Source organism: Sinohyriopsis cumingii, chromosome 6 (assembly GCF_028554795.1).
Source record: "Sinohyriopsis cumingii isolate HCF-2022 chromosome 6, ASM2855479v2, whole genome shotgun sequence".
NCBI lineage: Eukaryota > Metazoa > Mollusca > Bivalvia > Unionida > Unionidae > Sinohyriopsis > Sinohyriopsis cumingii.
The window spans coordinates 125,436,064-125,580,242 of record NC_142966.1 but is presented as its reverse complement, the minus strand read 5'-3'; the positions used below and the strand labels follow the sequence as shown (position 1 = coordinate 125,580,242).

The window sequence follows — 144,179 nt, the reverse complement described above, 5'->3', positions numbered from 1 at the left end:
TAACGGTCGGTGAAGCAATTATATGTTATAATCGACAAACTGAAGTTTGGTTACCAACACAAATTGTTGTTACTGAAAAGAAGTTATCGAAAAATGGACCAGAGAACGTCCAGAAACCCCCATGGATGTTATCATCGCGGGAGCTCCCGAAATGCTTAAGATTTACCTTAGCAACAACGAAAGTGTAGCGAAGGATCTCGGACGAAAATTAATAGGGAAATTTACTCAAGGAGGAGCGTATGATCACAAAATACATCACAATAGATTAATTTTTGATGATGCCGAATTGAATTTTATAATAGCTGACGCCGCCGCAAGAGATGTATATTGTCACCGCGAAGATGCGTTGTTCTCGAACGGAAAAAATTAGGCACGATTGTTAGTTACCTTGATGGAGAATCATGTCAGTACACACATTTGAGATCTTCAATGCTGTCTTATGTTTCTATAAATTTGTTGTCGATGATAAATAGATTTCCTGATACCGCAATGAGAGTTGCAACCGATTCATTTTACATCGATAGCAAATACTTACCGCTGGTAAATAGCGTCGTAACGGAATCTTCATGGGGATGCTGGAGAGTAAAAAATGAAACATTACACGGATATTGTGAATCAGCTGATGTTGAAATTAAAGATGATTATCGTGAATCAGCAATGACTGAAATATCTTCTAACAAGTTGCTACCATCTGTGTATGATCCTGTTGCCAGACACAGAACTGTTTATCTAAACGGACCAGGTGGTTGTGGTAAGACAACTCGAGTAATTGAGTTATTTCGAAATTCTGACATGATAGTGTTAACGCCCACACATAGACTTGCCAGGGAGATGAAACAACGCGGAGTTAATTCTTGTACATATCACAGTTTTTTCAAATACAGCGGAGGTACATGGACTCCTGAACGAATGGGCACAAAGTATATTCCTGAGGAAATTATGTGGGATGAAATAGACACTGTACCGTTGGATACGCTAAAGCGGTTTCTTGAATGGTTGTTGACGAAGAATACTGCAGTTATTATGTGTGGCGATCATGGCCAACCACCGCCGTTTACAGGTGAATCTCCGCATAATTGGTTAATGAATTTTGTTGATTATTACGAAGAAGTGTCTGACGATGTTAGAGCACTTGATGAAAAACTAAAGACGTTTAAAAAGCTGATTAGGCTGCAGAATAATAAAATTCAATGCGTAGTTATGCGTAAGGTAATTCCAAGGACATCCATGAGAGACTTCTGTCAAAGTTGGAACCCAAGTGATCTCATAGTGGCAAGTAGAAAAGTAGTAAGAGACACACTTCAGCGGCGATTATTTCAACTGCATCGAGAAAAATTCCCAACGTTGCCGGTACCGTTATGTTATAGACCAGATGATACACGATTGCAAAATATCGATGTTGATATTCCAGGAAAATCGGAAAAGCAGAATTTAGTGTTAAATGATATTGTGTTAGTTGATATCGATGTTGTCGATGCTGCACTTGCTATGAATAAATCTCCATGGGTGTTAGGATATGCTATGACAATTCACTCCGCGCAAGGATTAACCATCGAAGACACAAAAGTCTGGATTGTTGATGATCGCATCGAGTGGTCAAATTTAGTTTACTTAGCTGTGTCCAGAGTGCGAAGAATGTCTCACCTGGGAAGAATTGTATTAGATACGTCAACGACATCAGCCGTTGATGAGTCAGCGATGACTGACACGATAAGAAAAAAATTAACCGATTGCAAACACAGCGACAAAAAAAATAATCGGGAATTTGATCAACGTTTGGATGTTGAATTTGTAATTACGCTGCGACAACAACAAAATAATCATTGCGTGAATTGCAATTGTGTAATGTTATGGCGATATCCGAAAAATGACCCAAGACAGTTTACGTTAGACAGAAAAAATAGCAAACTTGGCCACACACGTGAAAATATCATGTTGACCTGTCTTGAGTGTAATAGACGCAGAGGCGCCGCTGCAGCTATTTAAGTGTGGATCACTTTAGTGATTTTGGTGGTAATTGTGTATCATCGGGAATCACCTGAAGTTGCTCACGGGTGAATCCGCGTTGAGGAGCAGTCGAATCTAATCTATAGATTGCTGGCCTGCCAGTGGATCTTGTCACGGTGGATATCTTGTGTGTGGTAACACTCCAAATGGGATCAGTCGCTCTTCGTTTACCACCTTCAAGTTCGCCTGGTTCGTATAAATATCTAACTGTGACATTACCCAACACTGGCGCTGGCTTTGCCAATGTTGAAGAATCATGTCGTATATATTTTTTTCTGATCGCGATGGCAGGTTTCATGTTAGTGGCTCGGGTGGTCTCGTTATTTAGCGCAGTTATCACGCTTGGTAATCTTGCAACCCATTCGCGCGATCTCGCATCTTGAATAAATTCTTTCGCGTATTGATATCCAAATAATCTTTCGGCGAGTGTTCGATTAAATCTCTCAACGATTGCCTGATCACGATGAATTTCAGTATGTCCTCGTCGTATGGTAACGTTATGTTGCTTCATCAGCGATGATACTGCACCTTGAAATTCTTTGCCAGGATCAACTTGTAGCAGATGTGGCCATCGTAGACCACCTTGTGGTCCAGGTCCTCGCTGATAAATTCGTTTAAACGCATCGGCTACTTCAGATGCTGTTTTAGTTGTTAATGGTTCCGCATCTTTGTATCTACTTGCAACATCAACTACTGTTAACGCGTATTTATATGTTTTCCGACGAACTGTATCATGTGGCAGAAATAGTATGTCAGCCTGATGAACTTCGTTGGGCACACTAACATTGAAATGTGCAAAGTTGATTTGCTAGGCGGTGGTAAATAAATTTGCCATATTGCCTGTTTCGATAGCCAATTTTTGGCAACCTCACTTGTCACCAACGCTGACTTGGCGAGTTTATTAATTGCTGCGTTACCTCTCCAGTATCCGCTTGGGGAATAATAAATCGCCTCCATTTGAAATGCTTGCATTGTTATTAATTACTAGCGCCTAATACTAGTTTAGATTTCATTGCGGATTTTATTAACCAGTTAGCGAGTGATTCTCTGAGGGATTTATTTTTGATGGCGTTTAGTGAATGAATTAATTTTACGTCTGCGATATGTCGTTGCTGCAAATCAGGGTTTTTATAAGTTACATCATGAACAAGACAAGCTGCATCGATAGCATTTATCGGGTACTCGCCAAGTTTTGGTTGATTATCGTCGCTGTTGAGTCTTATGTCAAGTCTGGTTCCAGGACCGCAGTAGTTGTATCCGGGAAGATGTTTTTCCCCGGGATACTTTGCCCAGGGAGTTCCAGGGAGTTTTCCAAGTTGGGCTGCGATGTCACCTCCGCTAAGCTTTTTTTTTTTGAAATCTAAATTTTTTTGTGCCACATCGAGCACATCTACCAGAAAGCGCTTCTCTGTTATTTTTTGTTGTAATCATTGTTAGGTCGTTTGTTGGGGTTCGTGCCTTGCACTTCACACAATATAAATCCATAATATTATTCAGTTATATACAAATGGAAGTTACTGATTTTTCCGCGGTGAAGAAGAAAGAACCAATTAAACATGTTAGTGTGTTACCAAATTCAATCAGAATGATTATCATAGGACCATCCGGATCAGGTAAAACACAGCTGTTGTTAAATTTGATAATGAAGTGGATGAAATGGGATAAGCTATATTTGATTGCTCCATCTGCGGACGATCAGCGATGTTATGATGTGTTAAAAGATTTTAACGAGAGTGCAAAAGCAATCAGTGAGAGCGACGAAAACGTAGTTGATTTTATAACTGATATCAATGATGCACCTGGCATTGATGACATCGATGGATCAATTAACAACTTAGTTGTGTACGATGATGTTATGCTGGATAAGCAGACAAACCCTGCAAGAATATTTTCCCGTGGGCGTCATAAAAAGACAGATGTCATTTATGTAACTCAACGTTATACACAAATTCCAAAAGTGATCAGAGACAATTGTAACATCCTTGCAGTGTTCAACGGAGTTGACGTACACACGTTACGAAATATTCATCAGACTTGGTGCAGCGGAGACATGGACATCAATAAATTCAGAAATTTCTTCAGTCATGCACAGCGAAAACCACACGGGTTTGTAACAATAAATTTACATGATCCTCGGACACGGTATCGAGTTGGACTTGATACGTTATTTAGTTAAAAAATATTCCCCGTTCTTCGCCCCTCGAAGAGAGAGAGCAGCAGGGAGGGCGCTAATCCACGATGGTTTTCATATGTAATCGGTACAGCAATAACGTTTCCAAGATTAGATTATACGATTAAACCTTTTATTTTAGTAAATAGACACCTTTATTGTCATGTTTACTAAAATAAGGGTTTGTTTTCCAGAATAATAATTATTTTTGTAAAATTATTGACAGAATGATTTGTTCACGAAAATAACTTGTATGATTCGCCCTCCCTGCTGCTCGAGTACATGTATATAGTCTTGAAAAGTCATCTAAATACGCGTAGATTTGTACAAATTGTAATTCTGGTCACATAGGAAAATCGTCCACCCATCCCTTTCCTTTCAGAAATGGATCATCCAAGTTTGTAAGTCCTATCCAGGACCACGGACAGGGTAGGACAAATTACGGGGGACCACAACGGTTAGGTGGTCCACCGTTGTTTCAATTTGTGATTTATTTGGGCCTACTGGATAATTTTTCCTAGGACCCACAAATCCTGTCCGCTGTTCTGGTCCTCTCTGATGCTTTTTTGTGCTCATATCTAATTTTCTCTTTTAGGCAGATTACTGAACTATTCACTCATGATTTTTAAACACACTATTTCTGCGAAGGGTGTACATATGTCAAACCTTTACAAATTTATTTGAAACTTTCTTCACGAACATACACTAAGTTAATGACAATCGCTTAAAAGTTGCCATACATTGATTGCGCATGCGTCAAATACTGGAGTGGAAAAACCCAAATTCGACTTCCTAAAAAAAGGTCTGTAGGTGTAGAAATAAGTAAGGGAAGCAATTTCTTACTGACCTGTTTATTGGGTTATCCCATTTTTAAAATGCAATGTATGAACATAACAGATATATAAAACATTGTTTGCACTCAAACACAAGAAAATGCTAAATGCTCCGAACTAAAAACACAATTTTTTTTTAATCATCGACACCGACATTTCCCTATCTGTGACGTCTGCCTCTTTCACATGTACTCTAGCAAGCACATTAATAAAGGGTACAGTTTGCATATATTGAATGACTGTTTGGATTTTTACAGTTGTAGTTAGTGAAGACGAGCTGATTACAAACCAACTGCAGCCACAGTGGCTCAGTGGTTAAGGCGATGGATTCGTGACTAAATGGGTGCGTGTTCTATTCCCACCATCGGATTAGCCCGGATCGGGCACCGTAGTGTGATCTGCTTTCCTCGGCACGCTATGATCTTCACAGTGTTACGTGCGTAACACAAAAATAAACTAACTGAATTAAAACTATGTTGTTAAAGAAACAAAGAAAACAATAAGAAAACCACAAAAATTGTGATTTCCTAATACATAACGAACGCGCAATTAGACTCTACATCTGTGCATTTTTGTATAGCTAAATTTAAATGAAAACATGGATACAAGTCAGATCTGTTGTATTTTAAACAGCAGTTGCACCAATAGAATAAACCTATACAAATTGCACATCAAACTGATATTAAGCTGGTGGTTTAGAAAAATAATCAAGAATAGGTCTTATACAATCAAAAACAAGAGAGCATTTAAAAAGGAAAGACAGCGACTTACTGACTGGATTGATTTATCGATTGTTTGGTTGGTTAGATGGTTGGTTTACTGTATTTGAGCAATATAGCGAGTGAAAGGTCAAAGTTTATACGATTTGAAAAGATAAATGACTTAACTGCCACACTGCAGACATCGTAGTGACATGACTGAAAAATAATAAAAGCTACGTTAAAAATCCAAGCACACACGCACGCACACACACACACACACACACACACACACACTAAAATGTAGGCGCAGCATGTGCATGAATCTAACACGGATTTACTACTCTGTACAAATTCTCTGAAAAGATATGTATAAGATAACAACATTAATCTATATTAGTTTTCAGTAGTGTATGTATGCTAAATGGATAATATTATATGACAACTGGACCATTTATTGTTTGAGATTGTACGCTAAAACGACATTATGTCGTTTAACGTATTGAGGAATAAAATAGTGTAGATGTTGTTTTTTTAAAGATCAAGTCTAAAATGTATCGATTGATGTCTGTACCTAATGATGGCCTGTCTTTTCTTGTATATAACAATAAATCAAGCTAAAATATATTTGAGAAATGGAAATGCACTAAAAAATGACATGCTTCCACACGATTTCTTTGAAACAAGCAGATAAGTTCCATGCAAGAATCAGCATCCTTTCAAAAAGCGGAATAATAGTTTTATCACAGGGAAACACAAGCTCGGCATGGTAATGTCCTTCCAGTACGGCGAAATACAACGTAATGTCCTTTCAGTAGGGCAAAATACAACGTAATGTCCTTCCAGTAAGGCGAAATACAACGTAATGTCCTTTCAGTAGGGCAAAATACAACGCTAAGCATTGATTTGGTCATATTCATTAACCGCTATTAAAATTCGCCATTCTTACACCATATATTCCTGATATCCACCCGTAATATCAAATAATATTGTCATATTTGCAGATTTTGAGGTGTAAGCGGTATCGTCATGTTATATATGAACACTTCTGTTTTTCTTTGGAATACATTCCACTACAATAACTGTTATATGGTATCCGCCATATCGAAATTTTAGAACTAGGTTCTGTGTAATAATTATAGTTTACTGCATTTGTATGGGAAAATATGAACGAGATTTTTGGATGGAATACTGCACGGCCTTGGGAGTGCAGTATATACATCAGACAAAACTTGTTCATGTTTTCCCATACAAATGCAGTAACCTTTTTTATATGCTCATTTTCTTATTCTACATAAAGCTTAATTATGTAAACAAAAATACACTACACGAAACAAAGCAACTGAATGTATGGCGTATTCCAAACTAAATACACAAGCGCAGATTCATCATTACACAACAACAACAGTATTAATGCACACATAATTCTGCCCAGACAAATTTGAACTTAGTCGTGCGCTCGACATAACTTTCGAAAGAAAATGGAGTTTTGGTCTACTTAAAATTGAAATTTGGAGTCATATTGTGAATGATTGCGCATTGCAACAACTTTTCCGTTTGATCTGAATGAATAGATTTTGGAATTTTTGTCGTTTCTATGTAATTTCGTGATCATTGTCTGGATTTCAGCGGCGACGGATTAGCGTGTTGACATTTGTAAGAGTGTTTCTGCTTTGTCATTGAATGTTTGAAATCACAATGTGGGAAAAATATGAAGTCTTTCAATTTCAATTATCAAAAAGACGCTATGGAATATAATGTTTATTTAATTTTGAGCGCAGTAAGGAGGATGCAATTGCACTTGGAATTTAGTCGAAATTACAGTACAATTTCGAAATGTGTAATCAAGCTTGAGAACCCATGACATGGCTCATGTAATTCGGATTTGCAGAACTAAGAAAGTGCATTTTGAGGAAATTAAGGATGTAAAACTGTAAGTATATTTTTTGCCATTCTTATTAACAGCTAAAGAAGACAGTTTATGCCTTGTCACTTGCATATTATTTTTAGATACCCAGCAATTTTGAAATCTGTCGTCTATCTCTAGCCTACATCCGAAACATTGTATCAAAATAGTAAACGCAGAATGTAGCAAAGCAGCTGGTATGTGGCAATCCACGAAACATCTGCTTTAGTTCATTCAGAAACAAATTTAATCAACCAAAACGTAAAGGTGAATGTACATGATTTGTTTACAAATCAAAAGTCTTGGCGTCTGCGTCCATTGTTTGTTTACAATAGAAAGTATCTTTATGAGTGCAACATGAAGGAGCGCGAGTTCAATATCGTAAAATACTGAACGATTCCGACAATGTAAAGTTAAAGGAGAAAAAAATGAGCATATAATCAAGACGTAATATGATGTAATGAAACAAGTACAGTATATCTTGCTATATCCACACTATATCCACCGTCACTTGATAACAGTTTGGATTTATTCTCCTATAATTGCACTCATATCCACTTGCGACCGTGGAAAGTGTATCATCTACTTGAAGACAGGAACACGGTTCAAAGTCCTCGGAATCTGATTGTTCCTTTGGCACGTGATATACACTGTCATAAGATGGCGGACTATATTCTTTGTTTGGATCTTGCTCGTAGTAGGGTGGTAGATGAATTCCAACTGGTAGATCAAACGTATCTAAGTCATATCCAGCGATGTCTATTCTACCCCTTCTAATCTGAAAGTAAAGAATTATCTGAGATTATTTATGCAAAATCGTGATGCTTCATCATTCCATCTATCTGAGCCTACGACATGTGGATGACTCCAAAGTTTTGATAATTAGCAATACAATTCATATGGTCAAAAATAAAGCCATGCCTTTGTAGAATAATCGAAGTTTCTATATTACTGATGGATACTATTAAATAGTGATACAACTTTTGTACAAAACGATGCATTATTCATCCTGTATCATAATGATATTTGCCTAGAAACCAAATTTTAATAAATTGGGTCAGAAATATCATCTATCAAGTCGTAAGAAGTTTGTTCAATCTCATGCGAGATCACATCATCAGTATATCTCGCTCATTATAAAAGTCACTGAATATTTTACAAAGCTTCTTTTTAAAATCTTATAAGGAATAGAATTACTAAATTGTTGACAAGTTCAGCCAATCAGAGACATGATATATTCATTAATATTCATGAGCCTCGCTCCTAACTGTATTCATCCAATTTCTTGATGATTCACATGTATTACAGTCTCTAGAGTGGTCGCAAGACCAGCCAATCAGGTGCACGGGATTCCAAGTTTGATGAAAATAAGATTCAAAATATGACATCAAGGGACATAACAAGCTCAGCCAATCAGATGCAAATCACTTTATCAAGAGGCATACATTTTCTTCATTGTCAAATGTGTTCAAAATCTTGTTGAAGTAAGCCGAAATTCAAAATTTGATTAAACTCGAAACAGAAATCTGGTCTTCAGAATGGTAACAAACTTAACCAGTCAATCCTAAGGTTGCCTCAGCAATGTGCGCAGATCTCGCATTTATGGAATTAGTTCGAGTTTTTTAAAAGTCCATATTCTAAGTTTGTTTCAAATAGGAAATACGACTTCTGGATTAGTAACAATATCAACCAATCAGGTGCAAGATCACCTCAGTAATATACGTGGAGCTCGCTCATTATTAGGTAAGTAGTATTTCTTGTCAGTAGCCCAATTGTTACGTAAAAATATTAATGAACATTCAAATTTTATATAGCATTTTTCCATTATCAACTTGCCGGACTAGTAAGTAAAAACTGTAATTATCACCCAGTGTCATCAGCTATCTCCTCTGGGATGTTGATAATAGAAGTCCATGGTGTAAATTTGATCAAAATCGTATAGACCTCGTCTCTAGTGTAGTAAAAACAATTCAGCCAATCAGATGCGTGATCACCTCATTAATGTGCATGGCTGTCTTAATCGAACTCATCTAAGTTCTCTATGCTACAAGTCCAGGGTGTTAAGAAGCAATTATTAACGTACGGAAGCAGAGACAAAACTTGAGATCGCTTGGTCCCATATCCTCAAGAGCAAATGAAGACGTAGAGCACTGGAAATTTCATTGAACATCATATCAATACAAGAAAGCAACATCCCTCCCTTCCCATTTATAGGAGTTTTCTGTTGTTCTTTATATGTTTCTTTTATCGAGCTTACTTTTTATTCGGCTAGAAAGAAAAGAACAAAACAAACTGTAACATTAAGTTTAAGCTAACAAACAGTACATGCTGACCCTACTCTATACTTTGCATATACTGACCATAATATACACTACCGTAATCTATACTTTGCATAAAATAACCATAATCTATACTGACCGTAATCTATACTTTGCACATAGTAACCATAATCGATACTGACCCTAATAAATAGTTTGTAGGAACGTATGGATGTACACTCACGCGGATGCCAAAGTGATTTCTATTCAAGCATCCGTAAAAGAAATTGTTAAAATGTAACAATTCTTGTAAAGTTATATTGCGGAAACTTAACCTAGGGAGACAGTCAGCGGCCATAACATCTATAAATTATGACACAGAGAAAGATCTGTGTGCGCATCCACGTGTATGTGTGTGTGTGTTTTCATTTCATAAATATTACCATCTGTCAACCGTTTGTGTAAACGTTAAAGTTCAAACATGCCATGGATGTGTGGGTGTGTGTGTGTGCAAGAACTTTTAAATGGTGTGAGTATGCAATAAGGTGAAGTGGGAGTAATAGTGTGCGGGGCAATCAGTGTAACTGATATAAAGAGTTGTGGTGATCTTACTACAGCTTGCCGTACAGGAAAGAACACTGCCACAACTATATCAGTATGACCCTTGACAATAAATTTGGCTGAAATCCACTGATTCCCATTACAATTATCTTCTGGAAAACAAAATGTTGACATATTGTCTAATGACCTTGATTATTATATAATAGCTTCAAGATTGTAAGGTAAGGAATTTAATGAAAAATGTTCACACAACTGAGAGTCTGATACGCAAATATTTGGAAATAGTGAGAATAATCAACGCCAGAATTTCTTTCCGTCTGAGCACGGACAGGCAATCGGGGGCCGGCCTTATGCCGATTTGGTCCCGCATGTTATTGATTTTTAAAAATATATCAAACGAAGAGAAAGTAATTTTAAAGCGATGGAAGAACATTTTAAGTTCAATATCATATGAAACTTGTTTCAAAGTTTATTTCGAAATGACGTGCTCACCGGGGGCTCCATGCATACATTCAGGGTGCCCCCTAAAAAAATGATCCAAATCGGGCCTCGCGTTTGCTCAGGCGTTCAATTTACATAACAGCTGTGTAGATGGTAAAGTTCAAACATGGTATCAGTCTAACACTGTGTATAAGCCGTGGGAATGACTGTCAGCCTTGTCTGTCACTTGCCAGCATTGTGATATTATGACTACGTCAGTCATTGGTTTGTTGTAAATCGCCGTTGGCTGCAGAATTTGCCAATTACGAGGTTATGAAATAGTTGGGATGGAAATTGCAGCTTTATGACAGTGACAGATATATACACAGTTTTCGTGCTTTGAATAACCTAGTACCATGTGCCGTCCAGATTGCATAGCTCCTATTGTTGTGGAAGCTAGCTTGTACGTGTGATACCATAGATACGTAGCCACTGTTGTTTTGGCGCTTGTACACAAGCTTCTATAGATGATAGACATGTAGACAAGTGGCATCGATTAACCGAACGTATTGTTATATTGCATGTTAGCTCTTTTTAACATTTTTTTTCACAACAATTTTACTTAAATAGCATGCCTGGCATATATGTTCAATATTATGGGATGGTGTACACTGCTCCAGGACCGACAAGAGGGGAGGGGGGAAACCGGGGACGTATCTCCGCGGCCCACGCCCGAAATGGGGTCCGGACCGAACAACACTTTTTCATTTTATAAAAGAATTTTGTTTTGGAACAAGAACTAGAAGAGGCCCGGGTGTTTCTTACCCCAGGGTCCATTATCGCTCTCTACGGCCCTAGACAGCTCCGTTGCATAGATTAATGAATGTACTGTCTTCATTCAGCACACGTTTTTTTTTTATATAGTGTTTTCCATGGAGTGCATATGAGTTGTTTGATGAGACTGCGAACATTGATTGTTGTTACTCTTTAATGATCACGAGGTTGTTTATGGCTGCGTTTCAAATTTGTTTTGTATTACATGTATATGGACGGAATTGCGGGACCCGAGCACACGTGGTATTTGTACTTTTGATCATCAAGGTCAAGGCCGTAATAAAAGCAGGATTACAACATCTATTCTCTTTCTCAGGCGGTCCGCTTTAGAAATAATATAATTTCTCGCCTTCTGATTTGTGATTCAGTTCATTTGTTTCAATAAATATTGATCGAAGTGCATTGTAAAGTGTCAAATTTTGAATTGTATTCAACCTTAAAGTTGAATGCATTGAGCATTAAAATTTTATCACATTAAAGCCAGAAAAGTGTGAATGGTCACTTCGACCTTTCTTCTTTTTTCTCCCCGTATCAGTGTTATTTTTCTTGTCGAAGGGGGCTAGTATTGCATTATTCCTTCCTAATAGTGTTGCTCAGTTCCCTGTTAAAATTCCACTCCCACCGGTCTATAATGTCGAGGGAGGTAATCCTCTAGATAACGCCAGCCAAATCCAATTAACCACCCCTGTTACTAAGAGGGCGACGTTACAGAAAGTAAAAATATTTTATTTTAAAGTACACTACCAATCTTATTAAAATCAGATCTCCACTGTTCTACGTGAAGACAGAGATCTGTTTTTAATCAGGCTGACAATACTACATGATACTTACAGGTTTATATAAGTATTCGTATGTCCCTCTGCCATCTGAAAGTTCTTGGTACTGGGACACCACACAAGCAAAACAATAACACTGAAAAAGAAACATAAATTTCGTATGGTAATATATTTAATATACTGTAGCTAGACTACAAGCAATCGTTTAAAGAAAATAGCAGAAGTGATAAACACTTACATGAAAACTCGTATTAGTTTCCTTTCTGAAGAAGTTGTTGCTGCCTTTGTTATAACGCCATTTTTAGCACATCGATGGATAGGCTATACATGGCGGGCAGTGTTACTAGTGAAGGAAGAACCAGGGAAAACCCAGGTAAGAACCGCCGAACCACGGGAAGCTACTGCCAAGCTTTCTCAACCACCCACATTGCCCGAGTGTTAGACTCGAACCCACGCGGACAGCGGTGAGATGGCAGTGATCGGTAAAGGCGAGCGCTTCAGATCACTCGGACACCCGGGGCCCCTGTGAAGAAGTAGAATACGAAAGTAGAAGGGTCTCTTATTACACTATAAATACTAGTTCAGCAGCATAAACATGAAAGCAATGCCAGCATTTAAAGGCGGTGCAAACGCTTCAGTTGCTTCAGCACCATCGCCTAGCAGGAAGCCATTCAACGCCGCAAAATTGTTTTTTTTTCTTCTTTTTTCTTGGTCTTGTCGAGGTGGGAGGGGAGGGGAGCTTCTTGAAATTACTCAAGGACCTGCTTCCACATTAATTGGGCCTTGCATAAAAGTATCAGATGTAAGCTTTATTAATCCCTAACTTGTCTGAAAGTGTTATACTAAATTAGTGGTGTTGGAGAGGTATTTACAAGACCCAAAGAGGTACTTTTCCTCTTATGAGAGGAGCAGATAGGGTTGATAACCACCAATGATTTACCATATCGTAACCACATGTATTATCAGTATGTATCATAGCGTTGCATGTTGTGTTTAAAGCGGAATTACTTTCCTCAGATAGCATCTGTTGTAATGTTTAAATTTACGGCGAATGGATTAGTGTAAATTATAAAATAGTCTTCCATCTACACTCTTGTTTGGGTTATTAAAACTGCAAGCAAATTAGACTCCAAACTGCCGTCGCATAATGCATGGGAGATAAGAGTCTATGTTGTTGGTTGTGCTGATTACTCCTAGCAAACTGTATTTACTCAGAAATGTCAGCGCGACATGCTACGGCATATCTGTGTCTTGCATGGTATGGTCAATACATTAATCAGTCGATTGGTCAATACATTAATCATTCCATGACGATATGGCCGTTATTATTTCCTTTCAGATTCTATGACGGTATGGCCGTTATTTTTGCCTTTGAGATTCCATGACGGTATGACCGTTATGTTTTCCTTTCAGATTCTATGACGGTATGGCCGTTATTTTTTCCTTTCAGATTTTATGACGATATTGCCGTTATTTTTTTTTTCTTACTCCTTTCAAATTTCATGACGGTATGGCCGTTTTTTCCTTTCTGATTCTATGTCGGTATGGCCGTTATTCTTTCCTTTCAGATTCCATGACGGTATGGCCGTTATTTGTTCCTTTCAGATTCCATGACGGTATGGCCGTTATTTTTCCTTTCAGATCCCATGACGATATGGCCGTTATTGTTTCCTTTCAGATTCCACGACGGTATGGCCGTTATTTGTTCCTTTCAGATTCCATGACGATATGTCCGTTATTTTTTCCTTTCAGATTTCATGACGGTATGGACGTTATTGTTTCCTTTCAGATTCCATGACGGTATGGCCGTTATTGTTTCCTTTCAGATTCCATGACGATATGGCCGTTATTGTTTCCTTTCAGATTCCATGACGGTATGGCTGTTATGAATGCTACATCTGACCATTCTCAATGTGGGTGGTGAAATACTTGGTAGCAACTTTAAAAAGAAAATAATCAATGGATCCTGTGTCGATCCGACACTCACAATGCAACAATATAATAATGTGCGATTTTCCTACATGAATGGCATGAAATAATTATACAGTTATGAATTCGATACTTTCATCTAGTACAATAATTATGTACTTACAGATTCGATAGTTTACTACGCTCAAGGCGATTAAAGTTTATTTATTGAATTGATCAAGAGCTATGGACGGAAGGAAAAAAGAAATATGGTAAACGCCCGTGAAAGTTACTGTAATCCATTATTTCCATGAGTATAGCACATGATAGGTCACTACCTCCTATATTTACTTTTTACTGGCATTAATCACTAGTAACTTAGGTGATGAAGTTTACTGTCGAGTCGCAATAACTGACTGGGGATACAACTACATGAATGCCTTATATTAATTAACTCCAGTTGTGTCACTGCAACCGATTTACGCTTAAAACTGAGTCATCTGTTCTAATGATATATTTTAAGCCTCAAATCATTGTAATATACGAATGAACGCATGATCTAAGGTTGATTTACTGAAACACAAACCGTATCGAGGTCGTTCTTGTACCCTTTACTCAAACAAAAACCGTATCCAGATCGTTCTAATAGCCTTTATTGAAATACATACCGAGTCCAGGTTGTTCTAATACCCTATACTGAAACAAAAACCGTATCCATGTCGTTTTAACACCCTTTGCTGAAACAAAAACCGTATCCAGGTCGTTCTAGTACCCTTTACTGAAACTCAAACCGTATCCAGGTCGTTCTAACACCCTTTACTGAAAGACAAACCGAATCCAGGTAGTTAAAATACGCTTAACTGAGACACAAACCGAATTAATGTTGTTCAAATACCCTTTACTGAAACATAACCCGAATCCAGATCGTTTTAATACCCTTTGCTGCAACACATACCGAATCCAAATCGTTCTAATACCTTCTACTGAAACACGAACTGAATCCATGTTGCTCTAATGCCATTTACTGACAACTATAAAACTATCGGCATTTCACTCCGTCATTAGAAAACAACAAGAAAAAGGAAAATGGAGATGGTAAGGAAAAGAGAAAGAAAGATAACCAAAGCAGACGAACAAACAGACGGATGGCTAGACGGACAGATAAACTTAAATGAAGCTTGTCCGAAAATACAAATATCCCACAAGACGAAAATAAACACTATAACTTTGGTCTAAAAGCAAATTGCGTATGCAAAACACGTGCACAAGAAAATAAACGGATATTCGAAGATTGTAGAAATGTGGATGAAAACGACACAACAATGTCAAAATCCATTAGGTCTAACGAGATCCCTGGTTGGAAGCATCATCAAAATACAATTACTCTATGCGGTAAAACACTGAACAGATTGTGAGGTTGCATGCCATTGCATTATATCATTAATTCAACCTGACAGTATGAACAACATGACGGGCAAATATGAAAATAATCTTTGAGCAAATACATACTGATGCATTAATTATAAATAATGGTGTTTTTTCCAGTTCAGAGCATACCAATGTAGTCATAAACATGTCTAGCTAACGTCATGTACGTACGGTTAAGAACTTTCAGAGTAATGTAATTTTAGCTCTTTACTGAGATGTAATATCAATTTTAACATCTCTCTATCTCTTGCTTTATCTGCTCTCTGATGTGAATTTTGGAAGAGGGGTTTAAAATATTTTAAAAGTTTAGCTACATCATTTTTTTCCCAAGGTAATAATAGCGGCATATTTTTATTAGATATTCAGAAAGCGTTCCTTGCTTTAATCATCTCATTCACTGGACGCAAGAAACACACGATCACTTTTCAAAGTTACTTGCACTTTACTATTTAAATAAAGAAAGACATATAAAGTTAATCTGAAATATGATACGTTGCAGAAACTTAGCAGTCCTAAAATTTAAGAAACTGACTCTGTCGCTTGACTTCCAACTTTGACATTGTTTTGATGTTATCCATACAGTCGCACACTCATATTCCATTGGCACATACTGCGTGTAATAGACAATTAGTCAATTGCTGAGAAATTTCCATAACGCTTTGTTATCAAATTCTTATTTTTATATCCCTGTTGGATGATGCATGTATTTTTGTAAAAAAGACTGCACGAGTAAATAAGACAGAGATGGATATACGTCAATGCGGATGCCCGCACATAGGGGCAAGGGGTGGGTGGGTGAGCACTTGCCTCCGCTCGCTGGATTTCACATCTAAACATGTTTTCGTTACATCTGTACAACTTAATATCTTATCAGTACATGTTTGTACACGTGCACATACCCGAGAAATTAATTCTGCGGGCGCCCCTGGACATAGGCCATTACAATTATGCGATACAAACAAAACCTTCCCATCAATCATATCCGATATACTTACATTTGCGGTTAATCTGAAGAAATAGAAGAAAACCCAGGATATTTCCCACTCATTGAGTGTCTGTAATTAAAAGAAAGAAAACACAAGTGGATTATTTCTGACAAATGATACTGTCATCCGAATTTTACTTTTAGTATTGTATATCTGAGAAATAGTAAGTGAAGTATGGAAATAGTCAGTGAAGTATGGAAAGTTATTAGTGTTGAAGACATCTGGGAAGTAGAGATAAAATGCAAGTGAAAGAGATTGACAGACAAAAGGACGATGACAATAAATCATGACAATGTGAAGAAAAAATAAACAAATGGATGTAGATGATGAAGCCTGGTTAGGTGTTTTACGGCACAACAACACAACAAGGTTAGTTAGTGTCCAGGTGATTGGAAAGAAGTGTCTTGCCCAAGGACACACCACGATAGCCGACTAGGGCTAATGCGATAGTAGGATTCAAACTAGCCCCATTTCAGTCGCGAATCCAGCACTCTAACCACTGAGCCACCGCGTCTATGGCCTCCATTAATCGCATCTCACAACGTGCGGGAGATCTCAAAGGTTATATTCTTCATCCCTGGGGTAGAAACAAATTGTACAGCTGAAAAGGAGTTGTGGAAAAGGAGGGTTAGGTGAGAAATAAAAAATACGAAAGTAAAAGTGAACGAGCGAGAGAAAACCATATGGTGGGATGAAAGAAAACAAAATACGAGTCTTAGATAGATCAAATTACAGGAATCCAAAAGCTTAAGGGAGATGGAGTGGCAGAGGGCGTGACGAACAAAGAAAAGGTAAATCTACCCCCATTACCTTTCTTATCTCCTTAATTTCTCTCTCCTCCCCACCCCACTCCAGTTTCTTACATACTTTCTTGCATGGGCACACGCGCATGGGTAAGTAGGTGGGGGCACTAGCCACCCCACCCCACCGGATTTCACCAACAAATATGTTCTGGCCTACATCCGTAAAAGTTTAAAGCTGACCACTGTACGTTTCCCACCCCCACTCCCACCGCCCAAAAAGATAATTCTGCGGGCACCCATGCTTTCTTGTCCCACCATTATGTATTCCTCTGCACCACCAACGCTAACTCCTTTATCCACAGAAATTGTAATTAGGAAAGGAAGCAAAAAGACATGGCGAGGGAAATAGAGAAGAAAAGGGGAATATAATACGCGGAAGAGACCAATCGTCTCCACCTCTCTCTCTCTCTCTCATTTTATTTTATCCACCCTCACGCTCAAAAGTTTCTCGTGGGTCGGTGGTTCTTTCCGGGGCTTTCCCGAGTTCTTCCTCCACTATTAATACTGGCCGCCATGTATAGCCTAGCGTGTACTGAAAAATGGCGTTAAACCCTACAACAACAACAACAACAACGCTCAAAAGTTCTCCACCTTTATCATTCTAAACAGAAAAAAGAAAGGGTAGTATTGGGCACGGATAGGTGATATTGTGTGCGTGTGTGTGTGTGTGCATATATATATATATATATATATATATATATATATATATATATATATATATATATATATATATATATATATATATATATATATATATATATATATATATATATATATATATGTGTGTGTGTGTGTGTGTGTGTGTGTGTGGTAGAATTCCTGCCACACTTATCCCCGATTTACATTGCGCGCTCGTTCCAGCAATCTTGCTTCCGTTATTTAATCATCTTATGCGTATTTTTTATATTTTCATTTGCATTTTTCTGTGCGGTATACCAAAAAGATATTAAAACTGCACCATTTCAATGCGAAGTAAATTAAACTTAACGTGTTTTTCAAAATAAAGAGCTACCTTCTGACACCATTTCCGCAATCACTGGAGAGTACTTTCATCAATTACATTTCTCTCTGCCATTCCAGAAGAGTTATTAAAGTACACAGTCTGTCTACTTTAAGTACTTCATATACAGACGAGAAAATTGCGAGGTTTGTACATGAAATTTATTACATTTTTCATTAGATATAGCCGTGAAAGTGAAGGGCTCTTGAAGATGCTTAAATAATGCTCAAAAAGGTAAAAGCTAGAAAACTGAAACCGGTGCTTTTAACTTTTCTGTAAAGGTGCATAGCCGTACACATTTCTCAAGTATAACACCCACACATCTTTGTTTCCGCTAGCGTCGCCTATCTAACATTGACCGTTACCTTCACGCACATATTAATATCACACGGTCCCCGTTTTTTTTTCTTCTTCTAAATATAAGAACAAAACTATAGCAACACCCATGGCTAGCCATGGAAAGTCCCCCGCCCTCTTTTTTAAAAAAATTATATTTACCTCCACATCCGACATGTCAAAGCCCAAACGCTCACTTTGAACCATGACCTATGTGTCGGGTCCGAAATTCCTTGTCGTCCGATTATGCAATGTACTATTTTTAACACAAAAATTTGAACTTTTGACCCTCTCTTAGGACCTTAATGAAGGAAGGTAAAAAATAATAGATCTTACACGTGGTTAAGATATGGACAAATAACTGCCAAGTATCATCAAATGACTCGCAGAGGTTTACGAGATATGTTAGTGGGTAAATTGTCCGCCAGATGAATGGAACGACGGACGAACATACGTGATTATTATTAAGCGAGTACTGTAAGTGAAAAATTGCCCCGATATTAAGTGCAGATTGCCCGGACAGTAAGCGCATAATTTCCCGGACAGTAAGTGCTGATTGCCCGGAAAAGTGAAGAATTGTCCCGACACTACGTGCAGATTGCCGGGACAGTAAGAGAAGAATTGCCCGGACAGTAAGTGCATCTTAATTCAAAGTAGCAATAAAGATTCAGATGACACAATGGTGGAATAGAAAAATATTGGAAGAGCCAGAAATTATATCTAGTCCCTAAAAATATATTGGCATGAACCACGTTATGCACATTACCTTTTCTTTTTCCAGTTGGATTATTGTAAGCAGTGCCACAGAGCCAGTGTCATACAACACTATTATGATGTCCATATATATCCAGGGCAAAAGCAATTTCTTCTTGTCCTGAAAAAAAAACACACGGATAACTTAAAATAGAGAAATGGTGATTAAAAAAGAAATAACGCAACAGGTTGCGACGGAAAGAAAATTAATAAACAAGAAAAGAAGGTTTTGAATGATTCATCATGATACAGTTGTGAACATTATTATGTGTATTCTATGAAATATTTTTTCCCTCTTAATTCGACTTTTTAGACCACTCCGGTTTACTAAGTAGTTAGAGCGTCCGCCTCGGATGCAGGAAGAGGCGGCTTCGAACCCAGGCCGAGTCATACCAAAGACCTATAAAAAAAATAGTACTTGCAGCTGCCTTGCTTAGCGCTCATCATTAAGAGGCCTGGTGTCAGATAATGTGACTGGATGAGTCATGATGCCCCAGTGCTAGACGTCACTATAAACTGCCACACTGCAGACTCTGTAGCGATATGACTCAAGTTGTTAAAGCTACGTTAAAAATCAGATGCTACAGTCCTGCGTGTCGATCTGACAGACACCGGTATAATGTTCACCTTTGTTAACCTTTGGGATTTCCAGTCCATCTATTTATAGTGTCCTATCAGATAAAACACTGCAAAGTCGTGTTAGGGAAAGTTATCGTTAGTAAGTATATATTCCGAATGACGTGCGTCACATTCAGCAATTTGAAAGCTGTGATTTGATTGGTGAATCACAAGGTCAACAGAAAATGGCCTCTTATTGGTGTCCATTGGATCTTCACTTATGACTGTGGAGATCTAAATTTAATCAGATTGCAACAAATCTGTTCGAAGGAAGGTGCCGAAGACTTAAGTGATATACTCTCTAGTGATTGTCAGTTTAAACTACTGAGAAAATAGCGTCCATTCATATTGTCCATATGATGTATCATTCTGTGCACTAATGACCTTATTTGACCTTGATCTTTGACCTTTAGTCAACAATTCTTAGAAAGTTTCCTCAGGAAAATGTACCCATATACCAATGTGAAGCCGAGTTCGACGTATGATGTTATGTAATTAACTGATGCCAAATGGAGATAAGTTGTAACAGTAAAAAATAATTAACCTGTTACTGCCGTGAGTGGCAAGGGCATGTAGATACAATGACGTAAAATTATGTAACGTATGAAGCAACACTTGTTATATAAATTTCAAAATAGACTATGTAGAGCTTACGACAGAGGTTCTGTGAAAAATACAGTCAATAGTTCAACAAAAGTTGTGTTTTTGAACAAAGATGTATGCAGCATATCAGATATCCCAGAGGAAATAATCCAAATCTCTTCTATGACTGTTACCTAAACCTGGGAGAATTACTATCAAGTTACAGTAGAACCTGTCTTGAAAGACCACATTTTGCCAAAAAGATATGGTCCGTCAAGACAGGTGGTCTCTCATAATAATATTTATTCTGCTATATAATCATTAAATTTGTGCACTGAGAGCATGGTCTCTCAAGACAGGTGGTTTCATATAGCAGTGGTCTTTCAAGACAGGTTTTACTTATAACTTTTATGCCCTTTAAAACTGAGGACATGTAGTGCCACCACTGAAAAGGTATATTAGCAAAATTTTATTATATGCATAAACATAGATGGGGTTTGCAAGCATTCTAAGTCGAGTCCACTTGCAAACAGCATAAGGTGCCGGTAGGTCAAGGTCTATATTGTTTGTTCTACTGATTACGCCCAACAAACTGCAAAGACCCAGATTTTTCCGCGCATTAATTGACGGCAGATCTGGATTTGTGCAGTTTACAGTTGGACTCAACTTATAAGCGAGAAAATACAGTATGTGCTATCACTGAATTTACGATAAGCAAAATAACTAAGAAAGGCGAGGAAGACAATGTAAGAACAGATATAAAAAGAACCATTTTTTTTATAACGGATACTTGACATATAGACAGACATATGTTCAAAGTTTAAAGCTCTTGGCAAGCTAGACAAATACGGATTGTGTCATGCTTACCAGTTGTACTCCTGGAATTAAAACCAAAGACGCAACTATCACAAAGGTGTATATCACGAAACCAGTATAAACGATCCCAGTAAACTCTGAAAGAAAAATTAAACACAATCGTTATAAAAATAAAATGTTCCATAACGTTGAAGAGTAAATAATTTGCTGAAGTAAAAAGTTGGTTAAAGCTTTCGGAGCCATGTTGTTTGACGTATGTCTCTTCCGGTCACTCTTAAACTGCAGATAAAAATATATTCGTAAATTTATTAGAATTATACGTTGTTGTTGTTGTTTTTTTCTTTGCTTGTTATCGTTCTATGTTAACGTAACTTACAGTGGGTAATTTCATGCAAAGAATGACATCTGTAGTATCCCACCAAAGAACAACTGTATGGTCCAAAGCCACTAGTGAGAGTCTGTCATGTAGATTTAAAGAAAGGTCTCATATGACTGTGTAACACGGGAAAAACGCAGAAAAGTTATGTTTTTCATGTACCATGTGTCATTTCAAGGGAAAATCACCTAAAATCGCACAGTATTTTTTTCGATATAAGCAGTAATTTTGGTGTTCATTTAGTCAAGAATTTTGTTTGGCAAACTGTTTGCTCTAAGTGATATATTCTATTTTCATCTGGCCCGTCTAAATAACGCATCGCATTACCGATGAACACCAGAACACAATGCCTTATGTTAGCACCGTGGGCTGTGTGAACGTTTCGTGAATTTTCAGGAACGTGGACTATTCCTCTGATGTGCTCACCGATTGGTTTAATCATTCTATAATATTATTGTCTAATATGAGCTTCTATATGTACATTTTGATAAAAAAAATATTCCAATTTGCTCTATAACTAAACTAATATGTTTCATTATTCTTGACAGGCATGCCTCGAGTTGTTTCCCTTCCTACTCCAAGATGATTGTTTCAGTCTGCTTTCAAAAGGTGATTCCCAAAAGAATCGTACATATTTTAATTTTGATGACGAATCAGGACTGAAGGGGTACAGAAAACAAATTTTCAGGTCTGACGTACAACTAGCAGTGATTAATACTCTCTCTCTCTCTCTCTCTCTCTCTCTCTCTCTCTCTCTCTCTCTCTCTCTCTCTCTCTCTCTCAGACTGTACTTTTGTAAAGTATGTCACGATTAAAGCATCGGCACATGACTTTAGTTAGATTATGGTGGTGAACCAGCAATGTGGATTCTTAGAAACAGTATCAAAGGTCAGATACTGATACTGTGATTGAACCCTACATTGGAGGAAGCTGCAATGGCTCAATTGGTTGAGCGTCGAACCCGTAATCCAAAGGTCTTGGGTTCAATACCCACCCTGGTCAACCAGGCCGGCTGCCCATGTGTCCTTGGGGAAAACACTTAGCTCCCATTTCTTCGTCATGATACAGCCAATAATATGTTAAGCGTACTGTCAAAACCATCACCACCATTCATTACAGGCAAGATATCCCCGATAAATCCATACTTCCTACAGAACGGAAGTAGTCAGTCGTTTAAGTGGTGTGTTAGACAAATTTTGAAGAAATCAGACACACTGTTATTAAAAAATTGACATTAGTCCTCTGACGTAACCAGCAAGAACAAAAATAAATACTGTGGTATTATGTTTAATTCAATTTTTTTCATTTTCTGTCGTTATAGCTTAGCAATATTAATTTAAAGAACAACAAAGTTACCGACAAGATACAACTATTATACAACAAAGTTATCGACAAGATACAACAAGTTATCGACAAGATACAACTATTATACAGCAAAGTTACCGACAAGATACAACTATTGTACAACAAATTTATCGACAAGATACAACTATTATACAACAAAGTTATCGACAAGATACAACTATTATACAACAAAGTTATCGACAAGATACAACTATTATTTACACACATAACCTTCACTATATAACCTTTCATAGAACCGAAAAATGTATTTTAAAAAAATTCCAAAGAGAAATATGATTAATTATTCAACAACGACGCATACGCCGGAAACGCATATGGAAACTCAAAATACGAGGCCAGTACTTTCTACTACATGTTTAGATCGTGTTGCTATTAAATCAATTCGCATTGAAAAATAGAAGAGCAAAGTGGAAAAGACCTTCCTCGTTATAGCTGATCTGGATGAGTCATTGCTTTTGAGTTACGAATGGTAGCATTTGTCTGCTAGATAAATGTCCGTAATAGACGAAATTGGCGTAAGACAAAACTATGCATTTATTCAATCAGAGGAAATTGATTTCTCAAAAGCAATGTCATGTTTCACAAATAGTATGTCTACCTGAAATGCAAATCTGAGCGCCATCTCTGGAATATATCAACGTAATTCACTGGAACAGACGACAAATAATAATTTCTCATATTCCCATGTTATGCATGCCTAGTACGTCTTTGAGAGATGCTGTGCATGATAGTATCAGCTGAAACTGTTCTGTTTTAAATAAAGATAGTATTGGCACATGAAGAATAGTTAAATCATTTAGAAAATTAGAAGTGATGTTAATGATGACGAAACTATTGCCGTGTCAAAGATAAATGTGAATGGAACTTAAACCAAGAGTCCCTGACTGACGCCCTATTGTCAGAAAAGAAATTACCAGGAACTCAAGGCAAAACCATTCCTTCTTTTTAACTGATGAGTGTTGAAACCATCTAAGATATTCTTCATCGATACGTTGTTTGTTTTTGTTTTTTTTTTCGTTCTTCAAATTAATCGATACGGCAGCCATACTGGACGTAAGATCCGCATTATTTTCACTTTGGACAATCTCAACACCATTAGAAGAAATTGGTGGAAAACCTGCTACCAATAGGACCATCCTTTCATGAGAATTAGTTAAAAGAGTTTCAATTTGTTTATTGCAGCAGCCATATGTGATATCTGAAAGGCGTCGTTTTTTCTAAGACAAACAAAATATCATAATAAGTCTTTTGGTGAAAATCCTATGGTGATGACTATCAATTCTGGAGGAGAAGCGATTACAAAATTTTCTTCAAGATGGCCGCCAAGGTGATCATATGGATATCAGATCAGCATAATTCTGATTCAAACCAACTACACACCAAATGAAGTCCTGGTGAGAACCGTGTCTGTATGACTTTCCATTAAAGAGGAGTAACGACAAGAAGATTTTCAAGATGGCTGCAATGAGGGTTATATTTGAAATCAGGTGGGCACTATTTTCATTCAGGACTAACTAGATATCATAAATAGTTTAGGGGAAAACCCCATGTCGATATGACTTTATATTTAGGAGCAGCAGCAGAAACAAGATTTTTAAGTCTTCGTGAGAACTCAATGTTGATACGACTCTCCATCCAGAAGAAGTAACTATACGATTTTCAAGATGGCCGCTGTGGTATTGGAAATCAAATTGACAGACTTTAAATTAAGACCGGCTAGACACTATGAGACACCTTCCCATGGAAACACCACGTTGACATGACTTTTCCGTTCAGAAGAAGTAGCAATAACATGATTTTCAAGATGGCCGCTGTGGTACCCATATTGGATGTTAGATCGAAACCATTTTCATTTAGAACCATCTTGACAGTATAAAATGTCTTCCTGTGAAAACCCCTTTTCGTTCAGGAGGAGCAGCGATAACAAGCTTTTCAAGATTGCTGATGTGCTGGTCATACTGGATGTCTCAGCATCACTAATTTCAATTATGACCAACACGACCTTTCGATGAAAATTAATATAATTTTTCATAGCAATCATCCAACTTGGATAGGAAGCCATAACAACACGGGCTACCGCACCAACTGACGTCTGACGACAGGCCCTACAATAAGGTGGCAGGGTCTAGTTTCGTAAATTGGTCCCTGGCAAATTTCTTAACTTAAGGCTATGGTGTGACTTTTTCAGCTATTATTGTTTACTAATTAAAGATATGGATATATTTGTGAGCTAGCTGTTTCAGGTTTGTGTTGTTCTTGAAATTGATGTCAGGCATGCACACCTTCCATAGTTACTCTGCAGTATGTAGATAGTGAAATACCAATAGTCGGCTAGGAAGAAGAGCTAGCCTCCTATAGCAGTAAACACATGGGTTTGGGGCAAGTAGAATATCCTAAAGACGGCTTGGATGACAACCATTTTCAATTGCATCAACCTGTTTAGTACACACTGTTTTGCAGAATTATCATCTATGCAAAGGGCTTGTGTTTGCACTGTGAGCATCACTTGGTGTCAAAAATGACCTTTAGAAAGTGAAAATTGCAGATATAAATTTGGAGTTGGGATGCATATACTTTTTCTACTGTGAACTGCCATTGACTTCTCTGGCATATTCGTATGCTTTGTTTTAATATTGGTATCCAAAAATATGGACTTTTTTCACTTCAATCGTGTATTTTATTTGTTATGATCTTTTATACTAGGCCGATGATCGCAGCATTAAATTTTTACATAAAAACTGGCCCCTGGTCCCCACAAACTCGTCTGCACAATTACCGGTGTAGCTAAAATGGATTGTGATTTAGTGTCTAATTTGAATGCAGTATAATGAAGAATATATTCGTTGGTTACATTAATACTTACCCCAAATTCTGGATTTATTCAAAAGGAAGGAAGGAAGGAAGACGTGAAATAAGGTCTTTGCACATACCAGGGCAGAATAGGGCGGATAATCTAAGAGGAATAACTCTTGTAGCTTTGAAACTAACTAGCGACTACAATCTTTAAAATCATGGGTTTGGTTTGGTCTGGTGCTTTATGGCACAGTTACACAAATAGGTTATTTAGTACAGAGGCACCGCTTCAGTGACATAAGTGGTTATAGCGTCCGCCTCGGATGCGGAAGGTTGCGAGTTCAATCCCAGGCCTAGTTATACCAAAAGACATAAAAAATGGTACCGTAGCTATTGAAGTAAAGTGCTGTGAACCAGGGACACACCACGGTAGCTGACCCATGCTAGTCAGTGCAAAATCTTAATATGGACCATTCATTGCAAAGTAAGAATATTTTAGCAGAAAAGGCGCCAAGTTACTTAACTATTCAATACAACAACTGTGAGACGGGTCTCTACGCTATATCTGTAGGCATTACTCAGTGCTATGTCTTCTATATAATATTCTTTGCAATATTGGGTTCCATATAATATTTTGCAACATTGGGATCCATATGATTTTCATTGCAATATTGGGATCTTTTTCACATAAGCAACGACAGATTTTAAAAAAAAAAAACACTGATTTTGACTATGTACATTAAAGAGCTTTTTATATTAAAAAGATGAGAAATGTACACATCTGAGTAACTCCTTAAACTTTGCAAAATATATTAAACAAGATTTATTTCTTCAGAGAAGAAGGTCTATGTTGATGCTGCTTAAAGAAGAGAATTTACTGCATTGGACTGCATGCCATTGATACAAAAAAGGCAAGCGATTGACTGCTTTACTTTACCTGTGGATTTCTCTATCAGCTTGTATCCCACGTAGCGGAATAGGTAATACACCAAGCACACTAAAGAAATGACCTGCAACAAAAAAAGTGCACGCATCCATATATGAATAAAATGTGTAATTTCCTAACTTACAAACAGTAAAAACAGATACAATCCGAATAAAGCATCATAATGCTTAATCAAACAATTTTTAAAGCAGCAAATGTTGTAACAGATAAGTACAAGAAAGATGCAGTAAAAAAAGACTATATACAATAATTGTGCTAGTTAATGTTCTTGCTTGTACACGCGCGAAAGAGACCATCTTTGTCAATGATCATCTTAATGTCCGTGAATCCCCAAAATATTAGACTGAAAACATTTGTTTAAAAGAAAATCTAAAAATCACATACAAAGCTATGGCGAGTTGAAAGGTCATGCGAACGATTTTATTGCGTACCTTCGATTATGCGTAGTCCTAATTCCAGTTTCAGTGCGTGAAAGTACGTGATAAAATGAAAACCTTATGAACAAATCTGGCTCATCTACGCATAACCCAAGTATATGCTTCCTAGATGTTAATGTAGCTATGATTTTTGGTCGGGTAGTATTGCTTATTATTCCAGGGAGTCCACAAAGTTTGTCTCAGTTCTGTGTATAATTAATGTTATTGTGCCAAAACAACCCACATTTTCTTCTCTGATAAAGTGTCCTTTGCCCTGACCTCAAAATCATCAGGGTTTTCGTCATGCAATCAGTGCAAGCGATCTATATATATAGTTTGGTCCAGGCCTGTTATGCAGAATAATAATGTTGCTGTTCAAACTAGTTTCGTTTCAATCACAGCGACCTTTACTCTCAACCGTTTGGTCCTGAAATCAGCACGTTTCTTCCTTACCCCAAGTGCAAGCCATCCACAATATTCGGTCCATATCTGTGCTACAGACCGAATGGTATTGTGCAAAAAGCACGTTTCTTCTCTCGGTCACAGTGACCATAATCTTTGACCTTTAGACTCCAATAACCTTTTTCCTTCTGCCAAGTGGAGGCCGTTTTTGCTTCAGATCTGTGATAAAGAACCAAACTTGTTGCGTAGAAACCATTTCCTTCTTTCTTTCATATTGATCTTCATCTTTGGGTCCGAAATTCTCAAGTTTTCATCCCTAGTCCAAGTGCAAGCCATTGACAAACGTTAGTAACTGCAGATGATGTATAACTCGAGTTATTGTGCGGAAAGAAAATTGGTCACAGACGGAAGGACAGAATAAAAAAATTGAAACGAACGAATCACAGTCTGGATCACTTTTCATCGAAGCAAACAAAAGCATGAAAATAAGTACAACAATAAAGTGTCTTTATCAGCTTTCAATCTCATTGGCACTTTAATCTAATGATCATCAAATCTTTTATAGCTTTAGTAAATAAACTTTAAATAATGAATTGTTTATCGGTGTCATGCCAATTTAACTTCATATTTTATTTCATCTACCAATGTAATAAAATAGTATGGATCATTTATATTTATTTCTTTTTCCCTCTTCCTTTCCTGATGCATCGACGTAAGCGATCCGGTATCCCTGTAATGACTATAAAAACCTGAAGCTGAGATTATCCTGAGCGTACCGAGTATCATGCCGACTTTTCTAAAGGAAAGATAACCAAACGGAAAGCTCCATCATTGTACCGTGTTTAATTCTGTGAGTAATATTAGGTATTTCCAAACTTCCACCTGACTCCTTTTATAGAGGGAAATGCAAAATTGGACATGATAGTTTGCTAGTCTAACAGTCTGGTCAGTAAGAAAATACAATATATTAGTCGACTTTCCTCTCACATACGCTTTGTTCACTTCAGTCATAGTAAAGAGACACGCTGCTTGGTGTTATAAATCGTTTCGTAAATGTTAATCAGTTGTGGAGACAAACTGAACATGACTTATGGTTTTGTAGGTTTTACGCCATTTTTTGCCACATGAAAGGGTATACATATGGCCAGCATATTTGGTTGAGGAAGAACCCAGAAGCTACTGGCAAGCTTTATCATGTACCAACGTTAGCCGAATCGAAACCCGAAACCCTTGCGGACAGAGGTGAGATGCGAGTGAGCTGTAAAGGAGATCGACTTAGACCACTGGACAACCCCGGACCCCCTCTCAGCTTAGAGACTGAATGATAGAACACTCCGCTTAGAGACTGAATGATAGAACACTCTACTTTCATACTAAACAGGCATAAAACGAGAGAGAGAGAGAATCTTCGTTTCTTGAGGAAATATTTAACGAGTGAAGTCCAAACATTTTATATTGTTACGAGTGCCTTTGTGACAATATAAAATGTTTCCAATTCATGAGTGAAATATTTCATTATAAATATTCAAAAACGTACGTTTTCGTTATTATATATTTTTAAACCACAAAAATAAACTTTGATTTGCATGAATATGTTTCTCCATTTCTGTGTCAGTGCGATTAACTACTGCATTACTATATCGACTCAAAAGGTCCCGAAATTATGCAACAATTTTAGGACAGAATTTTTAACAAAATTGGATTGCCTTAAATTGTTTATTTTGTAAAACATAATGACTGTTTTCATCCGAAAATGAGATTTATCATTTTCGTTAGCACATTTCTGGTGCGACTTGATGCAGTAAACATTGCTGTGGTTGGGTACTGTAAAAGCATGCTAACTTTAAATGTTATGTTATTCGGTATATACGCTATTTCAGGTTTTTATATAACAACTATTTTCATTATAACTAAAATAATTAAGGTTACTAGCCTAGTGTTTTCTTTGTATACCAGCTATTTTGAGGACAAGTGGTTAGCTTTTTGTTAGTTTTTTTGTTTGCTTTTTGTGTGCTTTTTTGTTAGCTTTTTGTTTGCTTCTGGTAGGCTTTATGTTTGCTTTTGTTTGCTTTAAATTTAGTTACTGTTATTATGATAACTATTTTGAAGACTAGCAAATGATTGTTTCTTATTATAAGAACTTTTTTTGCGATCATTGGCTCATGTTTTTTTTTTTTTTAACAACTAACTTGACGAGCACTGGCCCATGTTCTTCTAATAAACATTTGAAGGCCGATGGTGTAGGTTTGAAGCAAAATTCTGAGAACCAATAGTGTTTGTGTCCCAAGTATGGCTTCGTAAATTTCTGAATGCCAGTGGCCTAGGTGACACGGTTTTCTATGTTTGCAATTTTTGTCATTATAAGAAATATTCTGATGGTCAATGGCGATGGTGGTGGTGGTGTCTTTCGTTTTTTTGATTTGCAACATTTTGCAGGCCAGTTGGCCCGGTTTCTAATTAGTATAAGTAGCATAAGGGAACCAGCAACAGTGTCCCAGAAACTGACCCAAACTAAAAAATGTACCGAATTTTATTAAAAATTTAATAAAACGATGCATTTCTTTCTTTGAAAACAAATCTTGTCCATCTTGGCAAAAAGGAGACGTTATAGATATATACACAGACATACAGACAGAGGGACAAAATATTATATAATTGGATAATTTTATAATGAAAAAAGGCAATAAATTCTTTATTTCCTCCTTAAAAATTAACGCGAGTATTCTAAATGTCCACGTGCATGACCAGGATAAAATCAAGAAATTACAGGTCCATGTGCCTCACCCTTGTTCTCGAAAAATAGTTGTCAGCAATAAACAAAACATTAGTCTCAAAGTCCATACAGTGAAATATGGTCATTCAGAATATATTTTTAGGAATTTAATTTTTTTAAATACAAAATTGCCTATTTTTTTATAGCTAAGACACTACTCTTTCCTTGTTAACTTTAATGGCATATGCATATATCCCGAATATAATATGTAAAATGTGATGAGGATTTTGCTTGGATTTGGGTTTCTATAATGGCGTTAATTAGTCTCAAACCCCCAAAAATGTGTGCTATTTGTATCGCAATACACACCTTCATTTACTCATTGTGGGTCAATGGTTGGTGTGTGTATGTAGCGTCCACTTATGAGCCATCAATTTATTAGACAAGTAGAACATTGCAACACAAGAATATATCTCTCTCTCTCTCTCTCTCTCTCACACACACACATTTGCTCATACAGACTTTGTGAAGAATTCGTTTGTGTAGTTTCTTACATTTCCATCTGTCTCTATTTCTCTCACGCATATGAACAGTCTGCAAAATTGTTACTGCACCAAGGGAGAGTATATTTGAAGAGGATGTTAACATTCTCATTTCATATAAATTCGAGCATGCTAGACACTAACATGAACACTAACGCTAACATTAATACGAACACTAACATGAACATTCACTTGAACATTAACGCGAACAATAAAGTGAACATTAACTAAAGCACCAAGACGAACACCAACACAGACACTAATATGTCTACTACACGAATAGTACATGAACACTAACAGTAGCATGAGCACAACATGAACACCAACACGAACTTAACATAAAAATTAGCATATGGTTTTGTTACATGTACTGGATATAGTTGTATCTATATGAAAGAACTGTAATTTAATGTTTGTGGTATTTCTGGGACTAGGAGAATCACACCTGTTCGCTTTTTCATCCTACAATAAAGCAACGAGGCTGAACTGGACAATTTAGTTATTTTATTTTGTTATTTAGGTTTTAGTGCTGTTTCCATGATACAAATAATGTACTTTACTGGTTAGCAAATGTCCACAAAAAATTAGAGAAATTTTTTAATGATTTTCTTAACGACTACGACAACAACTGGTGGACTTATTTATCCTTACACAGATATAGATGATTGTGGTGATGAACGGAGTTTTGTTGTAACGCCTGAGAATGGCTTTCCCAAATTCGGAAAAGTTACTTGATCGGTTGATGAAATGAGTTCATGTAAAGCGTTATGGGATGATGAGATGACGCCATGTTTATTGACACTTGCGACTTTTAAAATTGAGACTCGGCTTCTGCATTGACATCTGTATAATAGATTGTGTTTAACCTTACAGTGGAATAGTTAGCGCGAATGATCACAGAAAGTATGTCTTTATTTTGTTTGAGGTTTCTAATGCGTAAAGCAACTCAAAAAACCTCGAACTTTTCTGTCTACTCAACCAAAAAATAAGATGTATTAGGCAAATTATTTCTCCAGTATTGGAGAAACAAAAACCCAAACAGCGTTAAATTCTTACTCATTACAGTAGTACGCAGTCTATGATATTCCCTGAACGTGTATTGTGTAAATAACAAGTGCTACTAAATATATAACAAGCTATATTCAAGCCAAAAAATTACATTTTGTAACTGAAAGTAACCTTTTTAAATACATGAATTAACACTTTAGTTTTCAGATACATCGTGACGTGTTTTGTCTCAAGTGCGGTCTCAAGAATAAAAATTAAAATGTTCGTATCTGCCACACAGTTGATGTGCTTTGATGGATGAAAATCGAGGATACACCGATAATTGTTCAAAGTTTAATCAATGAGCCGGATGTCGGAAACAGCGATCAATAAAGCATTTTGCTGGACCCAAGTATGGTGCAGATATTACGGAGTCATGGCAAAATCGGGTTGAACGAGACTAATTGCGATTTTAATAATGGTGATGAATATACTGATGAAGATGATGAAAACGCCAGTGATGTTATTACATGTATGAGGATTGATTGATTGATTGATTGATTGATTGATTGATTGATGATGATGATGATTATTATTAGTAGTAGTATCAGCAGAATATGTAGTAGTAGTAGTAGTAGCATGAGTAACAGTAGTAGTAGTGGTGGTTGTTTTATACTTGCGTTCTAGTTTGTGATAAATATATTACCACTTGCTGCTACTAAATATAAATCAAAAGTATTAACACATCAATCAAGGCACAAAAATCTCCTCAAAAGGCATGTATATTGCATAATCAAAACTGGCGATCAATCAATTTTTTTGTCTCAACACGATGCATAAGCTAACATAGCATACTATTATGTAATATATACGACGATGATCGAGTCATTACGACAAGCTTGCTTGTCAGATCTGTCAATCGCTGAAGAGTTGCTTTGAAATATGCATAGTCCAGTGCATCGATCAACGTCAAGAGGTCTGCAAATAATCTGTATCCGCGAACGAAATAAAAAAAGAAAGTAAAACAGTAAACGTCAAGTTTTTTTATTATTATCATAAAGCCATATTTGCTTTTGCTAATAACTTATTTAGAAAATATGATGGAGCGATAATTTATAGATATTACTTTAAGCTCCTTGTAGGTTTTATCTAGATAGATTTAAGAAGTGAGAATGTATTGTCTTCCTCAGCAACCGTAAGCATGCCTAACAATGATGCTTAACTACTCTTTAAACATTCGAGTCGTTTCATGCATAGCCAAGTTGCTATTGTTTTTATGTGCCGTTTAAAGGCACTTCAGCACAAGTGTGGCTATACGGTGTGAGAAATTCTAATTCAGTTGTTCCAACGCTAACAATATTACTATTTTCTAATCGATCAGCACAAAATGGCAAGTCTCTGTGTGTGTGTGAGAGAGAGAGAGACAGACAGACAGACAGAGACAGACAGACAAAGATTTGGACTTTTAACGTAGCTTTAACAATTTTCCAGTCACATCGTTACAATGTCTGCAGTGTGACAGTTTATAATGATGTCTAACACTGGAACATCATGCCGCAGACATGTAGCATGATGTCCCACCCAGTCACATTATCCTGACACCAAGTCGACCTAACACTAACCTCTTAATGCTGAGCGCTTAGCGAGGCAGCTTGTATTATAATTTTTTTTAAAGACTTTGGTATTATTCGGCCGAGGTTCGAACCCACAGCCTCCCGCACCCAAGGCGAACGTTCTAACCACTTAGGAAACCGGATCGGTCTCAAAATTACAATTCTTAATAATGATTCCGATCATAAATTCGCCTTAGGTTTAGTCAATCATTTCTGTCGTTGAGTAAAAGTGCAGCAACTTGGGGGGGGGGGGGTATAACTGCGGGGCGGGGGAGAACGATCTTAATTTTAAGTGGAACGGACTTTATTTAAGTCGGAGTACTTTTAGCTCATTCTCATGTGTTTAATCATACTACAATTAATATTAAACTAAATTATAAACAGTAAGGTTGGTTACAAAATTAGTATATCCCACTCCCTCCACTCACCCCCGCGGCTCGAGTGACCGAATGGTCTTAGACGCTTGCCTCTACAGATTATTCACATCTCCCCTCGACACGCTCTAGGTTTTAGTCTCCACAGGGCTAAAAGGTAGGGGAGAAAGCTTGCTAGTAGCTTTCCCTGGGTCGGTGGTTTTTACCAGGATGTTCTCTTCTTCTTCTTCTTCTTCTTCTTCTTCTTATTATTATTATTATTATTATTATTATCATTATTATTATTATTATTATTATTATTATTATTATTATTATTATTATTATTATTATTTTTATTATTATTATTACTGAGGGTTCGATACAATAGAGAATCCACGAAAAGTATGGAAACGATTATATTTATAAAATTCATAAAGAAAGGTTAGCAAAAATATCGATTAAATCTAGAGTAGCCAGGCCATGTTTTGAAAAGTTCAGCTACCCTTTTATATATATATATATATATATATATATATATATATATATATATATATATATATATATATATATATATACAAACGATATGTTCTAGAAAGTTTAAGTTGCATAATGATATACCCAGGCGCCGAAACTGATATCGTCACAAAGGCACAAAAAAGATACAACAGAAAGTTCATCCGAATTCAAGCACTGATCGAAGTGAACGTGTTGTTGGTACGGTTCCAATCCTGCGTGACAGGTGATGTGAGGATGGGGCTGACAGACCTTCAACCGCTCCGGTGGCCGAGTGGTTAGAGCGTCCGTCTTGGAAGTGGGAGGTCATGGGTTCGAACCCCGGCAGAGTTATACCAAAGACTTATAAAAATGGTACTAACCGCTTCCTCCCTAGGCGCTCAGCATTAAGAGGTTAGTGTTAGGACTGGTCGGCCTGGTGTCAGGATAATGTGACTGGGTGTGACATCGTGCTACATGCCTGCGGCATAATGTTCCAATTCTAGATATCACTATAAACTGCCACACTGCAGACATCGTAGCGATATGACTAATTTTGTTTTTACAGCTAAGTTAAAAATCCAAAATTACACACACACACACACACACACACACTGACGAACCTATTGGCACTGAGGTGATATAAAGTATGGGACTATATTTCCTATTCATATCAGAAAGTATATGGCATTTGAGTCAAGTTTCCTTATTTATTTTACTTTGAGTGGTAATCTCTATTATCGATTCTTTAACTCCATGCCGAAAAATATTTTTTTTTAAATATTGAAGTGATCGATGGCACGATACTGATTTTAAAAATACAAAGAAAATGTCATTTTATGAAATTATTAAATATATCACCTCACTCCCACCTCGTGCATACATAAAGAGGTATCGAACTTGGGAATTTGAAAGTCGGGAATGGTCCCTTTCATGCCTCGCAGGGAAATGATAATCTAATTTCCTTGCATATCTTCAAAAAGTGTTGTGAATCTTGTGAAGGGACTTGTCACTTTTTTATCTGCACATTTTAAGAACTTTCATCGGCATCATGTAGCCAGTGTTGTGCTGACGTCCCGTTAACACCTATGTAAGCAGACATTCTTTTCTGCAATAAAAATATAAAAAGGAACATCTTCTGTCGATTTTTTGTGCGTGTTTTGGATTTATAACGTAGCTTTAACAATCATTCTGTAAGATCGCTACGATGTCTGCAGTGTGGCAGTTTATAATGATGTCTAGCACTGAGGCATCATGCCGCAAACATGTAGCATGATGTCCCACCCAGTCACATTATCCTATCACCAGGCCGATCATTCCTAACACTAACCTCTTAATGCTGAGCGCTAAAGAAGGTAGCTACTATTACCATTTTTATGTCTTTGGTATGACTAGGGCTTGGTTCGAACCCGCGGCCTTCTGTATCCGAGGCGTACGCGCTAACCACTAGACCACCGGAGCGTTCCGTCAATCTATTATGCCCAGCAGAATATTTGGTTACATTTTCGCTTCGTTAATCACATAATGCCTGAAAATGACAATATTTTTTCACGAGTTGGTTAAGTGTTTGAGTGCATAAGGAGGAAACTGGGAAGAGAATAAAGGAGCCCAGATTTGAAACTAAAGTGAAAAAACAGAGTAGGGTGCTGCGCAAATTGTTGGAAGGAAAAGTACGGTAAAAAGTCTGTATACTCTTGTAAGTCCTCGTCACCTGGTTAATGAATGATGTATCGACGTGACACGCGGATAATGAACAATCACCGTCTACCCAAAGGCGCTGCAAAAATCTAACTATTCAAGACAGCTGTGCCCTTAGAGTGCCAGTACACTGAGGTTTTTGTTTCTTTGTGTTGCTATCAAAGTTAAATAGCGTATTTTTCTATTGTCCTATTTCTCAAACTCATAGTAAACTCTTCCCCTATTTTATGAATAAAGGCCACCTACCCTTAATCTGATGCGAAAGTATATGACCAATACAAACAAGAAGAATGTACCAGGCAAGACACGCATATACACACGCTCAAAAGTGTGAATGAAGTTAAAATGAATGAAAACATTTAAAACGGACGGACAATGCCACGTTTAAAATACCCCTTCCATACGTGTATGAGTAACAAGAATTAATATTTGAAAATTTTCTAACACACGACATTGGCCATGGAACTTTGAATAGCTTAACAAGTAACGTTGCGCATCATATACAAGGTAAAGGGTATTTTGCATTCAGAGGGTTATTTTTATCACGCTCATACCTTTGATTTAGGATTTGACATTTACTGACAAGTTCATTACAACTCAGTTTGGCATAATTTATTATGAATAGTTTGAAGAAGCGAAATTCCGCCTTGGATGCGGGAGTGCGCGGGTTCGAACCTCGGCCGTGTCATACCCAAGACTTTTTTTAAAAAATGGCACAAACAGGTGCCTTGCTTGGCTCTCAGCATACGAGGCTAGTGTTATGACTGGTCGGCCTGGTGTCAGGATCATGTGACTGGGTGAGACATCATGCTACATGTCTGCGGAATGATGCCCAAGTGCTAGACCTCACTATAAACTGCCACACTGCAGACATCGTAACGATATGAGAATTGTTAAAGCTACGTTAAAAACCAAAATCACACACACACACACACACACACACAAGAAGCGAAATTAGGAACTCGAAATTCTTGTCATTCATTTTTGCGATGAAAAAATATAATTGGTAAATTGATGTTGTATGCATATTTATTTCGACACATGTTAATCCGCCTCCTCTCATCTTCTCTAACCCTACAACCTTCCACCTAAGAATAAAACAACAAAAAACAATACAAAAACAAATGTAAGTTTTCTAGATTTCTCCACCAAAAAATAAGGTTTTAAAAAAGCTATGATCTTTTGATATACCAAACTGGATCAACATAGTGTTAACACACTGATGTTACTTTACTATATACAATAAAATTAGTATAGAAAAGAAAGTTAAAAAAATAAATTAATCACGAATCAGTTGTACGTGCTTTATTACAGCTGATACTCAGCAACCGCATCTATAGAACAATCTTATGGAACCGACCAACGTACAACCTTATATAATTAAAAACAAGGGATCTAATATTACCCACAAAACTGGGACCTGATATTATTTACAAAATTGGGACCTGATATTACTTACAAACTTGGGACCTGATATTACTTACATAATTGGGACCTGATACTACTTACAAAGTTGGGACTCGATATTACTTACACCGTTGGGACCTGATACTATTTACACCTTGGGACATGATGTTACTTACAAAATTAGGACTTGATATTACTTTCAAACTTGGGACCTGATATTACTTACAAAGTTGGGACTCGATATTACTTACACCGCTGGGACCTGATATTACTTACAAACTTGGGACCTGATGTTACTTACAAAATTAGGATCTGATATTACTTTCAAACTTGGGACCTGATATTACTTGCAAAATTGGGACTGATAATACTTACAAAATGGAGACCTGATATTACTTAAAAACGTGAGACTTTATATTACAAGCTTGGGACCTGATATTACTTGCAAACTTCTGACCTGATATTATTTACAAACTTGGGACCTGATATTACTTAAAAACGTGAGACTTTATATTACAAGCTTGGGACCTGATATTACTTGCAAACTTCTGACCTGATATTATTTACAAACTTGGGACCTGATATTACTTAAAAACGTGAGACTTGATATTGCAAGCTTGGGACCTGATATTACTTGCAAACTTCGGACCTGATATTATTTACAAACTTGGGACCTGATATTACTTAAAAACGTGAGACTTGATATTACAAGTTTGGGACCTGATATTTCTTGCAAAGTTCTGACCTGATATTATTTACAAACTTGGGACCTGATATTACTTAAAAATGTGAGACTTGATATTACAAACTTGGGACCTGATATTACTTGCAAACTTGGGACCTGATATTATTTACAAACTTGGGACCTGATATTACTTAAAAACGTGAGACTTGATATTGCAAGCTTGGGACCTGATATTACTTGCAAACTTCGGACCTGATATTATTTACAAACTTGGGACCTGATATTACTTAAAAACGTGAGACTTGATATTACAAGTTTGGGACCTGATATTTCTTGCAAAGTTCTGACCTGATATTATTTACAAACTTGGGACCTGATATTACTTAAAAATGTGAGACTTGATATTACAAACTTGGGACCTGATATTACTTGCAAACTTGGGACCTGATATTATTTACAAACTTGGGACCTGATATTACTTAAAAACGCGAGACTTGATATTACAAGCTTGGGACCTGATATTACTTGCAAACTTAGGACCTGATATTATTTACAAACTTGGGACCTGATATTACTTATAAAATTGGGACCTGGTATTACTTGCAAACTTAGGACCATAAATTATTTACAAAAAGAAAGAGAATGCAAGTTAGATGGAAAAAGGAAAACAAACAACGTGAGTTTCAACGTGTCTGAATTCTTTAGCTCAGACGCTCCATTGTTCTCGAACGCTCATCAACTTTTAAAATGGTTTCTCAAGCCATAAAGGCTATTTGAAACTTTATAAATCACCTGGCTATGACCCTGATGGAATCTGGAATGTTAGGCTGATGGCTATTTTTGTATTCAAAAACACCTAGTAAGAAAATAGTGGCTTGGACATGTTTGGAAAGAAATAGTGGCTTGGATATGTTTGGATTATGACCTAGGAGGAGGTAGACTTGATTCTAACTATAACAGAACGAAGAAAATAAAGTCTTTAGATAAATAAAAACAACTCGATAGAATACAGATAGAAACTGTTTGTGAAATGCATTAGGCACTATCAAGGTCCAGGAACCCAGCAGGATGCTTTTAGCTTTTGTTTGGGTCCTTCAAATATTGTCCGGAACTGCTCATTTCTTGAATAACTACTCGAAATAGTGTTAAACGATTGTCCCTTTTCCGGCAGTTGATGGTCCTTCATGCATCACCCGTTTAAAAACATTTTCTGTTTGGTGTCGAGGATAAAAGATTGTCTGTGAATAACGCGCGAATTTATTGTCCCTTTGCTATAAAAACAGTCTATAAAAACCAAACTCAGTGCATTTCTTTTCTTTTGTAATGTATGTCCTTAAATGAGCAAATAGCTAACAAAAATGGCAATTTACTCGGATGACTAACATGATTGGGACAATAATGTTTACGGGAATTGTAAATGAATAACACATTGCATCCACCGTACGAATATTAAAAAAATTCTTTTGATAAAGAACTTTGCAAAAGTTACTGTTTTTGTATTGTTTCTTCCGTTAAATGCTGGGTGGAGATTGGTTAGGGTGGGTAAAGATGGGGATTGTGCAGAGTTCGTAGTCGTGATGGCTCAATGGTTAGCACGCTATAATTAATGTCAAGTGATGCGTGTTCGAATCCAACCAAAGCCTGTCCGGGTCATCCGCAGTGGCGTTTTCTTTTCAAGGCACTATTTTATTTAAAACGTCAATTGCCTTGCTCCAAAATAAACTTGTTTGTGTTGATGTGCCATTTAACACAGGTCAATCAACCAGTCGTGTAAAAACATGTTTGATGAAACAATATTTGTCACTGATTTGTAAAAAAAAAAATCATAATTTTTTTAATCCAAAATCGAGTTCTCAACGTAAAGTCCGGACGAAAAAGATGTCTAGGGTCTACATAGACCGCTCTTAGTTAGAGCCTTATTGTATTTGTAATTAATGAAAACGAGGCTATCCTCGGCAGTTGTACAACAATCCATAAAAAACACAAGATCATACACAACGATGTAATTAAAATCAGACTGTCATGGTACAACCACCCACACAAACATAAAAATAGAGAAGAACAAGAAAAAAAGTAATTTACTGCTCCAGTAGCTTACGTAACTCCAACTATAACCAATTTTCATCACGTATATATATATATATATATATATATATATATATATATATATATATATATATATATATATGTATATATATATATATATATATATATATATATATATATATATATATATATATATATATATATATATATATATATATATATATATATATATATATATATATATATATATATATATATATATATATATATATATATATATATATATATATATATATATATATATATATATATATATATATATATATATATATATATATATATATATATATATCTTCTATGCTCGCTTGTAAGTCGAGTCCAAATTATTTACTTCCCTGGCAGATCTGGGTTTATGCAGTTTATTAGATCTGGGTCTATGCAGTTTATTAGTAAACAGTAGAACAAATAACATAAACCCTGGTCTGCAATGTCATATCAGGGTTCATGTATTTTGCAGATGGACTCTACTGAAAAAGGTACAAAGCAACAAAGGCTCTGGGTGGCTAAGTGGTCTAAAGTGTTCGCCTTTACCGACCACTGCCATCTCACCACTGTCCGCGTGGACTCGGTCAGTGAGGGTATATGAGAAATCTTGCCAGTAGCTTCCCGTGTGTCTGTGTTAGCTTTAACGTGTGCTTAAAATGGCGTTAAACCCAGAACAACAATAGCAACAAAATCAAACGGCAGATAGTTTTGCCACAAAGGGACAAATATATTTTCACAAAACGAATATTTTTGCAGAAAACAAAACAACCAAGTAACATAGTATGATTTTCGCTGTCTCTGGACAATCTTCTAAACAGGTCATCGTGATTTGTGGTTTCGATTTTATTTACTCTCTCTCTCTCTCTCTCTCTCCATATGTTTTAAATTGACAGCGAGAACCAGAATCCAATTAAACAGATCCGAAACATCATAATCGGACTAATATTTCGTTGTAATTTCTTCAAAATCGTTAGAAACAAAAAAACCTTGGTATTAAAAAGCGGTTCCTACAGTACATAAACTCATTGATAAGGCCCGGCCTAAAAGCGGTTCGCCTACAGTACATAAACTCATTGATAAGGCCCGGCCTAAAAGCGGTTCGCCTAAAGTACATAAGCTCATTGTTAAGGCCCGGCCTAAACATTTCTCATATGAAAGACCAATGTGAAACAATACAAATAATAACGTTTGGGTATCAAGATATGTAAGTATGTTTTTCCCACAACCCAGGAGTCATCGTCGATTTCTTTCATATCAATCCATTGGAAACTTAAACTCGTCTCTTTCGTTGTACTTACTCGAGCAAGCGCAATCAGTGTTTTTGATATGGGATATTAATTGATAAAATTGCGTGCAATGGAATAATAAATCTCCGACATTAGAACTTCACAGGTGGATAGCATATAGCATATATCCATGCATTGTGTGTATGCAGTGATAAGAAACGATTAAAATAATACTTAAGAAATGTGTACTGATATCAGTAGCATTATCAATTTGGTTGAGTTGTTGTATTATAAAACGCATTCCTGTGATAATTTTCAGATGAGTGTATATAAATCACACACACAAACACACACACACACACATCCATGCATACATACACACACACACACACACACACACACACACACACACACACACACACACACACATACATACATACATACATACATACATACATACATACATACATACATACATACATGCATACATACATACTATCTCTACTACAAATAACATCTGAATTACATCTATCCATCAGATCATTATTCCCTGTGTTTATGCAGACACGTCTTCTCGAGATATCGCCCGGTCCTATGCTTATAAAAAAAAAAAACAAAAAAAAAAAAACAAAAAAAAACCTCATACTGATAGCACGACATCGCACAACACCCTGAATATTTTATACAAAGTATTCTGGTACCCTACTACTGATGATACATTTTGTTTCCATGGTAACATAAAGTATATCGAATGCGGAAAATTCTAAGTGGAAATGGAACCCAAATGCGATTTGCTTCACAGGTGTATAAAGTTGGATTGAATACCATGAAGAGTTTTAGACTATTGATCCTGGAACTAAAAAAATTCCTGCTTTGATATCAATTTTATTTGCATATGGTACACGTAAGTTTTAAAGATTTACACTAAGCGTGGTTGATGTGTAAATGAAACTTATTGGGTGGCCTTTTAACAACCTCTAATACTTCTATCGACCGCTCCGGTGGCCTAATGGTTAGAGCGTCCGCCTCGGATGCGGGAGGTCGTGGGTTCGATCCCCGGCCGTCGGCCGAGTCATACCAAAGCGTTAAAAGAATCGTACTAACAGATGCATCGCTTGACGCTCAGCATTAAGAGGTTAGTATTAGGACTGGTCTGTCTAGTGTCAGGATAATATGACTGGGTGGGACATCATGCTACATGTCTGCGATATGATGCCCCAGTCCTAGGCATGAATATAAACTGCCACACTGCAGACATCGTAACGATATGACTGAACAATTGTTAAAGCTACGTTAAAAATCCAAATCACACACACACACACACACACACACACACACACATTTCTATCGTTGTTCATCGTAACATAATCCCATACGTTATCGTATACTTCAAAAAGTGAAAGAAGACAATAGAGTCACCTACATCCATTGAGCCTTAAACCACGAAAATACAAAAATATTTATAGCCGTACCGTAATATGACTGAAATGTTTTAAAGCTACGTTAAAAATTCAAATCACGCACACGCCCCCCCCCCCACACCCCCACACATCAGTATGTCACACCGTGTATTGCATACGCGAGGGATAAATGAGTACGGACGGTAGTAATCCTTTTCATGGAAATGTACCAGATTTATCCAAAGTTAAATGAATCGGAGTTATCCAAGGTTAAATAAATCAGAGTATCCAAAGTTAAATGTATCAGACCTGTCCAAAGTACTAGATTTATCAAAAGTTAAATGTACCAGATTTGTCCGAAGTTAAAAATACCAGATTTATCCAAAGTTATATATACCAGACTTGTCCAAAAGTTAAATGAAAAAGATATGTCCAAAACTAAGAGTACTAGATATATACATATACATGTGTGTGTGTGTGTGTGTGTGTGTGTGTGTGTAAATTGGATTTTTAACGTAGCTTTAACAATTTTTCAGTCATATCGCATCGATGTCTGCAGTGTGGCAGTTTATAGTGATATTAGCACTAGGGCATCATGCCGCAGACATGTAGCATGATGTTCCACACAGTCACATTAACCTGACATCAGACCAACCAGTCCTAACACTAACCTCTTAATGCTGAGCACCAAGCGAAGCAGCTGTTAGTACCATTTTTGTAAGTCTTTGGTATGATTCTGCCGGGGATCGACCTCATGACCTCCCGCATCCGAGGCGGACGCTCTAACCACTAGGCCACCGGAGCGGTCTCTATGGCATGTCTTGCAAAGATGTTCTCGATTGTCCGCGATTTTGTGTTGTACATTATAATTTAACGGCCTCAAAAGTTTTAAAAGTGGTTGTGGTAGTGTGATTATAATATCAGGGTCAATGGAAAAATAAAAGGTTGTAAAGGTTATACAAGGCGGCGAGTGCATTTGGTGGAGGAAGACGCCGTGAGAACCTCGGGAAGAACCACCGACCCAAGGAAAGCTATTGGCAAATTTTCTCACATACCCGAAATGGCCTATCCCGAGACTCGAACCCAGTCAGCGATCTATCAAGCCAAGCGTCTTGGACTACTCGGACGTTAATACAAAAAAATATTTATAGCCGTACAGTAATATTTCCTTTATTTGTTTTCCTGCAAATTTAAGAATTCTTTATTATAAGTAAATATCGAAAATAAACATATCTCATCAGGATTTTACTGTTTTACCACCCCACCCAAAAATCAGCTTTGCCCACAAACAAAACTGTCTGTATATAGTTCACCTTTCCATACGGTGTTAATTAACTGCCCCCAGGATGCAATGGTAATCAGCAGAAGTGGAATTCGACTTGACACGATAATGAGGGTATGCTGGCTGTCAAACATTGAAAGCATGGTCCCAATAAATGCATTGACACGACAAGATGTATTACTCCAGTCTAGCGGTCAAGTGTTATTTATAGGTTTGTATGAGAGAAATTTTCCAATTCTCTTTTGTGATGGAACACATCCAATCTGAACTTTTTATTGTATCAATGTATAAGATGCAAAAGGTGATTTTACAGTCTATGTATGTATGTATGTATGTATGTATGTATGTATGTGTGTGTGTGTGTGTGTGTATGCGTGCGTGCGTGTGTGTGTGTGTGTAGTGATTTTATTGTAGACAATAGAGTTCAAACTGTTAGTGTTCTAGTGCTCGAGTACAGAAACAAAGCTTGGGGTGGGTTGGGGATTTACAAAAATCCTTGTTACGTACTTCACTCGACATGAGTACGGAATACCCTCACCCCGCAAGTGCCCTCCCTTGTCATTTCCTTAACACAGAGATACCTTACGCACCGTGCTCTCCACTCTACCAGCAATCTCCCGAAATATGGCATATATCTTGGTGATCTATTAATGCCAAGTAAAACTTGACTACTGCGTAGGATATTTCTCATTTGAATAAAAAAATCATGAAATAACACAATATTATTTTAAAGATAGTGTCATGGAATAGATTCTTCAAACTGCATGACACATGTCTCAAGCCAGACTCTGTGTGTGTGTGTGTGTGTGAGAGAGAGAGAGAGAGAGAGAGAGAGAGAGAGAATCGCGCCTCTTAAAGGTGAGAGAGAATCGCGCCTCTTAAAGGTGTCTTTAAATATCTGAAGTGTCAAAATAATACACGGTACCCTGGGACTACCTATCGACTTTCTCGTGACATTTGTATTTAACAAAGATAAGACATGACATACATGTACGTTAAACATATGAGTAGAACATTTAAACAGTAAATGTCACTTACCAAACTATAAATTCCAGATAATAAACTGCCGAAACGTGTATTGGAGAAGCACAAAAATCGCTTTAAAATGGCCATAATATCCTGATGTCGACACAACGATTCAGAAATCTTTTGTTTTTCCGATCTCACTCCCATGTTCTGTCCATTCTTATTTACACGAAGGTAGTGTCTCCCTCCGTACTATGAGTCACTGCGAGAACTGAGACCTTTTGCCTGTCTTCTGCAAAGCTCGAGGGCAACGCATCGGTTACTTATTTTTTCCGCCCCAGTAATTTCTATAAATAACAAAAATGCAGGTATTTTCCCAGGTGAGCCCAAGAGGTCAATTCGTCTTTCTCCATTCGGAGTTTCTGTGCTCTGTAATTCTTTCTCGTCGAATTTCAATCAATGCAACACAATCAATGCAACACAATCGTTAAATTACCACTAACATCCGAGTCTCAGTCCCTGAGAAATTACATTCAGTTCTTATCGATCAGACCACCTGTGCCATAAATTAAATCAAGCCAGCGTCATAAATTCAATCGAGCTAGTGTACCAACGTCTTCACGTATTTCAAAGCCAAACAGTGTTAAGCGATAATCGGCTATGTTGTGATTAAATAATGACATAATACAATGCAGTTCTCAGAAATGCCACCCCCACCCCCAACTTTTCATTGATTTGTTTTCTTTGATAACTGAATTTTTTATTTCTAAAGATGTGATAAAATATGATTCTTACCAAGTTAGAAAACATAGTAATAGTGTGCTGAATTGAATGTCCTTTCTGTATGTGGGAAAAGCTCGAATTTAAAAAAAAAAAAAATTTATGGGTTGGTGATGGGAAAACAAAGCGTGTATATATATATATATATATATATATATATATATATATATATATATATATATATATATATATATATATATATATGGTGTATGTCTTTGGAAAATGACTTCTTGCAATGTTTGGACAAAAATCTCATAAGAGGACAGAATACCAATCCTGTTAAGAATATATACTGCCTTAGAAATAAAATATTTTGTACAGGAAATATGAAAGAAAAAAAAAACTTTAAAATATCTTTATATAAATTTCTATTTTACGCACATTTAAATTTTAAGTTTCTTTTGTTACGCACATTTAATTTTTTAATATATGCATGACATCATTGGATGCAGAAAAAATGATGATGCAATCTATAAATAGCAAAATGCGATATAGCGTGAATCTGTATGAACATAATGCATTAAATATCAATATTTCCAGGATATGGTTTCTTCACAGTGTAGGTATGTTCATTATTCTTTGTTTTGTTGCTGCTTTGTTGTATTTTTGTTGTTTTGTATGGGGGTTGGGTGGGAGGTGTAGTACGTTTTGCTGTATTTTTGTGTGTTCTTTTTTCAGTATATAAGCAAATAACATGCTAGTCATGCCTGCTGTTTTTATCTGTAAAATCTTATATACTGCTAAGTACATAATTATTAATTTTATATTAAAATGCATGATAAATATTTAACTTTTGAAAATCATGTCACACCATGCTTTAACATAACATTAGCGTTGTACTCGCTTATAAGTCGAGTCGAACTGCAAACTGCACAGACCCAGATCTGCCGTCGATAACGCAAGAGTAATCAGTGGAACAAACACAATGGACTCTGATCTGCAAGCTCGTTTTACTACGGCAAATAAGTATCATTTGTTGTTTGCTTTCTGAGTCGACTTATACAGTGCACACTATAAAATGAGATTTCGAATAAGCTTCTTGCTCACAATCCAAGCAACAAGCTAAGTAGTAATAAAGTAAATAAATCAAACAATGACAATCACGCTGTCTGGTAAAACAATAAAACCACGATTTCACAACGTATTTCATCTTGTAAGAGTGTAATCCAAATAGTGAACTTCATCCTGTCCGTTCCTTAGACCCAGAAAAAGACAATTTAAATACAACGAGCACTTAAAGTTTTGAGAACTATGCATCGGCAAGTACACCAACAAATCTCCTGCTAATACCAAACAAAAATCTTTGAATGATATCAGAGTTATCCATCTGGTGTTGGTGTTGGTAAGGTGGGCCTTAATGTATGTATTACTATACCTTAAAAAAAAAAAAATTCAACCGCAAAGCTATACTATAGCAGATCTGGGTCTAAGCAGCTTGCAATTGCACTCGATTTATAGCGAGTAGAGACGGTGGTTAAACAATTTAATTTTTGATGTTTTATTTTCAGAAGCCATTACGATCTGTTGAAATTCGCTCCTTACTCTTCGCCAAAGACAGCCTGTATTTTTTACCTATTTGACATTGCCAGAAGATTTTAGGAAACCTTCGACTCAACTGGTCTCATAGCGGTGCATACAAAATAGAAGATAAATACTTTAGTCCAAGAAATCAATATGTTTTGACATGTTATCACGTTTGGTCAACAAAGATATATATAATCTCAAAATTTAGCATAATCTGATACACATCGATCTACATGTACGTTGCTCGGTTACATAAATGTTTATGTTAAATCTTCACGAAAGTGTTAGATATATGTGGAGCTGGATTGTTGGAGTATTAAAGAAAACACGATTTCAGAAACATATGAAACTTTATTAATAGCATTGGACTATGTTCTAGAGGTCATTTGAACTCAAGCAAATATTTGAAGATTAAAGAAGGACAGACATAAATGAGAAGAAAGATGGATATTTATCTTACTAACTAAAATAAGTTTTAATTGTAACGTCGTTTACTTTCATTTCCCATCGAAATATGATGCTGTATATTTTAAAAAAGCTAAGTTGCATGTGTACTTCCCTTATCTGTGTTGATGTGATACATATCTTTCTTCCTGTCTGTCTGCACGCACACACGCACATACGCACGCACGTACGTACGTGTGCGTGTATGTATGTATGTATGTATTCAACATATTAGTAGGGAATTATAATTGATTCCAAGCAGAGATCGAACCCTTGCCACAAGTAACATCACCTATACTCTCAGTTATCAAGAAAGGAATGAACAAGGTCGAAGTTAAAGATTCGATTTACACGAGAACTAACTTGCCAGGCAAGGAGTAATTTAATAATGAGCTACATGCGAAAACACTAGATTTCTGTTTAGAAATTAACGGAATATACTTGAAATTATAAACTGAAACCTATATAACAAATAGGGAGATTAGCGCTTTTCTAAGAAACCCACATTATATGTGCTGATACATAATTATATGGAAGAATTGTTTGAAACGACACCAATATCAAACAATCTTAGAGAGTTAGAATTCCTTCAAGGCAGGAATTGAACTCGTGCTCCAAATAATGGTACCTATTATTTACATCTCATGCATCAGCACTCTAACCTACACGGGCAAAAATTAACACCACCCCACACAAAATAACAAAACAACAGGTGGAACAAGGATGATGGAAAGTGCTCAGCGCTCTTACAAAGTCAGATGTTCCGTTTTTTGTTTAGACCTTGACAGAGATGGGCATTTCCAAACTATTATGTCAAATGGATGTATCAGACTTCAGATACCATGCATGGAATCTATTTTGAACCCTAAATTTAAACACAACAGATAAAAATAACGTTGAGCACAAGTATCCTCAGAAGAAAAGAAAAAAGAGAAACAAGTCCTATGTTCCGCCCAAAGAAAACTATTGCAAACTCAGCCGACAAAACCCAGACTTTAAGAGTAAACATATATATGAGACGTAGGGAATAGCGGTAGAAACCACAAATAATTAAAACAGATTCCTAACTAGAATATATATATATATATATATATATATATATATATATATATATATATATATATATATATATATATATATATATATATATATATATATATATATATATATATATATATATATATATATATATATATATACGTAATGTAGCAGAAGATCAACAAATGTCCATGCTTTAGTCCTTCTAGCCCTTCGCAAGTTCATTATGGATGCTCTTCAGGTGAATACATCATTCCTTTACAATATTTTTATTGCCGGAAAAAGTTTCAGTGTGACCACGCAATCGTTTTATTTTTGCAAGTTCATGTGGACTAAGCCCAGTCTTCAATTCGTGATAGGACATTATTATTTAAAAACGAAAAAAGTTTTATTACGAATCTGAGAAAATTGTAACAATATTCCACACGCTAGTCAATCGGCTTCATTCGGCCACTTAAGTCCTGCAACAACAGAATCTTGTCGGCGAGGATCACATCTATACTCGGGGTAATCGTTGGCTCCTCTTATTCCTGTTTGGAAGTATATGTCCACCACAAATTGTTTAACCTGGTCTAGATGCTAGAGGTTGCAGTAAATCGGGTAGAACGATTAAAAATCGTGCTGGGAAATCTGCAAGCATGTGTCAACCTTTGGATTTCGGTCCAGGTATTTTACAATTAGATGATACACACGAACGATTTGATAGTTGTCAAAGTCTAGAAAAATGTTTTCGGAGGGATTTTGGTGACAGTTTAACCTTAGCAAGACCTCAGTCACTGCCAGTGGCGAAAATATAATTGGACTTTTCAGTCGGGTGTTCAGATTGTCAATAATTTAACATGATATATACGCATGACATAGTGCAACAGCACCTTGCTGAGTACTTATTTCCATTAAAAATTCTCCTCTTTTGATGCCACTTTGACGCGAGCCTGTAGTCATCACAAGAGATGAAATTATAGATATTCCGTCAGACATCATAAATGATGTTAAACGTTCCTTCTGAGGCTAGCGAGGAACTTATTGATGGCATCCCAAGTGTATTTGGATGATACAACTTTAATCGCACTGGGAGTGACGACATGATGACTCCAAATAGCATAATTGGCGTTTGTCATTTCTGTTTAACGTAAGTGTGTGTTTATTCCTGAAAATAACCTTATGAAAATGTCTATATAAAAAAATCTATATAAGAGCGGAATTATACGGAAAACTCCCCGAGCCAGTTAAGTTGGTTCTGGTGATGTGCAAATCCACTGCTGAAATTACAATTAACATTAATGAGTACGTTTTCTACATCTACGGCAGCGTTGCCTGCCTTCTCAGGACGGTCGCTTGTATCTTTGATAAACATCACTCATAGACGGGCCAGCTAACCTTGCGAAATAATCATTATAACGGACACGTTAAAGAATTGTTGTAGCAACATCGACGTTTTCACCAATGAGATCTCATTATGCCATTGTTGGCAAATCCTACTTTATAGTTGGCACTGTATGCAGCACTGTTGAGTTGTACAAGCTTTACTTGGACTTCGAAGTATCCTTTGTATGGAATGAAATGTCAAGATGTGTCATGAACCTGAAATTCTTCTGGTCCTCTCTTATCTGTATCAATCACTGTAATTGTATCTTTCGTGATGCCGCGTTAAATATTACGTGTCGAGTAACTCAGTCGTGTCTTCACATTCATACTGTTAACAATGCCGCACGAAAATTCATGCTGCACATCCAACGTGGGTTCAAATACATCGTATTAGTGCGGAGCTCACTGGAAATTGTGCACGGTGTGGAGCAAAGTTTACCTTTGTGAAAAACTGCAGTTGGTGTGGAGCAAATTTTACCTCTGTGAAAAACTGCAGTTGAATGTCGATTGGTAAACGAAAACGCGAAGTAAAAACAACTTGGCGAAGGTGATGCTGCTGATGCATTAGTAAAGCTACGGGGAACACCGTGGAGTAAATACCCTTTTGAAAAACATTCATGGCTCCATCCGGGACCTAGATACGATTACTGCGGGACTGGAACACGACTGAATATACGACTAGATTCTGACGCCAACCAAACACGTAGAACCATATATAAACCGTGTCGATTCTACATGTTACCGACATGATCCTGGTTATAAGGCATCAAACGTCAAGATACCAACGTGGATCTTATCCATGACTAAAATGCGATCAGTCTTGCGCTCAGAGAAAGAATCCCTAGATTCAAAGGAGGTATGAAGATTAAGATTGCTGGCGGGGAGGGGGGAGCACCACTAGCGGGAGACTAGCACTAGGTAAAGCACACTGATATAATAAAACTTACCGTGATCAACTACAGTCTCCACGTTTATTTAAAAGGTGAAGCTGCCGTTACAAAGTTAGTGAGCTCAACAAAGGTCACCCACGGGGTTCCTCTAGCATAGCTGGCCAACAAGCGCTATGTCAAATTTACCTACCCGCGTCAAAAAAGATTTCCCATGAATGGTTTGATGCCAAAATCCCAACGAAGTAATTCAGGCTGATCTTTTTTTTTCTTTCTTCCACACGATTGCGTCTAGGGACATAATACAACTACGCATCAAGTGTCAAAGATGCACTTGAACATATTTATGCACGTCCACGCTAACGTAGCTGTGGCTGTTATAAGTGGATTCGGCAATAGATTTTCTCGGAGCAGTTGCTAAATTGTCAAAAAAGCATAAGTTTGGTTAGTGTTTGACATGCTAACATACAGCGCGATCAAGCCATTTTGGAACGATTGAACTGAAAAGTTGCTGAACTGTCATTCTGACATCTATACGCACGAGAATTTTTAATGAGACCTCATAGTGCACGATCTCGCGAGTGGGTAACACGACCTTCATAAGTAATACAAGCATTGAATAATGAAACCACGCGCACAATTGGATTCAAACCTAAGGAAGTTCGAAAAAAGGCTGTCACAATTACATACAAATTGATTTCGCAACAACCGCCTGTAGACCCACTCGGAAACAATTTCGTTCGGTATCTGTATGTATCGGGGCATTCTGATGGAGGACAACGTCGTACTACAGATCAGGTATATTCCATTAATTTATGTACAGTCTCGGACTATATTGATACTCCAAGGCAACCAACAAGTTAACTTTTGGCGCCTGTGGATGAACGAGCGGTAAAGCCGAGTGGACCTCCGTCCACTAAGTAGAGCATTTGTGAGAGAGGTCTTGCAAGTTATTCCTGCGGGTTCTGACCTACCGTCAAAGTGTGTTTAATGCGATAGCATGGTACCGGTGCGCGCAAAGTGATTGCAGCAATGAATATCCACTGTTTGTGTCATGCGAGACAAACTTATTTTTGTGGAACGGTACACACCCATCCGATAATTTCTTTGACAGGATCAGATTAGCAGTATGTGCGAATTCGGTTCGTTCCTGCAGACATTCAACATACATATCGTGCCGAAGATCGTTTTGCACAATCACGCGTGAAACATCTTTTACCTTCTTGACGTTTTTGACCCGAAAACGCTCTTCGTTCCAACCACGATCGAGTAATCATTGTGGCTGCTGAGAAACTATTCTGGATACTTCAGGTCGACTTCATAAAAGTATCCGATATCACTATTACTTTCGTACTTGTGAATGTCCGCTTCGGGACTGACCCAATGAAGCCCGCTAACAGGCGTTGACTGGACTTTGGTCATCTATAAAGATTATCGATATCAAGATACATGATGTAACCGTTGGGGACAACATATCATACAAATCTATGTATGGGTTGTTGACGTTCGCGTAGCGGTGACTCGACATGAAAATACAACCAAGAATACCACGTTCAATAAACAGATGATAATCTATGCCAGTGAGTAATTCCAACTCAGTCTTGGTTTTTGACAGCAGCGCATCCCAAGCCGTTTTCGGGTGACGCACTGTATTACGCGAGACCGTGATTGTACACGCCCTTTGCTTTATCACGAAACGTCTCGAAGACATAAGTGAAGATGCGCATCCGTTTTCAAATATAAATCATGGGAGTCACCAAGGTTTTGAAAAGCAAACCTGGACTACTTTGTTTACGTATTTATAGTCGTTGAAGGAAATATCAACGCGCGACAGGAATGAATAGAATGCTTCGATAGATGGACACTGAGTTTCAGCAGACTTGTCCCATCCACCCAAGTACTCGTAGGGATACATTCCTTTTCTAGTTATCAAAGGGTTAATGGTACCATACTGACAAGTGCATTTGGAACTTTCTGCCTCGAGATTACTACTAGCTCGTTCATGCTGGTATTCAAAACAGCTCAAATTTAGTGATGTGAATAATGAGATTGGAAAATTCAATGTTATCATACTTAAGTCCACTCAGAAGCGAGCAATATTTCCAAAGTTAATCTGTATTATCGCTCGCGAGATACAATACAGACAACAGCGCCCATTCAAAACATATATTGTCATCATTTGCTAAATTTACTACTCCACAGAGCGAAATGTATAATGGCATCGAGGTGTAGCTCGACACACTAATCGGGTTTACCTGGGAACTTCTGCGCATCTGCCTACAGTCCTCATAATCCTGTATTAGTATATTTTTCCCATTGTCTCAGAAACCTTTGCAAAAGCTTTCTCTATTACACAATGAAGGATCTCTGCGTCATTACGGTTTAAGGCTAAACGAGCATTGCAATGAATTCATTGATTTGTGATTCAGGATGTATCATTAAGCGCCATAATCAAATTTAGATGAAGAATAATTTATATCTTAACTGCGGAAGTACCAGTGTGCTTTAATGTTGACATCATTTTCGTTATTGAAAGCATTTTTACTGGGTCCTTATGCGACTTGTATTCGGCTGGGACAATTGCTCGATAATCTTGTAAATCGCAGCGGCGTTTATGTAACTCAGATTCAGGTTATTGTAATGGTCGTACTTTTGCGGAAATGTCAGTAGGAATGATAAGTGCAAGACGAGGAGGACATTTCTTTTCATCCCCTACTGTGCTTTTTCAGCCCTTTTGGCTCGTGTAGGAATCTTGTTATAATACTACACTGCGATTTTGCGATGTTGCATTACAATTAAAAGTGGCTCCTCTGAATAACGTTCTAACATTACGAGTATATCAGCTTTTCTCATATCGCTTAGTATTCGTATCCCACGCTCCCAAGGTTGTATTATTACTTTTACTTTAGCAGGATCAGAAACTGCAATCACTTCAATCATAGCTAGTGTCACGGAATTGTGTATGAGTTATATCAACATGTATATGTGATGAAAAATGTACTCGGGTTTAGTTGCCACGTACAGCGTCACCCAAGGGTGGTATATGTTTCGGCTCTAGTAATTTCGAAATACTGAGCGAAACTCAACTCATGCTGCATGTGCAAATTGCCTGCAGCAAAATCCTAAGTACCTAGCTGCGCATATCTATCACAGTTAGTATACATATAGAGCAAATTCTCTATAAACGAATTACATTACGACGAGTCTTGTCATGAAGCTTACCTCTTTACGGGAACAAATCTCCAGCTGTAGAGGTAATGAAATTTAAGTATTCTTTATTATTATTCGTTTTATATGACGGAATTGTTTCATACTTGAGATGTTTAAGAATTTATTCTAAATTCTACAGAGAGTCAATACCTAGGTTATACAACGCCATATTAGAAATACTATAGTCTGGTTCGAGTTAGCTATTTGTTGTAACTGAACAGACAAATTGAATTTAATTATACGCTGCATGCATTGAACGATTAATGTAATGGGTATCGAATTTATGTGCGCGCATGCGCAACATATATCAATGCAAAAGTGCTTAACCGTGTCTTATGTACTACACGGTTTAGTTGTTATAATTTTAGCTGCCTTATACATGGTTTGATGTGGAGTCACAGAACTCTGTGTGGTTTCTTGTGACGTGTACGCTGTGTCTGGTGACATTGGTTCATAAAAGTGTACTGGTGTTCTCGATGCGAGAGACCAAGGCTTCGCGACCATCAGGTCTGCGTTGAATGAGGGCTCTCGATGGATCCTTCAACATACTGAGAGGGGTGGACCATTCGTGGGTGCTTCTCTGACCACTGACTAGAGCGAGTGGAACTGGAGATACATCTTGGACGTCAAATGGGCGCCACGATAGTTATATATATTATGTGTTCCATGTTGTTGTTTTCACTATTGCTATCTGAGCAAATTTACATGCATTCCCATTTCACTATCGTTATATGAACGATACATTCAAATTTACATGCATTCCCATTTCGATATCGTTATATGAGCGATAGATTCATAAATGTATACCTATCCCTTGGTGTTTGATAAGACCTTGTTTATATTGGGGTGTAGATCATTTACTTTTATTTTGTTGATCGGTGATAGGACTTAATTCACGTTTGTTTGAAATTCCATTCGTTAAATTCATGTTTGAGTTTTCTCGTTGAGTTACTTTTTGATAGTTCCATGTTAGGAACTTTATCATTTTCCTTATCTTTTTTTGTTTATAATGGTGTCAGATTTGTTAATATTTAATTTGCGTTTATAAATAAACATCTTATTAACGTAGTTGCTTTGAGTGTCTTCACTAATCCAGTCCCAACCCGGCTTCATCTTGTGACAGCTAGTATTTCTGGAACTTCTGTGTCTGTTTTCTCAATGTGGTCAGATGTATATATAATCACAGTACATGGTAGTCTTTGCCTACACGCACGATAATATTCTCGAACTGTTCCACATGGCCGACAAAGCTGATTACTCCGATAACACATTTAAGACAAGGTCAAGCACCGTGACCAACACGTAGCGCCCGCAAGTGTGATTTACCGTATTTATTATGGCAGGTTCTGGCGCATAGTTCACGTTTTTCCAAGACATGCAACTTTGCACGATTGCGTCCATAAAAAATGCTGTTGAATTGTTTTAGACATACATGTAGCATTATTTCATTCGGTAAAGGATAATACCATGTAGAATAAACTGTTCTTTATGGTAATCTGCAATACTGTATTGGAGTCGTGTAAATAGACAGACATGCAGTCCGAATAAGCAAACACATACAAATAAATTTGTGCCTTAAGTCGTTATTGATCCAGATCAGCTTGAATAATTTATCATTTACCACTGCTACAACCCTTATACTGCGGTCAGCAGCATCCAATTCATTAATTCTAAAAGCAAAATTTGGATCTCATCTTTTGTTTTTGCTTTATTGGACTTGGAAAGCAGTTCATAAAATCTCGTCCATTAATATATCATTGTATTAAGACTGAAAATATTTTTAGAATTGTGGTCTCCATTATCACTGCTGGCGCACTCAGTGTCTTAGTCGCTAGATTGACTCAATGGTGACTTGGCTAACGTCAACGGCTTGAACTTTTCTTGAACAGAAAAAATAATTAATTTTCACGCTTTTATTATATTCTGCGTTAAGCTAGGGTCACTGTGATTCCAAGATAATTACTAAGTCGATTAATTTATGGATTGTTCCGGATACGTATTTTAAAAATCTCGGCGCATCTTTGACGCATTTAAGCAAATACTGATTTAATATTTTCCGTAATCTGTAGAAACATCCCATTGGTTTGGTTGTTTGATGCTAGCATTAGAGACGCTCATAAATCTTTAAAAAGATACTAAACGTAATAATCAGTGAAATATTTTGCCATTATAATATATACCTCAGTAACTGTGTCATACAAAAAGGAACCTAATCTGCTCAGGTCATGCTTGTGAATTGGCAGGCGCGCGGCCAATTGTAAGCTGTTACAAATGAAGATTCTTATGGTCAACTTAATGTGTGTTCCATATCAATTATAGCGGTTTGAATACAACCTCAGAATAATCTCATCTGCCAAAATACAGACTAGCGAGCCCAGCGGTTATTCAAGCCAAGTGTGCCTCAAAGATTTATACGCGCCTTGTACTTGTAATTGGCATCGGCTTTATATAATTAGACTGACTTCCATTACTCATTTGCAACCAAGCCAGGCATAGACATTTTCTTCATTATTAAGGAAAGAAATGTCTGCGTGTTATAGTCGAATCGGTCATATTCTGATCGGCAGTATAACTCGTAAACTTGCTCAGCCACAACACACACTTAGAAAGTAAATGAAGAACACCCAAGAGGCTGATGGGCAAAATGCGTGCCCGCCCCAAATAATAAGCCAATATTAAAGATGCGCAGTTCTGTGTTACTATTTCATGACTTATTATATGCATATCGGTCACAGTTTTCTACCCCACGTGACTTTTCTCTTGCAGGGGAACATGTGTGTAACGTTCACGCTTGGGTATGTGTGCATGACACAAAGACATGTTGATAGATGACTCCGACATATATCAGTAATGAAAATCTAAAATCGATATTTCACTGATACTCATTCTGTAATCATTGTGATATTTTCAACTGTAGAGTTTTAGATTTCTCGATCAAATAATTTTCATTATTGTATGCTCATTTTTGCCTCCATTAACTTTACATTGTTAGAATCGTGCTGTATTTTACTATACTGAACACCTTCATAGTACACCTGTGTCTAAAAGATCGTGTAGTGTATTAGAAACAACTTTGTAAACAATCAATGTACACTAGTGTAGCAGACGCTTTAGATTTTGGTTGATGAAATTTGTTTGTGAATGAACTAAAATAGCTGTTTCTTCCATTTTAAAGTATGGATGATAACGTTAACAATGTGGACGAGTTTACAGAGTCGGAAACGAAGCTTTCCAAGAAGCAAACGAATGAACATGATATTTACAATGTTAACAACAAACGTGAGAGACTAAGTAATTGAAAACACCGTTTTGATCACAGAAAAAGCTATTTAGGAGAATATTCGTATCTTTTCGCAAGTAGAATGTTTAAGACTATGACGAGTGCTCTCTAAGGTCTAAAACATATAGCATAGAAAGCATACCGAGGACAAGGGCTAGAGCATATCTATCAGAGACGTTCCATCTTACAAGCCTGTCAAAACATTTTGATACAATATTAGGCTAGCGATAGATGACACGCTGAATGATACAGGTCACATTTAGGGTCCCTCCAGCAGCGAGATGCAAGTGGCAGGAAATAAACATGTTTTCTTTAGCTGGAAATAAGAATGGTAACAAATATACTTTCATTTATGCATCTTGAATTTCATTAAATTGTTCTTTATTAGCTAGTTTTTTTTTTTTTTAAATCCGACAGATGTATTGTCCTGCAAAACCCGATACCAACAGAAGGTGTACTGGCCTTTCGAGTAGCCTACATTTCCAGCTGAAATCCATTCACCTTATTTCACTGAATTAATCCAATAATCCAGCCCCTCACAATAAGAAAAGCAGAATTGAGTTAGATCAATAAAGAAACAAAATCCATCCGCATTCATACACAACATGACTCTAAATTTCAATTTTAAGTAGACCAAAACGGCAATTCCTTATTAGACTGATGTAGAGCGCGGGACTAAGTTAAAAGGTCGCTGGGCGGAGTGTTGTGCAAATGAATACTGTTATTGTGTATTTGTAACTCTACTGCTGTGAGTTTATTTTGGAATAAAGCATAAATTAAATTACCTTGTTTCTTATAATGTGTTTTAATGTTAAGCCTTAGGTAGTTAAACAAGATGAGCATATCATTAAAAGGTAACTGCATTTGTATGGAAAAATACGAACTCGTTTTTTTTCCCTCCAAAATGCGGAACTCCGCAAGATCGTGTAGTATTTTGCAGAAAAACTCATTCATACTTCCCGATATAAATGCAGTAACCTATAAATATTTGCACAGCATGAAAACACCCCTCAAGCTCGTCCTTGGACAACCAAGTGTGATCTCTCTCTCTCTCTCTCTCTCTCTCTCTCTCTCTCTATATATATATATATATATATATATATATATATATATATATATATATATATATATATATATATATATATATATATATATATATATATACATATATATATATATATATATATATATATATATATATATATATATATACATATACATATATATATATATATATATATATATATATATATATATATATATATATATATATATATATTAGTCATAAAATAAAGTAATTTCATTGTATTTATCATTTGCCGATTGCGTAGGATTTCGGGGGTAGTCGTTTCGTACTGCAAACAAATATCTAGTTCACAGAATTGGTTTTCATCTTCTACCACCGCAGATGTGTGTGCAGGCTAATGATAGATCTGAAATTCCACGGAAAGGCATGTAGATGCAGTGGACGGTGATCTGTTATTATCTGGAAGTCAGTTCGCATTCTAAACTTCTTTCCATACACCATAAACTGTACAGCTATAGAAGCAGTATTTTGCTCATTACCACCATTTGATCTCAAAACTGATAAACTTTCCACTAAGCATGCTTTGTTTGATCCGGCTTATTCTTAGCAGTACAGGCAAAGACACCTCTATGAATGCCGTGAAAATATTCAAGTCGTTTAACTTTAAAATATCATTACTTCGTTAGGATATGGCAATAATTTTCACAAGTATTCTACCAAAGTTGTTTACCGCTACATTGTTGTCATCTCCATTATCTGTATATATAATAGCCCATTTCATACCGAATTTAACCGAGTTGCTCCGTAATTATCCGAATAACCTCCCGAGTTATTTTATACTCCAGCTAATCAAACGCTGGTGGGTACATGTACATAAACAAATCGCGTCCATTGTTGTTTAGAAATATTTCAGAAATAAAATTAATTAAATGATTGAAATTTATATGTAAATTATCCACAGACTTTCGAAAACAAATGAGATAAACTCATACGAAACGCATTTTATTATAGTGACGTTTCGGATGCACAGAAATAGTTTGAACAACTTGCTCTTTGATTGCCAGAATTAAATTTGTTTACTTCGACACCGTTTCCTTACTTGCATGTACATGTCCAGATGTAAACAGCTCAAAGCTACTCTCTCGTATGGGTTTGAAATCCGCCCTAGTTTCCAGAAACTAAGACAGGATGGTTCCAATATGAAATTTCGTCAATATCTGCGGCAGCATCGCTGTTGAATATGCATTTTTCAACTCGATAAACGATGTTGAAGTAGTTACAGAAGTTGATGCTGATGCTGAAGCCTTAGCCATATTTTGCCCACCACCTATTACGGTCAGCTGACCACCCGCCACGTGATCAAAATTCCGAGCAAATTACGAAGTTCACCGAAGTCTGCATGAAATGGGCTATGACATGAAGACTATCCAGTGTTACGACCTGCAAAGTTTGCTCGAGTTTAATGTTGCCAGTTGTGAATATGATACAGTGATGGCTAGCTATAGTGCTTGTTATGAGTTTTGAATTTACTGAATGTTGTCATTTTCGTAGAGGTATCTCCTTTTTTATTGTGCAAATGGAAAACGACCGACTTCTTTCTTATTTAAACAATATGGAAGCAACACACACACACACACACACACACACACATATCTACCACCAGTGCAACGAATATGAAGTTGTGTTTACCTGATTATTAGAAAATTGCCAGAAATCATTTTGTTTTGGCGTGCGTTGTATTCATTTATGGGCAACACTATATACTGCTGCTAGATTATACTACAATAACAACAGCAGTAATAATAATAATAATAATAATAATAATAATAATAACTTTATTAATGAGATTACATTTTTAGCCGCTGATATTGTGCCATAAGACCTCATAATTAAGAGCAAAGACATATGTATCGAAGAATGTACACCAAAATGCGAAATATCTTGTACCACTAAAGCACCTTGGACATTAACTCTAATTAGCAAGTTTCTATTCAAAAAGAACATCTGAACATGTACATGCAATTTATTCATAACGGCGCATTACAAGAATTGAGGAATATTTGAGGCATTGATTAAATAATTGATGTATTCTGGAGATTATGTGCGTGATCCGTTTCTGCTCCATTATGATATATTTTTTTTAAAAAAACGGAATCCAAAAAAGACGAACTTTTATCAAATCAACTTAAAAAGTTACAGAATTTACAGAGAGAGAAAAACAATTTTCATGGACAAAGAGAAACATCGGCATCAAAAATAACGAGAGGAAAATCTAAAAGAGATAATCAACAACCTAATCAACAACCAAATAAATCAGCAGATGAAATTGACTTCACCAATGTAAAAAAGAAACGTGTAGTAACTAAAAATCACACACGGAATAACCAACAACCAAGACATGAAAAGGAAATGAATCAAGCATCACTAAGAGCAAAAATTACCTATCAACCAAATCACATTGAAAAAAATGATACATCCATTCGAAACAATTGCAAAAATGATCAAGCAAAAAACGTAACAGCCCCAGGCACACAAACGGCGACCTATGCAGATGCAGTAAAAAATGGGGCGAAGAAAACTACACAAGAATCCAACAGAACGGTTATAGCAACAATACAAAGTCTAATGGAAACCCTCAAGGATCTGTTGAAAACTACACAAACAGAAGAAAGAATAGGAGATTCATTAGAATACAAAACAAGAACAGATGGAGGAAAGAAAAGAAAAGAATAAAGGAAATCGAAAGAGGAAAAGAAACTGTGTTAAACCTTTCTAAACGAATTCTAACTAATAGTGATTACATTCTTCTAGGTAAGGGATTATCATATTGTCCTAGAACCAAAGTGCATGATAATATTAATTTAGCAGAAGCATTTTTTAAATACACAAGATCGTTAAAATTAAAAGAATTTTTCTCACAATCATGTACATCTTCACAGTATGAAAATAGTTTCCATCTACAAAATAAGCCCTTTTACAATAAAAAAGAATCAACATTTACACCTTCTAGTGGACGTGATATTTATCTCGATTTTTATATTGAAGCAACTAAACAAGAAATTTTAAATAGCAGTCCTAAAAGAAAACATTTTACAAACATATCTAAAGAAGAATTAAATTCTTTACGTAGCTTATCGCAAGATGTTAGCATTATTATTAAAAAAGCGGATAAGTCTAGCACCATAGTAATTATGAATAAGGAGGATTATATTAAAGAAGTGGAAAGACAATTAAATGATGAAGAATATTACACAAAACTTTCCTGTATTCCTTCTGAAGAAACGAAAGAAAAAATAAGCCAATGTATTAATTTAATCTCTGTACACAACTGTTCTATATATGATGAACTAGATATCTTCCCAAATAAAATACGCACACCTCAGTTTTATATTTTACCAAAAATACATAAAGCTGTTGATAAGTCACTACCTTTAGGATATCCAGGTAGACCCATTATTTCTACATACAACTCAGTTACAAATGATATATCGCAATATATTGATCACATTTTACAACCACTAATGAAATCACTACCTTCATACGTCAAAGATACTTTTGATTTCATTACCAAATTGAAATCTTTACCGAAACTAACGGAAAATTCATTCCTTGTTACACTTGATGTGGTTTCACTCTACACGAATATACCACACAATGATGGTGTCGAAGCGTGTAAATATTATCTTGAAGATAACGAATTTACGTATAAACTATCCAAAGAACATATTTGTGATTTGATAAAACTTGTGCTCGAAAATAACTTTTTTCAATTTGGTAATACAAACTATCTCTAAAAAATGGGAACAGCAATGGGTAGTCCTATGGCACCTGCTTATGCATCTTTATTTATGGGAAAATTAGAAAATGATTTTCTAAATAAATGCCTCTTAAAACCGGATGTATGGTTAAGGTTTTTAGACGATATTTTTATGATTTGGAGTTATTCATTAGAAGACCTTTATTACTTTATAGACAGTTTAAACAAATTACATACAACAATAAAATTTACATTCAATGTCTCTAAAACTAAAGTTTCATTCTTGGACGTTGATGTCATGAAAAATGAAAATAATGAAATTACTACCATGGTTCATGTTAAAAACACGAATATTCATCAATATGTTGAATATTCTTCATGCCATCCTAAATCATGTAAAAATGGGATTCCATATAGTCAAGCGAAAAGATACAGAAGAATTATTTCGGATGATGCTGTTTTTAAATCATCTTTGACAGAGCTAGGTCAGCATTTTTTAAATAGAAATTACCCTATTGACATCATTAATACTGCTTTCCAAAAGGTATCTTCTCTTACACAGCTTGAATCTTTACAATATAAAATCAAAAATAGAAATGAAGATATCATTCCTTTTGTTATTGAATATAATCCAAGTTTGCCTAATATAGGTAAGATTATCAATAAATATTGGGATTTATTAAACTTATCATGTAAAGCAAGTGTTAAATCGCTACACGAAAGCAAACCCACACTTGCTTATAAAAGGACTAAAAATCTGAAAGATTTCCTAACTAATTCCAAATTAGAAAAACCATCATATAAAATAGGATCATCAACTAAATGTAATAGACCTAGATGTTCACACTGTTCATTTATTAATGAAAATACTTCTTTCAATAGTAATAATACGAAAGAAACTTTTAATATGCGTTGTGACATTAATTGTGCAACATCAAATGTTATTTATTTGATAACGTGCAAAAAATGTGGCATCCAATATGTTGGACAAACCAGTCAACAAATATCTAAACGTATGAACCAACATAGATCAGATATAAAAAATTATATCGATCAACCATTTTCATCTCATGTTGCCGCACATTTTAACAAAAATTCCCATACATTGCAAGATTTCTCCTTCCAACCTATTGTTAAAGCTGATTCTGAAATGGAACGTCTACTAAAGGAAACCTATTGGATTCACCGTCTTAATACGGTATATCCAAAAGGTCTAAATTCAAAAACACTATATGACATTTAGTAATTTTTTATTAATTTTTAATTTTTTTTTCTGAATTATGTCCCCTGTTTACAATTAGATATGAATATTTCATATTATTTTACTTTGCAGAAAATCTTAATTGGTAAAAGTATAATCTAATAACATAAAAATAAGTTTACTAATTCTTTAAAAAATGAAATTGAATTTGTAATTAATTATCAATATAATATGATTAATTATTTATAAAATACTTGATTAATTATTTATAAAATACTCGATAGTAACCGTAATGCACACCATATTTTTATCATATTTTTATTAAATAAATTGAGTTCTGATAACCACTTTAACAGCTATAAAGATTATACTAGTGTATATGTTGATTACATTTATCTTTGTAATTATTTTTTTTTTTTTTTTGTAATTTATTTTCTTTTCTTCTAATAAGCGTGTATTATACATAATACTAATATTACTAAACTGTTTATCTCTATTTGTTAATAAATCGTATATATAGTTTTCAGTAGAGATATATGTATCTTTAAGATCCAGTTTTATATATATATTTATGTATTAAGATATCATTAATCTTTGCTGTATATGCACATCTCCATGTAAATTATTCGTTAAAGTATTAGATAATTACGTTAAAAATGTAAGCTATGACGTCATCTTGTTTATATCATTGTTTATTTCATTGATCACTTAGAAACAACATATTTAATGACGTAAGCAATGATATTGAATTCAGTTTGAATTCAGTCTGATGAAGCATTAAAGCGAAACCGGTCACACATTCTACGTGTTGGTGTTGTTTATTTTATAATTTATATATATATATATAACACGTTGTTTGTTTATATCTGATCCAGTAAAAATATCATTGTAATACAATAGCTGAACTGTTTCTTATCATAAACAATCATGTGATTCTCCATATTACAAGTATTACGTGGTTATCAAATGCTATAGGTATAACTTTAACACAGAAACTCAAAATGGTAATCGTCAAGAACAGGAAAATAAAGTAGAAATAAATGTACATAATTTCATCAGGTTAATGCAATTTACAAACAAGCCTTATTTTTAAATTTTACTGACATGTTGCTATGATGTATATATTGTGTGTAACTTGTATTCAGCAAATCTTGGTGGAACATGGTTAAATCCGTTAGGATCATCAAACTATTTAAGCTTTATCTAATTAATAATATCATAATTATCTAATTAATAACATCATACTTATCTAATTAATAATATCATACATATCTAATTAATGATATCATACTTATCTAATTAATAATATCATACTTATCTAATTAATAATATCATACTTATCTAATTAATAATATCATAATTATGATTATAACCACTTATCCGGTATATATTACATATTTTTACCAAAATGCTTTTTGTTATAATCAAGTTCTTTATGTCAGCTAATTCTAACGTTAGTGACATCAATTACCGTTTTCAGATCAGTTTTGACTGTCTCTATAATTCGTTTTCGATTGAACTTTATCAATGCCAACAGTTAATACGAAAATCTGTAAATCTATTTCACTTTTGAATGCATATGGTAAAAAATTAAAATCATAAATCTTTTCTTATTCGTTTAATCTTTTTTCTAATTTTTCAATGCAACCCTGTACAACACTGATTATTAATCATTTATCGCTTTTCGATTGACATATCTTTGCTGTGTTTTTTATTGTTAAACCTCAGCATATAATTTGTTGCAATATCGTTTCTCACTTGAATCTTTTCATTCAAATCCGCAAAAGATAAATCGTAATCTTCTAAGGTAGCTCTAATTGCGCCTTCATGCGCATTTGTGTTGTTTCTGACATTTCCTATCTTTTCTAATTATATTAGCTTTTTTGCAACTCTGACAATATATTGTTTTTTGCGCCGGTTGATTAATATCAGTGACATTTCCATCAACGTTATTTTCTCCATGTCACTCTTAACAACATCTTTCTTTCTTGTCACCCTGTCTGTTCAACTGGTCGTTACGAGAAACATATATGAAAATACTTTTGTTTTAAGTTAAGGATTAGCTTGGTTTTGTCGGGTATAAGGTCATTTTCAGCACATAAGAGAAGGTGGTGTTAAGTATGTATGTATGTACCAGGGTGCAATGGCACGTTAGTACAATAGATGTAATATGGCGTAGATAAGAAATTAAAGCTCTGAAAAGGTACATACAAAGAACTGCACGAAAAATGGAGATAAGGGATTACCGCACGCATCAATCATATATATATATATATATATATATATATATATATATATATATATATATATATATATATAGAGAGAGAGAGAGAGAGAGAGAGAGAGAGAGGTTAATAAATTCCTCTGTAAACACTAAAACACTAGAATAGTTGACGCATATGTTGATGACAATAAAATGGAGACCATGCACAAATACCTATTCAATCCCCCTTGAGCATAAATAAACAGGGCTGTAGCACCTAAGACGACAAACATAATAATGTCCAGCTAGTACCAATGTGATCACAGTGCCCAGGTAGGTCCAAAAGTGTATACGGTGTCCAGCTAGATCAAACAATGACAGTGCCCAGCTTGGTCTAAAAGTGACCACAGTGTCAGCTAGGTCAACAGACCACTTTAGTATTTGCATTCCAATATTGTTCGATAAATGAGTGAAAAGCCATTAAGTGCAACAAAGTTCAATCTTACATGTCTTTTTCAGCAGCTCCGTCTGCAAAATATTAATGAGATTCAAATGATTTAGTAGTGGAGATAGAACAAAATGTTGTGAGAAAGAAAAACAAAATGGCATACAAATTTTAACTTTGTTAAAGGGAGGCGACGAAATAAGTATGCTGGTACACGTGTTTCTGCAGCTGGATTGTATATTGCGTGAATAGCTGAAGACCTAGTTGTTCCTTTAGCTGTTATTGCCGGTAATAATACAAGACTGGTTCATAAAAAAGCTTTTTAGAAACATTGATTAAAACGAAATGTTAAAATAGGATCCAGTAGTAACATCTGTTCTCCATAAGCTGAAAAGCATGGATGACGTAATAAAGAAAACCATCAGACTCAATGAAATCAACAACGAATACATTATTTTGATCTTAAAAGAGTACAGTTGATAAAATGAGATAATAAAATACGCGGTAGGAAAGAAATGAATACGCAATCAAAGGATATAGAGTAAGGGAAGACATTGGAAATGAAGGAGAGCTCAGAAAAACAGATAAGGTTGTGCTGCAAAGCACACGTGTACAGCACCATACAAGTCACGTGTACAGTACCATACAAGTCACGTGTACAGCACCATACAAGTTGATAAGAAATGCTTTAAACTTAATGTTATTGCTAGATAAATGAATAGCACAGACACTTCAACGCAATATAGCTATATTAAATCGACAGGTTCACATAGAGAGAAAATTATATCTCACCAATTCAACTGACAGCATAAACGGAAAATCTAAAATGTCATTTCAGAAAATAAAGTTATGTTGCTGGTTTCTACACTATTTCCGATGAACATCGAAAAACAATTTATTTTACTACACCAATGGCAAGAAAATTACAAGGACCGTTTTAATTTCTTACCGCATCAATGGACAATTATAAAACATGGGCCGTTTTAATTTATTACCGCATCAATGAACAAGTATAAAACAAGTAACATTTTAATTTCTTACTGCATCAGTAGACAAGTATAAAGCAAGGACCGTATTAATTTCTTACTGCATCAATGGGCAAGTTTAAAACAATGACTGTTTTAATTTCTTACTGCATCAATGGACGAGTATAAAACAAGGGCCGTTTTAATTTCTTAATATATCAATGGGCAAGTTTAAAACAAGCTGTTATAATTTGTTACTACATTAATGGTAAATATAAAACAAGGGCCGTGCTAATTTCTTATTACATCAATAGCAAGTAAAAAGCAAGCCGTTTTAATTTCTTGCTACATCAATGGCAAATATAAAACAAGAGCTGCTTTATTTTCCTACTACATCAATGGCAAATATAAAACTAGGACTGTCTTACTTTCTTACTGCATCAATGGTAAGCATAAAACAAGAGCCGTTTAAATGTTCTGATGGCTATTACAACCTGGAGAATACATAAAATAGTAAAAGAGGAATAGTTCCAAACGATGATAATGAAGAAAGTATCGATGTTGAATGTTTGAAACGGATTTCACTCTCAGTAATAATTACACAGCATGCTTAACCATCTACAATGATACATTGTTCGCAATTCATTAGCTAGTCAAATACAGAGCATCGACTTAAAATACAGGGCAACGACTTAATCAGACTACGGGTTTTTTTAAACGCAGAAGTGTATACATTTTCCTTTAGTTGATGAATCATGCAAAATTTACTACAATGATAATTATTCGCGTGTACTACATTATTTTCTAGTTAAAATATCTTTAATGGGGACTGTGTTTCAAACACTGTTACTGGCCATTGCAAAGAATTAAATTGCCTTTATTTAACAGTTTTATATCGACACCAGAGATTAAAGATGGTGGCAAACATTGCATTTCTGCAACGATCTGTGTCTCGCATCAGAGGAACAGAATGGCGTGAACCGGAGATCTTTTTCCTCGGAAAGAACTCACATTTTGTGACACAGACTTAAATGATAGATAAATGACAAAAACTGTGACCTCACCGTGTTTCCAATCAAGATGATTCTTTAGAAATATTTATGCAGCTAGTATACGCTTTGTACAAAAACTAGTTGAAGGATATCATGGCTTGACGAGAAAAGTTGACAATAAATTCACTTTTAATGAATAGACTGGTACTGATAGATCGAACAAAATCCCATACAAACAGACTGATGAGATCAGAAGAAAGATTTTAGATGCACACGAATAGACGGGACGGGGATTCAATACAATAGCTATTGCCACTCAATAAATATAACAAGTAAGAGATAGAGCAAATTATGGATCAGTACCTTGCATCCTACAGTATCTATCACCAATCAGTATATCGGAATATATCTCTCAAACTCTCGCACGTGCTGATAAATGTGCACCTCTAATTATGTAGCTGGCAAAAGTGTGAGCTTAACATGATTTACAGGGGAGCTGGTAGCTGTGCGGACTTTCAGGGCTAATTGCCCGTCACCTATCCAACTGCACTGTGTATTGTATGAAAAGCCAAATCGTCATATCGTAAACATTTAGCAACCCTTTTCATGAAAAATTCGGTATACACTTACACATAAACACTAACTCACATAGGGTAACTGTCAGCAAAAATATGTTAATTTCACATGATTTCTAATGCTAATAAATAAGCTAAGCCGTGGTTATCTCTACTCTTTCTCTGTGTGTGTGTGTGTGTGTGTGTGTGTGTGTGTGTGTGTGTGTGTTTTATTGTCCATTGAGGAAGACCATGCTTAAGGTCTTCGCGTAGAGAAATTTTATTATTTTCCCCTTGCCGTTTTCCAAGTTTGTCTCATTCTACATAAAACACCGATTATCCAACCGCTGATTATGTAAGAATATTGGCGTGTCCCCCGAACTGTTACTTACTACAACGTGCACGTATCTGTAGACGAAACTAATTTTCCGTTAACTAAGTCAAAATATAGCCGAGTAACATAAATCATAAAACAATCGAATATGCTTTAAAGCAATTATTATTTCAATACCATTATAAATTATAAAATCATATTTTTAAGACAGACATACATGTAATTAGTTTAAAGAGCGGATGAAGGTGACATATAAAGTTATTTTCCAGCATTTTTTTTGTCCCTAAGGTAATATCGCAATGATAATGAGTAATTTATCGTACAGAAATGTTAAGTTAATCATGGAGGATTTATGACTCATAACAGTTGGATCAAAAGCATTCTGCAGTCCAAGTACACATAATTAACTGTTGATCAACGCTCAATGGTGACTTAACAGGTAATAAAAGTGAATCACCTACTGGCGTTGTAAAATGAATTCATGTAATTTACGTTTATCTTGATGAAAGCTCTTTGACATTTACGTTCATAAGACCACACACACAAGTACGCCCATCACAGCTATGTCATCGTTTCAACATAGATAGATTGAGTAGTTCTCGAATACAATCAGTTTCATCATCCAATTAACCATTTAATCCAGTTTAAACCGGTAAGCCAGTTTTATGCGCTTTAAACCTGTTTTCAAAAGTGTTAAATAACACGTGAATATTTGCCATATTGCTTTGAAAAATCCACGCTATCTCCTTCCTATCTTCCACATTTTGTATGGAAAAAAAATAGGCCACTGTCTGTCAAAATATTGTGAAAAAGAACGGGATATCTAGGCCTTTAAAATTGTATCAACAAAAATAACTGGTCACTAGGCAACTGACCGTAACGTTTTTCATAAAATCCTGGGTAAATTTGTCCTTAAATTTAATAAAAAATCCTGGTCCACTAGGTGTTCAAATTTTGATAAAAATCCTGGTCCACTAGGTGTTCAAATTTTAATAAATTTCACCAAAATCTGGACGCCTGGTCCTGAAAATTTCGCTAAAAACCTGGCCGATTGGTCATCAAAAGTTTACTAAAACTCATGGACTACTGGTCATCAATATTGTCTGACAAAGCCTGGACCACTTTTCTTTTAACTTGTATGAAAAAGCCTGGGTGATTTGTCTTTCAAAGTTTTATGAACTACCAGGGAATATAATGCTCCTTTTATCCTATTATATATCAAACTAATTTTTATGCTGATACAGCAGAGGATTCCTGTGTTAAGACAATAATATAATGGATCTAAAATATATTTGTACCGTTTCTTGGATGCATTTACATATCAGATTAAATCACAAACAGTAGCTACAATTTATGGATTTGACATTCCTCCATCACATTTTTCTCAAAACAATTTGGTCAAACCAATAAAGATTATTATGCCACTTGAATAAAAAAATCGTGTATGCATTCAATATTTTTAAACAGTTTGCTTATAATTGACGTTGAATTTTATATTGGATTATAGTGAAATAATAAAATGTATTATTATGTAGTAAATATCAATAAAGAAATTATGGTGGGTGTGGGAATAAATCAGGTCAAATGATAAACCATTATCTAGAAGATAGCAATATTTTTATCCATGAGAGAAATTTAACAACATGGTACTACGTTAGACTTGAATATTGGGCACATGATACAGTTTTGCTTAAATGGCAACATCGTCAGTAGCAATTGTTAACGGGTTAGCAATCACATGAAGTAATTGCCTGGTTAAGCCATCGGTTTCTAACGGAGCTGATGAATGTGAGAACAAGACACGATTAATGACTTTAGGAAATGCCTGAAAGCACATACGTGTTCGATGAAAACTGAACAAAATCACCTCTAAAGATTGGGGTAATCAGGATTTCAATAATTTGTTCGAAGCAATTTCTCTACATTCCCCTACTCAATGAGAATTAATTTAGAAAAACATGGACAACCTAAAGTTAATGATTTCAACCAAACCCTCTCGTAAACAAATCACGAGTATGCATTTTAATGTGTGCTAGTGTTCATGCTGACTCTAATATCTTTAAGAAGTTCTTACGCGCCCTATAAGAAATATAGAACTGTTAGTAAGTACATGGGATGGCAGCATGTGGAAAATACGTAGCTTGTCACAAATAGATAAGCATTTGACTAGCTCTACAAATCTTAATCCAACACGTGATTGTATTACACACACTCCAAAGTAGTATAAAACTTGAACACCATTTACAAGTTGTAACACTTCTGCTAGTTCCTAATTTTTTAACTTGTAACTGGTGGCTTTATCAAATCGTTTGATTTTCCAGATTAAAGGAGATGCCAATAATTCTCTTGTCAACAATTGTTTAAGAATACATATTAAAGACATACATATTTCTTAATAAAGTTGTGTTCTTTATAAGCTGAATGATTACAAAAAACGTTCAGAGATTTATGCCTACAGACGTCTGTTGAACAAATAAAACAGCAAGGTATGATAAACGAAAACCTGAGAAAGCTATGATCAGAAGTAGACAAATGTACAAAATACGGGTAAAAATGTTTTTTAAGGTGTTCATACTTTTAAGATAATTCAGAATTCCACTAGATTTTCAGTTGCTGACTGACCATCATCCGCCATATCTTTTTGTTCTTCCTCGGGTTTTTAAATTCATACTTACAATAGAGAAGGCATCTGAAGCAATTAAAAGTCCTAACTAATATTTTGATCTGGAGAAAATTTGCTACCGGTACGATACAGCTAAATCTGATCTAATGGCTAATTCTGTATGTTATAAGTACAGGAAAGGAATTTCTTTTTTTTTAAGATTGTATCACAGGAGAAGGAATTATCACTATAGATACCAATACAACCATAATAAATTTAATACTTGACTAACCTAGGATGAATCACACTAGAGAAATTAGATGCTGAAATGCATTTCATTTCAGTAATATAAACATAATGATTACTGTGGAAGGACTATCTAACATGTTTTCTTCACATGTGAATAAATTAAGTCAGAAATTACAGATTCAATGAAATGTTTCTTTGATGAACAAAAGACAAAGAAATGTGTAATATTAGTGTAAACAATTTTGTGAGTAATCACCATTGCTAATGGTTTAATTTAAGACGCACACATGATAATACATCGCATGGAGCAGGAAATAGCAACAGAGTTATAGATGCATTGAAAAGAAAGCGCAGGTGCAAACAAAATTTATATTTATTTTATTTCTGATGCAGAATATGTGTATATTTATTTTGTTTCTGATGCAGAGAGAAATAGCAGCAACAACAAGAAAAAAATATTATTCTCTTTTAGTGGCAGAGAAACATGCTAAGAGTCATGAAATTATGTTTATTAAATGTACCCCATACCCTTATAATATGGTTACCTGTGGTGTTGCTAATTGTGAATCAATTGAAACAAAAATTAAAAACCTTTTTCATTTTGTGTAATTATGTCTTGTCTACAATAAGACTTACACCCGTGTAATTCTAGCTGATCACGGTGAGAAAATAAATAAAAAGATTGCATTTTTTGTACCATTTTCATCTTTTATCAATTTTTTTTCTGTTTTGGAGATAATATTTTTATCTGGTGCCAAAGGAGAGTCTTTCATGTTAATATGCTGAAACTTCTAAATATACCTCTAAAATTCCACCCAATCTATTATAATGGCTCTTAAAAGGTTTTTAAAAAATTCTTTCTCTTCTAATTAAGAAATTATATTTTCTTCTGGAGCCAAACGATAATCTTTCAGTTAGTTCTGTATATCTGTTGGTACTTCTAAATCTACCTCTAAAATTCCACCAAATCTATTATCATGGCATTTTAAAGGTTAATTTTTTTATTTTTTCTATTTCTTCTTTGTCTGTCCATTTCAAGTTTCTAACGGGCAATGGCTGGCACATTGCCTAGTCGTAGATATTGTTGAAGATGGGTCAATAATATGTTCTTTCTGTTTAGTTTTGTTATAGTATTCAACATTTCTTTTTTTATTGTTCTCATCGAGATTATATTGATTACTTGCACTGGAGAACATGCTTGGAATCTTTGATATTTCTCTCGATTCCTGATTCAATTATTAAAAACATATCATACGATGCTAGCTATTCCAAAAGGGCAGTCTACGAATCAGGTGGTTTGAGTCAGCGCATAATTACCCGACGCATATGAATAGCCCATGTGGGTACTGTCATAAACCCTATGGGCAAACTTTGTAACATTGCAGCTAAGCTTCAATTTGTAGAGTTAACTGAAGATGATGTCCACGGGGCGAAACTATCTTACAGCTTAACAGAAAGTCACACTGTTATACAACTGAAGAGTGCTTAAGTGGAAACTAAAAATGTAAATTTATATTCATTTTTCTACAGTCATATAATACATACAAAGAAGGTAACTATATTGGAGAACAATGCACTTCGTATATTAAAACTGTCAAGATTTAGTACAGGATTTTGTGTAGCTAATAAAGGTTACATTGTTGTTGTAGGGCTTAACGCCATTTTTCAGCACACGATAGGCTGGCTATACATGGCGGCCAGAATTAATGATGGAGGAAGAACCTGGGAAAACCCCTGGAAAGAACCACCGACCCACGAGAAGCTACTGGCAGGCTTTCTCACATACCTTCATTGGCTGAATCTGAGACTCGAACCCACGCAGACAGAGGTGAGATGCCAGTGATCCGTAACGGAGAGCGCTTTAGACCACTCGGGGCCCCTAAAAGTTATATAAACCACTTCGAGATAAAATCAACATATATTATCTTTATAAAGATTAACTGACACACCAACGTTTATCATAATATTTTTTCTCCAATATCTTGATAGATTTGTAACTGAAAATGCTCAGTGTTCGTTATGAAATAAGAGTAAATTATATCTGCAAAAGAAGTTATAAAAACTCCGACATGTCACCTTCATGTCTAACTATCTTAATGTTTATGGCTTGAGATTATTCTGATGATTGTTTTCTTCTAAATAATTATTACTGACACTGCCATTAATGATATAATTCCTTTAATCTTTTTTATCTAAAAGTTCAGTCTTATAACTTAAAGGAAAGCAAAATGAAAAAGGGAAACAAAGAGAGGTATGTGCATACACGTTGGTAAGTAAAAGAGTAGATGTCACATGAATGAAAGAATGAAGAAACAAATAATACATGAATGAAAGATAAATAAATAAGAGAACTGCAAAATAAAAAATAAGAGAATAATAAAGGACTACAACATTTTTCAAAATAGATCTTATAATTTTACTGAAACGAGGAATGGATATACATGATGCAAATTGCAAGAATGAACATATAATAATATACTAATACTATTGAATGGGGATTTTATTATCAGTTTTAAACAGACCGAACAATAAAACGATTCTCTTCCTAGCTGAGAAGCCGCTGCTCTTCCCAAATATACACCAAGTCTTTATTTAGTTTTAACTATAAAATCTGGCTAATATTTTATCTTGTAGTGTTAGTTTGTACACGCTATCAACAAAGCAACATAGTTTATAGTGTAGGACATAGCTCCACATAAGGATCACGTTATGTACACTCCAATTTTGTTCTTTTAGCGGAAACCAATACAGCTGTGTACACCGGGTCACGTGGATAAATGACATCAACTTCTATTTACAGCAACAAAATGAATTCGTAACCTGTCATATTACAACGTATATTTTTTTCTTCAAACTAGCACCATGAGCCAGTTCTTGTGCTCTCAAATAATGTGCTTGGTCTAGATTATAATTATTCATACTTTGGATATTTCACTGTTGATCTGCATGCCTTCAGCATTTTCCAGCTAAATAATCATGTCATCTGATATGGTAGTTTGTACTAGTACTTGAGCAGACATTTAGGTTGAGCAGTTTTACTTTGTCTTGGTTTTTCATAAATATTTTCTGAAAGTTTGATTGTAAATATTCAGAATATTTCTTGATAGTCGGCTCGTGTGCAATCTATTGGCTTATATTCATTGTGATTTGCCTTAAGGTCAGTGTTTTGAAATTTGTATTGTCCATGACGTGTTTATTTGATTCCACAGTTTGGCTCAAAATTACTTTAAAAATCACTATATAGAAGAAAAGAAACATTTAGCTAAGTTTGGTAGTTTTCAAATTTTATGACAACTTTATTCTGGCATTAAGTACGCTGTTTGCTTGTATAATCTTCTTGTAGCAGTAATTCAAAATTTAATTTACGAAAGTCCATTTTCAAAATAAAGTCTTTTGTTTTTTGTGTTTTGCTGCATTTTAATGAACCTAACTCTCTTATCGGTTTTAGTTTTTTCCAAAAATAGATATGAAGTTCTTTCTTTTAAAAATCAAAAAAAATTGAAAGAAAATCGATTCAGCTTGAGACTTATATTCATAAAAACATTGTTTAAACAAGTTTTATAGTTTATTTTGCAATAATTTTATCTCTATACTGGGGAATAATTATAATTTCTATTATAGTCTGAAAATGAATTGAAAGAATTTGTAATTTCCTTCTTTCTGATTGTTGTACGTATCTATTAAGCAAATTGTATTAAACGTACATGGTACCATTTTCTTTCAATCAAATTTTTAGTGAACATTTTTGATCTTTTATTTGAGTGGTCTATGATAAAAGGAGTTTGAAATTTACTTTTTATTGAGAAAAAAAACAATGATCATATTTTACAGCAAAGGTAGCTTTTGATTTTTGGTTCTATTATCTGGTTTTCTTATCTCCTGCACTACAAAATCACGAAGAATTTCACTGTGTTTGCCCAATATTTAAATCATGAGTCGTATCTATTTCGACATTCATTTCATCAAAACTCCTAATTTGAAAATACATATATAATTGGTTCCATTTATATAATTTACATTTTCTACACGATAATACTGTGCTGATTTTTTTAAGACTATTTAATAAATGCCTACCTTAGGACATGGTGGCACATTGATTGCACTATGATAGTAATGCCAGAACATAGCAAACATAATATGTCATCAGGACTACTTTGCTAGGACTGTTTATCTTTCTGTTAAATAGTTGTGTGTGTCTTCCTACCTATCAAAGAATTCTTCATATCCTTTCACATTTTTTGACAATCATTTATTAAAAACCTTTAAAAATGTTCTCAGTCTGGAAGATGAGATCTTACTTGTCATATATAAATAACGCATCTTCAAAAAGTGTTCCTTCGTTATTCTCTCTACTTGTCTTCTAATTTATATACTTCAGGATCTCCTAAAATTTCTTCAGTGATTATTAAAGTCTCTTCCATGAAATAAGGAAAATAGCCTTAATCAAAAATAGTTTGAGAACCAGACTTTCTCATTCATTTTATCTATATGTGAGTTTCAACTGTTGAATGTATGGCAGAATAAATTAATCCATACTTTGACCTGTTGCTTGATTTACTGGCTTCAATTGGTGACATGTCTTTTGATCTGTGATATTATCTACTGTATTTATCAATGGTTGTGTAATACATATACCCATTCATGAATCTACTTTCTGTAAAATACTTCCACATTCTAGTCTCTAATTACAATTTAATTTAAAGTCCAATTAAATCTTTCCATGATAGATGTTTTATTGCCTGAGTGGTTAAGCATTCTAGATTTTCTTTCTTAAATAATTCATTGTCCTTTACAAAATTTCCTTCTTTCATCGAACTGTATTTTTTCTAGTTTTTTTTTTGTCAAGTATTTCTATACAAACACCATGTACATCCATTTTTGTCTTTTTTGGTGTGGGTGTGTGGACATTTTCATAGCTCAAGTATATTTTTAGAAGACTTTTATCATTGTTATAATACATTTGTATTTATGGTTTAATTTTTTGATATGTTTGTTTAACAAGTGTTGTAGACTGTTTTAACACTCATAAGTACAGAATATTTTAAAAGTCTTCACACTTTATTTTTCTAATCCAGTTTTATTTGCACATAACTGAACAATATTTATGACTTAAAGTGCCATAATATAAGTATCTTGAATACTATTTCCTGGTTAGTGTATGTCATTTAAATAGTAATAATTATATTAATTAATAATTAATTAATAATTATGATCAGCATAATTTCTTTGCAGCCTAAAATTTCTTATCAATTACAGAGTTGTATATGGTTTTTACCCAATAGCTTCATCGAGCAGTTTACATTGAAATGCAGGACACTAGTTCAGTTGTTTAATGTTTTTTATATAAAAAATAATAGCAGTGATATCATGTAAGATAAAACGAACTTTAAAGCTAATTAATTTACCAATACAAACTGTCATGCTGCACCATTTTGTGCCAAAAACATAAACTATCAAGCCAGAGCATTAGTACGAGGCTTTTAATGGCTAGGCGATAAAACATATGGCTTTTATCAACTTACCCTTCTGTGTGAGTTTTACACCTGTCACCTGAAATTGGAGTTAATTCCAAGGTGATATATGTATAGGTGAACTTGATTTTATCAAACTATACTAAATACATGTAGAGGACCTTGATTTATTAGAATATAGAATATATCAAATACATTTAATTTTACCTGGCTAGGGATTAATTAAATTGCACAAATTTAAGGTAATATTTAAATTGTATAAATTTATAGAGATTGTTAATCTATTACCTAGTTGTGACTAACTGGCCTGGTCTTAGTTTAAAATCTACATTGTTTTATAATTCAACCTGTCTAGGTGATAAAGCACATGGCTTTTATATCAATCAGTCTGTGTGAGAACTGTATTGGATTATTTTATTAATTATATAAAATTATTGTGATAGTATGTACAGTAAAACCCATTTATCTAAACATCTGCAGGCCTTAGGCAATGTTGTTGAAATAGGCCGCTGTTGAGATAAGTTGGGGGTGGGGGGTGAGCTAAACGAAAAAATTATAATTTAGCAAACAAGCGAAATTTCTTAGAAGTAACTTGTCATCAGTGTGTAGGATTTACACTTTCAGAAAATAAACAATGGAAATTTTTCTTAAATGAAGACTAAAGACAAAACCAGTCTGAAATACACTTGTATATTGACAACTTAAACTTGTGTTGCCTTTGTGGTATATAATCCATAATGAATGAAGTACATAAAGTACATGCACGAAAAAACTACAAATTTTGATATAGGTATATAAAAATTCCTGCATCAGTCCTATTATATTAAAAAATATATACAGTGTATAAACACATGTAAAAAACATGGTGGTCTTGTTTAATGTATTTTATAATCCAGTGTCAATCAAGAATATGCATTGTTGCCAGCAGTAGGTGGCTGTTCAGTTGTTACAGTATTTACATGCTACACTGGCCTATATTTTGTGCTGCATAAGATAACAAATAAAAACTTCTTAATGAGGCTCCCAAGGGAAAGAGGCTATTCATGGGAAAATTTAAACCTGTTACCAAGTTTTGAATTAGTTAAGCATAGCAAAAAAACCTGTACTTTTGTTAAAACACCCACAAATTCCAGAATAGGCAAACAGAGTAAAGTATATAGTTATGATTATCCATAGCATAATCATTACATCAAATTAAAATGAAATATAATTAAAATTTAAATTAATTAAAAAGCTTTTATCAAACAAGTGGGGATAGGGGATAATGATAGTTCTGAATTTTATGAAAGCTTCTTTTGTGTTAGCCATGACAAGTGGTCTCTGTCTAAGACGCAACTGTTCCAAACAACCATGTGCCATATCTGAAATTGTCAATGAACTTGACTGTGAAAAAATCTGATCAAACCATTGCACACTGAAATAGCCTCTAAACACATCATCGTGAGCTGCCACCTTCAATTCCCTTAACGGCCAGATATTTAGTTTCAAAAGATTGTAAATTTAATTTGCATTTTATGCCACCCTTGGTAGCCTTTGAAAGCATAAAGTTACTTTTTTCCCCAGCAGAAAACGAAACTTGCATGACACAATAAATTTGTTCCAATCACTGATAACTTTGGAAAATACAAAAGTCAGTCAGGTTTTATTGCTTTTATACAAGTTTAGTGCTGACTTCTTTTGATGACGTATGCATTGTTTTGATAATGGAATTGGTTCAAGTTGGGACCATGGACTTCTGGTTTAGATTTAATCATAGTGACCAGATTTCTGTCAAAAAAGGCAACATTCAACAAGTGAAAAATATATACAACTTTGAAAATTTGTTTATAATAATCTCAAAACATTAATTTATCTACATATAAAATTTCTATCTATAAAATTCATTTGCCTAATTGTACCAACAAGGATTTTGTAAAATAAACACCAAGCGCAAAAAAGGTTAAAAATTTGAAAAATTGCTGCAATGTCCTGAAAATCAAATAAAGTAGTTTAAATATGCAAACAAATAAAACAGAAAAATTTGATTTGTCTACATTTAGTGTATTTTTTGTTGCATAATCTTGCTGAGAAGCTTTATGGGATGTATGGATAGGACCAGATCACCAAGAAGCTTTATGGGATGTATGGACAGGTTAGATCACCTAGAAGCTTTATGGGATGTATAGACAGGATTAGATCACCTAGAAGCTTTATGGGATGCATGGACAGGACCAGATCACCTAGACGCTTACCAATTATTATGTACTTTTGAGAGTAACATATGTAAGGTGAAGTTGTTTCCATTTAAAACATGCATAATGGAGAGAATGTTGTCATACCTCTATGCTACATTAATGTAATGTGGATATTTCTTTGGATATTGTACATGATCTAAGCGCACTGCTAACTAAATGACTGTGACCTTGTGCTAAAATATCAGCCTGAATTAGTCTAAAGTACACTATCCATAGCAGCTATTAAAATAGGGAAAATAAATTTTGCCAGACTAGACAATATCAGCTTCTGAAAGTGCAATGAATGAATTACCAAATATATAAAATGTAAAAAAGTTATTGGCTCTTTTTTAATACAATTTACCTCTGAAGTTCAGGAAGTGAAAATGACCAAGTGGAGTTAGCACTTTTTTGAAAGGTACATATCTGGAGTAAGGCCAAGCTGTATACTCTATAACCCATATTACACCCATCAATCATACACCAAAATAAAGGGAATTAAAGGGTTCTTTAAATTATACCTAAGATATACAAGATCTTTTTTTAAATAACCAGTATAACCTGTGAGGAAAGCCAGAGAAATTCTTTTTCTTTAAAATTCTAACCCTATGCAAAATGTGAAACTGTAGAGCACCACCTTAAAACAAATATAAAAATGTTTGCAATTATTTTTGTTATTTTCATTATCATTTTGCTCTTGCATACATAATTTCAATATTTGCCATGAGGCATGTTTGGGTGAGTAGTGACCTTAATTATGTGGAAATTAGAACTCTTAGAATACAGGAATAGAGTCAACTTAAATTTAAAACTGCTGCACTAAGTAAAAGAAATATATATTGAAAATATTTCTTTACATTTATTTGCAATGAAATGAAAAATAAATGACGAGAAAGCAAATTCTCTTCTTCCATATTAAACAATAGTCAAATATTTTACACTTTGACCTTTGACCTTTACGAACCTGATCTGTTCCATCCCTTTTCAAGTGCTTTTGAATCACTTGGCCACCCTGGGCAGTATTAAACCAAGCCTGTTTAAATGTTCTTCTATTAGTAGAATCAAGGCCATATTTGATGGAGAATCAATATGTTTTAATTACATTTTCCAATACCTTCAAGGGTGGATCCTTACTGTAAAATTTGGTCAAAGCCTGTTGAGCAGTTTTTCAGAATAAGTTGTTAAAATGTTTTCATACTTTATTTTATAGCAGTTACCATATCTGATTTTTGACAACCATCACTTGCACAAATTTGAAAGACCTTAATGCCATGTTGCTGTCAATTCTGCTGAGTGGTTTTTGAGAAGAAAAATTTCCATCAAATTTGGTAAAACTCTGTTTAGCACTTTTTCAGAAGTAAGTTAGATGTTTTTCTATTTTTAGTAATGTCAGCCATATTTGAATGCTGATTTTTAAAAAATCTGAATGACTACATATCATGATGCTTTCTATCAAATTTAATTGGATTCTGTAAAGTAGTTTTGGAGTTTTTGCTTTTTAACTTCCAGTACTGACAGACATATTTGAAGGCAGATTTGCATCATCTGTATAAATTTCAAGCTCTTTAGCAAGAATACCTGCAATAAAAATTTTGTCAAATTATGTCATGTGTTTTTTTGTTTTTTGTTTTTTTAAAAGTTGCTTAATGGTTTTTCTATCCTTGGTAACCATTGCCATAGTTCACAGTTGATTGGTATCATTTGGCATTAATTTGAAAATGCTTTGTATGCTTTTTGGTCATATACTGTTGAGTGGTTTGTGAGATGACCTTGAAACAAGTTTTTGTATTTTTCATAATGGTGGCCATATTTGATCGAGACATGTTTTGTAAAATGTTAAAATCACTGCATGCCAGGATTACTTGTGTCAAATTTGGATACGGTAAATTCTGTTGAACATTGTTTGAGAAGTCATTTAAAGGTTTATATATTTTCAGCGTGTGAAGCCAATTTTGATATAAACATTACACCAATATGGGAATTCAGGACAAAAATATTGGAACTCTACTGGAATGATGACATAGTTTCAAGTTGTTCATTATAAGTTATCAAACTGGAAATGCATAAAACCAGAATTTTACAATATACTGATGGTACTATGTTCAACGTAGCAACAATTAAACCTCTGTCCATATTGGTTTGAGTCTGGGTATGCTGGAAAGCTTGCCAGTAGCTTCCCTCTGGTTGGTGGTTCTTCACATTTTATTCCTCCACCAAATATACCAGCTGCCATGTATCACCTATCATGTGTTGAAAAATGGTGTTAAACCCACAACTATCTAGTTCACATCTAGAAATGGCTTAGGTAAGTTGAGTTTCACAGTTCCTGGGAGAAATGCATATCTTTTCGATCTGGTCGCCTGCTGGTATCTGGCCCTCTTAGCCAGAAGAGAGATAAACAAGAGGACAAAGTGGGCCTAATATCACTCATGGATACATAAGTTAACAGTTGACCAGTTCACATAGCTTATGTGAAATTGTAAGAACACATTCTATGTAAACTATCCCCCAAGCTTTGTCATGCTGATTTGACCTATTTTACTACATCGTGATAAACAATTCTGAATACAAATTAACGCTTATAATCAGTTACTTAGATCTTGATGATACCAAATATAACAAATCAAAATTATGGTCTCAAGTGCAGCAACAAGGCCAGCCAAACGAATTTAAGATCACCTCAGTAATATGCCTGAATCCTGCTTACTTTCAAAATTGCCCAAAATCCTGGGGCATATAAACCCATATTACAATTTTGATAAAATCTGCCCAGAATTTTGGCTTCCAGAGTGGTTATAAGCTCAGTGAATCAATTGCATAATCAGCTTAATAATATGCATGGTTCTTGCTCATTACTGATATAATCCAAGATCTTAACGATATAAGCTCATGTTCCAAGTTTGATGAAATCTGGATCACTGGCTTTCACAGTGGTATTAAGTTCAGCCAATCAGATCCAAGATCACATCATTAGTATGCATGGATCTTGCTCATGAATCAAACCCATCTTGACGATACAAGCCCATACTTCAAGTCTGAACAAATTAGGATCAGAAATATGGTCTCCAGAGTGGCAATTAGCTCAGCCAATCAAATAAAAGATGAAATCATTAATAAGTGTGCATCATGCTCATTATCAAACTTGTACAAGATCTTGATGAAATAAGCATGTTCCGAGTCTGATCAAAACCAGATCAGCAATATAGCCTCTAGAGTGCTAATGAGCTCAATCAGATGCAAGATCTAATGATTAATACCCATGGATCTTGCTCATTACAGCATTAATCTGAGATCTTCATAATGTAAACATATATTCCAAGTTTGACCAAAACAAACTAAGAAATCTGGTCTCTACAATGGCAACACTGTCAGCCAATCAGATGCAAAATCACTTCATGGATCTCCTTTATTATATAATTTTTTTAAAGATCTTGATGATATAAGCTCATATTTTACGTTTCCTCAAAATCAAATCAGAAATAAAGCCTCCATAGTGTTAATGAGCTCAACCAGTCAGATCAAGATCATTCTATGAGTATGGATGTATCTCACTCACTACTGAACTCACCTTAAAAATATGTTCCAAGTTTCATCAAAATTGGATCAGAAATATGATAACAAGTAAAACATTCCAAAGTTTGCATTCCAACTTCAATTTATATGTCAGCTAAAAGAAAAAAACATATTTGGAGTTCTGAAACTGTACGTACCAGGGGTTTACCCTACCAGGTGAAATGGCCGACTGAGTACATAAAAAAATGTGAACTTCACCTTCCTGTTAGGCAGGCGAAAAGGACTTTGCCCTTGATATTTTACAGGAACATTGAATGACTACTATATTTAAGACACTCCCTTGCCTTAGCTGGGTTAGTTCCAGTGTTATATTATAGCTCAAAGCAATAATGTATGTATCAAGCCATCAACTATTTGGTACTGATATCAATAGCACCAACATACTCTTGCACATTTCTGCAAGTTATCCTTGATGATAAAAACATATAAACTTGTGTTTTTAAACTTAAACTTATGTAAATAGCAATTTCTTTAAGAATAAAATTGGTAGCATTACTATTTTAACTGCCGTGTGCACGTTATTTCTTCATAAAAATCAGATTGGAACTGTAACTGAACCTGTCATGGGAAAATAATGGCAGACATCGCTGTCTTGGAAGTACTGCATTATTAGATTGTCTCTTTTCGTAAACCAGTGGGCATATATATTCAGGAAAATATACAATTCATAGAAGGCAGAGTCTAAATATTACTTTATTAAAAATTAGCTTTAAAATGCAATTATGTAGGTCAGAAATATATGGCACAATGCTTTGTTTTCCAATTTGAAAGATGCTGTACAGTCAAGGTGGTATTCTAAGTTCTCTCATTTTGGTGAAAATACGAAGAAAAGAAAAGAAAAGCAAACACTATTTAACCAATGCCTAACATTACACCAAGTAAGTAGTCAGATAATATAACCTTAAATTTGCAAATCCTACCAATCAACTGTTGTAACAAAGCTATAAAGTGAGTGGTTACAATAAGAAAACCCCTATTTCTAAAAATATATGTAGGTTGGCTGTGTTGATTTGGTTGAAAAAAGTTTAGTTTATTCACATTCTGACTTTAATTCTTCAGTGTGTTGTCTATGAAAAGTTATGGTAAAGTTTTATCAGCAACAAAGAAATTAGAGCGAGTCTCAAAGATGTGTGCATTTGCTCTCATGTACATGATACAGGGGTTGTTTCAAACAAGTTTTGAAATCTTTTCAACTGCCATTTTATAGTAAACTTACAATAAGTAAAAAAAAAAATCTTGATTAAATGTAGTTGATTAAGCATTTATACAAACTTGCAATAACAATACTGTAATCTGGTTACTCAGTTACATATCATTTCAATGTATAGCTTCAGTTGTTCTCTTTTAAAGTCATATTGCCGAAATTCACTGCAAATGAATATGATAGTTTTTAAGCATATACCAAATGTGCTCATAAAACAGATAGAACTCAGAACTCAGAAAATTTCTACTTGAAAATAAAGTATTGCTTAAAACCAATGCTTTGTTCCCAATTCTCCCTCAAAAATCAGCTTTCACCTCTCCCTCAGAATCAAATCTATCTTGCCCCTGATATACTGTTAAAATTTATTACTGATTTTAAAACTATGAAATTAGAGGGCCCATTTATTGAGTTTACTGACAATAAATGATAATGAAATGAGGTGTAATGAAAAGTTTCATTTAATGTTCCTTGCAAGGTCCCTTCCTGTGGTTTGTGTAATATTATGCAATATTTTTTCCAACTTTTATATTGGGGTGCCTTTGGTTTTTATAATATCCGTATGTTACAGTATAAGAAAATGTGACTTGGCAGTTTTTAAGTAAAATTCACACTTAAGACTTCTTCGCTAAGAAAGCAAAATGTTGGTAGGGAGGCAAAACTTTGGTCCCAATATCTGTTCACTGCTATAGTTCTTACAACAGTATGCTTTGCTTTGGAGGAAATGCAAAGATTATGTTAAAGAACATACAATTATTTTTTAAAAAAACGATTGTTGCCTATTTATTATATGTGATACTATGTAATATATATATGTAACTGTTACAAAATATTTTCCTGCTAAAACAACGTAAACATAATCTGATAAAATGTAATATCCGAATTTTTCGGTAATAATCATTTTTCCATAGTTTTTGTTAGTATGCCATAAGTTTGTATTTTAAGGGTGATTTTCTTAAGACTTACAACAAAATCGTAAGAGTTGGCAGGTCTGAAAATCTACTAGTCATCTGTGGAAAAAAAATGCCCCTGTTGACATATAATATGCAACATTTAACAGCAAACACAATTTATTCACATAATATATGACAAACTTTTTCATCACATATATATACACCATTTGTACATCAGCAAAATTCAAAAATAAAAATGACAAAATGATCAAATATTCACCTCGTAATTATAAAGATGATCTGTTCAAATGACAGTAAAGCTTCCCTGGAGCCAAAGGGTTATACTCTGATATGGAGCTTAAGGGTTATACTGGGATGTGGAGCCCAAGGGTTATACTGGGTTATAGGGATAAGGGTTATACTGGGATATGACGCCTATGGGTTATATTGAAATATGGAGCCTATGGGTTACACTGGGATATGGAACTTATGAGTTACACTGGGATATGGAACCTATGGGTTACACTGAGATATGGAGCTGAAGGGTTATGCTGGAATATGGAACTAAAAGGTCATACTGGAATATGGAGCTAAAGGGTCATACTGGAATATGGAGCCTTAGGGTTATACTGGGACATACAGCCTAAGGGTTATACTGGAATATGGAGCCTATGAGTTATACTGGGGAAGTGCTACTGTATTTTAAGCTACTTTTGGTACTTTTATGTTGTATCCCTCTGAATACATGCACAAATCAAGATCATAACAGCACAAGCTGGAGTGTGTAAAATAAGGACTCATAATAAAAATAAAAAGTATAGGTTAACCTGGAAAGCAACAAACACCTTAAGATACAAAAAAGATGGGGCTGGTATCAGATGTTTAGTGACCACCATTTTTCATACTTAACCAGCATCTACAATACCTATGACAAACTTCAATAGAGCATATGTATTGTATAAACTCTCTTATAAGTCAAGGATGACTGCAAACTGCACAGACCCTGATAGGCTGTCAATTAATGCAACAGGTCTGTGCAGTCTGTAAGAAGTAATCAGCAGAACATATGACACTGACCCATATCTGCTGGCATGTTATGTGATGGCAGATCTGGGTCTGTGTGGTTTGCAGTTGGACTTGACCTTTACATGAGTATGTACAATATTTCACTGACAATATTTTGCAACAGTCTTGTCTGTTTGTTCTCTAAACTCTGCCCATATATTCTGAAGTTCATCCAATTTTCTTTTTTCCACAACAGCTTCTGATACTTTATGAAATGATTCTCTCATTTCTTTAAATTTAGATGCTTCCTTAGGAACATCAATTTTTCTATTGGACTTGACATCTGATTCAGAATCAGTCTCCATGCAAACAGGATTAATCTGTTCTTCAGGCTGCTTGAGAATTGTTCTAACCTTCGATGACAGAAAGTAGACCTCTCTGGTCAGAGGAGGGAAACAAAGTCTTATATCCTGTGAGACACTGCTACTGTTTGCTGGCAAAATCAGGCAACAATCTGGGAGACAGGAGTACAGATGGTGAACCAGTAAGTACAATTCTGAATCACTGCTGAAATAGTAATGCAAAAATATGTAAGGAAGCATGGAAACAAAAAAAAGTTTCAAATGATATACTTACAGATATTGTGGATAACAACATTATTAAATGAGTAAAGATACAAGATTTTGTACAGGGAACTTGTATAATTATCAGTGAAAATTTAGGAAAATACACAATTAATATTCAGTGTACCCTATACAGTACACCAAGTTGTTCAACCATTCTGAGAGCACATGAGTGTACCTCAGTGACATTCCAGGATTATATTTTGGCCCTGGCTGTAGTACTGTCATCAAGTGTAAATTACACCTCTAATGGCACAAGTGGGATTTACCTCACCATTTTGCAATTATCTTATTAACAGATTACATGTATATCACCTTAAGATGTCAGAGCTGGTGGCAACTTCATAAGACAATCTTAAATTATGGAAAGTGTAGAGACTGGAACTCACTCTGCTGTTAAAACCTGGATTATTATTAAAGATGCCATTGGGTTTCCAGGTACTCGCCCATTGATAATAACGTGGGTTATAAACTGAGTCATAGTGTACCAGTTTACCATATACAAGTTTTCTGCCACTGCTTGTAATGGCAGCACTCACTTTTTTCAAGTTGACAATCCTTTTCATTGAGCTGCAAATACATGTACTTTTACAGTTCCAAGCAGAGGTCTGCCTCTTCCTGTAAATAACTGACCTACCCAAATGACAATTCTGTGATTGAGCTGCGAGAGTGGCTCAGTGACAAGTAACAGAGGGTGGTTATTTGATCTTGCTGAACAAATGACATGTGTTCAGTTGCAACTTTGAATAGATTTCACAAATTGCATGATCAAAGTGTTACAAAGTTCAATCTCAGTCTCTGTATAAGCATACACATATGATAGTGAGGCCAAGGAAAGGAGTCAGGCGATATTTATGATGATTCAAAAATCAGGACAGTTTACTAGACGATGATGGATGGATTTCAGAACTTTATCAGACAATGAGGATGAATTCTTGGACTTTGCACCAGATGACATTAGGTAATGATATTTATAGGATACTGTGAATTTTATAAAATTATGGACTTAAACTTCAGGTTTGTACACATTTAATACAATGTCCCTTTGATCGGATACCCAGGTAACTGATTATTAGGATCGACGGGCACCAAGTAAAACTTTCTAAAATTCTGACAGCTTTAATTATTATACAGTGTAGTGGGGTGTAAATAAGATGAATTTACTTACTGTATATAGAACATGCTTCACATAAATGCTTTTTATCTAGATTTTACATTGTATTTGAACTGCCTATATTTTTTCTATGTGTTAAAAGGTAAACTATTCTTCAAAATTAAAAGCATAGCAATTCTCAAAGGGATCAATCAAAAGGTGGAGATGGTACATCATGCATCACTGTGATTGGATGATAACCTTTGGAATAAAAGTTAATCTCATGTGACAACTGTAATCTGCGTCCATTCCAATTAGATAAATTATTGTGCATACGATTAGGTAATGATACAATCGGAAAATTTCTTCTTAAACCTTTTAAAATTTGATGATTGGGATGTTGTACAGGAGATTGGGTGAATCAGCAGATAAGAACTGTACTTTGTTCCCCTAGAGAAATGGCAATACTCAAGATTCCGTTTCCAGAAATGACTTGCAACAAATGTTTACTGAGTAGTTATTTTACAAGTGCCATCTCTGTGTTAATAGATGAAACTATAAGAAATTCTTAAGTTTTAAACATTAAAAAAAACTATTTATTTTAATTTTAAAATGCATAATATAATAAGTCAATCAATAGTCACGTCCACAAGCCTATCTCTGAGAACCTAAATAAGTGCCGACCATGTTTTGATACCTGACCTGTGGAAGTATTTACTGTATTTTTGCACTAAATTTAAAGCTATCATTAATACTATTATCATGTTAACTGCCTCTTCGTATCAAATAAAGGATGTGGAATAAAAGAAATGTTAAAAGGCATGCAAATCCTACATGCATAAGATCTAGCGGCCCCATTCATATGTTGGGTGAACTCATTTCAGTTTTATTGTGTACTTAATATAAATAGAATACCTTAAGTTAAGCTACTCAATCATAAATGTGATCAAACATAGCAATGCAACCAAGAGAAATTAATAATTTGTGAAATAAATAGTTGTTTCAAAGATACTGATCATTGTGGAGAAGCAAGTTTCAGAAAAATCCTGACTTGGTATGAAGGGTTATTTCAAGTATGAGAAGTTTCAATATTACTTGCAATGAAATCATGGTATCAGTATTTTACTAACTGAAAAGTACAAATTTTTTTTTTAACATAAACGAGTGTTACAAAAAATAAATGTTGCTGGCTTATGAAAAACTAATCTTGTTTTGTGGTGTATTAACAGTTAGTCTGCTTCCCTGCTTTGCTGACTCCCTCCGTCAAACTCTACTATAACATAATAAACTGGGGACCAGACTAATGTACAACAACAAAATTCAGTGATATAATACACAAATGTTTTCACATACATGTGAAGGTTGTTGAATATGTTAACGATCTTTTGAGTTTTTGGCATCTTGAAAATAAATGTAATTTACAAAGAACATTAGAAAAAGCAATTTATTGATAATTATTCTCAAAACGATTATTATTGTTTTCAGCCACTCCCACCCCTGCAGTTTTATCAGCAGAGGTTGCACAACTTATTTTTCAGAGGTCCCTTGGTTGTTGGTGTTGCTGTTGTAGGGTTTGATGCTATTTTTAAGCACACGATAGGCTATAAATGGCAGTCAGTATTAATGGTGGAGGAAGAACCCGGGAAATTCCCGGAAAGAACCACCGACCCATGAGAAGCTACTGGCAAGCTTTCTTACATACGAACATTAGCCGAATCTGAGACTCGAACCCACACAGACTAAGGTGAGATGGCAGTGATCCGTAACAGAGAGCACTTTAGACCACTCGGTCACTCGGGGCCCCCAGGTCCCTTGGTAACTTGCATCCTCACTTTTAGTGAGGTCTATGTGTTTGGATCCCAGTGTGTGTGAGTTATGGAGGGAGAGGTGTATTTTGCTCAATTTTGTTGTCAAAAATATCTCAGTACTCTGTAAATAACAATATTTTATGATTTTTTTTATTCATGCAAACTTCAGTAATGCTTATAGGTGGCAGCATTTTAAGAAATTATTAAGTAAAGTTTAATTATATAAGTTTTGTCAAGTGAAATTCCCATTTTAATTATATCCTTTACTTTGTGGATTCAGTACAATCATTGGGAATATGATTTGTTCTTTTGTATTCAAAAGTGAAAAGTGTCAATGTATCATTAAAAACTGTCAGTGTGCATTTCTCTAAGAACCTTATTATTAATTGCAGACTGTGTTTTCATCTTGGTCTGCAAGTGTTTTGTTGTATTGTTACAATTAATTAAAAGTAGACATGCTCAGAACTGTTGTCATGTTACTTAGGTCTTTTGCATCAAACCAACTAAAGGAGGTCGAATAAAAAAAGGTATACAAATGCTACTCACACCAAAGGTCATGATAGTGTCAAAGGTAGTGATGGGAATTGGTCAAAGTTTCTTAATCAAAAATACTGGTCTACAGTCAAAATGTTTCCAAAACAAATGTAGTCAAACTTTACTAATTTTGGGTCACTGAGAACAAAAATGATGCTTAAAATGGTTAATTGGCTCTAGTTTTAAAGATATGATACTGGGTCAGTATATGTGACCTGTGACTTGGGAATGGTGGAGGATAAGTGATTTATAAAGGGAAGGGATCTCAATTTGAGCCAGAAATTACTAAAATACATCTTTGATTGGATCTGTGAATAAATCTATGAGTGGGTTTGGACAGTACTTGCTTTTTAGGCAAAATGATGAATGATGGAATCTGAAGCTGGTATAGTGTCATGCATGACATGAATTGCATTATGTTATTCCTAGAAGTCATGGATGATGCAATCATAACATAGCTTACATCACTCGGCTGAACATATTGCCTTATATCAGCTCTAGAAATCAGTGTCAAGCTCTCTTATTTGTCAGTGCTTGAATTTGCAAACCGACACAGCTTAACAACTTAATCATGTTATCATGACAATGTGTTCCTAATTACAAATGTGTGCACCTACAGAATATGGTATGGTTTTGTATTTATAAGTGGAATAAATATTCAGATCAACTTTAGCGGATTGGAAGCCCTATTTAGCTTACCATTTACACAGCAGTTTTACTAACCTTTGTGTTTTCCCTGCAACTAAAACGAAGTAGTCTCCCTTTAAACACAATCGATAATGGAGTTTCACAATCGATTATCTTACTGGCTTGCTCAACCAAATGATGATCTATTATAATTCACAATTAAAACAACACAAGCATAAGGTCCATGATGATGTGACTTTTCATTTAGGGGGAATAGCAATAAATTTTTATTTACGATAGCTGCCATGGTGGCCATATTGGATGTCAGACTGGACATCACAAGACATTTTGTAAAAAAGAACAACAAACCATCTTGATATGACCATCTTTTCAGGGTTAAGTTAAAATAAGATTTTTAAAATGGCCACTGGGGTGGCCATATTGGGTGTTCAAGTGGCACCATTTTCATTTAAGGCCAACAAGACTTCATAAATGTCTGGTGAAAAACCATGTCTATCTGACCATCACTTCAAAAGGAGTAGCTATAACAAGGATTTTAAGATTGTCACTGTGGTGGCCATACTAGATGTCCAAACAACAAGGACTTTAAGATTGTCACTGTGTTGGCCATACTAGATGTCCAAACAAGGATTTTAAGATTGTCACTGTGGTGGCTATACTAGATGTCCAAACAACAAGGATTTTAAGATTGTCACTGTGTTGGCCATACTGGATGTCCAAACAACAAGGATTTTAAGATTGTCACTGTGTTGGCCATACTAAATGTCCAAACAACAAGGATTTTAAGATTGTCACTGTGTTGGCCATACTAGATGTCCAAACAACAAGGATTTTAAGATTGTCACTGTGGTGGCCATACTGGATGTCCAAACAACAAGGATTTTAAGATTGTCACTGGTGGCCATACTGGATGTCCAAACAACACCATTTTCATTTACAACCAACTAGATCTTGGAAAGTTTCATGGCAACCCTCAAAGCAGTGTAGGAGTTGAAATAACAAGCTCATGCTAGCAAACAACAGACAGTGGATTATCAACAACAGGGCATCCCATAAGAACAGGACATGATCAGTAGAGCTAAACAAAAGAAATGTATAAGTTTCAGTGGGGATGAAAGAATTAGTAGAAAGGCATAGCTGCCAACCCCCGAGTACAAAAGTACTGACTGCTTATGACAAAAATACCGATTTTCATGAACAAATACTGATTTTTAAAACTCTAATGCATATGTAGCTACTTACAACATCTACAACCATCAATAAAACCAGGCAACTTTACTGTCTGGAAAAAGTATGTAAAATAAATAGTCAGCATCACTAGTAACTGAAAGATGAAGATTCCTTTCTAAAAGAAATATAGTACAACAAACTTCTGATCAAATTGCATCAAGTTTCTCTCTGATATTCATAAACATTGTAAGTTCTGGCTGTGCTGTTGATGATGAAGCAGCAAGCTGATGTTTATTAGCTTTCTCATGCTGCTTTACATCATGGTTGCCTCCATGCCCAATAACGAAATCACAATTACACAATCTGCAAAATGCAAAGCTTTCTCAATTATTGGATGGTTTCATAAATTTAAACATGATGGCACAATTGTTCTTCCAGTTGTTTTCTCTTCATTGATTGAGGAAATTCTCAATCTTCTGCTTTTCTTTTTGACATGACAAAGATGAGATACCATGATAGCGGCACATGCTTTGTGCAGTCCAATAAGGTGGTTAACGAATGACATAAATGCCTCGATTTTGAATAAACCTATCATACTTTAGATCTGTATATCCCTATAAACATGCAATACATTTACTCTAAGAATGGAACTGGACACCGGTTCCAAACAGAAAATTGCATGGAAATTTTTAATACAACTTAAATATGTATAAAAACAGATTTTTAAAATGAAAAAGGTACACACATATCCAGGTCCAAAATAAAGGACAAATATTGGGAAAATGGGACACTTTGAGAGGTGCTGGAAGGTAAGCTCAAGGTTTTATAAATGATGACAGCAAAGTTACATTATAATTTGCTTTGCATAATTACAGAGAAGCAAACAAGTCAGTAAACTTACCACAATGTTTTTTAAATTTTAATTTCTTGAAATATATTTTTCTTCCAGAAACATTTACTTCAAGCACCAATCCTCACCAAAATGGGGGAATCCAACAGTGGATTTATCATTACAGTGAAGATGGATAAAATGAGTAAATCATGCAAATGGACAAAGTCTAAGAATCAAAAAGTTGTTTTATGGTGATCCCTTCACTAACTGTTATTATCTTTTTAAGTTAATGCTTACCAGTATGTTTCTAATTAGAATAATGGGGGGGGGGGTGTAAGGAGAGAATTAGAGTACTTGAGGATAATTTACACGTTACGAAAACTGTCAGGATAGTAGTCTTACAGAGCTTTTTATTTAAAGAATAATTTTGCTAAAAGAATCATATTAATAAATAAATGTTTTAATTGAAAAAAATAAAAAAAATTTATTCAAATTCAGGTCAGGGAGAGGAGATTTTTATGCTCACAGTTCTCTCCAATATGCCTTTGAAGAATAAAAATTCCTTAAAAAAATATTACCGTATACACTCACTTTTATGTCAAGTTAAACTGCAAACTGCACAGATCCAAATCTATAATGTGCTGACAGATCTGGATCTATGCAGTTTGTTAAGAGTAATCAGTATAATAAACACAGACCATGATCCAACAGTGCATGATGTGCTAGTAGATCAGGGTCTATGTTGTTTGCAATTGGACTTAACTTGTGCGCAACTATATAAGGTACCTCACTATGTAAGTATCCTGACATCAAATACCAATGAAATCTTTGTTTTGACAGGAATAAAATCAGGTCTGCTTATCTCAGAAAGCCAATGTAGGTAGGGCCATATAAGATGAAATAAAGCCAACACTGCTGACTAAGAATTTCAAAAGTCTGTGCACTACAAAAATAGTACATTTGCAGCGACATGTAAAAACTCAGCAACTAGTGGATTTCTATACATTAGCCACTGCTCCAGTGACCTAAATGGTTTGAGCATCCACCCTGGATGCAGGAGGTCACGGGTTTGAACCCTGGATGCAGGAGGTCATGGGTTTGAACCCCGGCTGAGTCATACCAAAGACTTATCAAAATGGTACTAACAGCTGCAGGAGGTCATGGGTTTGAACCCCGGCTGAGTCATACCAAAGACTTATCAAAATGGTACTAACAGCGGCCTCACTAAGTGCTCAGCATTGTGTTAGGGCTGGTCGGAAAGGTGTCAGGAATGTGACTGGGTGGAACATCATGCTACATGATTGTAGCATGATGCCCCAGTGCTCAATATCACTATAAACTGCCACACTGCAGAAACTATGTTAACAATCTAAATCACACACACACACAAATACCAGTTGGGATTACAATTATTTTTTAAATTTTACTTGTTCTTTCATAGAAGAATTTCAGAAAAGCAAAATTGTTTTCTTCTTTTACTTCTAAAACTGAAAAGCAGAATATTATTTTCTATTCCTATAAATCAGAATTCTTAATTCAAAGACTGCGGATTTAGAAACTGAGCCATAATTTGACCCCAAGACTTGAAGGCCAAAGAAAACATTTTGTTAGAGCCAGCATACTTTTATTTCAAGTACGATATTGCTTTGCCTTTAAACTGATCTGCACCAGAATAGATAATACGGATTCGAGAAAACAGAGGAAAAGAGTTCAAGAAAGACAGATCTTCATACCACATGTATATTTCTGCAAAAGTTGTCTCCCCTTGATTTCTGTTCTCACTCAGCTGAATTCTGACATTCTGAAGATCAGTTAAGGAGCTACATACGTAACAGCCAAACTTGTTGCTGAAACTGAAGCCACACTCTGAGGACAAAAGTTTGTCAAGGTCATAGAATATACCAGCTGGAAACTTGAAGAATACTTGTATCCTCTGCTGTGCAGCATCCAGAGCAATTCGGTCACGACTTAAATCTGAAAATGTTAAAATAAAATTTGTGTAATTAAAACTTCTTGTGGCTTTATAACCCTAAATATACATTTTCTTTATTAACCTTCATATAGTAATATGAAATATATATTTAAAATAAACATGTAAATCAGTTTTGGAATGAATTCAAACATGTAAAAAATTACAAAGTCCACTTAAAATAAATTGTGTATTTACCAAATAATTACTGCTTGCCCCACTATTGATTTATCTTGCTAGAGTACATAATATATGGAGAAAAAAAAAACGATATATCTCTGGCTTAGTTATTATCATCTACTAATTAAGTGAGATAGTACAATAAAATCCCACCAGATATTAAAAAGTCAAATCAGAAGAATGTTAACCAAACTTACGTGCTGAATGTAATTCATTTAGATTTAGTCCCCCATTTATCAAAATATATCCTCCCTCTATCAAAAATTTTAGGACATTACTCTAAACAAATCCAAGTGATAAATTCATATAGCTTTAGCATTATGGGCTCCAAACATAAAAATTAACACTATACTATCTCTGTTTAATCTTCACTTCTGCCACCATTTTTCAAAAAAAGGACATTTCTTATCGGCTGGTTTTTTATTTGACGTATTGTCATTTAAGGATGGAGCGTTTAGTTAACAGGCATACCTCCGAGCATTGATTTGGTTTTAATTACCATACAAAGATGTTTTTAAAATATATCAAGATGATGACATGTTTTCAGTGAAGTGTATGTTTCAGTTTGATGCCTCATTTCACATACAGACATGACTGTATACTACTTTTCTTTTACCATAAAGTCTGCCCAATAACAACAACTTCAGATCACCTTGGAGAAACAATTACTATGGGTTGGGTGGGTGGGTGGGGATGAATAAAATATTAATATTTTTTAAAATAAAATAATCAATTATCATTGGCCTTCCTTCTCAACATCACTTAAAACATTTGGTCTTCAGATAAAAATGGCAAGGGGTAATGTCTATTATAAATTATTAAAATTATACTGCAATATTGAAAATCTCATTAGCAGAAACCATTTGGATCATTTTATTTTGTAACGAGTCCTGATTTTCAATTTTCAGCAATAGTTTCCCTAACTTAGTATATTACTAGTTTATGTATATCAAGAACAAAATATGGCAAGTGTCACTTTTATAACATTATTTTAACAACGGAACTCTTCTGCATAGATGACTAAAATATTAAGTATTCTTCTCAGAGGAAGTTATTTTATCCCTTTTTTTAAATAGAAATGGATCATAATTTCTCTTTTTAAAATTGATAAGTCACTTTAAGAACATCAACTGTTTTGTGAGCTTCCCTAAAGACTACTTAGTTCTATGACACCTGCTTTTCATTCAATATTTCAACCATACACAAGAAAGGAACATTTTTCATTCAATATTTCAACCATACAAAAGCAAAGAAAACTTTTCATTCAATATTTTAATCATACACAAGCAAGGAAAACTTTTCATTCATTATTTCAACCATACACAAGCAAGGAAAACTTTTAATTCAATATTTCAACCATACACAAGCAAGGAAAACTTTTCGTTCAAGATTTCAACCATACACAAGCAAGGAAAACTTTTCACTCATTATTTCAACCTTACACATGCAAGGAAAACTTTTCATTCATTATTTCAACCATACACAAGAAAGGAAAACCTTTCATTCATTGTTTTAACCATACACATGCAAGGAAAACTTTCAAACTGATCTCTACATGAAAATACTATATGTACCACCCTGATGTTAGTAACTTTAATATGCTGTATCAGTCAACCAACTAAAAACACCTGGGAACACACTACATTAATGATCTATTCCATTCCAAATCTGAACATAAGGTGGGGGGTCTGAAATTCTTCCTGCCCAACTCAACATCTGAAATACAATGGGTCCCAAATCAAGCCTGAAACATAAATCAAAGCTTGCTTTGCTATTGACTGATTTACTTTTTTTTTAACATATAGCTTTAATACAATGGTCACATATGTACTTAACTAATAATAATACAGCAACTAGGGCAGAATTTGGCACATAGTTGGCAGCCTTTTTGAGACTGGTGCTAGTTCATGCTGCATTGTGCTTTAACGGAATACTGGATATTTCTCTTGTACCAGACAATTTTACTGACAAATATAATTTTTTTAAAATTTGACATTATCTTCCTTAAATTTGTTACTATGTTTCCTCTGAAGACATGGTATACTAGTACTTTTGTATGACACCGAATCACAAATATCTCTCACAAATGATCCTGAGAAGCCCCCAAATACAAAATGCTTGTTTCTAGCAAGTTCTTGTTCAACCATTCAGCCTGGTCTGGTGAAGCTAATTTGGTGAAGAAAACATAACCCTTTGATGTGCATGATTTTGATTAGATACAACATCATAACATGACCACTCCAGTGGCCTAGTGGTCAAAGCGTCCACCTCGGATGTGGGAGGTCATGGGTTCAAACCCCGGCAAAGTCATAAAAAAGACTAAACAAATATGGTATTAACAGCTGCCTTGCTAGGCACTCAGCATTAAGAGATTAGTGTTAGGACTGGTCAGCCTTGTGTCAGGATAATAGGACTGGGTGGGACATGATGCTACATCTAGTGAGGCAATTGTAAGTATCTTTTTTTAAAAAGTCTTTGGAATGAATCTGCTGGGGTTTGAACCTGCTACCTCCCGCATCAGAGGCAGACTCTCCAACCATAAGGCCACCGGAGCGGTAGACTTGATTTATAAGGGCGTGTATAAGCTAATTCTTTCATATGTTGTGGGCAAGATGATAATTCACATTTTAGTATGCCGAGAGTATGATTTGCCTTGGTGCATATTTTCTTGAATCTTATAGTCTGATTGCCGGTTACTGTGATTCCAAAGAATATGGCATACGTAATTGTTTTTCTTTTCTTGTCATTTTATTGCATTTTTTTGGTGGGGTAGAATTGTATCCCAATTTTGTCCCCCATTGCCAATGAGACCAGTTATAAACATGTAAAACAATTCAGCTGTACATGAAGAAAGAAAATTATTTTAAAAAAATAATAAGAAAAATATCACAACTGAACGTGAAAAATGAACACCAAAACTCCTGTCTTGTATAGATTAATCAAAACAACTACCTAAAAAAAGAACTGCCAGAAGAAACAGGATATTCAAGTTGATATCTCCACTAGCAAAACAATGCAAGTAGTAAGAAGGGATTCAATTCAACCCCTGTAGATGTCATCAAATTGTTTTAAAATGTTTATTTATTATTATAAGGTGTTGAAAACAAATGTGTTTCCTGTACCCATACCAATCCAATTTTAATGATCCCAACCCTACAACTTTCTATCAAGCTTGCAAAATAATGGTACAGACTCAATGTTTTTACCTCAGTACCAGTCACTTTAGGTTAGAAAGAAAGGTACAGACTCAATGATTTTACTTTAGTACCTGTCACTTTAGATCAGAAAAAAGGTACAGACTCAATGATTTTACTTTAGTACCAGTAACTTTAGATCAGAAAAAGGTACAGACTCAATGATTTTACTTTAGTACCTGTCACTTTAGATCAGAAAAAGGTACAGACTCAATGATTTTACTTTAGTACCTGTAACTTTAGATCAGAAAAAAGGTACAGTCTCAATGATTTTACTTTAGTACCAGTCACTTTAGATCAGAAAAAAAGGTACAAACTCAATGATTTTACTTTAGTACCAGTCACTTTAGATCAGAAAAAAGGTACAGACTCAATGATTTTACTTTAGTACCTGTCACTTTAGATCAGAAAAAGGTACAAACTCAATGATTTTACTTTAGTACCAGTCACTTTAGATCAGAAAAAAAGGTACAAACTCAATGATTTTACTTTAGTACCAGACACTTTAGATCAGAAAAAAAGGTACAGACTCAATGATTTTACTTTAGTACCAGACACTTTAGATCAGAAAAAAAGGTACAGACTCAATGATTTTACTTTAGTACCAGTCACTTTAGATCATAAAAAAAGGTACAAACTCAATGATTTTACTTTAGTACCTGTCACTTTAGATCAGAAAAAGGTACAGACTCAATGATTTTACTTTAGTACCTGTCACTTTAGATCAGAAAAAGGTACAGACTCAATGATTTTACTTTAGTACCTGTCACTTTAGATCAGAAAAAGGTACAGACTCAATGATTTTACTTTAGTACCTGTCACTTTAGATCAGAAAAACGTACAGACTCAATGATTTTACTTTAGTACCTGTCACTTTAGATCAGAAAAAGGTACAGACTCAATGATTTTACTTTAGTACCTGTCACTTTAGATCAGAAAAAGATACAAACTCAATGATTTTACTTTAGTACCAGTCACTTTAGATCAGAAAAAAAGGTACAAACTCAATGATTTTACTTTAGTACCAGTCACTTTAGATCAGAAAAAAAGGTACAGACTCAATGATTTTACTTTAGTACCAGTCACTTTAGATCAGAAAAAAAGGTACAAACTCAATGATTTTACTTTAGTACCAGTCACTTTAGATCAGAAAAAAAGGTACAGACTCAATGATTTTACTTTAGTACCAGTCACTTTAGATCAGAAAAAAAGGTACAAACTCAATGATTTTACTTTAGTACCAGTCACTTTAGATCAGAAAAAGGTACAGACTCAATGATTTTACTTTAGTACCTGTCACTTTAGATCAGAAAAAGGTACAGACTCAATGATTTTACTTTAGTACCAGTCACTTTAGATCAGAAAAAGGTACAGACTCAATGATTTTACTTTAGTACCTCTAACTTTAGGTTAGAAAGAAATGTACAGTCTCAGTGTTTTTAGTTTAGTACCAGTCATGTTAGGTTAGAAAGAATGGTACAGACTCAATGTTTTTACTTTAGTACCAGTCACTTTAGATCAGAAAAAAAGTACAGATGTCTAATCATATTTATTTGTCAACACCATAATTATCTAACTTTTGATTCTTTAATTTGCTATATGCTATCTGAATACAAACGATCTCTACATCGATAAAAAAAGAACGAATTTTAAAACAATGAAATAGAAATTGTTCAAGATGTCCATTAATTAATTCTAATTTGTAAAAAAATGTATGAAATAATTTTATTTATCTTATACAGACCCAATATTACTTATAAATTCAGTATTTATTTTAGTTTCAAATGTATCAGTTTTTTTCCGTCCCTAATAAAAATGAACCAAAGGTCAAAATTAATTTCTTTCATCTCTGACCACATACATTTATTTTTCTGTCATAGGATTGTCATTGATTTCATTGTATCTTATATTTTTGTTCCTTGTATTGTGAATTCCATTACAAACAAGAAATTATCTTATGAAGAAGATATCCAGTCTGTTTACAGCACTAATCTGAAAGTGCTCTTCATATTGGGAGGAAATTAGTAAACATCCACATCATAGGCTTCAGTCAGTCTTAGAATGGTGTCTGAACTGCAAGTTTAATATTTGGTCAGTGTATTAATGTCAACTTAAATATTTGGTAATTACCACTGTCAACTTTAATATTTGGTAATTACCACTGTCAACTTTAATATTCAGTCATTAACACTGTCAACTTTAAAATTCAGTCATTAACACTTAACTTTAATATCTGGTCATCATCACTGTTAACTTTAATATCTGGTCATTAACACTGTCAACTTTAATATTCAGTTATTAACATTGTCAACTTGAATATTTATACAATAGTTGGTAGAGTAAGAGAATGATTCTGGGTGAATAAAATGATTTAGTACTTGGTTGACTGAACCAGTAAACATTTAGAGACTTTTCAACCCCTAAGGGGAACACATTTTTTTTATACTAAACTGACCATCTTGCCTTCAAAGAATGTTATCTTCTTAATAATAACTAATAAACTCCATGACTCTGACACTTGATCTTTAACAACTCCATGCATAGAGATGTTACATTTATGGTATGATATATGGTAGTATGTATTAACATTATCTTGATTGTTTGTCCTTGGATGGAAATAACAAAAAAAGTATTAAAAAACATAAATGGGGTAAGCAAATTTTAAGGAAAGTTTGAATATAAAAGTACAAAAAGGTATTTTTAAAAACAGAAAAAGTTGAGATGCTGCCACGAGTTTCAAACTTGCGACCTGTTGTTTGGCAGTTGAGACATACAGAAAGACAAATGTGAATGTTTATATATATATATATATATATATACACAATATTTTAATGTATAGTTTACCTAGGGCATCATCAATAGAAGCCACTATCTTTTTTGATCTTATATCTACATTCCAACTCTTGTTCATGACATCACGTGAATTCAGTTCAACATTTCCACAAACTTTCGTGAACACTGTAGACTTTTCTTGTCTACATGAAGAACTGTGAAACTGATTCCAAAAATTATTATCCTGGCAATTTCTAGACTGCTTCTCTGTTCCAGTCCTGACAATTTCCTGACTCTGTTCAATGTTTCCTTGATAATAATGCCAGACAAGAGATAGCTGAACAACTGGCCCTGATGAAAAGTCAGGCAAATTACAAGTGCAGATAAATGTCTGAATAAGTTTTGAAGCATTATTGATGGACGATATACTTTCATTTTCACTCTCAATCCTATCAAGAATATCTTCAAACTCTGTTCTTGGTCGCTTCTTTGAAAGGTGGTATGGGCCAGAAGTGTGCAATACAGTGTGGATGTTTGTCGTTTTTGTGACATCTTCAAGCTTCAGAGACGAGGAGTATGATAATGAAGTCCTCTTCTCTCCTCTTGAAGGCAGTGGAACACACAATAAGGACAGCTTAGACAAGTCCCTGAAAAACAAACACAGTCTTAATTTTGAATTCCTAGCATGGGTAAATCAGGCATATCATATGCAACCTATGGTCACATTAGCATCATATGGTGTGGTTCACAAATCGCTATCTGGCTGACACCATGGAGGAAGCTGGACATGCCTGGAGTAAATGTTAAAGATACTTGCCTATTTTCATAGGCAAATGATTTTGAAAGTGGAAACAAATTATGTTCTTCAAAAACCTGAACAGAATAGTGCTAACACACTTGCTTTGCACCTCTAAAGACCCAGACTCAAACAACTGCCACACCATGTGCATAGGTAAGTGGTTACTCCCAAACCTTTCATTCTTAAAAAAACAACATGTATCCTGCTGAAAATGTGGTGACATTTGAGCTACTAAGATTACTTTGCAAATGCTGTAAAAATTTAAACAATAAACAAAAAATGAATTTGAGCTACTGCATTCCTATGGCTCACCATTGCAATTTTTAATGCTTTCATTACAAATATGCCCCACCCCAGGAGATTTAACCCTCAATCCATTACATATAATTAGGGGGTTTTATGAATGCATATTTCAAATGAGAAAAAAAGTTGAATAGTTTTTATCTTCAGTGAGACTTGGTGAGCAAAAGATATAAATTATTCGACAAGTTTCATACATTCCAATAGGAATAAGGAAAATGTACGATTCTATTTATCACATGATAAATAAATTCAGATTTTATATGAGAAAACTGCAGAATGAAAAATACATTTAGATTCCTTAGTCATTATGCTTTACAAGATATCATGAATGTCATGGAATGAGTCACTTTTAAACGTTTTTTGCCTGCTACTTTGTATTTTAGTGTACATGTATTTTTATGCCCTGCAATTTAGTTTCCACTTATTTCGCCTTTGAAAGGATTTCATGGAATGAGTTGAAATTTGGTTTTAAAATTTACATTAACAAGACCTTTGTTAAATTCAATTTTCACCAGTTTCTGGAAAAGTTTAAAGCAGTTGAAGTCCATTTAAATCCACCTTTTTCTATAAATTCCATTTGGAATAAGCACAACTGTAAGAATCTACCACATGAAAAAACCAAAATTAAATGACATTTTACAAAACTAGTCTTCTAAATATAATTCTATTATCAAATTATTAACTTACAGTATTAGTTGTTATATTGTTGTTTAATTCAGTTTAAATTATAAAATCATTCATTAAAATCCCTATCTCATTTTCTTGTTTATACTGTTCTATTAAAATATAAATATCTTTTATTCTAAATTTTAAAAAAATGTTTTTAACATCTTTGGCATGGGGTACAACTCTGCATAACCCCCAAACCTATGACTGCAAATAGTTCATATTTTGGGTTCCTTCCCTTGCTTTCCTCTAACACTAAATCAGGTTCAGAAGGATGCTTTCTGTTGAATATTTTTCCAATGCTATTCATTGCATATGCATTGAAAACACTTGTTTCAAGGTTACTGTAGCTTTTGTTTTGTCGTCTATAGCTGATGTCACTTGTCCAATAGCAAAATGCGCTCTATTCCTGGAGGCGTTATGTCAAAGTTGATCAAATTCTGATCAGCATGTCTCTTACATAAAGTTGTGTAAATATTGTTCAACTTTTTCGAATGACAGTCATATCTGATGGCAGAACAGCATACTCTGTATAAATCTGACAAGTGTTCAACCTGAGACCCTTTCTGAGAAATTTGATCAAAGCCTGTTACAGTATTTTGCGAAAAATTGTTAACAGTTCATTTTTAGCAACAGCAGCCATATGTGAACGCAGACTGGAATGATTTGTACACATCTTAAAAGCTCAATAAAGGATTTCCATTTTTGGAAATGACAGCCATATTTGATGGCAAACAGTTTTAAGGTTTCCATAACTTCTGTATCCTCACTGATCTCAAACAGCAACGCAGCATCAATTTTAAAAAACTGAATTGCCCTCTATGCCAGGACTCTCCATGTCAAATAAAATCAAATTCCATCATCAGATATTTAATAAAGTTGTGTAAATATTTTTGATTTTATTAACGACAGCATTATTTGATGGCAGAACAGCACCAATGCATAAATTTTAAAGGTCTTTACACCAGGATGTTCTCTATAAAATACGGTTAAAATAATTTGGAGTTTCTTTTGAGAAGTGAAGAAGCTGTTAAAGTTTTTCTGTTTTTACCAATGGCATCCATATTTGATGGTGGATTGGTATTATTTGCATAATTCTGAAAGCTCTTTAGGCCAAGATGCTTTATGTCCAATTAGATTAAATTCTGTTGAGCAGTTTTTGAGAAGTCATCTCAATAATTTTATAAATGGTGACCATATTCATAGCAGACTGGCATCATTTGAAAATAATCAGAAAGGCCTTCATGTCAGGATGGTTTCTATCGAATTTGGTTGATAAAAACAAAGTCCTTCCAAGGTTTATCTATTAATTATTAACAACAGCAGCTGAATCTGATAATATATTGGCTTACTTTCAGCCATCTTAAACAACTTCAAGCCAGGCATCTTTCTGTCAAATTTAGTCAATTTCTGTTAAGCAGCCATGGCCAAGAAGCCATCTAAAACTTATTTTAATAACGACAGTCGTATTTAAACGTAGATCAGCATCATTTGAACAAATTTTAAAGATCTTCATGCCAGGTCTCTTTCTTTTAAAGCTGATCAAATTCTGTTTAGCAATCTTTAAGAAGTTATAAATTTCAATTGTTACCAGAAAAAATTTAAACCGAGTGACACATGATGGACATAGGGACGTACCATAAGCTAACCTACGCTATGGCCAGGTGAGATAATTAATTGATATAGAAAAAGTTTGATATACCATGTCTTGTTTATAGGGGAAAATGCCCAAGTCCCCAGGTATTGTTTTATAAGAGAAAATGCATCACAATATTTCCAAGTTACCTGATGTTGTTTATAGAGGAAAATGTCTGAGTCACCAAGTATTGTTGATAGGGGAAAATTTTAGTCATTAGGCATTGTTTATAGAGGAAAATGTCTGAGTCACCAAGTATTGTTGATTGTTTATAGAAGAAAATGTCTGAGTCACCAAGCATTGTTGATAGGGGAAAATTTTACTCATTAGGCATTGTTTATAGAGGAAAATGTCTGAGTCACCAAGTATTGTTGATAGGGGAAAATTTTAGTCATTAGGCATTGTTTATAGAGGAAAATGTCTGAGTCACCAAGTATTGTTGATTGTTTATAGAAGAAAATGTCTGAGTCACCAAGCATTGTTGATAGGGGAAAATTTTACTCATTAGGCATTGTTTATAGAGGAAAATGTCTGAGTCACCAAGCATTGTTGATAGGGGAAAATTTTAGTCATTAGGCATTGTTTATAGAGGAAAATGTCTGAGTCACCAAGTATTGTTGATTGTTTATAGAGGAAAATGTCTGAGTCACCAAGTATTGTTGATAGGGGAAAACTTTAGTCATTAGGCATTGTTTATAGGGGAAAATATCTGATACACCAGGTATTGTTCACAGGAGAAACATTCCAGGTCATCAAGTATTGTTCACAGGGAAAAAAAAATTGATTCAACAGGTATTGTTTGTAGGGAAAATGCAGACATCACCAGGTATTGTTTAATAAGGACAAAATGTTAGCCACCAGGTATTGTTTTAAACGGCAAATGTATATATCACCAGGAATTATTTTCATGGATAAGTGTTAGTTACCAGGTATTGTTAACAGAGGATATTGGAGAAGTCTCAGTTACTGGGTATTGTTTATAGGTGAAATTGTCTATATCACCAGGTATTACACACTCCATTTGGTAAATTGTACTCCAGACTGACTGATCACTAACTAACTTGCTGAATGGACAACTGCTGCAATCTTAGTAAACATGTACATCGACATTTCAAATATGTTAAGGAAAACTCATATTCAAACATATATAACAAAGCTAATGAAAGCAACTGCAATTTCTTGTCATCATTTATCCCTATGCTCCTTACCACATATTCCATCCCACCACCACCCTCATACATCCAGACAGTGGCTTAGAGCACACACTGATACAACAACAACCCCACACACATCCAGACAGCAACTCAGAGCACATCCAGACCGTGACTATGGGACCATAATGATGATTTCCTACAATGACTGCACATATGACATTTAGCCTGAATAACATATGATAATGTCTTTGCAAGTGACATTTCTGTACAAATGAACTTGAACTCTTTCCCAGAGACACATGGGGCAGGTGTTTCCAAGAGACCCAAGGGACAGGAATCTTTGCCAGAGCCCCAAGGAACAAGTCTTTCAATGTGACACAAGGGGCATGAGTTTTTTCAAGAGACCCAAGTGGCATGTTTTTCCCAGAGACCCAAGGGACATGAGTCTTTCCCAGAGACCCATGGGGCATCAGTCTTTCCCAAAGACTCAAGGGACATGAGTCTTTCCCAGAGAATCAAGGAACAAGAGTCATTTCCAGAGATCCCAGGGACATCAGTCTTTCCCAGAAACCCAAGGGGCATCAGTATTTCCCAAAGACCCAAGGGAAAAGAGTCTTTCCCAAAGACCCAAGAGGCATCAGTCTTTCCCAGGGACCCAAGGGGCATCAGTTTTTCCCAGACACCCAAGGGGCATCAGTTTTTCCCAGACACCCTAGGGGCATTAGTCTTTCCCAGAGACACAAGGGACAAGAATCTTTCCCAGACCCAAGTGACAAGAGTCTTTCTGACAGGGCCAAGGGGAATTAGTCTTTTCCAGACACCCAAGGAGCTGGAGTCTTTCTCAGAGACCCAAGGGGTATGAGTCTTTTCTAGAGACCCAAGGGGCATGAGTCTTTCCCAGAGACCCAAAGAACAGGAGCAGTATTCAAGGACAAAACCCCTACTGCAGATGTTTTCTACATGACAAATACAGCAACAAAGTTTGGCGATTTTCCACCCAACAGTTTAGATGTGACATGAGACAGATGGAAGGATTGACAGGCAATATCAGACAGAGGAATGGATGGATAGACAGAATGTAATATCAAATGGATGGATAGACAGATAGATAGTATCACAATATCCCCAACACTTTTTGAAGTGCATGTAAAGAAAGCTTGGTTTGATATGCAGAGTTAAGTGCTAAACAGGGGCCGTAACTATGTTAAATTTGTCAGAAAACATTGCAAATCTTGTGCCCTCTTCATATAAAGCCTCATAACAAAACTGGATTTAGTCCAAAAGTTATTGATTAGAAAATAAATGTATGAAAACTGGTGCCATGTGATATACTTCCACAAAGATAACAATATATGCCCCTCCGACAAATATGGCATACAAATTAAATGTATATGGCAGTGTTACCAATAAGAATTTGGTGCAATCTGCACAGAAACAGTCATAAATTCGCTAACAGAAACTGCTGTTTATCAAACTAGTCAAAGATCTTGTTCACATACATCTCCATGCTAAAATGGGTGGAAAAGAAGACCCAAGATCATTTACATGAACATTTTGGTAAATCCTTTTGTGCCAGAAAGGGCAATAACCAGAAAATTCACTGCTTGTTACTGAATACATCCCAGATCTAGCTATCTTTTTAGGGTACACATTAAATTTAACTGAAATCTAAGAAGAAATCTGGACTCATTAGCATCAATAAGAAAATATTGGCACTTGCAAGCTGGGTAAATCTAAACAAAACTTACATATTGGATTGGTTGACAAACTCTACTCCAGTAACCCACTTATCATGAACCAGTCTCTGCCAAATGCATTTAACCTGGACCCAGTCTATTTGCTTGATTTCTGTTGGAGGAACAGAGTCTGGTTTAGAAGACTGCACCAAGGGAAGCAACTCCACCTGTATAGAAATATAACTATCACTTTACATCCGTAAAGTAAAAAATTATGAATAAAGATTTCTACATAAAAGGGCACATAATTCAAAAGGTGTTCCATAAACCTGATGTCTCACCTGTAAACATACATTGATGTGCATCACCTGTATCTGGCTTAGCTTTAACATGAAACCAGGGCTTACAGTTTCTAACATTGCCAGAGGTAATCATTTTGTCTAATTCCTGTGACAAAACTTCAAAAATTTGGTATCCAGTTTGGTGACCATCATTTATCAGTTAAAAGTGACTCAGGTGAAACTGTCACTGTCTTTGAAATCACCCATCTCCCCATTCTCATGAGAAAAAATATTTTTGTTCAGACTTTAATAATAAAAAATAAAAAATAATTATATCCATTAAATCAGTTGAAAATGATTTAATATCTTGAGGTAAAAGAAAACAAAACAGATCCTGATTTGAAAGAAAATTCCAGGTTCCCCCATCTCATGCAGTCAAAAAATATGAGTCTCTCAAGAGTTCCAAACCAAAATAAAACATGCACCCATGAAACTGATCAAACTGCAGAAAGATTATATAACATTCCTCTCTCTCTCATACATGCAAATACACTTGTTCACTATCCTTATTTTGTGTGATTATGCCCCCAGAGATAAAAAAAAAATTGAACTTTCAATTTTAGTGAGATTTTCACAATTACACATCAAAGATACATCCTAGGTTCCAGTAAAGATGCAATGACTTTGTCTAGTGAGATCAAACCTACCAATTTAAGGAATATTTTTTGTGAAAACAAGGGTGAAACGATACACCTTTGCCATGTATCAACATGATTTGTGATACACAGCCTCTGATACAATACATCATTGATACACATATGAACTTTATGGTCTTGTAATCTTAAGAAGGACTTTCAATGGCAGAGTGGTACTGTTTTATGTGTCAACATAGTAGACATATTTCCAGTATGCAGATTGCAGACTCAAACTTATCTGTTATTATGACATTTTCATCTTTGACAAAACAACAAAACTTACTTCCAAACAAAACTAGCTATTAGTACTGGGTGATTCCTTATAAACCTTTTCAGCAATTTCAGGCTGCTCCATTTGATCTGATAAAGGACTAATCTATGCCATTTGTTTAGCACTGCATAAAGGCTTTAAAAACATTTTATTAACAATTTCAGATCTTCGCTTAAAGTTGGAAGGCATTATGGTATTATCTTCAAAACAAAAGAAATAGTGCAAATTTCTCATGCAAGCAAAATTTTATCTAGAAATAATCCGAATGTGGGAGGGGAGATAACCAGCAACTGTAGCTATAGGCACTCAGTTCTGTCAGTGAAAAAGGAAATTAAGGACAACACTCACTCCCCTTTAACAAATTAATAAAACTCGTAACTCATTCAGTTTGTAATCTGCCCCATGCCGATTATGTGCGAATTTGTTTTGGTTTTTTTTAATATAATCCATTCCAAACTTCTTCCAAATGTACAATTAAAGTTCTTTACAAATTATTTAAAACCACTTTCATGCAAAATTTATATTTTGCATTGTTTGGGTTGAGCTTGGATGCTAGTACATCCTGTGTGTCACAGTGTGATTAAGCTACAGTTAATTCTGACTGGTGGTTACTGTTTGTGCCTGGTCTTGAACACACAATTACCACCAATCAGAATTGAATAACTGTGACACTCCATAACTTGTGTTATTAATACCAATTACCACCGATCAGAATTGAATAACTGTGATACTCCATAACTCGTGTCATTAATACCAATTACCACAAATCAGAACTGAATAACTGTGACACTCCAGAACTCATGTTATTAATACAAATTACCACCAATCAGAACTGAATAACTGTGACACTCCATAACTCGTGTTATTAATACCAATTACCACCAATCAGAACTGAATCACTGTGACACTCCATAACTCGTGTTATTAATACCAATTACCACCAATCAGAACTGAATCACTGTGACACTCCAGAACTCGTGTACATACCTCGAGACTTAATGGAATTATTGGGATTATCAAACAATGAATGATCACATCTGCTGCTTGAAAATATAAACTCACCCATTCAAATAAGGTTACCCTGTTACTAAGCAAACTCCTTTTGGATTCAAAATATCAACAAGCTGACAGTTTTTGGACCCCCTGGTAACAATCAAATTAGAAATTATAAACCGATGAATGAAATGGTTAAACTTTGTGCATTTTTTGTATCACCTTTTTGCTGTTAAACTTGGAACTTGGGGTACAAACAAATGGGAGGGTGTGTTAATACTATAGTACCCCTTTATAACTCTCTCAAAGAAATAGAATCATCCACAATGAATAGCAGATTTTTCGAGAGCATTTGCAATGTAACATCTTGGCAACAGCTGTCCACGTGCAAGAAGAAATTTAGTGGGGTGAAGGGACATGGTACAATAAAAGGTTATTAATACCAAGTATAGCAGTTCTCCATAACTGGATTCAATTTTACTGGAATGATTTCACAGATTTAATTCCTGTACTCCTTATTCTGGGCACCATCGAATGACACTTCATGTTAGACATTCTAACACTGAAGCTTGTATTTATTATTATTATTATTATTGACCGTTATAATGGTGCAAAAGAAAATCCACTTTTCTTATTTAACAATCATCATCATCATCATCATCAGACTCATGACCTAGTGTGGTCATCAAGGCACTGTGCTGTTGAACATCTGACCAGTTCCCTCCACTTGTCTCAATCATGTGCCAATGCCTGTGTCTACGCAAAACTTTTCCTGGTCCATTCTCTGATGTTGTCGGTCCACTTTTTTCTCTGTCTACCTCCCCTTCTGCCACCCTGGTAGCTGCCCTGCAGGACTATTGTGGACAGACTGTTGGCTCTAGTGACATGGCCACACCATTTCAGCTTTCTCTTTTTGATGGTGGTAAGGAGGTCCTCATATTGGCCTACTTTGCACCTGATGGTGTTACGCACTTCTTCATTTGTGATGTGGTCCATGTAAGAGATGCCAAGGATGGTTCTGTAGCATCTCATTTCAAGTGACTGGATTCTTCATTGTAATTCTGCTGTCAGGGTCCAGGCCTCACATGAGTACAAAAAGACTGAGATGACTAGAGCTCGCAATAGTCTGATTTTAGTTTTCAGACATATTCTTGTCTCTCCAGATGGGTCTTAGCTTTGACATAGCTGCCATTGTTTGTGCTGCTCTTGACAAAATGTCTGCTCTTGATCCCTCTTCAGTGATTATGGAACCAAGATATTTGAACTGGCTCACTGTTTCCAGCTCATGTCCTCTGACTTTAATCTTGGCTGAGATTTGTTTGCCACTATTTGTCATCAGCTTTGTCTTCTCAGCGCTTATCTCCATGTCAAATCTGGAAGATGTTTCATCCAGGTTCTTCACTAAGGTGGCAAGCTCATCTTCACTGCCTGCCAGCCCATCAAAGTCATCTGCAAAATGGAGGTTGGTGATGTTACGCCCTCCAATGCTGACTGTTCCACAGTGGTTTTCCAGGGCTTCGCTCATGATGCGCTCTAAATAGATGTTGAAAAGCGTGGGTGACAGGAGACAGCCTTGACACACTCCCACTGTTGTCTGGAACCAGTCCCCCACAGAACCATGGGCAATTACTGCACTGGTAGCCTTGGCATACAGCTGCTTGATGGTATTAACTTTTGACCCATGTTATACTTCTTCATTGTGGCCCACAATGCCTCATGCCACACTCGGTCAAAGGCCTTTTTGAAATCTATGAACACATGATAGATGTCTTGTTGGTGTTGCGAGTACTTTTCACACAGAACCCTGAGATTGAATATTTGTTTTGTTGTGCTTCTTCCACTCCGGAACCCAGCCTGTTCTTCAGCGATTATTTCTTCTGCTTGTGGTTTCAGTCTGTTCAAGATGATCTTCAGCATTACCTTGCTAGCATGGCTGATCAAACTGATAGTTCTGTAATTTTGGCACAGCTGGAGATTGCCTTTTTTGGGAAGTGTTATAATCAGTGACTGGGTCCATTGTGTTGGCCATTCACCTGTCTGCCAGATCTTGTTGCAGATTTTTGTTAGTAGCTCTTTCACTGATTCCCCCCCCCCCCATTCTTGATAAGTTCAGCTGGGATGTTGTCTACTCCAGCTGCCTTCCCATTCTTCAGTGCTCTTATTGCCAATTCCACCTCTTCTTTGAGAATGGGGAAGTCATCATCATTTGAGGAGTTTGGAACTTCAAGCACCACTGGGTCTCCTGTGGAATGATGGTTGTAGAGTTCTTTGCAATTCTCAGTCCATCTTTCTGCAATGTCACTCGCTTCTGTGAGGCATTTTCCATTTTTGTCTTGAATGGTACTGACTCTTGGTTGTTTCTGTCTGGTGAGGTCTTTCACAATTTGGAATGCCTTTTGCTGTTATTCTTTATCAGACTGCTCTCTATTTCTGTGCACTTTTGTCCAATCCAATCTTCTTTTGCTTTCTTCAAGTTTTTTCTGATATTCTTGTTTATTTCTCGGTACTCCATTGCCCCTGTTGTGTGTCTGGTGTTTTTGAGTTCTCTTCGGGCATCACACAACTTCAGAATCTCTTAGGGTTTTCTCTTCGGGCGATGGCGGCCAATGATGTCCTTGGCAGCTGCTGTCATGACTGTGTTGAAGGTGTCTGTCATCCCTTTGACATCACCATCCATCACAAGGAGTGGAGCAAATTTTCCTCCAATTGTGGCTTGGAATGACTTGCAGATGTTAGGGTCCTTCAGTTGTTCAAGGTTGAATTTGAGCCTGATGTTCTGTGGCTTGTTAATATTCTTCAGCCTCACTCGGAAGTTCATAATTACAGGTCGTGATCACTCCCAACATCAGCACCTGGTAACGTCCTTGTTTTTGCTCTATTGATGCCAGATCGGTAACAGTTTTGAACCAGTATGTAGTCGATCTGGTTGTGATGGGTTCCATTTGGTGCGTGCCATGTCCAGAATCGTGAAGCTTTATGTTGTCCCAGGGTGTTGGCTAGTACCAAGTTGTTGTAGCTTGCGAACTCGAGCAGCCGTCTCCCTCTTTCATTGGTAAGCTCATTGCAAGAAGGTCCACAATGATCTTCAAAGTCTTTTAGAGCATCTTTGCCAACTTTGGCATTCCAGTCTCCTTGGATGATGAGGATGTCTTTTTTACTGACCATGTTTAGAATACCCTGTGGTTTGTTGTAAAACTCCTCTATTTCTTCATCATCATGATCGGTAGTTGGAGCATAGACTTGGATAATTGTGATGATAAAGGGAGATGCTTTCAGACGAATGGAAATGATTCTGCTAGATATGGGGCAGCATTCAAGCATAGATCCCTTGATGGCTTTGTTTACAAGGAAGCCTACTCCATTTATGGACTTGTCACACTCTCCACTACAGTATAATATATGCCAATCTTCAGTTTGGTGTTCTCCTAGGGCTTTCCATCTAACTTCACAGAGTCCCAGAATGTGCCATGTGTGTAGTGTTCCGGCTCATGTGTCAACTCTTGGAGTCTTCCAATTTGCACCAGAGTTCTAATGTTCCAAGTGACGATGGCAATGCTGTCTCTCGCTCTGATTTTTTGCAGAGTACCAGTAGCAAACTCGTCACCTCCGTCCTGTGGACAACAGCAGGCATGGTCCTTGTTGACCCGGGCGATGACCGATCCGGTATGGTAAGTTCAGATTTGTCCAGCATTATCAATGTGTCTTGGGCAAAAGTCATCTGGTGGAGCCCATCCCTCTCCAGACCAAGGAGTTGCCAGAAGGGGATGTAGTACATCGTCCAGCTGCCTTAGGGTCTCCACTCCGGATTTTCTTACAGGATTTACTCCCTTAGCCTTAGGCTAACCGAAGCCGACCTGCAAGGCAGCAGGAAACTCGTGGATGGGCGGGTGGGTCCATTTCCAGAGCAGATAAAGCATCTGCCACTGCCCATGGGGTGAAGGGACATGGTACAATAAAAGGTTATTAATACCAAGTGTAGCAGTTCTCCATAACTGGAGATACCCAGAACAATACCAGTACACTATATACTCAGTGATGTCATTCCAAGTGTACTAGTTCTGCGAAATAATAATTATTATCGAATATATTTATTTCAATTATATTAATTTTTTATGTTCAAACATGGATAACAATAGCAAGTATAGAAATTTGTACAAGACTGTGCAAAGTCATGCTGATATGTAAACAAGAGCAGCAGAAAGAAAGCAATTGGTTGTTGGACAAAATCAACTGACAAGAAACCTCATGTGAATGTGAACTCGCACAGAAAAGTTATGCATATCTATATTGCTGATTTTGTGTTTAACTTTTGATCTATGACTAGATAGCAAAGTGCATTTATAAACAAGATATTACATAGCTAATTTTTGTCTATGAGTGTAAATCTTATTTACGATAAGCTATAAATAGGCTGCTTACTTGGCTTTGAGTTCTAGTAAATGAACTGTGTACAGTCTTAAGTACTTTTCTAATTGGATGAAGTGTTGCAATATCTGTAAGGTGCGGATATAATGTGACAAATGTCATGGCTGGATGAATTGCAACATAGAGTTGAAATAGAGTCATGGAGATGTATTTAAGTTGAGAAGTGAACAACTATTCTAAACATTATTTGTGGTTATTGTGAATTTGTTCAAAGATGTTCTGGATAACACTCAATTTTTTTAACTTGTGATAGAACTTTCAGGATTATTTTGGATTTAATTCACAATACTGCACATTCCTCTTAAATTGTAATTATTTTAATTTAGAAAATTAAATTACTTGTTCAGTTTTACAAAAACTTTTGGTTTTGTTGCTTTCTCTTACTTAGGTTAAGCTCAGAGAGTCATTAAAAATAACTGCAGTTATTGTTCTGGTCACATCTGAGTACTTTAGTGTCCTCTTCCACAGAGGAGCCAAAAATTGCATGAATGCAGACTCAGCAGCAATTGATTCATACAATCACTGCCTAGGTAAAGCTTCGTCAACTGCTGCAACTGAACGAGGATTCTGCTCAAACTCCACAACAAAGCAAGCTTCTGGGTAAGATTAGCCAGTTTCAGGAAAAAGTCTTAAGCTAAGATATATGTGCAGACAAAAATCAATAAGACAACATTGGAATCAAATATCAAAATAAAACAAATAAATTTGGGTGAGATTTTGATGATCATGCATCCTTGAAACAGAAGAAGCTGAAGCATCTGAAAAGTATGGCTGTGTGCCAACAACGCTGCCATGCTAATATGAAATGCACGATTGAAGATACTGCACATGAACAGCCCAGTCAGAACAAAGCTCCATAAATTCACTTGAAGACAAAGTGGTAGACCAGCTGTCACTGAAGATCAGTATTAAAATGTTTTTATAGCATAAACATTTTTCATTTTCGAGACTTGTGCACTTACAACTAGAAAACTATGAAATTGGGGGTAGGTGGTACTAAGCAAACGTGTATATATGCAAGGTGGGGGGGGGAATACAGCATGCCAAAAACGGAGGTGGGGTGGGTGGGGTTGAAAATGATATTTTGCATATGTACTGCATGGATGGTCCCATAATGGATACCAGTCAAATATCAGTTGTAAGATCATCATATAATCTCCTCTGGTCTTCTACCTGTTGAGTTCAAATTACCTGTGGTCTTCTACCTGTTGAGTTCAAATTACCTGTGGTCTTCTACCTGTTGAGTACCTGCAGTCTTCTACCTGTTGAGTTCAAATTACCTGTGGTCTTCTTGCAGGCAGGGACTGTCCCTCCAACTGATGCTGTAAGTTGTTAAATGACTCTACAATCAGCTGATGCCTTGTGTCCAGCTGTTTTTCTTTTTCTTGTATAGTAAATCTCTCCCTCTGCAAAGATAATAAACACAAACTTAACCCAATATGTACAACTGCCAGCTATTACTCAAAGATTTGGCAAAAAAGTTTTCAGTAATGTGCTTGTTTTGCAGCTCTACAGTCCAAAGGATGATCCCTGGTTCAAGCATATGATGACAACGGGCCATAAATTCAAGGTCAATGGTTTCCTCCAAGTTCTTGTTTCCTCCACCTGAAATACCACTTCAAGCAATGAAAAATACATGTTCTAATGCATGTATACACTATCAAACAATTCCCATGCTTAATGTGACAGTCCATATTAACTTGTCTTTCCTCATGGTAAATGGAATGTTCTGATATTTAACAAAACATCCCTTATGTTAAATTGATCGGTCAAGCACAACAACCTTTTTTTTTTTTACCTTCATAATAAATTAAATGTTGCAAGATGCACTATGAAATACCCTTTTGTTGAGTTCAGCATGATGCATTCTCTCATTGTCTTCCCTTAGGTAAATGAAATGTTATGATGTTCAAGTTACGACACCCTTATGTGGAGTCAGTCGATCATGACAAACAGCCTTCTCGCTTTGTAAATAGAATGTTCTAATATACACTTTTAAACACCCCGATTGCTAGATGAGACCATCCAAACTGATTACCAGTCTTCCATCAGGGTAAATGAAATGTTCTGATATTCAACGTAAATCATCCCTTATGTCAAATGAGACATTCCAGTGCAACTACCTAGTTTCCCTTGATCAATTGACTGTTCTGAGATGCTTATCTTGAGTAAAACAGTCCAGCAAATGTCTTCTCTCATTATAAATGGAATGCTCTAATAAACACCCCTGATGCTAAATGAGACAGTCCAGCCTGGTAAATGGAATGTTCTCATATTATGTAAATTTGATATGAAAGTTTGATAAATACTGAAATCATTATTTAAGTTTGCATATGATCCACAGATACAAGTCGTCATCAGGCTTGAACATTCCAGAAAGATGTCTATGTACCTGTGACTTCATCAAATCAAACAATTTTCCCCTGATCACAGTGGCCAAATGATCACAGTGGCCAAATGATTATCTATGCTGTCATATATTAGTCTGATACAAAGCATAATCATGGTAGAATCAACCTCTCCACTCATCCTTTTAGGAAATTTTATCATTTGCACTCTGATGCCCATTCAAATCCTGCCCTCCCACCTACCCACTTACCTGTCCTCTAAAGTGCTTGATATATGAAACATCCAATGACACTTGTCTGAAATGTTTTCAATATAAAGTTCAGCCTGTATATTTAAAATGCACTTAAAAAAAGGGGAACTACAGATTTGTCATTATGCACACTGATCTGTTGTGACATGAGTGATCTGCCACATCAATAATGGATCTGTGTGGACATGGGTCGATCATAGCAGCCTGCAAAATGCATTGTCTTGGGACCCTACCATAAATGGGTATTTCATGTCTGTACATGGTTTGCTTTATTGTGTGGACTTTGATACTTGCACCAATCCTTTAAAGGTTAATTGAACCAATCATTTAAAGGTACGATTCATGCCCATAATACATGCATGGAAAAAGCTGAATTCATGACGATTGTCTTGCATAGCGATGAGCTAATTATGTAAATGTCGCTTACCTGTAGTCGGGACTCCAAGGCATTGATTGCAGACACTGTATTCTGGTCTGGCTCCAGAACCTCATCCTCAGGTTTTCTACTGGGCTCACCTGAAATGTTAAATTTGGATAAAGTACACATGTGTGTGCAATTTAAAACTGGTATATGTAGACAAAAGTCTATATGAGTTGAGACCATTTCTTTTACACACATTAATAATTTAAATCCCCGTAGCCAGAATTTGTGATATTTGCAAGCTAAGGACATCCAGCTCCATTTAAAGTCATGACTTTGTTTATGAGGAACAAAGTAAATGGCTCTTAAAAAATGAAGATGGGATGTACCAAAGCCAGAAATCACCCACACCCATCTTAGGAGGTTGTTGTTGTACTGTGGAAACATTGCTAGCTCGAACTCAAAGACCCCTCATCATCATAACAATAATCCTTTGTGAAAAAGTAGGGATAAAGTAAGGATGCTTTTTGTTTAAAAAAGTAGGGAAAAAGCTGGGACAGTATATAGACTTTATGGAGAAAATAATATGGTTAACAAAACAGTAATTTGTATATGTCAACAAATATCTGAACAATAGCGAGACATTTTGGAAAGTTGGGAAAAACAGTAAGTCTGACAAAACAGTAGGAAAAACTAGGGTTGCAGGAAAGCCTACACTTACCATTCTGAGTGAAGAATATTAATGCTGACAAAAATTTATGTATATTTGATGTGAAATAAATAAATCTGAATACACCAGTGAGGGATTAATGATATACATGTATTAAGAATTGTCAGTAAAAAATGGTTGTCATCAATTCAGTGAGCCATTGACAAATCAAATTCTTAGCATAAATCATTTGCAGTTCTTGCTTGGAGAACTGGGAAAGGGTCTGATCAGGGATGACAAGATTCACATATATTATGCAATTTTTGTTGTTGTGGAGACTGCATTACATAATGCAAGAAAGTGTTGTGAAGTACCAGCTCTAATTTGTATCAAATCACTTGCATTTTTACATGGTGGAGTGAGTCATACCAAAGACTTTAAAAAATGGTACTAACAGCTACCTCACTAGGCACTCAGCATTGACAGGTTAGTATTAGGACTGGTTGGCCTGGTGTCAGGATAATGTGACTGGGTGGGACATCATGCTACATGTCTGCGGCATGATGCCCCAGTGCTAGACATCACTATAAACTGTCACATTGCAGACATTGTAGCGATATGACTAAAAAATTGTTAAAGCTATGTTAAAAGTTCAAATCACACGGTGGAGTGAGACTCAGTAAGGTTAATACAACAGAACCTCTCTTGAAAGACCATCCCTTCTGTCAAAAAAGTATGGTCTCTCATAACAGGTCATACCAGTATATAATCATTAAATCTGCATTGAGAATATGGTCTTTCAAGACAGACGGTCTCACATAGCAGTGGTCTTTCAATACAGGCTTTACTGTAGTTTGGAGGAAAAAAACAAACAAAAAACAATTGACATCTATCATCTATTGCACAATGGCTTATCATGCATGCATGGATTATATTCCCTTGCTCACAAACTCTTGACAAAATAGACAGACCATGGTCAGCTGTGTCACCATTAGACACTGGAACAAACAACATGTCAAATAATGAGTAAATCACAAAGCTTTCTCGTGTATAGGTACATTTATATCATTACAAGGTGTCTAACACTTTTATATCCTGGGAATGGTTTTAAAGTGAGCATTTATCACATAATCAATGCTCATCAATACAATCCAAATTCCCACTAATTGTGTACTTTACATTTCTGTGTAACGCAACAGTTCCATTGTCACGGAATCATAAAAATCCTTTTATTTATTAAACACATGTACTCGGGTTTCGTCTTTTTAGTACAATGATACCCGAGGGTGATCTATGTATATAATACAATATTTTAAAACAGCGAGTTTGGTTCATCCTATGCCGCATGTGTGAAGTGCTTTACATGGGAAGAACCAAATACTTTCAGCGCACAGATGATATATGGCTACATCATCTGTGTTTAAATGCCTCACCGTAAGACTAAATCAACACATTATATTACATCTTATCAGTGAGCGGTCTACTTTAAGGACTTGTGCATCTTCAGCTGTAGAGGTATGTGAGTTATTTATTAATTTCATGTGTATAAGTTATAGCTATTGTACTACCATGTTTACTTTTGTGTAGCTTTGGCTTACATAGCATAATGCAAATATTTTCTATTCTTGTTTGTGACCTAGCAAGCGATATATATATTAGCAATACAAAGTTGCTTTTTTAAGAAACGTTTAGTACCATAGGATTCTTATCGGGTACAGGTTCACTTCCGATCCTGTGTATTGTTTTATAATTATTGTGCCGATAATGTAACGTGTATAGCTACCGCATATAACGTCATTACATTTTATCGTATATGCCCGCGTCATGCATAATACATGGTGTTAGATGTATTTTCAGAGTTGCAGCTGTAGAGCTGACTGGAGTCGCAGCTGTAGAGCTAACCATAGAAGTTGACCATAGCAGCTGTAAAGCTGAACCATAGAAGCTGACCATAACAGCCGTAGAACTGAGTGAACAGTGTTGCTGGTCGAATAGCAGGAGATCGGACATTGCTGATCGATTGATGGACACTGATTGCTTGATTGACCAAGGAATTGAACGATGGTGGGTGACTACCTGGAACACTGACTGCTTGACTGACCAGTGTGACTGGTAGCCAAGTGTGCTAGTGACGGAGTGTGTAACTCCATACATGTAATCTTTTAGCCGTGGGCTAATTTTGGGGTTTGTAATACCCAGTGTTTAGGGATTATAAAGATATTTAGTATATCTGTCCCTTTGTTTTCATCATTTTACTATTTGAGTAAAGTACCTCATTTTTTCACTATTTGAGTGAATTCATTTTGCTATTTGAGTCAAGTACCACATTTTTTACTATCTGAGTAAAACACATCCTTCTTTTTGTCGTGTGATATCACTGTGAATCATTCACCTTTGTCCTTGTACTGTGTAAGGTCATTTATTTGTATTTTCATTTGTTGCAGCACTGTATTAGGTTCGTGCGCATTATGTTAACTTGTCCAATATTTGAATCCTATACACGCACATATTGATCATATTTCTTTTCTCATTCATGCCATTCATCATTAAACATTTTATTTGTATCATCATCAAGTGTTCTGTTGTAAATCTGAAATACAACCTGGTTATCTTGTTACATCCATTGCTACACAGCAGAGTTAGCATCACATTTTATGAGCTATACAGTGATCAAAATATTTTTTTCAGGCTCATGGCAAGTGGCTATAAAATACTTGCCCCAACTCAAAATCAAGGCAAGTGGCTATAAAATACTTGCCCCAACTCAAAATCAAGGCAAGTAACTACAAAATACTTGCCCCAACTCAAAATCAAGGCAAGTGACTATAAAATACTTGCCCCAACTCAAAATCAAGGCAAGTGGCTATAAAATACTTGCACCAACTCAAAATCAAATTCAAGGCAAGTAACTATAAAATACTTGCCCCAACTCAAAATCAAGGCAAGTGACTATAAAATACTTGCCCCAACTCAAAATCAAGGCAAGTGACTATAAAATACTTGCCCCAACTCAAAATCAAGGCAAGTGGCTATAAAATACTTGCACTAACTCAAAATCAAGGCAAGTAACTATAAAATACTTGCCCCAACTCAAAATCAAGGCAAGTGACTATAAAATACTTGCCCCAACTCAAAATCAAGGCAAGTGACTATAAAATACTTGCCCCAACTCAAAATCAAGGCAAGTGACTATAAAATACTTGCCCCAACTCAAAATCCATGTTAATGACAGGACCATATTATTTACTATTATTCTGACACAATGTTAAAACTGCTACACTTTAAATACAAAACTAAAAATATATAAATACTTTAAACTTTAAATTTTTTATGTGTATTTACCTTTTATACAAATGTATTTCCCTACGTACAAATATTTTGATTTCATTTCATTTCATTAAGTTTTTTCCAGATCCTAATGTAAACTTGTTCTCAGTAGTTTCATTTTCTGAATGATACAAAAATCCCTGCACATTTCTCAATCAAAGTTTAAAAGAATTAAGTCAGAAAGGTATTGGTCCTTCTTTTAACATTTAGTAAAAGCAGTAGTTTTAATTTTTCTAAGTAGTTCATTAATTTAATTTTTCTAATTAGTTCATTAATTTAATTTTCCTAGTTAGTTCATGCCATAGTACTATGGAACTGTCACAATAATAGAAAACATTCACTCTATGTATCAACAGTACAAGCACCTATAAATTCCTTCAACTAAATGGATTAAAATTAAATTGTCACAGTTCCTAAAGTGTGAAAACTGTATTGGAGGTGTTTATATGTCACTAACACCGAGCTTAATTTAACTGAAAACCAAGCACACAAGTATTGCTCTACATATTTAACTGAAAACCAAGCACACATGTCTTGCTCTATATATTTAACTGAAAAACAAGCATACATGTATTGCTCTATATATTTAACTGAAAACCAAGCACACATGTATTGCTCTATATATTTAACTGAAAAACAAGCACACAAGTATTGCTCAATATATTTAACTGAAAAACAAGCACACAAGTATTGCTCTATATATTTAACTGAAAAACAAGCACACAAGTATTGCTCTATATATTTAACTGAAAACCAAGCACACAAGTATTGCTCTATATATTTAACTGAAAACCAAGCACACAAGTATTGCTCTATATAGTTAACTGAAAAACAAGTACACAAGTATTGCTCTATATATTTAACTGAAAAACAAGCATACATGTATTGCTCTATATATTTAACTGAAAACCAAGCACACAAGTATTGCTCTATATAGTTAACTGAAAACCAAGCACACAAGTATTGCTCTATATATTTAACTGAAAACCAAGCACACAAGTATTGCTCTACATATTTAACTGAAAACCAAGCACACAAGTATTGCTCTATATATTTAACTGAAAAACAAGCACACAAGTATTGCTCTATATATTTAACTGAAAACCAAGCACACAAGTATTGCTCTACATATTTAACTGAAAAACAAGCACACATGTATTGCTCTATATATTTAACTGAAAACCAAGCAGAGAAGTATTGCTCTACATATTTAACTGAAAACCAAGCACACATGTATTGCTCTATATATTTAACTGAAAACCAAGCACACAAGTATTGCTCTATATATTTAACTGAAAACCAAGCACACAAGTATTGCTCTATATAGTTAACTGAAAACAAAGTACACAAGTATTGCTCTATATATTTAACTGAAAACCAAGCATACATGTATTGCTCTATATATTTAACTGAAAACCAAGCACACAAGTATTGCTCTATATATTTAACTGAAAACCAAGCACACAAGTATTGCTCTATATAGTTAACTGAAAACCAAGCACACAAGTATTGCTCTATATATTTAACTGAAAACCAAGCATACATGTATTGCTCTATATATTTAACTGAAAAACAAGCATACATGTATTGCTCTATATATTTAACTGAAAAACAAGCACACAAGTATTGCTCTATATATTTAACTGAAAACCAAGCACACAAGTATTGCTCTATATATTTAACTGAAAAACAAGCACACAAGTATTGCTCTATATATTTAACTGAAAACCAAGCACACAAGTATTGCTCTATATATTTGACTGAAAACCAAGCACACAAGTATTGCTCTACATATTTAACTGAAAAACAAGCACACAAGTATTGCTCTAGATATTTAACTGAAAAACAAGCACACAAGTATTGCTCTACATATTTAACTGAAAAACAAGCACACAAGTATTGCTCTATATATTTAACTGAAAACCAAGCACACAAGTATTGCTCTACATATTTAACTGAAAACCAAGCACACAAGTATTGCTCTACATATTTAACTGAAAACCAAGCACACAAGTATTGCTCTACATATTTAACTGAAAAACAAGCACACAAGTATTGCTCTACATATTTAACTGAAAAACAAGCACACAAGTATTGCTCTACATATTTAACTGAAAACCAAGCACACAAGTATTGCTCTACATATTTAACTGAAAACCAAGCACACAAGTATTGCTCTACATATTTAACTGAAAACCAAGCACACAAGTATTGCTCTACATATTTAACTGAAAAACAAGCATACATGTATTGCTCTATATATTTAACTGAAAAACAAGCACACAAGTATTGCTCTACATATTTAACTGAAAACCAAGCACACAAGTATTGCTCTACATATTTAACTGAAAACCAAGCACACAAGTATTGCTCTACATATTTAACTGAAAAACAAGCACACAAGTATTGCTCTAGATATTTAACTGAAAAACAAGCACACAAGTATTGCTCTATATATTTAACTGAAAACCAAGCACACAAGTATTGCTCTATATATTTAACTGAAAAACAAGCACACAAGTATTGCTCTACATATTTAACTGAAAAACAAGCACACAAGTATTGCTCTATATATTTAACTGAAAACCAAGCACACAAGGATTGCTCTACATATTTAACTGAAAACCAAGCACACAAGGATTGCTCTACATATTTAACTGAAAACCAAGCACACAAGTATTGCTCTATATATTTAACTGAAAACCAAGCACACAAGTATTGCTCTATATATTTAACTGAAAAACAAGCACACAAGTATTGCTCTATATATTTAACTGAAAACCAAGCACACAAGTATTGCTCTACATATTTAACTGAAAACCAAGCACACAAGTATTGCTCTATATATTTAACTGAAAACCAAGCACACAAGTATTGCTCTATATATTTAACTGAAAACCAAGCACACAAGTATTGCTCTATATATTTAACTGAAAACCAAGCACACATGTATTGCTCTATATATTTAACTGAAAACCAAGCACACAAGTATTGCTCTATATATTTAACTGAAAAACAAGCACACATGTATTGCTCTATATATTTAACTGAAAACCAAGCACACAAGTATTGCTCTATATATTTAACTGAAAAACAAGCACACAAGTATTGCTCTACATATTTAACTGAAAACCAAGCACACAAGTATTGTTCTATATATTTAACTGAAAACCAAGCACACATGTATTGTTCTATATATTTAACTGAAAACCAAGCACACATGTATTGCTCTATATATTTAACTGAAAACCAAGCACACATGTATTGCTCTATATATTTAACTGAAAACCAAGCACACAAGTATTGCTCTACATATTTAACTGAAAACCAAGCACACAAGTATTGCTCTACATATTTAACTGAAAACCAAGCACACAAGTATTGCTCTATATATTTAACTGAAAACCAAGCACACAAGTATTGCTCTATATATTTAACTGAAAAACAAGCACACATGTCTTGCTCTATATAGTTAACTGAAAACCAAGTACACAAGTATTGCTCTATATATTTAACTGAAAACCAAGCACACAAGTATTGCTCTATATAGTTAACTGAAAACCAAGCACACAAGTATTGCTCTATATATTTAACTGAAAACCAAGCACACAAGTATTGCTCTATATAGTTAACTGAAAACCAAGCACACAAGTATTGCTCTATATAGTTAACTGAAAACCAAGCACACAAGTATTGCTCTACATATTTAACTGAAAACCAAGTACACAAGTATTGCTCTACATATTTAACTGAAAACCAAGCACACAAGTATTGCTCTACATATTTAACTGAAAACCAAGTACACAAGTATTGCTCTATATAGTTAACTGAAAACCAAGTACACAAGTATTGCTCTATATATTTAACTGAAAACCAAGCACACAAGTATTGCTCTACATATTTAACTGAAAACCAAGTACACAAGTATTGCTCTATATAGTTAACTGAAAACCAAGTACACAAGTATTGCTCTATATATTTAACCACTTGTGCATTACCAACTAAGTGTCAGCAACAGACAGTTCATTATTATTTATGCATGACAAAGGAGTGCTAATTACTGGCAACCAATAAAATATTAAGAACAGAAATGGCAACATTCCCCTTTCACTGGTCATGTGCTTTGCTTTTTACACAAAGTTTAACGCTTGCGAATGTAAAGTTTCTAATTTGCAAACCCTGGGCCAAAACTCTATACCCTCAACACATGACTTGCGTTCAATTCAATTCTCCCCATCCCACATGTTAGTGATCGAGTCAATAACCAATACACACCAATTCTCGTACATGTTAGTATCATAATTTGAGAGTTATTTTTAGTTTATATAAAACAACCTCCATCAATCCTACAAAATCTGGTATTATTCACAATATTTGAATGCTTGTACACATTTACAGACCAACCCCAATCTTATCCCAAGATTTGTAGTCTGTATGATGAAGGAGTTTGTAGTATGCTGAAGGAGTACCATGACATTGCTCACACTTATATCCCCCATCTTGACAGCAGAGATCATGCTACCAGGTGAAGTGGGTGACCAAGTCTCCTAAAAAATGAAAACTTCACCTTCTTCTGTTAGGAAGACAAAATGACTTTGGACTGTGATTTTATATTGAGTGACAATACTTTCTGATGCTCATTCACCTTAGCCATGTTAATTCTAGTGTTATGTTATAGCTCAAGGCAAAATGCAGGCTTCAAGCCATCAAATAGATAGTATTGATATCAACTGCACAGACAAGTTTTGATAGCTGATTGACAATTAACCCTTTCCTGAGTAAGTTAGCAACTATCACTCCCCAATTTCTCTAAAGTTGTCCTTTGACGATAGAAACATACAAACTTGTGTTTCGAAACTTAAATAATAGTATGTAACTAGCAATTTGTATTTTAAGAAAAGAATCAGTAAAATGAATACAGTAAAAAACCTGTTATGAGAGACTGCCCATTCTGCCAACCAAAAGCGGTCTCTCAAGACAGGTAGTCTGTCTCCCATAAGAGGTGTCTGAAAATGGACTGGTTTCCAGGGTCAATAGGTAACAATGTACATGTATCATATCCTTTATTCATAAATCTTGTCAAATATTGAAAGCATTCCTTTCAAAATAACTTTATATAATAAGATAACAAAGTGAATCAAATTTATATTTGAACATCACATGAATACGTACATATATTAGTACATGTATATTATCTGTGAAATGAACAAAGGTAATATTTATCATATCCATAAGTAAACTTCACATGGCAATACATTTTAGAGTAGTTTCAAACGTAACAAAAACTGCACAGTTTGCTATGACATATGTATCTTGTTATATGCACTTAATCACTTTTCATTTAAGAAATCCATTATACTTCTTTGTTGATATTTTTTGCTCAGCTGTTTGGTCTCAGCAAGTATCTCCATTTCTGAGCAAAGAAGCAAAAGTTTGGGATTGCCACGTTGTAAAGCATATTCTTTAATCTCCTTTAAATGTTCTATGACTGTAGAATGTGAAATAACCTGAGGCAGAAATTCACCAACAGATGACTCATTGTCACTATCATTGTCTGCAGTTGGAGAAGTACCAGAATTACCTCTCTGAAGAATATCCTTCTGGCCCTGAGATTTCATTAGAAGTTTCTAGACTGATCCATATTGGCATATTCTTCCAATGTCATGCCACTGAGAAGAGGTTCCATTAATGGATGCACGTCTTGTTCACTCTCTTTGCTCTCTGGCTTTATGGCTTCAACACTTACAGAAAAGCAACACTTGGCAAAACACCTTTCAATGGAGTATGCAAACAGAGCATCCCACACTGACTTAATCCATAAAATGGCATCCAGAACAGTGACAGTCTTAGATATTTCAATTGCTGTAGAGCAATCATCCATTTTGGAAAGAATGTGTCGCAGCTGTTTCTTCTGATAATTAATTTTAACAGCCTGAATTATCCCTGCATCACAGGGCTGTAGTTTAGATGTTGTATTTTGGGGCAGAAAGACCAGTTTTATATTACTAAACTGAAAATCTGGGTGTGCACTGCAGTTGTCTATGATAATTAAAATGTTACAATTTTTTCTTTTCATTTTATTGTTGATAGTTACAAGCCAGTTACAAAAGATGTCTGATGTCATCCAAGCCTTTCTGTTGGATTCATAGGCAACGCCCAAAGATCTTAAATTAAATGACCTAAAACATCTTGGGTTTGCGTGATTTGCCTATAACTAACGGGTCCAATTTTTCTCCAGTTGCACTACACGCTAACAATAGTGTCAACCTCTCCTTTGCAAATATATTCAGGAAAATATACAATTCATAGAAAGCAGTCTAATTATTATGTTATGGAAGATTTAGCTTTAAAATGCAATTATGTAGGTCAGAAATATATGGGACACATTGTCCCATATATTTCTGACCTACATAATTGCATTTTACATTGTGGAATTCAAGAGACGCTGTAAGGATATTGTAGAATTCAAGAGACGCTCTAAGGTCAAACTTGTTTTCCGACTTAACTCATTTTTGTGAAAATACAACAAAAAAATTAAAACAGCAATGCAAGTACTATTTAACCAATGCCTAACATTACACCAAGTACATAGACAAATAATGAAACCTTACATTTGCAATTCTATCTATGGACTTTTGTATCATAAATATAAAGTCAGAGGTTATATTCAGAAAACCCCTCTTTCTAAAAATGGATACACTTGCATGTTGGGTGTGTTGATTCGGTTGGAAAAAGGTTTAGTTCATTCATATACTAAATTAATTCTACAGTATGTTGACTATGAACAGTTCTGGCAATGTTGTATTGGCAACAAAGAAATTAAGATGAACTGTATGATCTGAAAGATGGGTGCATTTGCTCTCACGTACATGGTACAGGGGTTGTTTCAAACAAGTTTAAAAATCTTTCCATGTGCCATTTTCTAGTGAACTTTCAGAAAGTAAATTTTTTTTTTGTCTGGATTAAGCATTTGTGCGAACTTGCAATTACAATACTGTAATTTAGTTACTCAGTTAAATTCATCAGTTTATAGTTTCTATTTTCTTTTTAAGTCATTTAGCTAAAATACAATGCATATGAATATGATATTTTATATACACATACCAATTGTGTTTATAAGATACATACAACTCAGAAAATTTTCTACTTGTTGTTGGGTATATTTAAATTAATTGTTTGTTAGTTTTAAAATATTTTTTATTCCATTACATGTTAGTGTAATGTAATATTGTTTACTGGACTTGTTTTTTTTCCCAGAATTAAGTTCAGTTATGTTTGACTTGATTGATTTTTAAAAATTTATTTCATTGATGTAAATACCTAATAAAAGAAATATTGTATATAACTGCTGACCTTAAAATCAGTGACACTTTTGGTAAACAACTTTGTTTTAATTTTTTAAAATTCTTTCTCAGAGTAAGAATCATTTAGTTGAGTCAAGGTCATACCTGGACTATGTGACACAAGGCACGTGTTAATTTGTAAACAAACTTATATTTTTTCCAGAAAGATGAACTCTTGACCCCCATCCAGGAATCTGTTTTGCGTTTTAGTCTCTCTGTGTGTGTGATTTGGATTTTTAATGTAGCTTTAACAATTTTTCAGTCATATCACTACAATGTCTGCAGTGTGACAGTTTATAGTGATGTCTAGCACTGGGGCATCATGCCATAGACATGTAGCATGATGTCCCACCCATTCACATTATCCTGACACCAGGCCGACCAGTCCTAATACTAACCTCTTAATGCTGAGTGCCAAGCGAGGTAGCTGTTAGTACCATTTTTGTAAGACTTTGGTATGACTTGGCCAGGGATCGAACCCATGACATCCTGCATCTGAGGCAGATGCTCTAACTAGGCCACCAGAACGGTCTGCATTTTAGTTAGTCTTATAACTGATGATATGATAAGAATTCAGTCAGGCATGACTTAACACTTGAGAAGTTGAGTTGTTTTATGTTGTGTCCAGGTTTAGGGCTGATATTTTTTTCTTCAAAATTTTAATTCTGAGTGATTGTTTTCCCTGGAAATACTGAAGTGTTATGATAATTCTTGGACAAAGATTTTTACTGGAATTTATACAGAATTAAAATACTGGAATAATATTTTGTGTGATTTAACAAGAGACTGTTGACACATCAGTACAATGCTGACTATTGCATATATCATTGCCTTCCATCTTGGATTTTAACTGTGATTCACTTGGAACTTTTCATTGATAGGACTTATGTTTAATTCTTGGATTACAATTTGGATTTAATTTGCAATACCTTAAGTTCCTTTTTCTTATTTTTGTTTACTTTGTAGTCTAGGAAAATAATAAACTATTTGTTACATTTTACAAAGCTTGTTGTCTTCACTCTTTTCTGTTACTTATTTTAAGAGCATAGACTCATAATACTTGTAAATAAAATATTGCTTAAAACCAATGTTAAATGCAAATATGCATACTGGGAAATAGAGGGCATAATTCAAGTGAATGAAAACAATACACACATACACACTGCATTTACTGCTTTGCTCTCACTTCTCCCTGTTCAGCTCTACTGCTCCCTGTTCTCTCCAAAAGGACAAGTCACTTCTTCCTAAAAATTTAAGTCCCTGGGACAGGTAGGATAACATAATATCAACTACAGTGGTATTAAATCTTTGGTCAAACAGATAAAATATGGGCACTGTAACTATAGACTACAACTTAACAAAGAGCAAGGTAACTTAATGCTACCCTTGGCATGTTTTCAAGACAAAGTCAAGCAGTCCACACAAAATTATTTTGCCCTTTGCTTGACAATGATCATGCAACATAAACTGTGTTTGGAATATTTATACAATAGAGCTCCATACACAACATAGACATCATCAAGAACTCCATTAAAATTGGCACAGTTTGTGTTGCTTTGCATGTGACATGCATTTTTTCTGACAAAGCCTTTTGGAAAGGTACTTTGTTGTAAGAAGCCTCACTTATAATTCATTTCACTTTCATGGGTCTCACAACCCACATTAAAATGGCATGGCATTCTTACCTTTTTTCCAGACCTATCAGTGACACTAGATATCTTATTGGTACTGAAATGTATTATGTACTACACATCATTTGATTTGGTTTTTCTAAATCTTGTTTAAATAAATGTAAGTCAAATTACTGTATGTGCTTCCATGTTGACTGTGAAGTAGATGAGAACTGAGGTCTGTCAAAATCCAGGAGGATTCCTTCAAATTTGCCCCTTGAATTAGCAGAACTTGTGGGAAATGCTTTTGAAGGAAGTCATCCACAAAGACATGATGAATATTTGACCACTGCTCATGGACCTAGAAAAAAAGACGAAAATAATCTTGTGCCAAAACGTATCACTAGAAAACTTTATCAAAATGGTTTGTGCTTTATTTTTGTTTAAATTCCTCATTCTCTTAAAGTAATGAATAAATTGTATGATGATGATCATGATGCATATATACAGTTAAACAATATCTCCAATGATGTACCCAATGCTTGGTGAAATACTGTGAAACTTTCCTAAACCAACTCTTCTGTAGTTCACTCTCCTGTGATGAATGGTTTCTTACGATCAACAACAGGATGTTCTAATTTTAATCAAACCTTCATCCAGTGCTCTTCCATTATGCAATCAAAAATATTTGGTTTCTCTTCATGGAGTTTCATATGCAGTACACTCTTGAATATTATTTTATTAATATGTAAATGTCACAAAATATTATGGGCCAGTCAGATAAACTTTAGTTTTAAGAATTATATATCACCTGTCCCTGGCTACAAAACAAACAACTTCCTTTCCCACTTTCATATTTAAGAAGTTGAGTATAAATACCACAAACACCTCTCACTGGATAACTCATACACAACGGAGTCCAAAAACATATTACACTGCAGTTTAAACAAGGGTGCAAGTTACCTTTGGTCCTGTGAAAATTTTAAGAGGATGCTGTCCCAGCTGGACTTAACAATAAGGGGGTGGGGGTGAAGGTTGTTGAATAGTTGAATCCTCGTTTTATATTCATGTTGGGAATAATTGTCAATAAAATGCTTTCTCTAATGATTTTCTGAACAAGTTAAATTTATTTTCAACATAATTAGCCTCCGAATAATCATTAAAAGCATTACTCAAATAGGTTTTGAAACAAATTATATGTATATATTACAAAAAATTTGATTTACATCACTGCCTTTTGCACATAAATCTTGACATATTCAAGCGTTATTGTTGATCCACAACAAGATTTCCTTTTTCAAAAATTTGTGACATTTAATTCATGACACAACAATAGACAGCATAATCACAATTAAAAAAAATAAAATAATGTTCTCTTTGTAAATCACTGATGTCATAATTTCATTGCAAGTAATACAGTAATACCTCGTGCATCCACGTTTCTGGATTTGCGAATTCACAGATTCGCGAAATTTTCATTGGTACCCTCTACGTACGTGTTTTCTTTATTTTATTGAATTGTACCTTCGTTATATGACTTCTGTGACATATGAAGTTTACCTAGTTTACCTTCCTGACAATGACAAAGAAAACGTCAGTCATTAAGTTTACAGTCCCATTTGTTACTTGGTTTTACCTTACTGTGACTGCAAAAGAAAACGGCAGCCAATGAATTAGTATAGGGGTAATATTAGTATACATGTACCGTATTGTAAATGCGCTAGTGTGGCAAATACCCATTAGGCGATACTGTACTCTATTTTTACGTCAACCATTGATTTCTCTTTTTAAGGGTAATGTATTAAGCTAACTTTTAAATGAAATTAAAGTGCTTTGGGAGTATGATTTGGGTCATATTTAGGGTTTAAACCCTAGAAATAAGCATTTATTAGCATTTTTAGTGACTCGTACCAAACATTCGCGATTACTCCTGATCCGCGACTGGTTCTGGAACCTAACCTCGTGAATGTCGAGGTATTACTGTAGTAAATTTTTCTGCTCATCCTTGAGCAAACCCCTGCCAATTCAGGAATTTTAAGTTCACAGCCACCTCTTTTAATGCACTTTCCCATAAATCAGTGTATCCCCCAGGGGTGTATAAGAAAAACCTTGGTGTCCAGACGTGATTTTGGTCTTCCATAAAAAAAAGCTGAACAAATTAAGGGGGGTTTGGGTCCCCCCACAGGGTTTCAAGAGGCAGTGCCTCTGATCCAGGGGTCCACGAGGCCAAAGGCCCCAGATCATAAAAAACTGCTAATGGTACAACTTATGATCATAAAATAAACCAAAATAATCATTTGATAACCTAATAAACTTACCAAAAACATTCAAATTTACTTCAATAATTTCACAATATTTATAATCAACTGAATTTGTTCTCCAATACTATTGATGCTGAAGTTATTTCATGTGCATGTCAGTGTTCACATCATAATTAAGTCATGATTATTTGTCAATTTTTGCAGCAAATATATTATACTTCTCTCTTTTCATAACAAATCTGCAAAAATAAATACCCAAGTATATCAGCTACATATAAATAATCCCAAACATTCACTTGTCTTCTTCACCAATGGACACAATCTGTTGATATGCCAGTTGAGCTCTTTTTGTGGCTTTGGCAAAGATTTCTTTAACCTTTCTTTTTCACTCTCTCAAAAGTACATAACAACTAGTGAGCGCCCCCTTAATGAGCACACAGGTATTATTATTGTAAGATTCATCTTTTATTTTTTTATTGTATGGCTGAAAAGTTTAAGTTGCACACATCAAAACAGTTCTTTTTGAATAACTATCCTATATTTTCCTCCACAAAACAATATTTATTAGTGACAGTTTCACACAACCCCGGCCACCACCTCCATGATGACAAGTGAGCTATTGGAAAAAAGCACATTACATTTTGTCAACATAGCCAACCAATGTTATGACGAAAGGCAGGAACGTGAAACTTGCCAAAATTATTCTTGAGATGTCGCCAATAAATTTACATTTTGAAAAGGGATGTAACAGATGCGGTTCAGGAAGGTCAAAGTGTAAAATATCTGCTTATTGTTAATATGACAGAAAGCAAATTTGCTTGGTCATCATTTATTTTTTAATTTCATTGCAAATAAATGAGAGGATTTTTTCACTATATATTTCTTTTACTTAATGTAACAGTTTTAAATTTAAGGTGACTTCATTCCTGAATTCTAAGACTTCTAATTTCCCCATAATTAAGGCATTGCTCACACAATACTGTATCAAGGCATATTATGTAAGCAAGAGCAAAATAAGCATAATTAGCTTATTTTCATGGATAAAATCAATTTCAATGTAACATTTTGTTCAGAACATCATACATAATGATATGAAAAGAAGAAAAATAATTGCATGCATTTTCATATTTGTATTAAGGTGGCACTCTACAGTTTCATATTTTGCATAGGGTTAGAATTTTAAATATAAAGAATTTCCCCGGATTTCCTCACTGATTATAGTGGCTATTTAAAAAAGACCTTGTATATCTTAGGTATAATTCAAAGAACCTTTAACTCCCTTTATTTTGGTGTATGATTGATGGGTATAATATGGGTCATAGAGTATACAACATGGCCTTACTCCAGAGGTAAATTGTAAAAAAAAAAGAGCCAATAACTTTTATTTTTACATTTTATATAAGTTGTAATTCATCCACTGTACTTTCAGAAGCTGGTATTGTCTAGCTGGGCAAAAGTCATTTTCCCTAGTTTAATAGGTGCTAAAGATAATGTACTTTAGACTAATTCAGGCTGATTTTTTTAGTGTAAGGGAGCAGACATTTTAGTTAGCAGTGTGCTTAGATCATGTACAATTTCCATAAGTACAATATCCAAAGAAATGTTAGCCACATTACATCATTGTAGCATAGAGGTATGTCAACATTCTCTCCACTGTGCATGTTTCAAAATGCAAACAACTTCACCTACATATGTCACTCTCTCAAAAGTACACAACTGGTGAGTGCCCCCTCAACAATGCGGGATGCCATGATTTGCAAGCATGCTTCTTATTTCCAATTGCCATCAGTTTCGATTACATGAAGGATCTTTGGCTGAATTTAAACATTTGACCAATCAGAATACTCTTTACAAGAGTCGTGTGCTAATTAATAGATGGAATGAATAATTTGCAAGGGTTGTTGCAGAATGGAACTGGACAGACCATTTTTTAAAAACAGGATTTGAGATGATATAAAAAACAGACTACATCAAGAAAAATCTGATTCAAGTCAGGAGAAAAGAGGAATTCCACTTTAAAAATTGAGAAAAATCAAGTCTGGTTGTCAGAACCAGGGGTCAAATAAAAAATGTGGGGGTCAAAAATGTACTGACAAATTTTCATCATTCCTATACTTTTTCAGCTTGAAAAAAGATATTGCTGCTTGCACAAGATACTATCTTTCTCTCTCTCTCTAAAAATACAAATAAACCAACCTGCACAATTAACAAACAAATGCACTGTCCATTCAAAGAGTAATTTTATTAGTTCATTTTTTTTTTAGTTTGAAGTCATACTTTTAATAGTCTCCTTATAATCTTTTCGTAGCAATATTATAGACCAACACATTACATATAAGTCAAAACAAAAAGCCAAATAAATATTTTAACCAAATGGCAGTTAATTTACTGCCTGTCATAAAATGTATACTATCATTGGTTTCATTGTACTTTGTCCATGTGAAGAATGTCTTAGGTGATAATGTGTTCTCCAGATATCTTGTGGAGAACAAGGGCATATTTTTCTAAATTCTTAAACCCTGTCACAAAAAGATTATTCACTTCGACAGTCTTCGCAATCATGCGATCAGAAGTCACACTGGTAATCCCAATGGATGTGCTGTATTCCATTCAAGGGAATAATTTTCTCCATTTTCCAATAAAGTTAGATCTACATTTACTTTTTTGTGTTCTGCTTCTTTCACTTTCTTTGCTAATGATTCTTAGTGCACACCATTTTAATCTGGAAATCACTTTCTAGTGCAACAAGCATTGAGGTTAAACATCCAGATGACTTCTTGCTGAGCTCGCTGGAAATCACATGACAGCTCGCGAGATATGAGGAAGCTACTCTATCATAACACTGCCTATGCTAGTCTGCATCATGCGTGTTTCAAGTGCTCCATACGAATAGCAGAGTGCAATGCAGGAAGCATATGAAGCAGGGAACCAGACTATGCCTATGCGCGAAGTGTACACAGTGCCATCAATCATCCAAAGCATTGAATATTAAATCCTGATCACATTATGTGAATCCTTTGCATACAAAAAAATGCATGGCCACAAAATGTGTGCATCAATTTTCTGCAGCATAAAGGGAAACACTCAATCATAATCATATCTATGATTAGATAGTCACAGGTGTGAAAACTAAGGGCATGGAAAGCTGGGGCACAGTGTGCCGCACCCTCCTGTACCTGCCTAGCTGGAATACTAGTGACATTCAACTTAGTGGGAACATAAATGAGAAAATTAATGTATTTCAGCCTTGTGGTTGATTACTGACACTCGATTATGATTTGCACTGATTATTATGATTACGATTACTCTTTATTTGGAAACCATGATTATGATTACAGGGGGATGATTACAATTACAAATGGTCACCCAAAATTATAGGATAAATTATATTTTAGACAAATTAGGTTGTGTATCAGCCATCTAAAGTTATCCGTTCCTTACTGTAATGGTCAACATTCATGGTCTTTTGTTTATGGAAGTGTTTATTATTCTTACAATTATTAAGAATATAATAAGTGATTGTTTGGTTGTAGTCATGATTATATTAAGCAATTACACTGCCAATTAAGGACAATTATGATTACAGAGCTTCTGAAATCAGACATGACTTAGGTTCAATTACTTTCGTCAATGACAATTACAATGAGCTTGTAGATGTCAGTTACAATTCCAATTACACCATATTGGTAATGTTCAATTAGAAATAGTGTAATTATAATTAATTACTCAATTACATTGTAATTAAGCCCAAGTCCGAATCCCACAGTGAACTAAGTTTATATAGTTTTCTTACTTGCTTATTCTATATTAATTCCTATATTATTAGCCTAACACCTTGCAGCTAACATAAATATGCATATTCTCTCACTTTTATCCTTTGTTTGGCATTAAAAATCACATTTATCTTTGCTTTGTAACAGGCTTGTAATTGAGCAATTATGCAAATCTAGACACTTAAAATTACACCATACTAGTGATGTTCAATTACAATTACAAATGTAATTTAATTGTAATTACTCAATTACGATGTAATTGAACCCAAGTCTGTCTGAGATCAATGACTATGATTATGATCATAGATCACAATGTAATTGATTACAACTACAATCGTAATTGGCCCCATGCCTGCAAGTTTACAATTACATTCGTAATTGGCCCCATGCCTGCAAGTTTCAGCCAACTTCTCACCTTGAAATCTGAGGTTCTAATTGCTGAAATTGTTTGTCCTTGTTCTACTACAACATGTGAAATCTCTTGGTTACAGTCAATGAGAAAATGTAAGTGGTCAATGGGATTTGCTTCCAGGAAAATGTCTGAACTAGGAAGACTTGTACATCGTGTTAAATGACCACCTATAACCTCTAATACATATCCTTCTGATGTACCAGCATAAACTTGCCAGATGCTAGCATTGTTTACTGAAGATTTTCTTTTGCTTTTAAAAACATTCAGGCAAGTAACTATACTGGCATAATCTGGAGGAAGAAACAATGATGGATTGAGCTGCTTACATCCCCATGATTCCGAAGAACCACTTTCTTTTCCAAATTCAGTGACAAAGAATTGTTCCGACTGCTTCTCTGTATGACGCCCTACTGAATCTCTCACACTACCACCTGTTGTAAGCACACCAATTATAATATAGTCATTATTAATCAGGCAAACTGACAAAATTTTCACACTGTTTATAACCTGTTGCACGCGTCCTTCATTCGGGAATTTAATAATTTCATTGCAATTAATAGGATATACTGTTAGCTCACACTGATCAGATGCAGATGGAACTGCAATACATAAATGATCCGGGCATAGCGATGTCCATATTATCCCTGGTCCATCAATCAGAAATGTTCTCTCCGACTTTGGATGTGCAGAATATTGTGGCAAATTGTAGTTAATTGCCAATTTCCTCAAAGCTAGAACATGCCTACAGTAAAAATCAAGAGTAAATATGTAATAAATGCATTCATCCTGCTTTCGATTTCTCCTGTTTGATTTTAATAAAAGTATGGGTATTGTTTTTCCTGTCAGGGATTCCAATACAATGTCAATTCCAATGATTTCCAGTTTTGACGGTAGGTTGATTTCATTCGACGAGAGTATGTTTTTCTTTTCAACATCAAATGTAAAAATTTCTACGGACGCTTTGACTCTGTCTTTGCAATTTGGAAGGACTAGTTTTCCTTGGAAAGTTGTCATTATCGATGGCATTTACAGTACGTCTCAAGACTAAAAAGAATTGTATAAAGGGCGCAGCCATTACAGCGCAAATTAAAAATCCCGCAATTTAAATATCCAATCGTTTTTATTGTAACAAAAGCAGACGGAAGTTTGTTTCTGTGAACGCTAACCTGAGACCCTTATCTCCCATGGTGCACCGCACACAAACATCATCAGAGGCCTGGGTAGCAGACTACTATTCCAGGGTTGGTTCTTCGCTTCCTATGCAGATGGTTCTTCGGAATCTTAAGAGACGCAGGGAGCAGTAAAAAAAAAAAAATTTAAAAATATCTAAAAATTATTTTAAAAAAGGCCGAAAAAGGCGGGGTGGAGGTTTAGCCGGTAGCAGATTGCGACCAAATTACGAGCTGATCAGGACCATGCGAACATATTAAGCAAAACAATGTGACAAACGTACCTGATTTATGATTTTTTTTTTTCAAATAGAATAAGACAGTATTGAAAGTTGATTAGAAGCTCTTAAATTTACATAAGATAGTGTTTCGTAATTTTTTGGCAGAAGTTAAAATAAAATGGATATGAACTATTATTGCATTAAGATTATTTTAAACAATTTTTATTTTATTTTCAGTGCGCTCAGAAAAGAAAACTTAAGGTTATTGTATGAATTAATATCTTTGAACAATATTCTAAAAATTGTCATAAATGACTCTAGCTTGGCCTACTTCCAGGGCTATCAAACAACAATGTATAAAACTGATTGATAGCTGTTGTCGATTCCTCATGCAAATCTTTATTATTTGCCAAATAAATATTATGTAAAGGGATATTGATGAGTAACGCAGTTTCAAAACGTACTTTAATGTTATCGTGGAAAGTATATCTTGCAAGTAAAAGCTCGAAACAGTAAACTTGAAAACTTTGCAAATATTAATTAACACAACCATTGAATCTTATTATAAAGTAAATATGAAATATACTGATTCTGAATAGAAATTTAATTTATTAACACCTATATAGGATAATAACACTTCCATGTAACCAAAGATTACATAGTAATTTAAAGTCAGCATATTTTGTAATAATGATATTAAAGTAAGTAAATTGAAAAATGACAACAAGTTGCTTTAATTATTACAGCAAATTGATGGTCAAAAAACATCACTATACAACACGATTTTCGTTACGTTTTCATGTTCTTTATTTCAATTAAAATTCAGGATATAAATGTAAGATATGTATATATCACTTATGTTATTGTATTGAACTTAATCTTAAATTTGACAGAACCCCAATAAAATGTTTTGAATATATACCTCTCATTTAGCACTACTTGGATACAGTACAAAGTACATGATAAAGAAATTCGGCATAAGCGTAAAAAAAACATTAAAATATTTAGAAATTATATATGAGAAAAAATACTGTACTGCATGGACCCTGTTTTCGCGATACTCTTTATTTTCCTATTGAACACTGCTACCGTGCCTTGTTCAATACGTTATGCGTCACTATGCAGCCAGAACAAGTGGAAGCTGGACGTGCTGAGCTGTCCCCAAAAAGACCAAATGATGTAAAGCAGCGCCAAAGCTAACCGATACAGTGAACTGAAACGGTGGTGGACATCAAAAGGTCGGCGGCACTGTGCGTCAAGCGAGACTTTACACAAAAGGAACGAAAATTTAGAAAGCTGAATACAGATCTGTGGAATGTGCTACTTTGTTTGGCACATTTAAATGAATAATATTTATTTAAACTTATTCATAAATATTTAATTAAAAAACTAGTTCTTACTTTCATTGTGTCATGATATGTACCTAAAAACTTCATCTTTTTAACTTTAATATCTACTTGATATTCTAACATTGAAGGTTCCCCACATTTACTCCTTTCTTTGTTGCTGATTGTTAGGTTTAAACATTTGTTCTTTATTTTGTAAAGTATATTCATGATAACCTGCAAGAAGTACACACAGCCCAGAAAATTTGATAAAGTGATAAATATGATTAATGATTGACCAGTCATAACATATTTAGAAAGCCGAAGGATATATATGTAGAATGTGCTACTAAGTTTATAAATGAAAATAAAATATTTATTTTATTTATTTAAAATTCAGATTATCTTGATAACAAAGTATTAATTGCGATTATATATGTGTGTGTGTGTGTGTGTGTGTGTGTGTGTGTGTGTGTGTGTGTTTTGCTGGAGCATAGGCATAGTCTGGTTCCCTGCTTCATATGCTTCCTGCATTGCACTCTGCTATTCGTATAGCAGAGTGCAGTGCATGGAGCACTTGAAACACGCATGCTGCAGACTAGCATAGGCAGTGTTATGATAGAGTAGCTTCCTCATATCTCACGAGTTTTGCTGAAGTTTTTATTTAACTCTCCATCTGTTTTCCGGACATTTCAACATCGATTTTCAGTTATTACATATTCAGTTAACAACTTTTCATCATTTATATAATCTCTGAATTTGTTTCAGCAGAATATAATTTTTTCGTAGAAGATGAAAGTTCTTCGCTTTTTATCAGTAATCTTCTGTTATAGTCAGCTTCTTATTTCTTCTGGTCAATGGTTCGTTGTTCTAATTTGTAGTGCTGGAAACACTCATCTTCATATTTAACCAATGATTGACTTTTTTACCTATATTTGGCACATATTCTTTACTTGATTCTTCCACCTGATAACTTATTACAACTTTAATAGGTCCACAATAATTCAAACCCGAACGTTCAAAGAAATAACAAGGAGATTCTGAAACATAAGATGATTGAACCAAATTACGTGAAAGAAATAAAGCAAATTCTACAGCATTGTTATTTGATTGGTAGTGATGTGTTTTAGAAATGTATCTCGCAAAGTTTGCAAAAATTGTTGTCGAAGAAGTTGCATTTAGCAATCAATAATGAACCAACGTAAAACGGCAGAAAGGCGGATTGAGGACGCAAAACGGCAGAAAGGCGGATTGAGGACACAAAACGGCAGAAAGGCGGATTGAGGACACAGAACGTCAGCCTGTACGAGCTACACATCTCTCTAATGGAGACAGCAATTGTTTGTCTGGACATAATTTTATACCAGAAATGTATTAGAAAAAGAATTTTGTCTGCGTTAACGTTAGCTAAAATATTTACTAAATAAAATGAGAAAATGTCGAACACATAATAAACATCAGTGTCTATGTATACAGCGCAGCATTTAAAACTGTTTTCAAATGTAGCGAAGTAGAGACTTATATACATTATGTTATAAAGAATGTTTATGTTTAAAGAATGTTTAATACATAATTGTGGCTACAATTAACCATTGACTAAGAAAAAACATCGTAGCTCATCCTCCCATTATCACTTAGTTCACAAACGACGTCCAGATTGCACACGCACTTTACCTCCCAACATTTTTAACATGGTACAAATAATGTAATATCAAATATTCATCGATAACATTTTTGATAGATAAATAAATAAAATTGGGAAGAAAAAAAATTCAACAAAAGAAAAAAGAACACGCAAACAAACAACAACAATACAAAATAATTACACACGTACATCATAATTTCACACGAAATACCCTGTTTTGCTCTAACTGCTACCTACATAATGAAAATGCTATTAATATTGAAACCTAAAAAGGCATCTATTGTATCTGCTACAATTTGTGCGTTTTTGAAACCAGAAATGTGATGTATGTGCCATGATCAAATCAATAATATATTACTCTAGTATGGTTTCTATTCGTGGTTATTAAAGTCTTTGCCAATTAAAAACATTTTACTGCTTAGCGTGGTGGGGATCAAAGAAAAATCTGAGGATAGTGTAAAGTGTTGACGAGAGTCATAAATACACTCTGGATGATAATAATTTGACAATTGGGCTGAACATTAAATTGCTTGAACCGAGAGGAGGTAGAACAAAAACAGGCATCAGTATCACCATGTGTTGTTGATAAATACCAGTAAGCATGAAATAATAACACAGGGGGCTGCATACCTTAATCAACCATTTCATTGTATCAAATATGCACCATGCAGTATTAATCCCACCATGCAGTTCCCACTATGCATTAATCCCACCATGCAGTATTAATCCCACATGCAGTGTTAATCCCACCATACAGTATTAATCCCACCATGCAGTGTTAATCCCACCATGCAGTGTTACTCCCACCATAGTGTTAATCCCACCATACAGCATTAATCCCACCATGCAGTGTTAATCCCACCATAAGTGTTAATCCCACTATGCAGTATTAATCTCACCATGCAGTGTTAATCCCACCACGCAGTATTAATCCCACCATGTAGTGTTATTCCCACCATGCAGTATTAATCCCACCATGCACTATTAATCCCACCATATTGTTATTGTTGTTGTTGTGGGTTTAACGCCATTTTTCAGCACACGATAGGCTATACATGGCGGCCAGTCTTAATGGTGGAGGAAGAACCCGGGAAATCCCCGGAAAGAACCACCGACCCTCGAGAAGCTACTGGCAAGCTTTCTCACATACCCACATTGGCTGAATCCAAGACTCGAACCCAGGCAGACAGAGGTGAGATGGCAGTGATCGTAACGGAGAGCGCTTTAGACCACTCGGGGCCCCAGATCCCACCATGCAGCGTTAATCCCACCATACAGTATTAATCCCACCATGCAGTGTTAATCCCACTATGCAGTATTAATCCCAAAACATTTTTACAGGTAGCAATATCATAGTTGACTCCAAACACATCTTTAAAAACACTGGAAGACGCTGTCACATGTGTCATAGAACTAGAGATTATCCTTCATGTGGCTGTATATTTATACTGTTTCAGCATAGATGCACATTCAATTTGTTTCTGTTTCCAATAGTATCATTCAATGACCGTATTTGTTTTCCAATGTTTTGTAATAGAATTCATACATTTATCATATGGGTATAATGTGAATATAATGAATGACGTCGATCTTCACCTTTTGTACTCGCCATCATTTTTTATTTGACCGCAGTCGCTCTGCGATAAGGTTTGTTATAAAAGCAATTCGTCATATCTGTCCGAATAGTATTAGTCGTGTTCCGTGTTTTACGTGCACTAGATTTTGTGTCGGCCTCAGTATTTTAGCCATACGATTTGTATACGCCATCTAGAGTCTGTGTCATGTTTCTAGTACGTTATCCGTTTATTTATTGGCATATGTTGATCTAAACATGTCGACGAGGTACGTGTATTTTGACTTGCTTTTTATGTGGCCTACTTTTCATATAAAAATGGACAATGATGCTAGGGATGTTAATTTTTCTAAATACTTTCACCGTTTTTTTTTCTCCTATCGTTTTTGCCAATTATATTCAAAAGGTATCTAGTTCATTTAAATGCATACATTTTGTCTAATATCTTTAACAGCATCAAAACTCTTTTCGATGCTCATTTTGAAGAAAGGAGTCATAGTTAAAAACATTCTTTGAGCGTCTTTACAGATTAACATTCTCTTAATGATTCTTTAAAAGAAAACGTTTATTGGAAGAATCTAAAAGGAACAAAAAACAAACAACAAAAACAACACAACTATGGTTACTTCCTATGGAACTGCCACAATTCGGCTTTACAGTTTCGCGCTATGTATACGGTTTTATTGTTAAAGAATTAGAATTTCCCAGATTTTCTTCACTGTTTATCTTGATTATTTGTAAAATACCCTATTAAAATGACTTTTAATTCCCATTACTTTGGTGTATGATTACTCGATGTAGTTTGAATTATTGAGTATACAGTTTAGCCTTTCTTCAGAGAAAGACTGCTTGCTCCACTCAGTCCTTTTCGCTTGATTGACTTCAAAGCTGAATTGGATTAAAACAATATTTTACTTTTTAGATATTTTATGGATATATTTTATAATTCACTTATTGTGCTTTCAGAAGCTGATATTGTCTACTAACGCAAAATTAATTTTCCATGTTTTAACAGCTGCTACTTTCCACTAACTAAGCCTCATGTCACGAGCACGTGGGTGCCAGTAGCTTCTCGTGGGTCGGTGGTTCTTCCCTGGGTTTTCCAGGGTTCTTCCTCCACCAATTATACTGGCCGCCATGTATAGCCTATCTTGTGCTGAAAAATGGCGTTAAACCCTACAATAACAATAACAACGAGCACGTGGGAACAGCCATTTTGATAGCTGTCTGCTCTAGACAGTGTATAGTTTCCATAAGAATAAGAATAAGAATTCTTTATTTCAGACTATAAAGTCCATAATTTTCACCAGTAAAGAAACTGTAGTCACAGTATTCTTTATTTCAGACTACAAAGTCCATAATTTTCACCAGTAAAGAAATTGTAGTCACAGTACACGTAAGTAGCTTGTTACTAATATACACATCTCTCAGATGTACCTAATAACAGTAAAGCTGAATTTATTTACATATGCCAGATGAAAGGGATGTTACTAAATATAATCATAACGAGCACATTAAGAGTTGTTTCTC

The 144,179-nt window shown here is 35.1% G+C and overlaps 2 protein-coding genes across 2 annotated transcripts; both read right to left on the bottom strand.

Annotated features, from left to right (window-relative positions):
- Positions 1-5,012: 5,012 nt before the first annotated feature.
- Positions 5,013-45,906, bottom strand: LOC149797898 (uncharacterized). Its single transcript, XM_089962932.1, has 7 exons — positions 45,519-45,906; positions 27,165-27,237; positions 21,745-21,830; positions 19,691-19,798; positions 16,795-16,854; positions 12,519-12,599; positions 5,013-8,392 (listed from the first exon to the last, which is right to left on the bottom strand). Exons 1-7 carry the CDS (start codon positions 45,651-45,653, stop codon positions 8,099-8,101), a joined length of 837 nt encoding a protein of 278 aa, XP_089819058.1. The 5' UTR covers positions 45,654-45,906; the 3' UTR covers positions 5,013-8,098.
- A 38,334-nt stretch (positions 45,907-84,240) lies between these two features.
- On the bottom strand, positions 84,241-137,782 carry LOC149797897 (uncharacterized). Its single transcript, XM_089962931.1, has 8 exons — positions 136,720-137,782; positions 130,466-130,631; positions 117,408-117,496; positions 115,662-115,787; positions 107,789-107,943; positions 101,555-102,129; positions 95,101-95,341; positions 84,241-87,226 (listed from the first exon to the last, which is right to left on the bottom strand). Exons 1-8 carry the CDS (start codon positions 137,740-137,742, stop codon positions 86,821-86,823), a joined length of 2,781 nt encoding a protein of 926 aa, XP_089819057.1. The 5' UTR covers positions 137,743-137,782; the 3' UTR covers positions 84,241-86,820.
- Between the last annotated feature and the right edge of the window lie 6,397 nt (positions 137,783-144,179).

What these genes read in the sequence shown, in the direction of transcription:
- LOC149797898 (XM_089962932.1), bottom strand. Translation starts at nt 45,653, where the DNA reads ATGGGAGTGAGATCGGAAAAACAAAAGATTTCTGAATCGTTGTGTCGA. An exon ending in TAATTCCAGGAGTACAACTG is followed by an intron (nt 19,799 to 21,744) that starts GTAAGCATGACA and finishes TTTTTTTTTCAG; the next exon opens with GACAAGAAGAAATTGCTTTT. An exon ending in ACGAATACTTATATAAACCT is followed by an intron (nt 8,393 to 12,518) that starts GTAAGTATCATG and finishes CTTTACTTTCAG; the next exon opens with ATTAGAAGGGGTAGAATAGA.
- LOC149797897 (XM_089962931.1), bottom strand. Translation starts at nt 137,742, where the DNA reads ATGCCATCGATAATGACAACTTTCCAAGGAAAACTAGTCCTTCCAAAT. An exon ending in TTTGTCAACCAATCCAATAT is followed by an intron (nt 102,130 to 107,788) that starts GTAAGTTTTGTT and finishes TTTGTTTTTCAG; the next exon opens with GGACTTGTCTAAGCTGTCCT. An exon ending in TTTGCAGAAATATACATGTG is followed by an intron (nt 87,227 to 95,100) that starts GTATGAAGATCT and finishes TTACTATTTCAG; the next exon opens with CAGTGATTCAGAATTGTACT.